Source organism: Astatotilapia calliptera, chromosome 16 (genome assembly GCF_964374335.1).
Source record: "Astatotilapia calliptera chromosome 16, fAstCal68.1, whole genome shotgun sequence".
Classification (NCBI taxonomy): domain Eukaryota; kingdom Metazoa; phylum Chordata; class Actinopteri; order Cichliformes; family Cichlidae; genus Astatotilapia; species Astatotilapia calliptera.
Window position 1 is genome coordinate 26148742 of NC_137437.1, and position 143610 is coordinate 26292351.

Sequence of the window (143610 nt, forward strand, 5' to 3'; positions counted from 1 at the left end):
TGCACAACTCAGAGAATGCAAAAGGCTCTGATTTAAAAGACAGATGTGCTGAGCTGGTGAAAGTGAGATGCAGAAACTCAAATTAATTACCAGTTGGTAAATAATGTAATTAGATATAAATAAATTAAATATGAACATAGCAAATGTTCAATGATCAGCCAGGATCAGTATAACTTATACTACTGTTATGCTCTTTTTTCTTTTCTTTTTTTTAAAAACTAAATTTAATTTGAATTAAATGCTTCAAACATTTTATGTAAATTATTATTATTATTATTAAGGCATATGGGGGGCAGTTCGTTATAAAGTTTAGCTGCTGACATGTTTTTATTTGTTATGAATTTATAAGACTCAAAGTACTAATCATCACAACTTGGAAACAATATAACAGTTAGAAATGTATCAATAATACATCGTTTGTTGTCTCTACGTTGAAAATAGATAGTTAACTTTTTTTCTTCAATGTTAAATTATTGGTGATTGCCAGTGTCTGTGTTTAAAGTTGTGACGTCAACTATACCGACGTCACCTGGTTGACGAATGCGGAAGCGTGTGCTTTAGCTTGTTAACTCAAAACCATAACAGAGGAGATGTTTTCCGTGTTTAATCTGTGACGAATCGTAAAATACTTTGGAAATCGATTCGACTTTGTCCGGTCAGGTTCCCGGCAATCTCTCTGAGCTTGTCAGACGATTGAGAAGCAGTAAAAAGTCCGAAAAGCTGGGATGGAGGTAAATGATCAATGTGGAGGGGTTAGCGTTAGCTAGTCTCACAGATAGTAATGATGTGTACCTCGAGGTTAGCAATATATATATATATGTGTGTGTGTGTGTGTATGTGCGTCTGTTTCTTAATAGCTGTTGTTGTAATGCATAGTTAATTATCACGATGAACTGTGCTGGTAACAGTAAAAGTCACCTGCAGTAGTCCTACTGTAACAACCATGAATTTTAAATGTGCTTAATATCGAGACGTTACCTGGTGATACTTAACTAACTTTGCTTACACAGTTTCAGTAAAAATTCTTCTGCTTAGTTTCTTTGCCGAATTGACAATAAGTCCGTAATTAATCATAAAATGTTGTAAACGTACGCCACCAGAGGTAGACTTTTGGTAAAAAAGGACATTAAAGTAAAATTCAAAGGAAATATTATGCGACCTTTGTGGAATAAATCTGGAGTTGATCATAAAAACAAAACATTTTTTCATATTTTTCTTTTATTAAAAAAAAAGGACCCTGGTGGTACCGGAGCTGAGTCTGCGACTCCATCAGCAGCAAGCACACCCAAGTCAAAGGTACTGTACTTCAGCTGTCTACAGGCTTGTGAGAAATTATAGGAAAACCTTGACAGCCCCCTTTGATTCCCAGAGAATTCAACCTATTCTGTTCCTTTAATTTGTCATTACTGTCCTGCATACTGTTACGACTTACACATAAGAGTTATATGTATCAACACTCTTCAGCTGGATTTTTTTCTGTTTTGTTAGAGATGTTTTGGTAAAGATATTTTAGCCTCCTTTTAACTTTGTGTCTTATTTTAAGCTGGACACGCTCTCTAAAGATGATCTCATCAAGTATGCAAAAAAGCAGGTAGCTGCCATGCAGAAGATGAAGAGCAGATGTACAGGTATCATTACACATTCATCCTGTGTATGTGTTGTGCCAGTACTATACAAGTTTATGTCATGAGTTTGTTTATTTGTCTTCTTAGATTTGGAAAAAGAAGTTGAAGCCCTGAAACAGCAATCCAAAAGCAGCAACAACAGCAGTTCAGATGACTCTTTGATACAGGTTTGCATGTTTGCTAAAAGCTTCTTCTGTTAACATGCAGTACTTCATTTTCATACTGCGTTACGTGAATTGTTTATTTGTGTGTAACAGGAGCTGACTGAGAGGATGGATGTGGTGCTGCTGGAAAAGGCGGAAACTCAGCAAAGTCTTGCAGTGTCTCGTAAAGAACTAGAGAAGACTAAACAGCAAGCCAAGGTGAAAGATAACACTCACACCGCTGTATGATGTGTAAGCCTGATTACACATTCAGGTTTGTGTTCAGAGAAACTCAAACGGGTTTATTTGAACACACTTTGACATTTATGCAGTCTAATAAATGTATTTTGTTATTGTAACCAGATCTTCTTAAAACACATATGCTGTTTGTTGCAGGATGATCTGGCAGCGCTGCAAGGTGAGTTTGACCGTGCGATAGGAGAGCACCAAAAGAAGATCAAAGCCCTAGAGAGCAGCATTGAGGAGTGCACCAGCAAACACCAAGAAGAGGTGTCTCATTTCCAGAAATTACTAAAAGAGCGAGAGGAGCGTGACAGAGAACGGGAGAGTGAAAGAGAGAGGGAGCGCCAAGCAGATCTTGCTAGTGCAAAAGAGAGTGCAGAGGAAGTCCGACGTTGCTTAGAAGCTCAGCTGGAGACCCTTCGAGCTGAACTGCAAACAATGCAAGAGCGAAATTCTCAGGAGGTTCTTGAGATCCAGGAGAACCACCAAAAGGAGCTGACACTGGCCCAGCAAGAGGTGGAGAACTTGAAGGAGGAGCTGGCTCAGAAGAGTCTGCAGCACGAAGAGGAAATGAGGACTCTAGAAGAGGACTACGAGATTGAGAGGGAACGTCTCTTGTTGCTCCAAGAGGAGCTAACTGAGCAGCTTGCACTCAAAGGTAAAAAAGCTCTTTTTAGTTAAGTCTGTTCTGGTATCAAAGTATTAATATTGTGTTTTCCTTTTTTTTCTTTAAATTCAGTTTCAATTAAATCAAAATATTACTGTTATATTTCCAGATAGCTACCTGCAGGATGTGCAGGAGGAAGATGAAGAAGCTGCCCGTGGTTCGGGGATCGCCAAAATGCTGGAGCTGTCTGGCTGCAGTCAGGGTGACTCGAGCCATGGTGATGGAGAGGAGACAGAGACGGGAAGACTAAAAGCGACACTGGATGATGTTCAAGCCCAGAACACCATGTTACAGGATGAGATGACCCTGCTTAGTAATGTGAAGGGTGAGCTCGAGGCAGAGCTGGAGAGGGTTAAAGAAGAGTTTCAAATAGAAAGAGAAGAACTGGAGTTCAAAATTAATGAGCTGCAGATGCTCAAGGACAGTGCTTCTGCTGAAGCTTCAGTGACCCAAGATCCTGATCAGCAAGGTGTCCTCAGAGAAGCTGAAGAGTCTGTGACCAGTCTAGCCAAAGAGCAAAACTCTCAGAGTCCAGAGGAGGAGCAGCAGAAACTAAACCAGGAGCTGAGGACAAAATGTGAGGCCTTAACCAAAGAGCGAGACTCTGCCCAGGCCGAGTGCCACCATATGAGGGGCATACTTCAGAGTTTTGAGACAGAATTGGGAGAGAAGACAAATGATTTTATCGTACAGTACAAAGCCATGAAGGAACAGGCAGCTAATAATATACGAGACCTTAATGAGAAGGTGGAACAGCTCAACCAGGAGAGGGATGAACTGCTGGAGAAGGTGAGAGAAGCTACAGATGAGAAGAATGCTCTGATGGGGGATATGCAAGACCTGAAACTGAAGCTTGAGAGCTCTCAAGGTGAAGAGCAAATGTCTTCAGCCTGCGAAGTGAAACAGTCGTTGGAGGACGTTACTAGGCAGAATGAGGAGATCATATCCCAGCTAGAGATAAAGGAGAACATGACTCAAGATCTGAACAAAAGGGTCGAAACACTGACTGAAGAGCGAGACAAAATGCAACACCTGCTGAAGATCAAAGAAGAGGAAATGCAAAAGCTCAATAATGAGAGAACAAAAGAAATTGAGAGGCTACAGGAGGAGAAAGAAAAGGAGGTGCTTTTGCTAAGAGAGGAAAAAGAGACGGAGCTGAAAAGCCTGAAAACAGAAACTGAGGATAAAGTGAAACGTTTAAACGAGGAGAGAGAAAAGTTAGAGGGAAGCCTAAAAGAGGAGTTTGTGAGATCTGAACAGACAGTTTCCACTTTAGAGCTGACTATAAAAGAGCTTTACACTGAAAAGTCTGATCTCCAGCAGAAAATGGAAGAGGCTCTCTCAAGGCTTTCCAAAGCTCAGGAAGAGAGGGAGCTCTTAGACTCTAAGCTAGCAGCCCTGGAAGCTCAGCTGAACCAGGAGACATCTGAAAAGCAAGAACAAGAAGCAAGGCTGAATTCAATGAAAACAGAGGCAGAACGAATCTCTGGTTTTCTTGGAGTAATGGAGGAAAATCTGGGTGAAGAACTCCAAGAGTCCATGAGAGAAGTCAAAGACCTCCAAGCACGGGTTGATGAGCTGGAGAAGGAGAGGGCCCTGTTGAGAAGCAGCCTTGAAGAAGCTCAAGGGGAGAGAACATTTGAGGAGGTGCAAACAGAGCTCAAGGCCCACATCAAAGACCTGGAACAAGAAAGAAACATGTTGAGAACCAACATAGAGGAGGTGGTGAAAGATACTGAGGGTCTCCAGAAAGACCTGCAGGATATGAAATCAGTCAATGAGAAGATCATCGAGGAGAATGAGAAACTGCAAGCTCAAATTTCTCTCATGACCAAGGAGGAGGAAGAGAGGGAGGAAATAGTGAGAAAGGTGGAGATCATGGAGAAAAAGAGCAGAGAGCTCAAAGAGCAGCTGACAGAAAAGGATTCACTCATATCGCAGCTGAGGACCGAAATGGCTTCTATCCAGGTGAGTGGAGCACGTGATGTGTGTTTATTTTCTGCAAATGGGGAGAGTAAGTGCTTCTCCACACTAGCACTAATGCATCTGTGAGGGGAAAAAGAACTGTTACTATGACAATTTGTTTTTGTGCTCTTTCTAACATTCTCTCTTTTTCCTCAGTCACCCTCTCAGGAGTCTCCAGAACAGTCTGCGTCCTCTGAGGAGAATAAATCGAATGAGACTGCAGAGAAAATAGGTGTGAAGATGATTTCTCTTCATGCTATTTATAAAAGCAATCTAATCTACAAGTTATCATGCAGAAAAGAACCAAAGATACTTTCCCGGACTTTTGATGAATCATATTCTTCTTTGTTTTAACTTCCTGCAGCTCTTTTGGAGAAAGAAAAAAAAGAAAAGGACGAGAAAATGAATAAAATCAAGGCAGTCGCTGTCAAAGCAAAGAAGGAGCTGGATGCCAGTAAGAAAGAGGTACTGTGAAGAATGAAGAATGTTATCATTTACCAACACAGACAATAAGGCTATAATGAAAAGCTTTAGATTTCTCTAAATAGCAAACATTGTGGTAGAAAACTTGCACTCCATACTGATCCTTAGGAGAACTCCACAACATTCTCTTGTTTTACAGATTCATGTAAACATGAATAATCAGTATATTTTTTGCCAGTAAATGAATGCTCGGTGGGGTTTTTTGTTTGTCTGTTTTTCAGGTTATAACCCTGAAGGAGGAAATAGAATCACTGAAAGCAGAGAGGGAGAAAGTGAACAGCTCTATGAAAGATATCATCCATGGTGCTGAAGGCTACAAGGTAGGAATCTTGGGTTGGAAAAGACTTGTAGCATACAAAGGAAAATAGTTTGCATGAAGTAGTGCACAAAGTATGTGAATTATCACAGTTTTGTCTTCTTACTATACAAACGTAAAAGACTGGGACAACTACATATTAATGCCTACGGGAGTTTAATGCCATGAAAACCATGGCATGAAGCTCCTGGCCCACAGTTTTTGTGCTGATTTTAATCCCAGAGGAGGTTTGGAGCTCTGCAGCTACTGAAGTAACTCAGTATCTGGATTCGATAAATCTGCTCTGTAACTTTATGTGGCTGACACTTCCTAAACAGTAACGCTCTCAGTGGCAGTATTTCAAAGTGGATCATAGAATATCTAAGACAGCATCCTGTTACAGCATCACACTCGAATTCAGCAAACTTTTTAAAACAGCCCATACTTTCACAAGTAAATGCAAAGCAGAAATTTGTATTTTCTTATATAAGTAGAGCGTTATAACTCCAGGAAGCCACTTTTTTTTCTTTCTCATTGGATGCAGTACCCTCAACATATTTTGGTATTCAAAGTTTTAATTTATCAGCTCACCAACAAGCTCTAGATTTTAGCGTGTTACGTAGTGAGAATATATATTTTAACATGCGTAGTGATTCTGCTTGTTTCTGAGTAATTGACCTGACAGTGAAGCTGAGGGATAATCTTTCAAGGTTGACTCCATTAATACAGCACCATTGATTCAATCAGTTAACAAGCATAATGTATTCACTAGAGAAAGAAAATCTTTGGCTTATTTTCTGGAGAAGTTTCTAATGAAATATAGGTGCACTTTGGAGTTACTGGGATTTCTGACTTTCCTGCTTATAAAATAGGGTCATCTATTGATTGGAAGGTTGGTGGTTCAATCCCTGGTTCCCCCTAGTCTTTAATTTTTAATTTGATACTGATCAAAATGATTGAAAAACAGCATTTAAATAAAGTAATAACACATATACAGTTTTACACTGTAATGATTTGCGTTGCAGGCTGTTTGTCTATAAGAGTAATTTTTAGGCACATTTTATAAGCCAGCACTGGTGAAATACTTGTAATTGGGAAGGCTTCACAAACATGTTCTTGCTACAGTACCTGCAAGAAGAATCCTGCACTGTTTCTAATAGGCCTGACTTCCAAACAGTTAAGATAAAGGGTGTAAGTAAGGCATCTGTTGTTTGCATGTTAGATACTGTCTATATTACTTGAAGACACTAGGATCCTGTAGTGGGACTTTCATGAAACTGAAATTTCCAAGTGGAAAAACGTTTGTTTTCCTCTCGGGATTATGATGTCAGATGTGTCAGAACAGAGACGCCACAGTGAAGAATGTTTACACTGTGGCTCTTTTTCTCAATGGCTGTTTGAAATTGGCAGAACTATTAGGTTTGTATCCGGGTGTATCAGATGTTACTGCTTCGCATGGACCTTTTTATGTCATTAGCTTTTCATCAAAATAAAAGCATAGCATGAATTAAAGCAAAATAAACTTGACAGATTCCATTGTGCATTTAATTAGTTTCATGCATTACTAATACAAAAATCTTTCTAATTGGCAAGTAGAGGCACGCTCACTTTAAAAAAAGACTTTGTGTGAGACATTGCTCCCAGTGGTCTTCATAAACAGCCCCCAGATTGCACTTTGCTTTATGACTGTGTCTCCATTAAAGAATAAAACCACTGTGTTGTGTCTAATGAGAGTTTTGTCCTACGTTCAAATGTAAATGCAGCTGATAACTGAGATGCATAGTGTTTACCTTCACTGAGCTGTTCATCAGGTTTCCAGTAATGAATATTGAAGACTTGTTTGTGTGCGTGCGTGTGTGTGTTTTGTGTTTAGAACCTGCAGATAGATTACGACAAGCAGACAGAGCAACTGGATAAGGAGAGGGAGAAGGTGGAGGCGGCAGAGAGACAGATTGCTGAGCTGACCAAACGACTCAGCAGTGCTGTCACACAGGTAACACAGACACACATTCAGTCTCATGCACGACAACACACACACACACACAAACTCTCGGCCTCCACTAAATCAAAGCAGGGGATTTTGTCCAGTAATACATTTCTTCAATACTTACCCCATAATTCAGTTTCTGTATGATTTAGAGGGAGTCGTTTTAGCCGACAACACTTTACCCAGCTATATCTGACAGCCCGGCGCCCACAAATAGCCCATCAGATGTGACTGGGTGAGCTAGGGAGAAATTGTTTTTATATGTACTCTTTTCCCCAAGCTCATAACTGTTTCTCTCCAATGAGAGAAAAAGAGGCAGGTAAATGGAGCGGGCTGTAGCTTCCATCTGCTGCGTGCAGTACTGAAACACCATTTTCTGAAGCACAGGCTTAGTCTTGTGTGCGCTCATGGATCTCAGGGGAAGCGCGAAGACTGGAGCTAGTCGGTGATCTCAGAGTACCTCTGGGCATCTCTGTTTACCAATCATAGTTTCACTGTTTGGCTGACAGATGATGGGAGAGAGCTGCTGCACAGGAAGCCCATAGAGCCTGCTACTGTCAGATTTGCATGAATGATTTTTTTATTTTTATTTTTTTAGGTGTCACGTGCCAACTGGTGTATTTATAAATGAGAATGTTGACTACAAAATATGTAAGACAGCTTTCCTCTTTGTAAATCATCCTTTTTGTTTCCTGCGGTTCTTAACTGACACAGTAAACTGAAACCAGAATGAAGTTCACACTGTAGAGTCACTAAAGCTGACAGATTATGAGCAATAAATCAAATGAGAATACACCAGATTTCCTCAAGAGTATCACTGCACACTCACCTGACAGCGGCAATAAACAAGTCTTTTTTTTGTTTTCAGAGTGAGACACTGAGCAGTGAGAAGGAGGACCTTCTGGCTGGTATGGAAACCATGAGGAGCACATTGAAACAGTTAGAGACCAAGAATCAGGAGATGCAAAGGCAGTCAGCAAATTTGGAAAGAGACCTGCTGGCCGAGAGATCAATAAAAGAGCAAAAGATAAAGGTAGAAATGAAGAGAGATGGATGTCATCTCCCTCTTTTGTGCAAGCAACTACTCTATGTTTTATGTTTTTAAATAATCATAAAAACAGCCATGCACGGTGAATTTATTTTTATAATATGTAATCTGTATTACATTTAAATATACCCCCCCCCCTCCCCGCCATGTGCACTTGCTTGCCTCTCTAGGATTTGTCATCTGCCATGAAGGAGGCAGAAGAGCTGACAGCCCAGCTCCGCAAGCAGCAGCAGCAGTCTCAGCAGACTGCCCAGGAGCTGGAGCAGCTACGCAAGGTACACACACACAAATAACACACAAGTGCTTCTCAGACACTAGCGCGTCTCAGAGGGCCGATCCAGTCAAGCGACTGAGCTGGTGATGGCCGGCCTGCAGCTACAGCAGCACCTGATGAAGAGAAGGAGAGTAATTCTAGCCCACAGTACAGGGACCGCTGTTACTTTTCCATTAGTGGAGACCTACATAGTATAGACGTGTACATGAAAGCTGCCAGGAGGTGCCTACGTCATGTGAACACAAAGATTGGATTTTTCAGGTTGATACTGATAGTAGAAAGACAATTAAATGCTTATAAAGGTTTTTTTTTTTTAATCTCATTTTGGCAGTTTTAGATCAGTAAACAAGCATGTTTTAAGTGCAGCAGAAATATGTAGATGTTAGTTCAATGGTAATTTAAGGAAGATGAGGGATTGTATTGTGTGGTTGTGACTGTAATTATTTAATTTAACTAGATTTTAGGACTTTAAAAAGTTAGATCCTTACTTTTCTTTAAGAAAACAATGTGTGTGTAGATTATTTCATCCACTTTCTTCAGCTGTCCAAGTTTCCAAAATACTAACTGCACAATATAGTCAGCATAATTCAATTAAATGTAGAGAGGAGGAAATCCAGAGTTTCAGATAAATGGACTTGAAGATGAGTCTTAGCTGTGCTCCGTTTAAAGCTGTAATACGTTGATTCTCCCTGCAGGAAGCACAGCAGAGCTCTCTGTTGGACATGGAGATGGCCGACTATGAACGTCTGGTTAAAGAACTCAACACCAAACTATCAGAAAAAGATGAGTGTGTTGAGGAGCTAAAGGGTCAGATAAACAGCCTCAACCTGAAGGAAGAAGTGCTCAAACAGGAAATTGGTATGATAACAAGTTCAGTGACTGGCACACAGAATAATACAATCCAAATGTATTTAATGTTGCACCGTATAATAATCTTTAATTGAAATTTTGCTCGGTGAAAGCAAAACTTCAGTTTTATTTATGTTCTATATTAGCAGCACACACCTGCTTTCACTGACCTGAAACATCTATTACTTTTGCATAGCCCTGTGTATCTGTGTGCCAGTACATGGGATCAGTAGGATCATTATTTAGGAAATGTTAGAGCTTGTTTTTTTCATTCCTCCTTTAGTTGCTTCATGCTGTCAAGCTCCATAATGACAGCAAAATACTAGAAAAATAAGAAGACTGCAGTTCAGAAATTATGCTGTTTGTGTGTGTGCACATGCCCATTCAAATGTGCAATTGTGTCATCAGAGTCTTTGAAGTCCCAGCTGGACCAGGGGGAGGAGAAAAACGCTAAGATAAAACAGCTGCTGGTGAAGACCAAGAAGGACCTGGCTGATGCCAAGAAACAGGTCTGTGTGTGTCTGTGTGTATTTGAGGTGTGTCTCCAAGGATTTCTTATGAATGTGTGTAATGTTGCTTCTTGATGAATGTAAATAGTGTTATGCAGCCATGTGTGGACATGACTGGAGGGGGGCCTTGAAGTTATTGGGAATTCTTAGTCATTTGTGTGCTTTCCTATTTGGTTGTATGTATTTAAATATTCCGTGTGCATGTTTGCAGGAAAGCTCACTCATGGTGCTGCAGGCCTCTCTGAAAGGAGAGCTGGAGGCTAACCAGCAGCAGCTAGAAAGCTCTAAGGTAACACACCTAGCACTATCCCTTTCAATAAACTGTAGAAATCCATTTGTTTCATACCTGTGGCACTTAATAAAGCCTGTGTTTGTGAATTTAGATTGAGGTGTGTGACCTGACAGCCGAGCGCCATCGCCTGCAGGAGCAGCTGAAGTCTGCGTTGGAGCAACAACAGAGAACCAGCAGCTCTCTGCAGCAACGCATACAGAGTCTGCAGCAGGAAAGAGACACTGCCAAGGTGCGTGTGTTGACTTTTCACTTATAACAGTTGAATTGACAGTTTACGCTATAATAACTCAACCATAACAACACCGAAGTCGTTCAAGGACACCTTAACTGTAAATTTTCAGGTGCTGTAGCTACGTCAGACCCGTCCAGCTTTGATTAAATTAATCGAAGGCTTCTACAGCTCAGGCTCAGTAGTGTTATATGAGTCTGCAACTAATGACTACTTCTATTATTAATATCTGAATTTTTTTTTGATTAATCCACAAATCTTTGTAGTATGTAGAATTTTTGAAAAGTGCTCAAGGTAAAAACTTTTAATTATTCATTTTTGGGTCACCAACACTGAAAAAAACAAATTCCACTATATGTATAACACAAACGAGAACTGGGTAATGTATTTATGCATGACGTTTTTAATTTTATTGATTATTTTAAGAATATTTTAAGGTCTTACCTTACCTTATATCTTATATCTTACATGTATCGTGTAGAAACTGTTGTTGTGATTTGGCGCTATATAAATCAAATAAATGTATTTGATTTGAATTAATTGAATTTAACTGAGGTGATACTATTAATCTGAAGTCAATGGAGGAAGATTCTTTGGCTCAGATCAGTTAAACAGCTTTACAGAAACTTCTGTAATTAGATCTAGAAACTGTAAGTCTTTATAACCATAGATTCCTGCAACAGGAAACAAAAATCTGCAAACTAGTCCTTTCTGGTAAATACCCGACCAACCAACTATCTATCTGACCTTGATTTACCTGTAATCTCCAATGCTTGGTGACATCCAAGACTGACAGTAAAATAAATGCTTTAGTCAGCTGCTGCCACCTCTGGCTCAGTCTTTACTTTTTCCCCTTTACATTTTTAGACAGTAAGAGAGGTTTGTGAATGGGTTGTTTGCCTAGAGCAATTTAAGTTAAGTTATTGCTTTCTTTCTGTAAAAGACAGTCTTCATCATTGTTCATCCAGTGAAAAACTGGTTTTATGTAAGCTGTGGTATTGAAATCTCAATTTTTGTAAATGTGTGAGACACAACAAAAGTTTTCTTTATTAGATTTTCTAACAAGACTCACTAAAATAAATTTGTTCACCAACAATATATTAGAAAGTCAATCGTATACGTCTTGTTAACCTTTTGTATTGATTCCAGGTTGAGCTTGAGGCAACAACCAAGGAGTTTGAGAGTTACAAGGTGCGAGTCCACAATGTTCTCAAGCAGCAGAAGAGCAAGACGACCCAGAATGAAGTAGACTCTGGCAAACTAGAGAGGTAAAGGCATGCAAGAATGATAGAAGTCTACAAAGACTGTAATAACAGACAGCTGTTAAATGTATGTAACCAGTGGCGGACTGTGTGATGCAGATCATTGCATGTGAAATTAATGGTAACACATTCAGTTGGCTTTACATTAGAGGAATTCAAATCTTACTGCATTGATTAAGGATGCTGTTCTAAAGCTTCTCTCTCCATGTGAGACTTTTAAACACATGAAAAACTCAAAGTACACCCAGAGTTAGGGTTAGGAAAGAGTGTTGTTCAGATGTGATCAAGAAAACTTAAATAACATGCAAAATGCACAGCACATAATTGATTTTGAACACAAACACCGTGTATTTACAATGACCAAAGCTGAATTATTGAAGACACGGTATAACCTACAAGAAATCCCACATGAGAAATAATTTACACTCATTTTCATCCTTCTAAAAGAAAATATCACTGTAAGAGTAACGTGTGGTGTGTTTTTCAGGGAGCAGTTGGTCTCTCAGGTGGAACAGCTGAGGACGCGACTGGTGGAGAGCCAGCAGAGTCTCCAGAGCAGCGCAGCAGAGCTGCAGCAGCTCCAAACTGAGCATGACACTCTTCTGGAGAGACACAATAAAATCCTTCAGGAAACTGTAAGCAAGGAAGCTGAGCTCCGTGAGAGGTGAACACACTTTTATTTTTTATGTTGTTCTTTAATCTTGTCTTGGCAGGAATTCATTGTACTGTCACGTTGTTGATACGCAGCACGTTTTAGCCTTTTCAGCTGTTCATCCTTGCATTTGATTTTGCAATCAGGAGACATAATCGCACATGCTGAGAACACCTGATTGCGCCATTTTTATTTTATTTTTTTTTTACTTACCTGTAGCATTTCATATTGACTTTCTAAACTCTCTTCCTGCTCTGTCCACCTACAGGCTTTTGTCATTGCAGTCAGAGAACGTGACCCTGCGGTCAGACCTGTCCCAGGCCCAGGCTGACCTGTCTTCCCAGGTTGAGGCCCAGCGGCAGACCTACAGGGAGCAGCTAAGGAAGCTGCAGGATGACCACCGGGCCACTGTAGAGACCCTGCAGGGCCAGCTGACTCGTGTCGAGGAGCAGCTCTTTACCCTGCAGAGCCAGAACAGTAAGCATGGGGGTGGGGTTGTAAACTTGAGCCAATACCTGATTCCCTACAAGAGGTAACAGAGCAAATAGGTGAGGTAACATTTTTATCTTTTACTAAAGAGCAGACAGCAATAGACTCAAGGAGTACATGAAAGGTATGGTATATAGAGATCAATGAAATCATCAAGTGCTTTAGTTTTCCATGGTGCTTGCACTTCTACATGAGTGGAGTGATGTGAGTCAGAAAGAAAACCATGAAGAGGGCATCAGTGTGTTTATCAGAAGAGCAGCATTGAAAGCTCATTCATCACCTCCCACACAGCTGCCCGCTGGAGTCAAACAGCAGAAACACACACAGTAGTGACTAGGAAAGGCGTGCGTGTGTGTGTGTGTGTGTGTGTGTGTGTGTGTGTGTGTGTGTGTGTGTGTGTGTGTGTGTGTGTGTGTGTGTGTGTGTGTGTGTGTGTGTGTGTGTCTTCTCTGTCACTTGAGGACGCCAGGTGTTGGCAAGGTTCCTCAGCTCTATCCCCGCCTCTCAGTGTGGCAAACAGCTCACTGTGGCATCTGGAGAGACTCATCATTAGTGGCTCACACATGGATGCAAGGATTAACTCGATACTGGAGCCAATATTAACCTTAATTTGAAGTCATATTTGAGCCACTTTTTACCACTATGCTTCAATTTCACGCCAGATTAAATGCGTTACTGCCCTATCGGACAGACGGGAGATAAAACTACTGGCCTCGTATTTTTTTTCTTTAATAAATCAGATGTAACATTTATATATGCCTTTTGTCATATTTTGTCTAATCTTTTATCCAAACCTTCAAGCAGCACATAGACACACACATAAAAAAGTCTTTTATAAATTAGAAATCAGTCAGTGTTTAAGCCTTTCCAGCTGTTCCCTCTGTTGCAGGCTGTTGTGATGGCTTTGCAGAAACACTGCTCAGTATTTTTCAGATATACATATGATCCCCAGGGTGTTTACTTTCCTGTAAATTAGATGCTTTTATTTCCTTATTGATTTCTTTAAGCCTTTCTATTAGAGCCTGATGTACTATTAAATCAGGACTCCTGTATGCTTCACTCTTTTGAGTGGCAGTTGTCATGATTTGGTTGATTAGAACTGGGTAAATATGTTGGGCTCTTGAGTTTACTGGACTTGAACTATTATGAAACGTGTTCAGTATGCAGGTAGACTTCTTGCTCCTCTCAGTCGGCTACATGACAAGGGAAGTAAAGAGCCTGACGGGAGGTGGCGAGGTGAGGGGGATTGGTAGCGAGTCTGGCCTCTTGGATCAGTTCAGGTTCATTAATCACAATCTATTCTTCTGAAGTTTTCTCATTTTTCCCTCTACCCTTCTCTTCCCACGTCACCATTTATGCCAGCTGAACTGGTTAAGACCTGGAGTAGTCTGGTGCCCCCTCATGTTACAGTGAAGTAGGACACTAACTCACAGCTGCTGTGATCGGACTTGTTTGTACATAAGAATCCAGAGATGCTTAAAAAAAGATCTGAAGGCTGCTTTCAGTTGAAACCCTTTTAAATTCCTTTATTTATTTACTATTTTCCACCAGGGATTTTACTTAAACATTTTAAGGCCATGAGCAGAAAGTCTTTTTTTCTTTTTCTTTTTAATTCTTGTTTGACACATCTTGAATCCAACCTCCTCCTTCTCTCTTGTTCAATATGAATGTATTGATGTGCCCAGAAGACCCACACAAATCTTCTTCTTCCAACCTTTTACACCCACTCAGATTCAGTTGCTGTCCAGTCCAGCCGTAAACCGCTGGCATCAGATCCACAGCGCAGAAACACTGACCAGAACCAGGCGGGTGTGGGACCAGTGGCCCTCAGCGACCTGCAGTCTATGGCCAGGGAGGAAGGTGAGGGCATGGAGACCACTGAGACTGAGAGCTTCTCCCCTGCTCCTACATCCCTACCCTCTCTGGAGCAGCTTCTCACATCTCCAGAACCCAAACAAGGTGTGTTTGAAAGCAGAGGTCCACAAAAAAAAAAAAAAAAAAGCGCATTCAGTTTCCAAAAGGACTGCATATGTGACCTATTCAACAAGATATAATGATGAGCGTTACAATGAACAATGAATGACTATGTTTGGGGGAAAAGAATAGATGCAGACTTTGTGTAGTGACAGAGTTTAATGTATTATATCACCTCCTGTATGTGGCATTTGTTATATCTCTAGAGCCATTTGTGTGGACAGTGGAGCCAACCAAAGAAGAGTTAAGTGAAAAGCTGAACACAACCACCCGCAGCATGGAGCACATGAACAGCCTGCTGCATGAAACTGAGGCTACCAACGCTATTCTCATGGAGCAGATCACTGTATGTATACTTCCTCAATTATACAAACACAGAAACAACATTTTTTTTTTGTTGCTCAAAACTAAATTAGAGACCTAATAACCCAGACAAGTTGTCTATTTTAAAGTTGCCTCCCCTGCGCACTTAGCAAATCTACTATATGACACATCCCCTATAATAAATAGGACCTACTCCTAAGCATTGGTTACAAAACTCAAAGAGAATGATCCCCTTTATTAACGAACAACTTGCAAGATTTAAAAACATACAATTAAAATCACTGAAAGATGTTTCTTCAAGACCGAGAGCAAACGCATTGCCTACATTTGCTGTACTACTACTACTGTTAGCTGAAGGAATGGCATAATTTTAAACCATCTGATTACTTTCTTATTTACCTCCCCTTTCAGGTTGGGCAGGGCATTCAGCATTTAATTAAAAAAGAATCTGCCAAATCAAACGTGCAGATATCCACTGTATCGACCCGCTGAGGATAAGAAAGCAGTCAAAAGTAGATTAACTTTAAGTATTTATTTTACATACATTCTGAGTTATAAAGATCATCTTTAAAGTTATTTTGTATTGTATTAGTATATTTACATTATAGGTTTTATTACATTAGAATATGCCATATTTATTAAGTGTTATTAAAGGAAAAGGTCTGTTCTCTGGTTTCTAGCACTTTATAAGGCACATACAGAATTGCTGTAATTCAGGCTCAACTCTCTTACTTACTATAAGCTTTTATTTAGGAGGTTATTGGTGGAAAAACTGTTAGAATTAGTCATGCTTGTATGTGCTACTGATCTGTGCATTGTTAAGAAAGTCGTTAAAGGTAACTGTTTCTAACAGTTTGTTCTTCTCTACTGATAAATATCTGTATTTTTACTCATGCTTATATTTGTGTTGTCTGTTGCCCGTCTTTTTTTCGGGTAGCGCGGTCGTGTACTGGCTATATATCACCTCAAAGCATGAAGGTCCTGGATTCAGGCCTGCAGAGGTCTGTTTTTTCCAGGGCTTTTGTGGCTTTTCTCCAGGGGCTGATTTTAATCGGCCTATAAAATTTCTTTTTAGGTAAAGCACACTGCATTTACACGTAAAGAAATGTGCAATATACATAAAAATTCCAGTTCATTACTTCAAATATTAAATTCTTGGAAATTTATATAATAATACTGAGTCAAAAGCGTGAGGTTTTCAATGTAATGAACTAAATGAGCCAAGTATTTGTTGTCAATCATTTAATTAATTCGGATTGTACAGATCAGATGAAAAACACACTGATATATTAGTGTGGCAGCCACGTGAGCACACACCTGTAGACTGCTGTTTCAGGTGTGGCAGCTGTGTTTAAAGTGGCCTGTATGCACCAACGGTAATATCAAACAGCTTGGCGTTGTTCACAGTCCCCTCTTTGTCCAGAAGAAAATAGAACTTGTGCCCTTTGACCCTTAGAGGAATAAAGGAAGTGGTCTCCTGCCTGTGGGCGTGGCAGGCTACATGAGACAGAGGGACTGTTATTCTCCTGCCTTGGCTTGGTCCCAGAGGTGACTGTGTGCAGACTGTCACCATCCTCCCACCCTGGTGTAAAACCACTTTGCTGACAGAGCGCCGACAGAACAGAGCCCCGAGTACCGCTATGCCTGCTCCTATTGTCAGGCATCCCAGCGTGAAACCATACCTCCAGGTGTTTGAACCCAGGTTCATCTCAAAGCTCCATATTCCCGCCAGACCCGTGGTGGCAGTGCTAGGCGTCTTGATTCTCCCCTTCTCTTTAGTGCCGCCCGTGTCTCTGAGCCCCGTGTAGGCGAATTGAGCCAAGTACGTCCAGAAGACGAACTGTCCGCCGCAGAAGATCGAGAGAAGCCGGAAGAAGCGGGTCCTGTCGTGCTCGAACAAGGTGACATCTCTGGGCGGCTGGGTGGAGGTGCACATCCTCCGGCGTACGGCCAGCTGGGGGCCTGTGTGGGCAAATATGCCGCCCAACAGTCCGGGAGAAGCACCAAACCGGGAGGACGTGCTGCCGAGAGGCGTAGTGTGCGCCGACAACGACGTGTTTCCAACCTGGTTTAGCTGAACGCTACGGAACCGAAACCGCCTGGAGTAACACCACAGCAGCTGCTCGAAGCCCATCTTTGTCTGTCGCTGTAGTTTTTTAAGCTATTTCGCACAAGAACTGCTGCAGTCCGGGTTTAAAAGTCGCTGTTGTACTCGCGTTCAACGCTTCATATTCAGTAGACAAGAGGACGTCGCCATGCTTGTTGTATGTGACGTAAGTTGCTCGCTTACGGAAAGTAGCGTGGACCAAATTTAATGTTATCTCTTCGATATACTAGTAATCACTAAAACCTCTGAGCTGACCTCCTATATTCCTATTTTTTAAACCTGAAATGGACTCGACAATCTATTGTGCATTAGCTTATTTTCCTGCCGTTTAGCATTAGCCGAAGGGACGCTTGGATATTGTAAATTTTAAAGCGCTTGTATGTTCTACCTCCTAGCTGTTGAAGAGTGAAGTTCGCCGTCTTGAGCGAAACCAGGAGAGGGAGAAGAGTGTGGCCAACCTGGAGTACCTGAAGAACGTCCTCCTGCAGTTCATCTTCCTGCGATCCGGCAGCGAGAGGCAGGCTCTGTTGCCCGTCATCCACACCATGCTGCAGCTCAGCCCAGAGGAGAAAAGCAAATTGTCTGCCATTGCACAAGGTATGCAATGGGTAAACCTTGTTTGCATGCATTTATAAAAAGAAAAATCTTATTCACCGCATGACCTGTTCAAAAGGTTATTATGTATGATTTAAAGTGTAGAAATCTTTTGGTCAGAAATTTGCATCCACGCCTCATGGAAAAGAATTCTATGGGAACTTTGGACATTTAATGATTTATGTGAGCTCTTATTTTTCTTTTGTTAATGTGAGGGATGATTGTACCGTATATTTCTCTTAATTAATTTAAAAGCAAGAATTGGGTGCACAAGTTTGAGCTTATCTTGGATTTTCTCTAATCCACATAGGGCCAGAATTATACTTGGAAACTCAAATATATGCATACACTCCAACTAATATTAATATATGCTACCACCACCATGCTTGACAGCTGTCACAGTAGTCTTAGGTTTGAAAGTCTCACATTTACACTTCCAAACATATCAACAAACATTTCTCCACAAGTTTCCAGCTCGTGGCAGTCTTGAGCCTTGGTGATTTCTGAAAATAATTTATTCTCATTTTATGATGGTAAAGTGAAACTGCCAAGTCATTAAAGGTGTATGCTGTATTCCACCCTGAAAAAGAAACCATTTCCAATTCACTTACAGGAGCGCACGGCCCCACTGCAAGAATTTGTCTCTGCTGTGTTTTCTACAGAGCAGCGTCACAGTGATTTTCATGCTGAGTCATAATAGAAAACACATAACGACAACCTGTCTTTGATTTTTTTTTTTTTTTTTTGTTTCTTCAGACAAAACCCTTTTTTTAAAATTAATCTCCTCTTTTCTGAAGTGCTGCAGGTTATAGCATCCAGAATACCTCATTAATGTCTAACCACCTGTTCTTGTGTCTCCTCTCTGCAGGTGAGGAGGAGGCGTCTGGGTCTCGGAGCTCAGGCTGGACCTCCTACCTCCACAGCTGGTCTGGGATCAGATAAAACCGACCACAAATCAAAGCCAAGAAAACACTGGGAGCACAAAGTCGGCGTTATTACTGAGCCTTTATTTTTAATGTAAAAACCTGTCCTCATCATTGAAGCTGCACTTTTAAAACGGTGACAACTGGGAGGTTAACTGGGGGAACTTAAAACTTTGGTGGGATGCAGTAGATGGGACCAAGGAATGTATCAGATAAAGAGGAGTGTACGATTAAGATGAAGAAAACCAAAATATTCAACATGTATAAGAATTTGAGTTTGCAGTGCAATAGCTACATGGGTCTCTTACTGATAACTGTGATGAATATCTGTCTTCCTTCAGCGTGCTATAAACATGTATTCCAAACATTTACTGGACGTAATGGTTACACAGTGAGGCATTACAAAGCATCATTACTAAAATGAATGGGTATAATAAATTAAGTGTATGTTATGTGATGATCGCAGTGTTTTTAAATCCAAAAGGGTGCAAACTAATTGTGAGAGGAAACCTAATCAAGGGGAAGAAATGTGTGCTGGTGTATTGCTTGATATGATTTATAGATCTTTAATTACTTCTCAAGACAACTTTTCTCAAGACAACCGTGTAAATTTTACACGGTTTACATTTTAGCTTTTCTCAGAGGTATACCTAAAACTTATAGGCTGTTGAATGTGATTGAACTGCCTTCATGTCAGCCATTCTACTGGTCTCTGCCGTATAGAAATTAACCTTATTCACAAAAAATTTGATTCTCTGATTTTACGTTTAACTTGGTTGTTTCCCGGAAGGTAAAGAAAGCATTAGGCGATCTGTAACGCAGTATGCTGTGGGAAACGTGTGTGTAATTTACAGTAGTTCATGGGCTAAACTGCCATAATCTCATTTCAGTTGCACTGGGATGCGTGTTTATAAGTCTGAGGTTCTCTTCAACATTACTGATTGTTGGTGAGGAACTGTGATGACCTGTTATGCTCCTTCCCACCTGTATATTTTTATTTTCGAGTAGTTTCTCAGACTTCATGGTTTAAAAAAATGGTTGTCTTATTCTGAGCTTTGATGCAGCCCTTCATCCACTTTTGATTCTCACTCCCTTTAAGACAGCCTCTTTTTCTGATTGGCTGCCCCTCACTAGCAAAAGGTTGGACCTCCTGTGATCATATCAGTGATTTCACCCCTCACTGACATCACACAGAGCCAAGAGTGTAAGAAAATGAGTGTTTATAGCAGTATAAAGCCTGGGCTTATTTGCACATACACTCTTGTGTTTAATCCAAACTTCCATACATATGTCTATAAAACAGACAATAATAGAACACTTTTAACATTTTTCCCCAGGCTGGTTTTACAGTTTTATTGTTAAATCATCACATACTCAACTCAGGTGCACTAACAGTTTCCATGTCTTGAGTTCTGATTCATCGTGCCCTGTAATAATTTGTAATATTAGTTGCGACTTTAATATTGGACCATTATTGGACCATTATTTTAATAGTTTGTCTCTCTTTTATGGGAGTGTTTTATAGTTTTGTCATTTGTGTTGCAATTTAATCACCGAACCTTAACAAAGATTTGTTGCATCTTGCAGTTTCCATTGCTGAAAGCACATCTGCCTCGCAAAAGTGTCCTTGAGCAAGGCTCCTCATCAGACCTATAGATGCTGTTGATTTTACATTCTGACTTTTGACCTGTGCTTTGAGTTTGAAAAACACCTCATATCTACCCCGCTCCCAGTGAAACACATACTTACTCATATGAATACAGTTTTCTGCTGACCAGTGATAAAAATAATTATTAACCGGTTTATTTTCTCCCCCTATTGGCAGCTTTTGGTGATTCACCCAGCACAATGGACTGTATTTATATCTAGACTTTTATATTTATGATACTTAACGTGGGCAGAAGCTATGAGAGATTACCCGAACTGCAAAATCGTACTCAAGAAAGACTACGGCAGTGATTGTTTGTATGTTTTTCTGGTGTATTTACAACTGTAAAAAAAAAAGAGAGAGAACTTAACAAAGATTAAAATGATTCCATACTTTGCATTCAGTCCGTGTCCTTTATTTATAATTGATTTTTGAAGTGCAGCATTGCATCTACAGCTTCTAATCAGCAGCCAGATGTTTTACATTTTTCTTTCTTTCTTTTTTTTTTTTTTGAGGACATGCATGTGGTGAGGAAGCACTTTTATGGACATGTTTTGCACATTAAATCAAAAAGAGCAGATAACTACAAGATGAACCTTAATTTACATCATTAATAATCCTCCTGTTTTTGGTGTTACTGCTGGGCATCTGAACAGATGCAGTAGCCAGCCTATGTGCTGCTCTGAAAGTCCTTCATCCCTCTGGAAGGAGGGAGCAGGGTCTAGGGGTTTCCCTTTTAAGGAAAAAAATGGTGGGTGCATTATCATGACGCAATCGGGAGAGGAAATGACAAACTCCTGCATCTTTTACTGTAAGTAATGTAAACATGCTGTTAGCCCCGTCTCCCTGCCTGCTACTGTTATGTGATGGATTCTGTGATGTTTTTTCAGGGCTCCCACCCGCCATGTTGAACTGTAGTTACAGTCCTCCCAGTGGTGGCAAACTGAAAGTCAGATTTTCCATCAATGCTGACCAGATGTGTAGATACAGCCCAGCGTAAAGCTGAAGCGGATGTAAAAGCGGCTCTCGGCATCCGTCTCATTTATATTATAGTGAGATAATGAGCGCAGAGAACCTACTGAGTTTACTGGGTGGTTTTAGGTGAATCCTGCCAACAAAACCTGAAAAAAAAACAAAGTCACTTGGACCGCGTGCAACAATGCACGAGCCTCTGGTCTCCAAAATAAAAGCACTTGATTTGATAACGCTGCGTTTCTGTTCTTCCCAAACGTGTTTGGACTCTGTTTTATTGCCTCACTAATGTAAAAAAAAAAAGATAAAATAAAATTAGGGGGAAAGGCAGACAATTGAAATTTTTTGCTTTCTAACAGTTCTGAAATCACAAAGTAGCGAAAGAAAGGAAAATGAATTACAGTATCATCCGTTTTTCTTTGTTTTGTTGTTTTTGTGTTTTTTTTTTTCTTTAAGCAAAGAGCAACAAGTATAAAATCTTTTGGAGTGACCAACAAGCTCTTTGCATCATACACTTAAGAAAAAAAAACAAAAAAAAAAAACACACTGACTCTGAAAAATTATTTTTTTAAAAACCAAAAGGTAACTCAAAATTATTAACTTAGATCTCGTCTTAATAACCCAATTAATCCAAGTCATTTTCTCAGTTTTGAGTTATTATTGTGATTTATTGACTTAGGTCGGGGATGGGGACCAATGTCAATATATATTTGCAAAAAGGCACATGAATAAAATCTTTAAATTCCATAAATTTCTTAAACATTTTAGCACCAATACTAAATAAAAAAATGTTTAAAAATGTTTTCATTCATTCATTCATTGATATTTTTTCCTGTATATTTTATATTAATGTGCATTAAACTTTGTATAGTAAATGCGAGGCAAACAGAATGCAGTACAAACACACACAAACACATACAGGTTAAAGGTATAAAGGAAAATTGTTTCCTACTGTATTTTAAGGCAGTTTTCCTGACTCCTCATTAGCTTAAATGGAAACTAAATTTGTGTTAATAGTCTCGTGCGATATCGTGGGAGACCCACGTAAGATGATGTGTTGCTCGAGTTTGTGCAAAAAGGGAGGAATTTATTCTTTTTAAACCGATTTTTAGGGTCCTGTTTGAATCTTGCAAGCCTGCTGTTTTACACTGAAAGGTCCCACCTGGAAGTGGCTCATTCACTAGAGTGAGATCGGCCGGACTGAGGCGAGGCCCCTTCTCGCCATTCTACTCCGCTGTGCGAAAACCAACGTTACATCCCGGACTGCACAACATCTGGACAGCTGCAACAGTGATCGGGTGACGCACATCTGGTGGGAGAGAAGGCACAGTGATGCTCGGCATTACAGAAATGACAAACGGGTGAGCGATTTGTTAAAAAGTTTTATTTTTTCTAAAAAGAGAGAAATTGGTCTGAAAAGTTGACAGTCCGCTATTCTCTGTTCTTTTGTGGAGTGAAAAACTGCAGTTTAGTCATTTATAAGTCATCCAAGGCGGTTGGACCTTTTTAAATACACAATATACTCCAGAGGCAATTCTCTAAAATAGACGTAATAGTAAAGATAATTAGTAACACAGTCATATTTATTGTATTGCATCTTTAGAACAACTTAAGCTCCTCTTTAGCGCCTCCTACCTAGTTACTTTCACTGTGGAAAAGGGTAACGTAGTTTTTATAACATATGATTAGAAGTAAAACACGTCCAGCTATCACATGGAAAATGATACGTAATCAGAAGTGGGTTTGGTTTAAGAAACCTCTGTTTAAATAGCTGTTTAATCTGTTTGGTCTGTTGCTCTGTGTGGCCAACGACATGGTCTGGAGGTTTGAAAATGATGTTACCTTATGTTTGAATATTTTTAATAATTGCAACAGATTTTCTAAAGAGCACTACTGTTTTTTTAACGACTTTAATTTTTCAATTTTATCCAAGTTTTGCACTGTTAAAGATGTAGTGTTTATATGACGGTGCAGAATTTAGGCCACAAAATCTGGAGTTTTTAGCCTTGCACCAAATGAAAATCTCCAAGCCTGATTTTTAACAAGCTTTTATTTGAAAATTTGGGTTTATATTTAATACATTTTTGTTGACCTGGTACTCATGTGTGCAAGTCATTGATGCATGCCCTTCTCACACAGAAAACAGACCTGTGGGTTTTTCCAAAAGCACAAAACCTTGAGAATATTTTTCTCTAAAGGAAGGCAATATATATTTTTGTGGATGTTTTCTTTCTTTCTTTTTAAAAAAACAACAACAAAAAAACGGAGGAGGATGTTCCTCTTCTCTGTGACCTCCACCCTGCCCTGGAATGTTCATATAAAGAAACTGGACAGTACTGCTTTCTAAATCACTTCCTGGCTAAACAGTCCCTGTGGGACTGCTGTTCAGAGCAGTAGTTTCTCCAAACAGCATGAATGCTTCTGCAGAATTAATTATGGGTTAGGATGAATATGGCTTTTATAAAGCACTAAAAGCTCTAAGATGACTAGCCCTTCTAAAAGCCTGAGGATTGCTGCATTCCCATTGCATTACATTTTTTATCTGATCCCACATTCTGTTGATACAACCAGAGCTTAGACCAGCGTCTCGGTCTCCAGTGTGGACTTGTCCTTGTTTGGAAGCAGTCAAGTTGTGTGATGGTGGATTTAACTGTGTGGGCGATTATTCATACTGTGCTCAATCACTCTGAAATGCAGGAGTTATTTAAACAATTCAGGTTTTAAAAGAAGAAACATAAGTTTGTTTGTTTTTTCCTCCGACACAGTTCCTTCTTATATATTTGATGATTAATTGTTGGAAAAATCTCCATGCACCATTAAGTAATTTATTGAGTCAGCTTTCTCTAATTGTCTACACTGTTGCCTCACAGTGAGAACCTACCTCTTACTGCTCATTAAAAAGTATTTATAGTCATGGGAAAAAACCAAGTACACCCCATGTTTCAGTAGCTTGTAGAGCCACATTTAGCAGCAATAAGTCAAATGAATTGCTCTCTGTATGACTTTATCTGTCTGTCAGATCATTGTGGAGGAATTTGGCGTTGCTTCAGTTCATTGAGGTTCACGGGCATTTGTTTATGCACAGCTCACTTAAGGTCCCACCACAGGATTTCAACGCCTGGACTGTTGCAGCATGAAGATTCATTTCTTTTTTGGCCATTCTGTCATGGATTCGCTGCTGTGCTCAGGATTCCAGTTTTAGCTGTTGGACAGATGGCCTCACATTTGACTCTAGAATACTTTGGTTTACAGAGGAGTTCTTGGTCGACCCAGGTGCCAGATCACACACCCCTCCCTTCACACTATGCACGACAGTTGGTATGAGGTGTTTGGATTTTGCCAAAGGTGGAGCTGTGCATTATTGTCAAACGTCTTAACTTTGGATTCATGTCTTCCAGAAATCTTGTGGTTTGTGCAGATGCAGCGTTGCAAACCTAAGTTCGTGCCGCCACATTTTGTTTTGTTTGTTTTTCAGAGAGAGGAGGCTTTCTCCTGGAAACCCTTCCTAACAACACATACTTATTCATTCTTTAAATGAGGCCTGTAAAGTCTGAAGTGTAGCTCAGGGGGGGGTTGCAGTTTGTCTGAGCATTGTGCATTCTGGCATTGGGGTGAATTTGCTGGGACGTTCTTTCCTGGTAAGATTGTAGCATTGCCTTAACACACACCCGAATCCTCCAGAACAGCAAACTGACAAAACTTAAATGGAGCTTTTCTACTCAACTTGAGGACTGAAAACATGCCTCATCCATACAACTAATTTTTTTCTACACCTGATTGCTTTCTGTTTAACATTCACACTCCAATGTGAATGTTACTCTATTTAGTTTACTCTATTTAATTTGTAAAATATGTGTACACACACACACACACACACACACACACACACACACACACACACACACACACACACACACACACACACACACACACACACACGTAGAAAAATATTTAGTATACACATCCAGAAATGCATATACTATTATATATTGTACATATATTTATTAGTTTCAGATGTAGCCATTCTTGTATTTTGCTTGTTTACATTATTGTATTTTGCACAACTCTGTTGCTTGTGAAGCTCGCACACAAGAATTTCACTCACATGTGCTGTACCAAAGTACCTGCACATGTGATGTGACAATAAAAGTGATTTGATTTGATTTGATTTCAATGGATGCACCGGAGAGCAGCTTGGGGTTCAGTATGTTGCCTGAGGATGCTTTGGCGCAGACAGGGATCAAACCACCAACCTCCAGATTACTACACCTGCTCTGGCCACCCACTGATGACAAGAAAACAACATAGTGTTAAAAGTGTCGGGGCTGCTGTTTTTGATAAATAAAGTCAAAATAAAAAGAAGATGACTTTGTAACTGATGGAGCAGTTAGCCTCAGTCACAGTAATTAATCAAGGTAACATCGCCACAGCAAGAGTTTTTTCTTGGCTAATGACTAATTGCTACTAAAACATTAAAGGCAATGAGGTTGTGTTATTTTATCTAACAGAAGTCTTTGCATTTTCCTGTTGCTTTTTTAAATTATTATAAATGAGCAAAAATGTATATCACCCCCCCCCCCCCCCCCCAAAAAAAAAACAGATAAAAAAAAACAATTGTTTTGTTGTTTTTTTTCCTTTTGGGGGCGCCAAAGTTCTTTCCTACAGGTAGAAACCATTCACGCCACAGTGCTGCTCTAAAGCACTATGGTTCCTCTTTGTAAGTACGCTGAAGGATTGTCTGCGGCTTTTATGAAACCCTGTTGATGTTTTTAGCCTTTGGTTTGCAACTAATTAAAGTGTTTGACAGGAAAAAGCACAGACTTCTGCCTTTAACTCTTTCCCTCATGAAGATATGCAGAGGCAGAGACCACTCTCACTAACATCTGATGTACACTCAGTCATTTTGTTCTATAAGCAGGCCTGAAATTGGACAGAAGCTGCTCAGTTCAGAAGAGTGCTTGAAAGGTTACTCCTAGAAGGCTTTTAAGAGGTAAAGGGTTAATAAATGCTCCGCTCATGCCTGCTGTCATGTGCAGTCACCTCTCAAAGGCTCATTCAGAGCAAGAAAAACTCTTCTGTTAGTCAGCTGGGAGCCTGACCGATGCATGGGGAAGTATGGACCAACAGGATGTGTAATGATCGTACAGTAATTACAGAAGTTCCTCAGTGTTTGTGTGTGGAAAAGATGGCCTTTAAATCGGGTGAGGCAGATGTAGCTATTATTAATCCTGCAGACAGAAGAAGAAGTAGCTACTTTTGGCTGCTTTGTTGTTTATAGCCCACATGTTTGATTTGGCAGGTTTTTTTCTCATCCTGACACATCCCCAAAGGGATCTGTGTTTCCTCCTGGGATCAAACCGGGAATTTTTTGCTGCAATTGACTGCGAGCTAAAGATTCCCTACACGCCGTGCATGACTTGAGTTCCTCCTCCTTGATTATTTGTATCAAGATTAGCTTGTAATATGTTGTACTGAACATCAGGACTTTTAAAAATTATTATTTTAATGTGATATGCATTTTTGAAGATGTGAGAAAAATTTTTTTTTCTCTCTCTCTGTATCCTGTGATAATGGTAGTGAATCTTTCCAAAGAATTTATGTATCCAGAGAGTTAATCTAAGTTGAATCAGGGAACTGAAAAACTGAACCAATCATATTGTTGGTAGAGATAAATGGGCGCTTGGTTATTTCAGCAGGGAGATATTTAGCAATCTCTTTTGTCTCATCACAGTGAAACAGCCTGTTGTTAGACATATGAAGGCACACCCATCACTATGATGAATCCCTCACACACACACAATATAACATGAGCTCAGCCTGTGGTTTACCCTCTTGATTAAAACTGAGAGAAACACCAAATTTCGCAGCTCTGTGAGAATTACTTTATTATCAACGCTTCTTCATCAACGGCTCCTCGCGCCACTTCGTTCCTCCATTTTCCCCCTTTTCCATGTGACCTTTTATGGCAAACATTCTGCGAGCCAGTGGCCTGAACAACGCCCCCCCCATCACTCTCAAACACACACACAGTGCTAACATGTAGACACAAGTGACCACAAACACACACAGCTGTGAACAGGAAGTGATGTGGCCGCGTTGACTGAGATAACGGTTGTTAGAGTGTTTGCAGTTATAGCAAAGGGGACTTTGCACCAACGGCCGAAATATTCTAGCTGCAGTCTGACAAAATATTGGTAAGATGTTTGTTTTTTTTACATTTCATTATCACTTTTTGTGATTTTAGCAGCTGCGAGGCTTTACTACGTGCACAAGTGAAAGACATGTCAGGGTGTTCGTCTGTTTTAGTTGTCTGTGCTTCCTCATGCAGGTGTCAATCCTGGCAAGAATCAATTTATTATTTTAATTTAACATTATATAGTGTACCTATTTGACCACCTTCAGAAATGACCTAATATTGACATGATTGCATCACACAGTTGTTGCAGATTTGTCAGCTGCACAATCTCCTGTCTTCCACCACATCTCAAAGGTGCGTTATTGGTTTGAAATTTGGTGACTGTGGAGTACAATGAACATATTGTTAGGTGGCCAAAAAAAACCAGGTTGAGCTGTTTGGGCTTTGTGGCTTGGCTGGAAACAGGAAACAGAAAATGAGTACACTGTGGTCATAAAGGGATGGACATGGTCAGCAACAATACTCAGGTAGGCTGTGGCACTTAAATGTTGCACAGTTGATACTTAAGGGCCTGAAGTCTTTGCCTTCTTCTGCTGCTGCTTTTTTGGGGTCGGCACAGCAGATCATCTGCCTCCATCTCATCCTAACCCTGTCATCCTCTGTCACGTCTATGCGTGCATGTCCTCCTTTACTACAGCCACAAATCTCCTCTTGATCCTCCTGTTGTATTGCAGCTTTATCTTTAACATCTTTTGTCCAGTATAGCCACCATCCTTCCTCTGCACATGTCCAAACCATCTTAGTCTTGCGTCTCCCACTATGTCGCTAAAACCCTCAACCTGAGCTGTCCCTCTGATGTACCTTCTGGTTACACATAATGAAAATCTTTACCTCTGCCTCTGATCTTTTTTTCACTGCCACGCCCTGCAAACCATCATTTCATATTTCATAGAAGGGTTCACTGCCATCTTGTACACCTTCTCTTTCACTCTTGCTCCCATCCTTTTCTCACAAATCAGCCCTGACACTCATCTCCACCCAATCCTCCTTACCTGCACTCTCTCCTCCATCTCTCTTGTGCAGTCCGTTGCTTTGGTTGGATGACCCCAGGTATTAAAATTCATCTACCCTCAACCTGTATCCCTCTCATTCACACACATTTATTCTGTTTCTTCTACTGACTTTCATTCCTCTTTTCTGCAGAGAAAAGCTGTAATTCCACTGTCAGCTTATTGTTGTATAACATATTAATCATCATTGTGATGAAGTTTGTTTTCTGGCATGAACGTAAACCACACATAGGCACGCAGAGCTGGCATGCAACACCTTAAATTAAACGAGAAGCAGCATTGTGCTACTGTTAGCACTGTTTCTTAATCCCACTGTGATGGGTTTCATCTCTTACCTGCAGTGGTGCATGTCACACAAACCGAATATGAAAAGCGTAGAATCGAAGTCAGTAAGAGTAGCTGTAATGTCAGCAACGGCCACACAGTGGCAGTGTGTTCATGGTGGAAGGCTTGTTGGGCTTGTGGGAAACGTCTGCTCAGCTTGTGTGTATGTGTGGTGATGACGATGAGTCAGTCTTAACTCAACATATCCCCTTAAATTCCAAATTGCACAAATGTCATTGCACAACATCACTTTTCCTCTTTTCGAAATACAGCTGGCACGCTTTTATTCGTTCCGAGGAAACTTTTAGAAACTGGCTGAAGCATGTGAAGAGTGGGGAAGAAAGAGAACAGTCTGGGATTCATCATGAGTGTTATGGCATACTGAGACATGTCAGCCGGAGCTGCTGTGACCCTGTTCCAGCTGCTCCAGGATGTGAAGCTGACATTAAATTTCAAAATTCACACTCTGTGCATGAGTGTGTGTGTGAGAGCAAGTGTTTGTTAAGGCTACGTGGAATGCTGAACAGGTCAAGGCAGGCTGTTGAAGGTGAATCTGCGGGGTGGAAATGTTGCGTGTAGTTGTCTGTACATACATGATTTTTGTCAGCCGTCAAACAGCTTTCAAACCTGAGCTGTACCTTTGCATCTCTAATGGTCATTTTATTTAATAAAAAGAACTCCTAAGAAAGCAATCAGAATTAACTCATGAGAAGTAGTAGGTTGTTCTATAACCAGCACCTTTATAGCTGAGCTGTTAACTTTCTACAAAATGTGCTAATAAACAATAATATAATAAATGAAATAATTGTTTCAAAGGTGTTTTGACACCTCTCCTCGACCTGTGGTTGCGTTGTGCAGATGTTAACACCAAACCAGCTGCACCAGGACACTTTTAGAGGAGATGAAGTTAAATGAATGAGTCACATGAACTCCAAAGTGGTTCATTTATGGTGACACCATGATCCAACCCAGCTACCTGTTGTGCTCTGCAAGTTTGAACTAAACACCTTCCTGTTGTAGCCAGGTATGCTTTCTGGCATGCAGCGGAGTACCGCAGATGTTTAGAATACACAAACTCTAGGAACTAGCCATAAAATGAGTAAAACTGCCCAGACAAAGATGAATGCTGGTCGGTTCTCTGTCTTATCTACTAGTTCAGAACACAGCACCTTCTTCAAGCCCAGCAGACTGAGTAGGCATGTGCAAGAGTAGCTGCAGATACATAAATAGATCCTTTTAAAATCCTCCAATGAAATAAGAGAACGTAACCTTATATTTGTTTTGTGGGCAGTAAAATATTTAAATTAGGTTTATTTAAATTTAGGCGCAGGGCAGAGGTAAACAGGCCATCTGTGCAGTATAGTCTTCTTTTAGCTAAACACAACCTTCCTGCCTTTTTATACAAGATGTAACGTGAGGGACAAAAGACTCGCCTGTGGCAAAGCGCAGCAGGATCAGGGGGCTTCAAGGCCGACAAAGAAATATGCATCTGATCGCTATACTGCACTTTAGCACATATAAGCACGCAGAGCAAGAAGTCGCGCACCCTTCGACTTTATATCTCAGGAAATGCTCTGTGTGAGGGAGCTTCCTTGACAGAGCGTGCATATAGTCAGTTGATGGCTGTGAATGCTGTTTACCGAACCCCGTCCCTTCTCTGATGACATCACAGCTTCATGTTTTGAGAGGTTTGCGCCTGAATATCTGTTGTGGTTTGTGTTCGCTGTAGATTAGCCCTTCCCACATAAGCGCTCCCACATAGTGCTGTGATGAATTATTCATAGAGTGACATTTTGCTTTTTCTCAATAGTTTGTTGTTTGTTGCTGGGAAATAATTTCAGTTTACAAAAGCTGTGAAAATAGTATCCGTGCCGACCCGTGTACCCGTGATCAGATATCAGCGCTGGTCCTTAGTGCGTTCCAAAGTACAAGAAGTTTGAAGTTTGGCTTTATATTCCTGTCATCGATCATAATAAAGTTTCTTTATGAACAAACAAGACATCTACAAATACTTATTGGCAATATTGACATTTTTTTACTTTAAAGCTCCAACATGAATGCCTTCTTAAGGATTATGCAGAAGGCACTCACACTCTGTATGAGTGTATTCTAAGTGTGAGAAAATAAATCTGCTTCTTTTTATCAGCTCTTCATGCCTTTTCTTCTCCAGCTTTTATTTGCTGTACAGAGAGTGCTGAGGCAGAGAGATGTAGGAGGTGAACAGAGACTGCGTTGACAGTGTTGAAAGGTCGAGGACTCTTCTTCTTCTTCTTTTGTCTCCTCCTTCCTGTGATGCATTCCCCCCCTTCTACCTGCTGCAGGAGGGGGAGGGGGAGCATATCTTTTTTGATAGGTGTGTAACCACATAACCACACCTCTGTGTGCTCAAGGGTTTGAGCCCTGGAAGTGTATGTGAGAGACAAGTACTGGAGTGAGACGAGACTCAACAATTCGTACTGGGGACTGAGCGTTTTCAGCCGACGAGAGGTAGGAAGGAAGGAAGGAAGAGAGGGAGGGAGAGAGAGAAAGCAAGGCAAAGGGGAGATGAACTCTTTGAGGCTGAAAGAGTTGTCAAACTCAGACTTATACAGGCGAAGGAAGGAAAAACCAGACAATGGAAATGTCAGCGAGAGTTTGGCTTGGGACAGCTACAGGTGGGTGCAAACTGTCACATTTACGGTGAGAAATAACGATTTATGCACACAATTTTCTTGTGTCATTGTGTGTGTTGTATTGGCCGACATCTCAATGCGATTGTCAGTCTGTAGCACTCAGTTTTTAGGAAGTGTGGTCTACACAGGGCGTTGAGCCCACTTTGGTTTTCACACATGTAAATGGTTTTTAATGGCTCAACAATGACACTTAGCATTTCAAATAAAAAACCATTAAAAGTGTGCGGGTTCTTCAAAGGTCATGTCAAGTACTGCAGTGTGCTTACAGAAGTGTTCGGCGAGATAACAAACGATTAACTTCTTCAAATCTGTTTTTGAAGTCTTTGTTCGATGTTTCTTTTAGGGTTTAATCTCAGTTCACAAACATTGATTTTTAGTGTGGGGTCCAAGTGTTGTCAAACTTATCAGCTTCCTTATCATCAGCACTGACTTGCAGTCTCACATGAAATAGCAAATGTGGTGTGTGGTATATTACAGATACTTATCTTTACTACAGGCTCTTTGAAGAAAACTACTTACCGATGTGTTGCGTATTAGCGTGGATGGATAAGGTGATATTTTCTGTGGTGTTTGAACAGTAAGTATTGTGGTTGATGGTTGAATTCCTGTGAGTTATGTGAGCAGCAGCAGCAACAGATGTGTACATGTACAGAGTTTTGTAATATTGGTTTTTATAATATGATAACATCAGTTTTGGATGTCTGTTGGTTTCTTTTTGTCAGACGCATCTCTCTCTGTCTCTTGCGCTGTCGCTCTCCTCTGATGTGTGTTTCTGCGAGTGTGTGTGAGATGCTGAGTCGTATGTGGCATGCAAAAATGTCAGGAATGCGGACAGAAAGAGGGCTCTCTTCAGAGGTGTGTTGAGCCAAACCAAAAAAAAAAAAAGCTCCGTTCTCGCCCTGTAACCCTGAAAAAGGGTTTGAGGAGCAGGCGGAGCAATTAACATTTAAACAACTAAATTAAAATCAAACCTTTGGTGAGGCAATAACATCGGACTCAGCAGGGCCGCTGTGTTTAACAGGTATTCAAATGCAGTGTCACAGACAGCTTATATGAATATAGTGCATAAAAATAACAAATTAATTAAATATCCCTGTGACAGTTGTGACTGTGCAGTGTTTGTATTTATCTAGAATTACATTTAGGCAGCATCAATAAATGATAAGACTGCTTTAAACTACAGAAGTCAGAAAACGGAGGTGAGAAAGACAGTGGGCATTTATTTACTCTTGTATTTCTGATCCACTCTGTCATGTGAGACACAACTCAACTGTTCCGATACTCCTGACACAGAAAGGATCACTAAGGGTTTTCACTTAGGCAGCGGTTGTCCTTCTCTCCGGCATCGGCTGGAGCTTTCTTTAGGTGCCTTCCCATCTTTAACAAATATCCAGCAGGGATGACTACATTTACCCAGGGCCCTGTTTATGTGATGTTTTTCTGCTTCCCTGGCCGCTCTGTCTGTGGAGATGGTGTTTGCTCTGTGTTGTAGCGACCTGATGACACCCAGTTTGTGATTCAAACATTAAATACTGGTTCGCATGCATTGGTTTATAGTACACATTAGCTTTTAAATGTCCCCCATTACTGATGGAAATCTCACAGGCTAAGAAGGGTAACCTGCGACTTTTCATATACTCCCTGGCGAATTTGATGTGTTAGTCCACCAAGTTAATGTAATCAGTGAACTGTGGTATGTCCTGAGATTTGATTTTCACCCAGGTGTCCTCCACATATCTGAACCAATGAGTTGGTGGTGTTCCAGGGTAGGATAACAAAGTCCTCTTTTCCACTTCTTCCATGTACAAGTTGGCCACAATGGGTGAACCTGGGGAACCCATGGCACACCAATTTTTCTGCCTTTATTACTGAAACAGGTGGAATGAAGACTGGTTGTCGTTTCAGGGGCTCATTAGCATTTTTGTCACCCTTGACTGCCAGAAGGATGATAATGTTGTTGTCATTACTAAGTGATGTGAGTGCCTCCCTCTCCTCCATGTTGATGTTGGATGCTTGGGGCTTTGCGTTGCTGAGACAGGCCGAAACCTTTGTCCGTAGTTGCTCTTCTTCCACGTCTGCAATGTTGTTGTTTTGAATCGCTGTTTCTGTGGCTGTGATCAGTTCCACTAGCAGGATTTGTCTCGGCGTCACAGCAAAGTTCAACCCTTTAGCAAGGATGTTTTTCTCTGCTTGGATGAGTTGTCTGTCAGACAAATTTTTCACCCATTTGTTCACATCCTCAGCGTGGCATCCTTCTAAGCTTACGCACAGCTCATGCATCAGTCATATTCCTCTAGAAGCAGGCTTGAAATATGACACAAACTGCACAGTTCAAGTAAGAGGAACATGGGCTATTCCTAGCAGGCGTCCAAGGGGGAAAGAGATAATATTTATATTTCAGAGAGAAATATAACCAAAGAAACAGTGCTACAGGATTTAACAGTGGCAGGTTATTAGGCTATTTTTGGTGCCAGACATGTCCGATAAATTTTCAGCAGAACCGAAATGAAGCAGATGCTGTAAGTAAAGCTGATAATAGTGAACCTTAACAAGCAAATCAGAAGAGCAAAATGAATCATTAAAAACACAAAGAAGGAAACACTTATCAAACTGATTAAAGGTTTGGGTGGAAACAGTTTTTATTTGATTGCCTAATCATTTTTTTATATAGGTATAAATAGGGATGGGTATTGATAAGATTTTAACGATTCCGGTTCCATTTTCGATTCTGTTTAACGATTCGATTCTTTATCGATTCTCTTATCGATTCTTTTTTTTTTTTTAAAAAAGGAGAACACTAAGGTCGATTAGCTCAGAGCTTTGTTTTATATCTTCTCTTTGAACAAGATAGAAATTTAGGAGTAACATGGCCTTACAAACCCAACAGTGAGATCTTGAGAGATCCAGCCTACGGCTCTTCAATGGGGTGTCACAGGGTCCCCAGGAAAAAAAATTGTAAATGTAAAATAATAAAATAAATATTCTTGTGAGACATATCACATATTGACGGGGTCGGGTTATGTTAAAAAGTATAAATTGTTATACTTTGTTCATTGGTTCAAAGGTACCCCACACTTCTTTTTTTGTTTGCTTGTTTGTTCTGGTGTATTTTTCATTTGAACTGTTACTCTGCCAGAGTACTCATATTTACAAGATGGCATTGAACGCCCCATTGGTGTATCAGGAAAACTATTTTGTACGTATGTTCCTTGAAGGGGATTGAAGTCGTTCTTTTTTCCACCGCAGCGAAGGGCTAGGAGTAGGAGAGGAGCTGCTGTATGTTTTTGTTATCGAATCGATCTGATTGTGAAATAAAGCATATGCAGTGAGAAAGCAACTCCAGGAGTCATCCCTGCCTTAAAGCTGCAACATTCTTCTGTAGCAATAACAAAGTATAACATAAATTGTTCTCTGGCAATTACACAAGAATATCCAGTAATGTCCCTGCCCACAATTAAACACATTCACTTACCAAAAATCGGGGGCATCTGCTGTGGCAAATGGGTGCAAGCCTTTTACCACAAACTTAGACACTGCTCGGTGACATTCGTCTATCCTGGCCTGAAAGGAGACGCTACCGGTAGACTGCAGCGAGAACTGCCAGCATCTGAGCCAGACTCTGTCTGTCTCTCTCATCATGGTCACCTACATGTACAGTAATGGCAGGTCTTGTAATAAGGCAGATTGCGCTAACATAATATGCACTGTTAGTTGATTATTTACCTGCCGCATTAACGGGAGAGGACGTGCAAACGTTAGCGCTGCTGCTGGGTTGAGAGTCACGAGTCCGGAGCGGAATTAAAAACGCGTGTCATCGCGTGTTTTGTGAGCAAATGCTTTTGCATATTCGTAGTGTTTCCTCCCTTAAATGAAATATCTACTTTGCAAGTTGCCCTGTTGTCATCGGTTCTCATAAAGTATAATCAAACTTTTGAGCGTTTGAGCCGCTTAGGCGCCGTGTTTCCTGCCAGGTAAATGACGCTCCGCAACGTGGTGACGTCATTCGGGGCGACTGGAATCGATAAGGGAATCGTTTGCAAAAATGGCAAACGATTCCAAGGAATTGAAACAGTGGGAACCGGTTCTCAACAAGAACCGGTTTTCGATACCCATCCCTAGGTATAAATCCTATGACAATTCATGTACTGTTGACTATCCGTGTGAGGGAATAATAGTTAATATCACAAAAAAGGTTCTGCTTGAAGAACAGTAAATAGTAGTCTAATTTGAGTTTTATGATTGTGTGCATAACCTCTTACTTCACTATTGGTTGTGTGGTTTGGCTACAGGGGTGGCCACATTTTAATCTCTGTTGTCAGTGGCCATGGCCACCCCTTACCTCCGGCCCTGCAGTTAGATCCGCCTACACACTTCCACTTGTCGTCATCAGAATTAGGTGGAGCAGTTGCAATGTTGACAAAGAAAACAAACACCGCAATTTCAAAGATTAGATTACATTTACATTTTCCAAACCAAAAAAACATCCATAACTATGTAAAAATTATTTATTCGTTACATGTAATGATCAGTTGATTCATATTTATTGGGGATGGGGTGATGTTAAATAATCTTTAAACGAAGATGAAGATTGCAACTTGCTAGTAACTCTGCACTAATAACAAAGAGCATGTGACATGTTGCTGTTATGCTTTGTCTTTTTCCTGTCCTGGGCAGTTAAATGGGATTGAACATTTGATAGTGGAGGTCAAAGTGGCCTTCAGGACAAAACGCCCAAAACAAAGGAAATGTTAGTCATGAATTATGTTTGCACACTCATCGAATCACTCAGTTTTACATGTTTGTGTGCACTTCTATGCTTGTGCTGGTGTGTGTACACTTGACTTGGTGCCAAAGGTTTTGCTCAAAGAGACGTCAGGTCTGTGTTTCCATGGCTGCTGTTGACACTGCGAGTATGTTACAGGTGGTGTGTTAGATTAGTTTCTTTGGTCTGAGACTCCTTGTGTTGCATCAGCTGAGAGGAATCAGAACTGCTGCTGATTTCAGTTTTAAAGCGAGCCTGCAGAAAGAGGCCAATTAAGCCTAGAGTAATATACATTTAAACATAAATGTTCTGTATTATATTGTATGAATAAATGACCTGCTTTGTTATTATATATACATAAAAACAACAAAACTGGTTTGGTTCCATCTTAAGTTTAAAAACCAAATAGAATAGAATTGGATGCCCTGTAGGAAGAAGGCAGTGTGGACAATGTTCTGCTGAGAAAACATGGGTCCTGCCATCTATCTGGATGTTAGTTTGACACGTACCACAAACCTAAGCAATGCTACAAATCCAATAGTGGATCCGACCCGTTGGAGTACTCCCTGATGGCTATAGCCTCTTTCAACAGGGTGACACGCCCTACTACAAAGCAGAAATGTTTCAGGAATGGTTTGAGGAGCACAACAATGAGTTTGAGGTTGTTGACTTAGCCTCCAAAGTCTCCAGATCTCAATCCAATCAAGTATTTGTTGACTGTGTAGGTCAAACAAGTCAGATCTATGAAGGCCCTACGTCACTGATCAGTGCTGTTAAAATCTTGGTGCTAGATACCATGGCACACCTTCAGGGGTCTCGTGAACTCCAGGTCAGAGTTCTTTTGGCAGCAAAAGGGGGACCAACACAATATTAAGCAGATCTTCATAATGTTATGCCTGATCGGTGTATGCTCCCGAACTCTGCTGAAGCTCTGCCGTGTTTATTTGCTCATTTGAAAAATAGAGGACCTGTATTTGTGTTTTTAGGATAAGCTAGTCAAAAAAGTGCACATCTAAACATCAGCTCCTTTGTAATCAATGGATGCTTATCATGAGTGCCAAGGGCTCGGACAGTGATAGAGTCTATAAAGGGATCAAATGTTGGTTCAGCACATCTAATGTTCCTTTTGTAAAAAAAAAAAAGAAAAAAAGACAGGAAAAGGTCTCAAATATTGCACACAGAAATCATAAAGAAAAAATCTGTTATCCTTTTTCTGTCTAATGTCTAAACATGCTCCACAGTTGGAGACAAGCCCAGGTCATTTGATTGGAACCTGACCTGTGAACCCTCCAGTGATTCCCCCTCTCCAGACTTTTATTAGCACTGGTCATTTATAGCACTCTTTCAAGCTAATGCTGGACACACTATCCCGAGTGTCCCATGTTCTGATTTTGGTTGAGGATTAAGATAAAGTACATGATTTTTTTGTGGCAAACAATTCAAACCACAAAACAATATATAGATGACATAATTCAGAACACTGCAAAACTACTTTTTCGGTGCTTTCGCCCTGGCATGATGATGTTGACACTGTACCACACTCATTGACCCTTAATTTAAGTGAAAGCTGTTGCTAATGTTAGCTTAAAACTAGATTATATAATTATTCACTTTATGTTATGCAGCCGATGCTGACACGGATATTTGTTCAGTTAAAAATCTAATATGATCAACCAATAACATATCTACGAAATATTTTTTTCTTTCAGATACAAAAAGCACAAACACATTGCCTTAGCATTTGTTTTATTTAGTTATTTATTTACGTGTTTAAACGTAACAAACACAAAAACAGTTTTTTGTGTTTGTTCCAAACACATGTTGCCAACTGGGAACTTGTCAGGAAAAAAAGTCTCAGATTACTTGTTTACGCAGATAACTCTGACTCTGCTCTATCCACTCTGTTTCCATTAGGGATGTTGTGGAGTGCCCTCTGGTGGGCAAACTATGCAACATCGATACTCATAATGTGGTTAAAGGTTGTTTTTTCCATCTTGTCTTTACTTTTTGAATAGATTTTTAAAATCTTTGTTCAATTCTTAAATTAAAACACAGTGCTCACCATTTTTGTGTTTAATATTAAAGAAACAGCAATTCTCTTTCATAGATGCCTTGATTATTTACCTGATTATAACTGCTGGAAGACCAGCTACACTGATCCCTGTATTAGAGTATCTTTTTTTAATCCTCAGTAGTGCTTGACACTATTACGTCAGATTTAACAAGGAGTGAATGAAGCCTAAAAATCCTGTCCTGCTAAAGGAACACACCAGAGACATTTATCCAACTGCTGACAGTTGCTGTAGCCAGTTTTAAGCTCAGGTTGACGTTCATATCAACACTCACATTATCTCTCTCTTTCTCTTTCACTAGTATTGAGAAGCTCTTTGGCTGAGTGCTGGGATCAGACTATACACTTACTGTCCAATCTGAGTTGTAAAAAGCAACAAAACTCTGTCAGTATTGTGTCTTGGATGCTTCAGGAATCTAAGACAGAAAGTCCTATGTGAAGGTTTTTTTTTTCACATTTTCTAGTTTAGGTGTGTCTAGAATGATCAACAAAAACGAGAGGCACAGTTTGAGCGGTTTCATCTCCTCACATGTCTAAACAGTCATTTTGAGTAATGACAAACTCTGCTCTGGGGTGAAGTCACTTGTTTGGCCTTTAAATAATATCTAGAGAAGAAAAGTTATAACAATTGAATTTTCCAGTTTCAATATTGGCACATTCAATATTTTCAAATTGACACTATGGTTAGAAAATAACCAACTTGTAAAGACAACTATGGTCAGTGTGGGCACCAGAGAACTTGAATAATTGTTTGTTCAAGTCTTTCATTTTTGAGGGTGGAACACTGTGCTGTGACTGTAATCAGGAGGAAAGCTTCCTGTTCAGCACCCACCCTGCGTCCATTGTGCCCCGGTCACTCAATACTGATTCCAAGTGGCTAAGATTCGCCGCACAGACCACGTGACATTATGACAGACAATGCTCTTTTCTGAAAAAGCTCTCGAGGCTTTAAATAGTGCCCGGTGATATGTCTGGCTGATTATGTCATCTATGTATGAATCCAGACTTTGTCTTTTGATGACAACCAGATTGTTCAGACATACCTACCAAGATGTCATCCAAGGGTTAGTATAGTCCTGTTGTGAAGCCTTGAGCTTTTTCACCATATTGATGTTTGGAAAGCAGGCATGACACATGTGGGGTAAATATGAGTAGGAGCCACTTATCAGTACTTTACCCCTCTTTTCTTTACCTGAATCAAGAAAGTTACAGATTAAACACCACATATTATTCAGCAAGCTTAAAACTAGCAACTGAGACCATGAACTCACAAGAAACTCATTGGTTATAAATCAAAGCCTGTACACTTTGATACAATCAGTTGATTTTTGCAACCAGAGGAGTCTCCCATTCCTAGAAAGAAAGAATGCAGGTTTAAGGCATCTGCGTACTGGCAACCTTTTGATTACCCCCCGAGTCTCTACCTCCTGAGTTTACTTTGCTTACTTTCTCACTCGTTTGCATCTTCCTATCACAGATAGGCATCTTCTCCGGTTGCCAGTGGTTTCGTAACATCTTTCAGTCACTGTAAAACTACTATTGTATTTTAATAAAATATGAACAATGTCTTTACACCAGTTAGTATCTCTGGTGTTGCCTAGCAAGAGCACCAGTCAGCTAGTCGCAAGCTTATGCGTTGGTATCGAGAAGAGGCATGAAAAAAAAATCTACAGCTATGATGCTTTTAAAAACAAGCAAGAAAAAAATGTGGGTAATAGACTTTGAATGTGAAGTTATGTAGCCTTCCTCCACTCCGAAGACAGAGTTGGCCTCTATCATGTATACAAATTCTCTCGCACACATACACAGACACAAAACAGCAGCTGCCAGCACCTAGTTTGGAGTCGAGGCTCCACTGGGTGTCTATTTGTAGAATGGAGTCATGTAGTAAGACTTATACTGAAGGACTCCGACATGTTTCAGCTGGACGCACAATGACACATGGGACTTGAACATCGTGGTGCTGACGCTTTACAGGTTTAAGCAATCATCAGCCATCCCTTACTTTGCTGGATTAACACACTGGCTGCTCTCCAGTGTGGAGAGTCAAACATGTTTGCCTCACTGGAGCGTATTTGCGGATATAGCCTGGTGTTGTTTTGATGGTTTGGGAAGTGGTCATTAATTTGAGATGCCAGCTTAGTGTAGCCACATAAAGAGCTATCAAAGAGAATTGTGGCTTTAAAGGAATGCCCTTGGCTTGGACCAATATAGGGTAGAAAGATGATTAACAAATTTATAATTGTAGCCCTAGACAGCTTCTGATGTTTCAGACTGATATTGGAGAAGATTCTTACTATTTTCTCAGTTGAATTCAAGTTTGAATCCTGTGGAGACTTTTAAAGAACAAAAGCAGTTCATAAACGGTGTTTTTGGAGCTGGTGAATATGAAAGTGTTCAGGGATTCTGACTCAGCGAGGCAGCTTGCATTGATACAGACTTTGACATGATACCAAACTTTTTTTTTCTTGTGTGTGAATTTCCTGCTTTGCACAACAACACAACAGCTGGAAAGGGAAGAAACAGGGATGTTTGTGTGTAAAAATAATAATAATAATAATAACAAAGGAAAATGCGTGCAATTAAAGCCACTTCTGTTTTTTCCTGCATGTGTTAGCTACTTACCTCGTATCAGGAGGCTGATTACGCATTCAAGTCTGGCCCCTGCAGGCTTGCCGAACACACTGCTGCTTGGTTTCTTTCACAACTGTGTTTATCCAATGATGTCTTACATGAGATGGAATAAACAGTAATCTGTTACACTGTTATTCTCTCTGTTCCTGGTTTGTACTGGACTCTTTTAGGCTCTTTGCGTCGCTGTCTGACATTCCCGCTTTGCGCAATCCTCAGTTGGAGCCACATTGTTAGATCTCCCAGAAAGCTGAGAGCTCCAGCTGTTTAACACAAACACACACACAGAGATTGATAGCATGAGGAGATATCAGGCGAAGACAGTTTATATATTGGGGATTTCAAAAATTAAAATAATGCTGTGTGTGTGTGTGTGTGTGTGTGTGTGTGTGTAAGTGCGATCTGACACAGTGACCTCTGCCTGGACAGGCGTCAGGGTGGGCCTTTCAATTTCAGCAACCTGCCCAAGAATAGACAGCGAGTTTGGAAAAGTGTGTGTGTGTGCTGAGAGTTGATGGGGGAGTGAGAGAAAGGGGGGGAGTATGTCCATGAGAGAGGGTGTGTGTGTGTGTGAGAGAGAGAGAGAGAGAGAGAGAGAGACTACTCCCAGTGTAGTGTGATTGGTGTTTTGCTCTCCTTCTTGCTATGTGGATTACGGCTCTCCCTGCCTACTGCATTCCTGCTGCTGGAAACGAACACTGAAGCATCCCAAAGCATTTTTACTGGAGTGTAAGGACTTTTAATAGCATTTCTCTTGAGCCAGCGGTAGGCGGACTATTGCTGTTAATTCAGATAAGCATGGATATGAACGGACGTGGAATGCCTCCATCGATACCTGAGGATGAAGCTGTACACCACAGTCCTCACAGCGAGATGAACGGCTACCATCAGAGGCTTCAGGGCGGTGGAGGAGATGGAGCGGAGGATGAGGTCCCCGTGTCCAAATCACAGAGGCGGAAGAGTGATGTGAAAGTCTACAAGGAGTTTTGTGATTTTTATGCTCGCTAGTAAGTAGATCAGAAGTAAGATTTTATTGTGACTTGGAGACCTCTAACCACAGATTTCTGTGAGTGTAGTAAGAAAAGATATACCTCAGTGTAGGATGTTGAATGTGCAAATTGTGCCTTGAGGTGTGTAGTAGTCTTCTGCTTTCCCCTTTCAGCTGCCCAACTGCCAAAATATCGACAGGACTTAAAGAGTTGTCTTCTTTGCCTGGCTGTATGATGACTGGTATCATCTCATTCTCAGCTTAAGAATATGCTTTTTGTAACCAACATGCCAATTGAAGTGGTAGCAGTGCACACAAAAAGGGATTATGACAGAGAAATTGTGGGTTAAGGACTTTGCTCATTTGCTGACGTAGCGTTAGTGTGTTAACCCCGAGCTTACGGCCGTGTTACAGAATGTGAAGAATTCTGATTTATTTACTGGGCTTTATCAGCTTAAGCTTCCTTAGGTGCCATGTTTGTGCAGGGATAGCTCTGAGCGCTACAGGAGGGAGCACACAGGAAGAGTTATTTTTGTGCCAAGGGGGGGAGTTGTTATGCAAAGCAGAATATGCTGGCTGGCATTTGAAGTATGTGTGCCTGAAACACAGGAAGGCTAAATATACATACTTTATTTCTGACTGATCAGGGTACATCATCACATGTGGGAAAGCATGAATGTAGGGTCACCCACAGGTTTCTCTAAAGGACGCTTAGAGGCCTGTCATCGGAAGCAGTCAATAGAGACAGAAGAGACAGAAAATTTTGTTTTGAGGAAAGCAAGAGCCGTGTCAGTCGTGTAAAACATTGAAATGGAACTTTTCAATATAATATTTCTTTTCGTGTGCTAAGACAGTCATTTCATCCACTGATTTTAGCTCTATCTTTGAGCCTGCCCCTCCCTGTAATCCAACTTTTCGCTGACTGGCTGCACCTAGCAAACAAAAGGTTTGAACAGCAGATGGGTGGGGTTTCTGTGCTCGCAGCCTAAAATGGTCATGTTAGGAATATCCGTTCTCAATGACATCATACAGGGGCCGAGTCAGGAAACCGAGCTGTTGGTTCACGGGGATTACTGGCACATGTGCTGACATCATTTTTTAAAAATTTGGCTATTTTTACTGTGAGCCCTCACCAGTGTAATAAGGCAATTCTTATTTGTAAATCTGTGTTGAAATCATTCTAAGAAAAGCTGAAATTTACCATTGCATGGTCAGAACAGTCAGGTTTTTTATATTAAAGATATAAGAAGAATGAGAAAACACTGAAAAATCAAATCAGAAGACCTGAAGATAAATGGAGACCAGAGAAGGCAGAGTAGAGAGAACAGATGGTGCTCATAAAAAACGATTTTCTTTATCCACTCTTATCCACTTTATATTCACTGTGGAGTTTTAAGAAATCTGGACCCATTTTAATTGTATTAGAAATCATTTTGCCTTCTCTTGACTTGTCCATATGAGCAGTTCATGCAGAAGCTGGTGAGACTTTTTTTTCAGCCTACACGGCCTTAAAAAGAGCCGGATTGTCATTGATTGCACCAGGCTTAAAGAAACAACGTATTTTCTCTGAAATCTGCATCTCTGGCTTGTCTTTGGCTCACACAGAGTGCTAGAAGCTGATAGCAGAGTGGAAATGCCTAAAGGATGTATCACTTCCTCCCACCAAGCCTGTGGACAGGGCAGGGCTCTCAGTGTGTTTGATATCAGCCCAGACAGGGCATATAAAACAATATGCGTCTGATAAGCATGTGAGGAGTGGAAACATCTTGTTTCAATGTGTTCATGTTAAAAGAACCTCCACTCACTCTACCCGTTTGATGTAGCGCGCATTCTTAAAGCCATTTGGCAGACATTTGGAATGATGACCAGTTTAGAGTAAAGCCCTAAACAGTGAGTTAAAATGTCTTGAAGTTTATGGAGTTCTTGATGATTCCCAAGTTGGTGTGAGTTTAAATGAACAGATGGCATCACTCCATAAACATCCTTCAACGGCCTTGTGTGCGTACTTCTGTTGCTTAGATACACTGTGGTATTGTGACCTTTAAAACAAAGCAGCGAAGCCGGGACAGTCCCGCTATTCCCTTGTCATTGTTCCTTTATCTCTGCAAATGTCTGCACATTCCCATTCACCTCCAGTTTGTCTTAAGTGTTAGGAGGTGTTGTTATTCTGAGCAGGGGGCATATGCTTTTATTAATTAACAGTGAATGTTGCAGTTTTGGCATTTGATTGCTTTCTGTGCTTGAGGTCGAGATGAAAGTAGTCCAAAGTTCAGCCTGAGTATAATTTGTAACAGAAGTGGGTTTGGAGAGTTATGACAATATAAAGGATCAGATTGGGGAGAATTGTGTAGAGATTGCCATACCGGATTCATTTGGTCAGATCTCTGTGCTCGGTCTAACAAATCCTACCTTTAGGAGTAAATACAGACTGGTCAGATGCACACAGGACCAATCAGCCAAATATTAGATGATAGTATAGCCAAAACTTGTCAACATCTATAAAAACTAGATGCTGTAAATTTGAGCTGACTGTTTGACAGATGTGTTGCACATTTTTCATAATAGATTCATTCAGTTTGAGAGAGAGCGTAGTTTGCCCGTTGCCAGATCAGATTGGCTTGTGTTCCATTTTGTAAATCAAAATCAAAACATCCAGCTGTGTGCCAGCTGTTCATGTGTCAGATTTTCTTTTTATTTAAATGAACTAAACGTTTGGGGGTTTTAACTGTGTGTTGTGACAAATTTTGCAGATGTGATGGTTGACAGAAGAAAAGATTGCAAATAATTCTTTTTGTTTTTTGAGGATGGTTTCATGAATCTCTGTTGCAGGTTTTTGGGTGTGCCTCATAATGTGCTGCTTGTTCTGGCACCGGTTTTTGCAACATAAGGAAATATTAGCCTGGGGCCCACCCCCAGTGATGCATTACAGTTGTGTTTTTAGCAGTACAGCAGTAAAAAAATGTAAGGACTGGTTGTGTGGCTGGCAGAGTTGCACTCAGAATACAGCACATGGAAACAAGAGGATTAAACTAAGCTAAAAATGCTTTTATTAAACTAAAATGAAGTATAAAATAACACAAGCTAAGGAAGGTATAAAAAAAACCCTTTAATAAAGATAATGCAAGGGAGAATACAACCATGAGAGAAGATGTGACAAAAACAAGGGAAGACTGAGGCAATAGATACAAACAAAGGATAACGAGAGAATGGGAAACAGATGAGAACACAGCTGGAGATAACTAGCATAATGCCTAAGGAGGAAGTAAAACTAGACACAAGATACAGGGAGGAACAGACACCAAAATAAAACAGGAAAAGACTGACACACCCAGACTAAGACAACCAGGCTTAACACAGACAGAAGACAAAACATGGAGACCAAAGACAAGGAACAGAGTGGGAATACACAAAGGGGATACACAACCTTCAATTAACTAAATGCACAGATAATTGAACAGTAACCTTAAGATCATAAGAGAAAGCCCGAATGTCAACAAACAGAATACAGAACCATGACACCAAGAGTAATCAAAAATACGAAACCAGAGAAACCCAAAGTTTCTCAAAACAAACAATTCTGATTGTCGAGCAAAACAGCAATAGCTGTTCTGTGTCCTGTGTACTGTTTGTTTGTATATGTGTCTTTTTGGCTGCTGTTACAACCAAATTTCCCCTTGTGGGACAATTAAAGGATTATTCTATTCTATTCTATTCTATTCTAATAGCTGCTGCCTGTCTCAGGTTTTCAAGCTTTTTTAAAAAAAAAATCATTAGACCACATCTGTTCTGTTTTGTTTGGGGTTTTTTGTTCTGTTTTGTCTTCTGTATGAATCCATGTTAGTGCATGCACTCACATTTCTTGGATGGACGAGCATTAACTTTAGTGTGTGTGTGTGTGTGTGTGTGTGTGTGTGTGTGTGTGTGTGTGTGTGTGTGTGTGTGTGTGTGTGTGTGTGTGTGTGACTGGTCTTTCCCACATTACTTTCTCTTTTGACTCAGTATATCTTTCAGCTGTTATGATGTTGGTGGACGATACTACATCAGGTGTGTCCTGGCATGACCCTTGTTATTATTATTCTTTAGGGAAATATGTTACAGAAAGAAATTCCTTACAGATGTAAAATCAATGGTAGGAAACAATAAAATATTTTTTATAATTAAGTTAGAGAAATAAGGTTGGACTTATTAAATAGGGGGGAAAACCCTGGGTACCCTAAAGAGGAGCCGTCTAGAGGACTACTCATACATTAATAGCAGTTCTTTTGTAAGCCATAGGAGTTGATGCAGATAAGAAAGTAGTTTACTCAGTATGGCAAAAACAATTTGCAGGGAAGTGGCAACCAGAGACCATGGAAATGAATATTTGGTAACCACAGGTGTGTCACGGTTCTGGGTCAGTTTGACCCAGTATTTTGAGTTGTCATGTTTTTGCAGGTTTAGTTTAGTTCCATGTGTCATTTTCTGTCTGTCTCTCTATGTCGAGTCTGCGTCTTAGTGTGATGGTTTCTTGTTCCTGTTTTATTGTGAAGGTCTGCGTCTCATGTGAGTGTGTTCAGTTTTACCTCTGTCTTGTCTTGTTGATTATTCCCAGCTGTGTCCACCACCTGTGTGTAATTCCCCTGTGTTTCTCTGTGTATTTAAGTCGTGTCCTCTGTCATTGTAGTTGCTGGTCCGTCCGTGTATCCACCATGTTTCTTCCGTGTGTTCCCCGCTGTCACCATCTTATGCCGTCGTCCACCTTGCTTCATGTTTGAGTTTCGGTTCGTATTCAGTAGTTTAGTTGTCTCCAGTCTAGTTTATTTCGTGCTCCATTTGCTGTTTGTCTATATTTATTTCGTGTTCAATAAACCACCTTCACTTCTCCACTACTGCCTGCGATTGGATCCTCATTTGTTATTTTCACACGGCTCTTCTCACCCGCCGTGACAAGGTGAAGTAACGGTTGGCAACACAAAGTAGGTAGGAGCTGAGATAAACTTTGTGACTGACTGAAGCAACCATGAGTGAGAGTAAAGAAGAAAAAAAAGAGAGTAAAGAATACTGTTGACTGAGATATGACCTGGTACTTAATACAATAGAGGGCTTACCTTGGATACTAGAGCCTGGGATGGTGGCAAGCAACCAGCAGTCACCTTCAAAGCAATGCACGGAGTGACTTGGTTCCCAGCTTTAGGATTAATGAAGGCCAATAAACCGGATTATAGAATACACAGTTATGTTTTCTTAGCATTATGAACCACCTTTAAACCACACAATGATGCCTGCAACAGACAAAAGGCAATGCCCTGACTCAGAGTAAAGTATGGTGTCATCTGCATAAAGCTGCATTTTAGCAGTAAATCAATTCTTTTAAATTGTGTTTTTAAAAATAGAAAAAAACGGGTCTAAAATTTAACCGTGGGGGACTGTCCAGAAAACTTGACTTGTATCCATCTGTATAAACACAGTGAGATATATCCGCAAGCTAGCTCCTGAACACAGTCACCCAAACCAACATCACTGAGTCTGCCTAAGAGCAGGGTTTGCTCAAGAGAATCAGATGCCTTGGATAGATCAACAAACATGGTAGCACAATGTGTCTTTCTGTCCAAGTGAATAATAATGTCATTTGTTACTAACATACCTGCTGCTATGGCACTATTTCTTTATTTGAAGCCAATAATATCTTGAGCGAAGCGAGTTTTGCTTCAGTTGCAAAAGCTTTTTGTAATGATTATATTTTATTTAAGGTTTATATCAACTAATCTTTTGAGTACAGAAATATACTTTGTCCTTGATTTTAAGTTTGTTTTTCTTCTCCTCAGCAACATGGCCAATGCACTGGCCAATGCCATGTGTGAGCGCTGCAAGAGTGGCTTTGACCCAGTAGAGAAGATAGTGAACAGCAATGGGGAACTTTACCATGAACAGTGCTTCGTGTGTGCCCAGTGTTTCCAGCAGTTCCCAGAGGGGCTCTTCTATGAGGTAACATCTTTTTCTTTACTAATCCCATAAAATATGCATGATGGTACCATGATGGTTTGTGCATTATAATAAACACCTGCTAATTGTGTCAACTTTTTATAGCAGATATGCTTCATTGCCTAACAAAGCTTACAATGCAGCTTAACAATAAATTGACCTTCTTTATATAGTTAGATCAATGTTTAGTGTGAGGGAACTGTCCAGTTAAAGTAAATAAAGAAGGGTGAGCACAACCTTAAAGGATTATTGGATTATTAGAAGCTCTCTTCCAGTAAACCGTTTGCATACTTGACACAGGGCCAGATGTTTTACCGGCTCCAGAGAACCTGTTAGCTCTGATCAGTAAATAAACATCAAAGCCAAGGATGTTAGATGTCATTCCTCATGCTACATGCTCCTATAAATACTCAGATAAAGATTAGCTGCCACATTGTGTGACAGTAAATACTGGAATGGCTGGTAATGAGTTTTTTGTTTTGCTTTTGAAGTATCAGTATCAGCCTCACAACTTGTGCATCCTTGATGATTGTGCTGTACTTCTTGTCATTTTGTCAGCTTTTGCTCATCACTGCTGTGTCAGTTGATACATATTACCTGTAAAATGTAGATTTAAAAGAAAACCCTCTTGATAAGAATGATAATAAAACTCTTGTTTTAAAGGGAAGACTTAATATATAAAGTTTAAATACAGTTAAATGTATACAAAGAAATATGTACAAAAGCCTGTTTATTCTTTTTATATTCTAAAACTGGGTTACAACAGTGTGGGTTTAATTCCCCCTGCCGAACAGATTGAAACACCCCTTCTGTTATTTGACCCCCACCCCCAAACCCACTTTCTTTTCCTGCATATCCTTTAATCGTTCAAAGGAATTATCATTTTTCGTCATTAGACGGTCCATTTTTCCGACACCCCTGTTACTGGATTGTAGCCTGTAAGTGTCACATTCATGATATAATAAAATATAAACTGTGGCAGTCACTCATCCAGATTAACCTTTAGAAAGCTCGGTCATGACACTGCTGTTACACCCAGACAGTGGGACGAGAGATTACCCAGTGGTGCGTGAAGTCAATTTATGCATTTCAGTTTTCTCCAACTGAGAAACAATGACACTGTGCACTCATAAGGTAGCAACTTGTCAATCAAAATATGTACTTTTTTGTTAAATTTCACTCTAACTGGCACCTTAAATAACCAAATAAACATCACGCTGTGCTGAACACTTGAAACTAGTGATGCATGTGGTTGCAAGTGGATGCTTGAGGTTTATGGCTTTTGCTGGGTAAATAATGTCTAAAACTTACAGACCGGTTAGTGAACCCCTGGAAGCCACATGGAAGTCACTAAGGCAAAATGGCAAAAACCTCCAAACTGATATTTTTTTGAGGTATAGCATGTTGCTCCAGTTGTATTTTGAATAGAAGTGATGGACTTGTCTACAAACATTTAACAGCTACTCTCCAGTAGTAAAACTGTGGAAAGGGCAACACAAACCAGAAATGCAAACAGTTTGCCCTCAAAATCATCGATTCGTTGTACTGCTGCTTGGCTGGAAGTTAGCAGGTATAGTTTGTCCAGATAACAATAAAGTACTAACAGTGGCCGTGGCAATCACTAGGAGGTTTTTAGTGCAACACTTTAGTTTAGTTGAAGACCCAGCAACCAGCAACGGCAGACGTCTCTCAAGCAATCTGCAGATGATGTCATGTAAGAAACCCCAATACAGTCCGATCTCTTTTTTTTAAACCAGAATCGCCCCCTGCTGGCCACTACAAAGAACTTCAAGGCTACATCCACCTTTTATTTACAGTCAGTGGTTCACACAGTATAATAATTAGAAGTTTGTGTATATTTTAGCTATTTGAGCTTTTTTTTAATGATATTGTTTGTCAGTGTTATGACTGTTCTAATCTATTTATGTGATCTGTTGACAGTTTGAAGGCAGGAAGTACTGTGAGCATGACTTCCAGATGCTGTTTGCACCTTGCTGCCACCAGTGTGGTGAGTACAGGGAATTAATTAAATCCATCTTTTTTTACCTGCTACATTTGTTTCAAAGGGAGGATGTGGACTTTGTTTCTCTTGACATAATTAATGTCTGCGTAACGTTTGCATTATCATGAACACACCTATTTAAACGTATTTTTTTTTTCTCCCAGGTGAGTTCATTATTGGCCGTGTGATCAAGGCAATGAACAACAGTTGGCATCCAGACTGTTTCTGCTGTGATATCTGCCAGGCTGTGCTCGCAGATGTTGGATTTGTTAAGAATGCTGGAAGGTCAGTCATCTACATCAACTCACCACAGTTTCGGTTGGGATTCTTTTTAAATGATGTCTTTTAACAGCTATAGAAAGCTACAGTTTTTTTTTTTTCTGTAATGCTTTTTATCAGGTACTTTATATTAGAGATGGACCGATCCGATATTACGTATCGGTATCGGTCCGATACTGACCTAAATTACTGGATCGGATATCGGAGAAAAATAAAAAATGTAATCCAATCCATTAAATATCATGAAAGCACCTCACAAAACTTGCAACACCCGTAACTCACCTCAGAACGTTAGCACGTCGGAGCAGTATGCATCATGTGATAGAGCGGCTGTGGCATGCAGGACCTGTTGGTGGTCTGGATAGCATTTGGAGCTTCGCTAGCAACCCGGCATTTCATCTCCGACAAAGTTATCCCCGAGAGAAGTAAAGCAAGTGTGTAAGTCCATCTCTGAATGTTTGTAAAGCATTCCTGCGTTAAGCTTAACAAGCGATATATGGAGCGACTGCCTCTTCTTGCTGCTACTTCAATCATGAAACTGCTTAATGATCAGCTGATCGGCTTTTCTGTCACGAGTCCGTCTCTCTTGTTTGTTTTTGGCCCACTTTGCACCAGAAAGAGGAAAAGAGTGGATAAACAACAGCAGCACGTTTAAGCTTGATCAGCTGTTGTTAGAATGTATTTAATATTACTTTCTACTCGAGGATCTTTTTCTACGTAGCTGACGGCTGGTAACTGTGCAGGGGCGGATCTAGCAAAGTTTAGCCAGGGGGGCCGATAGGGCATGAACAGGGAAAAGGGGGCACAAAGACATACTTTTCTTTCTTATTCTAATTTAAAATGTCTAGCTTTTAATAAATAATTATCTGACACCCAAAGTTTTAATTTGATGTAAAATGAATAGAAGTCAATTACTGTATATAGTGACTATTAAGTCTAATATATATACCCTAGTAAGCTATAGTACTTTTTCCTTTGGGGAGGTACCATCTGTGCAGTCTGCAATTTTGTTGAAGAAAGATGTTGAATCTATTTAATATTTCTTGAAAAATAATTGATTTCTGTGCATTTTTTTTCACACTGCATCAAATTAAGGTTGATTACGTCGATTAAGCATCATGAGGTGGAGTGTGAGGGGTGGTTCCCTATTTTTTATTTATTTATTTTTGTTGTTGCTGGGAGTTGGAACCCTATTAGTTAGGTTGCTTAATATTTACGCTAAGTACTTAAGTTTATTAGATTGATCAGTATTGCTGAACTATGAAATGGTTTTTTTTGCATACAGGTATAACAGAATAGCTTTAGTGTAGTTGTTGTTTTAAACTTGAGTATGAACTTATACAAAATGCAGCAAGATATTTTAAAAAAAAAACAGTTTTGTTGATTAAAAAAACACTATATCGGATTCATATCGGTATCGGCAGATATCCAAATTTATGATATCGGTATCGGTATCGGACATAAAAAAGTGGTATCGTGCCATCTCTACTTTATATAGAGCCTGTCTTACTCTCCCCTGACTTTTATATTGTCTTGGCTCAGCTCTGAAATCTTACACCAAAGCTCATAGATGTAAAACAGCCCTGAATTTTTCCCAACACCTTCCGACAGCGCTGAATGTGAAAACCAAAATATCTGGCACAGCTGGAACATATTAAACAGTTTTAACTTTGCTAGCCTCGTAATAAATAGTCAATCTATTGTCCAACCAAAATAAATGTGTGGTGGTTTTCACACCAATGAGCAAGCATCATTTGTTCTGCGTCTTGCAAGCTCTGCACAGGCAGCACCTTTGTTTAAGCCAAAATATTTCAAGTAGTTAAAAGTTCTACATATGAGGAAGTCCCAACCTAATTTTCACTGTTAGCCTCAGTTAATGTATAAAAACATGTCATGGACACATCTAACTCCTGTGAGAAGGATTTATGGAGGATACTTGTACCGGTATCTGTTTGATTCACTTGAATCACAGAAGACAAAACCAGATGTGGAAAGATCTACAAAACTCATAATTAGGTGATAAAGCATCTAAACAAGTATTCTGTCTTTCTATATTTCTCTCCCCCTTGCTGTCCCACCAGGCATCTGTGCCGCCCATGTCACAACAGAGAGAAAGCTCGGGGCCTCGGCAAGTACATCTGCCAGAAGTGCCACGCCATTATTGAGGAGCAGCCTCTGCTTTTCAAGAACGACCCCTACCACCCTGATCACTTCAACTGCAACAACTGCGGGTAAACAGAGACTTTCTATTAAAAAGAAAATCACCGTCAAACATGTTTGAAACAATTGTTAAACAAGGAGCATTTTCAGAAAGGCGTATTATTGCTCTCTGCTGGACAGGTTGTGTTATTGCAGCTGTGTGAAGCTATCTGATCATATTCACATATGCACTATTGTGTTGTGTACGTAAATGACAGCTAAATAAATCTCTTCAATTACAGTAAAATGTACTGGGATTGTTTATTGTGGGTTTTTTACCTTTTCAGTAAGGAGCTGACAGCTGATGCAAGGGAGCTGAAGGGGGAGCTCTACTGTCTACCCTGCCACGACAAGATGGGTGTCCCGATCTGTGGAGCCTGTAGGAGACCCATTGAAGGCCGTGTGGTTAATGCAATGGGCAAGCAGTGGCATGTGGAGGTGTGATAATAAAACAACCGAAAAGCATATGAAAACAGCTTTAGTTACATTAACTTGGCTCAATTTATTCACTGAAAATAGAGTCACCTTGAAGGAGGTAATATTTCAGTGTGTTCATTTATTTAGTATGATTCGTCAGATTGTATGTGGATCTATTTTAAATCTAAATGATGTATTCTTTGGTTATTTTCCTTTTCTGTATTTAGAACAAACACAGTAATTCTCAGCTGGATTTCATAGAGAAAAGAAAATGATTGCTTTCTATTATCTATATTTTATCCTAGTGAAAAATGTGCCATACTTTTTATCCATATTTTTTACCTCCACAGTTACGTTTATTGGCTTTATTTTTCCTATTTACATCTCTATTCTTACATATTTCCTTGCATATTTTCCTGTCTTCCCTCCTCCACATGTAGCATCATGTGTGCACTGTGTGCGAGCGCCCGTTTCAGGGTCACCCGTTTTATGAGCGAGGCGGTCGTGCCTATTGTGAGAGACACTTTGATATGGTGAGGGGATTAAGCACCGGCCTTACGTTGGTTACCGCCCCGCCTCCCTGCCTGGCTACAGTCACCCGGCCTCCATACAAGGGGTTACACAAGTATAAAAGTTTTCTAATCAGTCTTTCAACTAAAAAGTGGATATCTTGGCAAACTTTTTTCTTGGGGCCTAATCATACTTCCACCTTAATTTCAAACGAGGTGCTTTTCCTGACTTAACATTTAAGGGTATCTAGAGAGCTTTATTGTCCTGTGACATCTAGAGCTCTGTCTGAGAGTTTATATGTGCTACCAGAAAAAGATAGTGGCTGTATATATAGTATTTATTTTGTAAATGAATGTTAGCATTTAAAAAGTGGATTGTAAAACTATTCACCAAAATCAGCTATTTAAAAAATCCATGCCCTCACATTAATCAAAAATATGTTATATCTCGTAGCTGAGATATGATTTTTATTCATTACCATCATAAAAATGTTATATTTTCCCAATATCCTCTAGAGGTCAGTATTCTGACTTCTCAACTCTCTGTATGGATGCAGTAACAAAACCTTTGAAACAACTGATCTATTTATGTTCTGATAATATCTAAGCCGGACTGTGCTGCTACCTTTAACACAGTCTGAGTGTGGGGTACTGTACTGACTGATGGCTGTGCTAACCATGTGTGCCTGGCTTGGGTTTGCTTGCAGCATTTTGTGTGTGCTAAGTGTGAGAAACCTTTCCTGGGACACCGTCACTACGAACGCAAGGGCCTGGCCTACTGCGAAACGCACTACAACCAGGTAACACACACTGGTACTCGAAATATTAATGTGGAACACCAAAATAGAAATTGAAACATGCTGTTATGTTTAGCCTGTTGTGAAACTCGCATTTCTCTGTCTTAGTTTATGGTATGCATGACTCCGTCAGTATCAGTAACAGAGTTTACATTAGCAGTGAACTGGAACTGTGTGTTCGTCCACAGCTGCTGAAGTATAAAATAAAGATGAAAACGTGAAAATTTGCAGTCGAACATCGAAATGGACAATTTTTTTCTTTCATATGCTTACTGGACACTTTATTGGGTACACCTGATCAACAAATTGGTGTAGCTGACATGAAAGCATCGCCCCATCTTGCCCTGTACTAACAGCTCAGGCTCCTGGTGTCATTTGAGAATCATTAAAACACCTACTTCAGTATTGTTCCTGACCATGCCCATCACTTTATGACCACAGTGTACCCATCTACTGATGGCAGCTTCCAGTAGGATAACAGACCATGTCGCAAAGTTCAGATCATCTCAAACAGGTTTCTTCAACATGACGAGTTCACTGTGCTCAAATAGCCTTCAGTCACCAGAGCTAAATCCAATAGAGCACCTTTGGGACATGGTGGAAGATCATGGATGTGCAGCTGACAAATCTGCAGCATTTGTGTAATACTATCATGTCGATATGCACCAAAATCTTTGAGGAATTATTACAGCACTTTGTTGAATTTTTGCCATGAAGAATTAAGGCAGTTAAGTTTCCAAAAGGAGGTTCAACCAGGTACTAACAAAGGTGTACCTAATAAAGTGACCATAAGTGTATGTAAGCATTATGGATCTGTTCCAGATATACACGTATTAGTTTTTGTCCAGTGAGTCTAAACCACTTGCACAGGTAGATATGTGTAACATTGAAAGAGATATTTCTCTTGTCCCAATGCAATTAGCATGATCATGATCATAGATCTATAATATTATATCAAAATGCTTACATTTTTTGGTGGACTTTATCTCTTTATCATCTAAATCATTATTGACTAAAATCTCAATGAGATAAACGCATGTAGAAGCGAGCCGAGCAAAAAGCTCAGGTTTCTGATGTTTTTTTTCTACTAATGAGCTCGGCACAGACTTCCATGATCGTAAGGAGTTTGCTATTATAGGCACTGATTTGGTGGGGAGCAATCAGGAAAGCAGGTTTTCCGAAAATTAATCAGGAGATTTTTTTTTTCTTCGTAAAGGAGCCTTAAAGCTAGTCTTTCTCATACATCTATATGAGACACGTTACATCAGTGTTCACTTCAGTGGATCTCAAAGATGATTGTCAATGTAACAACTCCACCTAGTGTTCGAAAGCTTTAATGGATCTTTTTTCTTTTTCACTCCAAATGCCTTGTAGCCTGCGCTTGTTTCTGTGCCTTCTGAGCACAGTACTGTGTGTCATGTGAGCCTCAATAAAAACTGATAAGATGTACCAGTGCATTGTTAACCTTTTGTTTCTCTCTCCTCATCACATGCAGCTGTTTGGAGATGTTTGCTACCACTGCAATCGTGTCATTGAAGGCGATGGTGAGGAAGTTAATTTTAATAAATATAATGTATAATGGCTGTTTACATCAGCATTGTTTTTTTGTTTTTTTTACTTTTACTGCTTCTTTATTATATTGAATTTAACTTGATTTCTTCTCATGGTTTGCCTTGAGAATTATTTGTAGCCTGAACTTCACACCAACATTAGTTTAATTTAAACTATAAGTCTACAATCTGCCTCATGTGGCTGCTCCTTCTGCTTTTTTCCCAGTGGTGTCTGCTCTTAACAAGGCGTGGTGTGTCAACTGTTTTGCCTGCTCTACTTGCAACACCAAGCTCACCCTGAAGTAAGTTTTGAAGACAATTCAAGCTGAATTATGAATCTCTGAAGGCTCTCTGTAGACTTTCACATGTGATATGTTTGACGGTTTCTCTGTGTAGTCTGTCACGTTTCTTTTCACTATCCTCCATATGAGACTGTTTGCTGCTGCTACCAAACTGTTTTTTCTTACCTTTCTCTTATGCTGTGTCTCTGATGGCTTATTTCTTCACCTCACCTTCCTTTCATCGTCCTCCTGTCTTGTCCCACTTTCCCCCTTCCCTCTCCTTCATTCCTTTCCCTTCATCTTCTCTCTCTGCCCCTCCTCATGTCTTCCTCCTCTTTCACATTTCCATCTCTGCTTCCTCCCTGCTCTATCAGGGATAAGTTTGTGGAGGTGGATCTGAAGCCGGTGTGCAAACACTGCTATGAGCGCCTCCCTGATGACATGAAACGTCGGCTGGCCAAGCGAGAACGTGACTCAAAAGAGAAGAAGAAGAAACTGATACCCATGTGTCTGTGATCCCTCTCTTTCTGCTCTCTCCTTACTTCAGCTGATTTTTCCTTTGGTCAGTTTTTGTCTTCCTTGCTATCTGTTTCAGTTTTTTCCTACTTTCCATGCCACTTTTAACCCTTAGATCACTGATACACTGAGTTCAGTTGGCTTCCAAGGCATGAAACAAAAATACGAGCAGAGAATTGTAGATGACTGAGTATATCTGAGTGACGTAAGACCGGGAACATTTCAGCAAAATGTTCTTTTCCTAGTCGGAAATGCTAGTAAGGATTTAAGCCGGTACTCTTGTAAACTCTGCTGTGCAAACAGGAAAATCAGATCAATCACAGGTTGAAGGGAAAGCTTTGTTTCATGGGTCTCCCAGTCTGTCTGATGTAAGGCGCAAAGCCGTAATCATTTCCGGCAGCTTTCTGGCATCAGCTGTTGAAATTCCGAGGTCCTAACAGTTATGACACGTGCGCCACTCCATACAGCGATTATCTACTTTGGGAGGGAAGGCTGTTCAGGGGCAGCTGGCGGAAATTGGTTAGGGAGCTGGCCAAGTTAGTAGAAGTGAACACAATCAGAAGGCACCCAAAGACCTTCGACATCTCTGTAAATATTTTCTTGTAACTCTGTGTCAGCACACACATTGATTTCTGTCAAGGAAAACACAGCCAAGATTCTGTTCATTCAGGAATTGTTATTCATCAAAAGGCATTAAGAATGCCCATGAATCCCAGCATTAAACAGACATAAATTAGGACTGCTTGAAAAACAATGATCAGAATGACTTCATTTAAAGTTGAGACTGCAATTATTAAAAGAGGGATGCGTGTTTCTGTCATCTTGATCATGTCTCAGCCTTGTAGGGTGTCAGTTTTTGTTATGAAGGGTGGGAAAAGATGAGGTCAAGTTGAAAGAAAGGCAGATGTGAAATGTAAATATTAGGTCAGAAGTCAAATGTGACATGATACTTTGAATGCAGAGTATAATGTGATTTTTAGAATCCCCGTATACCAGTATCAGTATCCAAATTTAAGTCTTAAGTTAAGACAGTTGTCTTCTTCTTGTGTATTGTCTTAAAGATAAAAATATGATTAATTGCAGCACCCTACCAGAAACGCAACTGGGAAGGTGTGCATCTTTGTCCAGGATTTGGGGTTTTGAAATAAAGGTCTGAAAAATAACATTCAAAATTCAGACGTTGCTACGTCCAATTTTTGCAGGAATCAGAGTTTTAATGATGGAATTAAAATGTATTCAAAAAATTGGATTTTAAAAGTAATCTCTGAGACTTGTCAGAAACGGGCTTCTGAAGGAATGAGATCATTACAGTGATGCTACACAAATCATATGTTACAAAATAGCAAATAGGTCCTCTCACCTGGAGACAATATCCTCTACTGATCACTGACCAGTCTTCTGAAATACAGCTGTTTCTCTCTCTCTCCCACAGGAACAAGTTTGTGGAGTTTGACATGAAGCCGGTGTGTAAGAAGTGCTATGAGAAATTCCCCCTGGAGCTGAAGAAGAGACTGAAAAAGCTGTCTGAAACTGTTGCAAGGAAGTAAAAACACAGTGGAGCAGCTGGAGAGGGAAAGATAGACGAGACCGTGATGTGGCCGTGTACAAGCCCAGAATTAAAATAAAGAATTTGTGTGTTTTGCAACTGCTATGTTGCATTTAGGTTGGTTATAGCTAGAAAGCATTGCGCTTTCAATTTCATGTGCCTGCAGCCGGCAGCTCCGCAGTCACATTGTCGGTCTGACAGCTTTAACATTGTGCCTTGTACCATTTTTGCAGAATTGCTCCACTGTGTGTTTTACACATGCCTGCTAATTTCCTATATTTAAAAAAGTGACATGAGTTTTAAGAGTACATGGAAAGCTGGAGGTAATATGATGACTTAAAAGCTTTGCCACCACCTTTATTGAAAAATATTACTGCTTCATTATTATAACAATCAAGTAAGCCCAAAGAAAGAAAATGTCCTAAATGTGTAAATAACCTCAAATATTTCCAACTTGTATCATTTTATGTAATAGTAGTGTTTATTTCCATTAATATTATGCATAAGTATTTTGTCTGCCTTTTTTTTTTTTTTGTTTTTTGGACCTACATTTTAATATACAGCATGCTACAGAGGTGGACTCGACCATCACCTGCAGTATGTTGGATTGCCTTGTTACTGTATGTGCTATGTATCTTTGTGTGGCATGATCTCTGTGCAAATTGGTATTTATTCAGCATTTTTTTTTAAGTTTGCGTTTACAATCTGAATTAATTCAATACAGCCAAAGTGCCGAGGGTGAAATTTTGATTTATTAAATACATGTGAGTGAATAACTGTTACCTGTCAGTGTTCTATAAAACAATCCCTCCCCCGCCTCGATGTGCTGTCAACAAATATTGATCATAACAAGCGTCTGAGCCACAGGATTTATTGAATGGTTACTGCAAACTCACTGTGTGTTACAACATGACGGCTTGTAGCATGTACAGAGACCGGATGTGGGATTGATGTTGAACGTTTCCTCTGTTGTTTGTAATCCAGGGAAAGTGATCCTCTTAGGGAGGTGTACCGACTTCCTCGGGGCTCAGACCCACTTAGGAAAGAAAGCCAAACTGGTCTCATTCTTGCAGAATGCTTCACATGAGCTGCATTTTATCACAAAGCTTTGCTTAAAATACAAGCTCTATAGATAAACACATTCCACTATTTTATCATTATAAAGTGTATGTTACTGCTGTGCATTTCAGTGCAGATGGCACAACTTTCTCTATGTCATATAGAAGTAAAACTATCCGCTGGGCTGATTGTTGTGAGGCAGAATTTCGGCACCTCGAGCCACAAATAGTTCAGTGCATGGTTTTATTTGATACTTTACTACTCTGATGGACTGAGATGACTCTGTGCAAACAGATACTGCTCTGATACTGGATATCATCATTGCAATGTTTGCGAGCAGATTTATTCATGTTAACACACCAAAGTGCATGTTCTCAACTTGAAATTTGGAAAGTTGTTTATTATATTTAATGGCGTTCTGACACTTCATCAAAATAAACACATATGCCAATGCTACCGGTGTGTGTGTAGTGATTTATTTGGTTTACAGCTTCTTACCATTCTTGAAGTGTAATGTGAAACCAGCAGCAGGCTCAGGATTCACAAGTGTTGCGTAATGTTTAATGACACCCCAATTTTCACATACGGTATGTTGCATTCGGGTCCACGTTAAATGGGAACATGCTTGATTTTTATGTTTATCAAGTATATTAGCAGCATCTCCACATTCTCATATACACACACATATGAAATGACTCAGAGGACTACTAATGGACATTATGCACATGTGTGCAACACTAAACAGCCATTAGCATCTGCAGGATAGTCAATATGACAATCATAATCTGAAACAGCATCCATCTAACTTCAGAAGTTATTAAGAGCACAAATCAATAGAGTTCAAGACAAAATTGTTGGCCATATCCAGATGTTAGCTAACTCTCAGTCACATTCAGCTAACAGAAAATAATTAGAAATACAACTGCAACATGTTTGACTATTAAAATACCAGTTCAAAACATAAACTGATAGAATAAATATTTATTACTAGAATTATGCTGTAAGTTTATACAATGACAATCATGCAGAGTATAAAACTTTTGGGAATAAAGTTAAAGATAAAAAAATACAGGAAGATTAATCAGTGTACAATATCAACTAAAGAAAGGCAACATCCAAGATGATACATACTTACAGACAAAAGAACATCAGTTTTATTAATACATATCTTCAGAGTACACCAGCTGGAGTATTTTCATTTATATTCTACCTCCTTTTGCCTTCAGCACTGCCCTAATTCTCTGTGGTATGAATTCAATAAAGTTCTGGAAACATTTCTGTGAGATTTTGGTTCATGTTGAAATGATGGTTTACATTTTCAATAAATAAGAGATTACTGGTTTGATCGCAGGAGAAAACAAAAAATCTACCAAATCAAATATGTAGAATTACCTGCTGTGGTGGCCTTTTTACAAGCTGCTGAGTAGTACTGGCATGATAGCATCACGCAGATCCTGCAGATTTGTTCTCCTGTTCCAACACATCCCAAACGCGCTCTATTAGATTGAGATCTGGTGACTGTGGACGCCATTTGAGTGCAGTGAATTCACTGTCATGTTTGAGAAGGAGACAAGGAGAGTCATGCTACTGAAAGCAACCATCAGAAGAGAGGTGCATGGACATGATTAGCAACAATACTTAAGACTGCTGCATTTCAGCAATACTGAGTTGGTACAAAAGGGCCCCAAGTGTGCCTATAATTACCATTACAGCATCACAAGAATCGGAATCTTTTTTATAGTTGTTGTGCAATGGAACATTGAAGACTTTTCTTTTTCTGACTATTGTTAGTCAATCTTAGATGTGGTTATGTGTAAAAATCCTAGTAGATAATCAGTTTCTGAAATCATACTCAGTTGACTCCATCTGGCACCAACAACCAGTCACCCAAATCACTTCTCCATTCTGATGCTCAGTTCATAATGGGTGATGAATGTGTGTGTAGCTGATAAAGTTCAAATGGGCATTGCATATCACAGCTTTTCCTCGACAACTGCTACTCATTCACATGTGCAGAGGTTTTGATGAGAACACTTTGGAATAAAACAGGTGACTAAAAAGTGTTCTTAAATACAAAATACTTGACTGAAGCTTAACAACAGAAACAGACAGGAAAAATCTGCAAAGGTATCAGCCTATACAAATGGACATGATATAGCATGATTTGTTTAAGTTAATAGTATTGGTTACACATATACATGGTTTAAATATCTGTTTGTTTAATTTAATTTATGTAACAAAAGTTAGCCAAAATATTTAGCAAATTAAGGATTAAGGCTTAATTGTTGGAGAAATGAGGATTTTCAGGTATTTGTAACAGAACCCTTCAAACTGAAATGCGTCAGTCTGCGTCAAACTGAATTCTTGTTCTCATTGGTTAAGAAGTCACGTGACAGCTGCCGTTTGACGGCATTGAGACTGCGCAATACCATCATGGGGAGTTTACGTCAGGCGAGCTGATGTTCGCGTCAGTTTTGTTTTAAATATTTAGTGAATTTCTGGTTTTCTATGTATCACATTCAGCCGCTGTAGAAGCCCCTGACCTTGGAAGCTATGCGGCGAAGTAAGGCTGAAGTGGACCGTTACGTTTCCTCTGCGCAGAGTTCCTCTCCCTCACTCAAAGAGGTAAGTTAAGCCCGCCGAGGCTAACGTTAGCATGCTGCTGCCATCATGTCAGATCAGCCGGTATGAGGTACGACCTGTTCACATGTTCAATGAGCACTCGTTGCTTTTTTGATTATGATGACGGTATTTCGGTTGACTCATATATCGTTCTCTGTATAACCCCCGTCCCCCGGATAGTCTTAAAGACTATAGCTAACCGGCCGGCGTGATGACGCCCCGTCGTGTCCTCCCCTTTATACTCGGGAAAATGCGCGGCATGGGATCCCTTGAACAGCGCCAGCTAATCAGCTATGCTAGTTAGCCACGACAGCGAGACAAAGCTAGTTGGATAGGGTGTGCAAGTTTCATTTCTCTGGAAAAGCGAGGTTTCGGTTCAGACAACAATTAAAAATGCTCGTTGCTTCATTGTATCAGGAGCAGCAAGCCTAACTTTGTTCAAAAACTGGTGGTTTTAGCATAATTGCAAACAGACTTGTCTGTTAATCAGGCACAGTTCCAACGTTTCTTGATTTGTTTTCGTTCTTTTTAAGTATTGTTTATTCGTTTATTTATTTGGATCGGATGTGACGGGGGAAACTGCTGCACCCACAGAAAATCAGAATATTTAATGAGAAATAAATGCAGTGTAAGAAAACATTGAATGCATCAGAATTCGGGCTTATCAACAGTCTGAAAGTGGCTTAACTAATAGTGATTAGTTCGAAAGTGTACTGAAATGACAAAGAATACAGAAATATATGCTAGTGTTATTATGAGATCTTGATCATTTGTTTTGTAGATATCTTTTTAATGTTGCAGCTGAAAATGTTGGTTTAATTGCTTATACATATCTACACCTACACCATGGCAGCATAATATGCTAGTCGATCAGTCAATTACTTGAGTAAATGTGGTGCTATGTGGTCAGTGGTCCTAACCATGCTCTCAAGTTGCTTTACCTAGTCAGGGTTTTGTTTTTGCGTAATTCCAACGATATTTTGGTCTTACATCAAAGTAAAGTCATCAGGATTGTGTTGTTTTTTTTTTTATTGATGTAGTGTGTGTGGTTTAATGTACTCAAGCTTAGAATACACTTTGTGTGCTTAAGATCAAAAGTAATTTAAAAAAAATGCACGGACCTCTAGAATAGAATAAACCTTTATTATCCCACGAATGACAAATTTGGGTGTTACAGCTCCTAGAGCAAGGGGAATATAAAGTATAAAAGGAAGACAGTGGTCCTATATACATAAGCAACTGAAGTTCGTGTATATACAGGTAACAATGTATAGAAAAAGTAAAAAGTTAGGCCACCCGTTGTGCTTACATGCATAGTCACCCTCCCAGAGGCTTGTTTTCAGTCAGGAGAAACCTTGGTATTGTAAGATTAACAGTCTAGCCCAATGGTATTTGTAGAGTTGCACCAGTAAAGCCAAAAATGTAGTTTTGTTTGACAATAGATTCGCACTACTACACATACTTGTGCATTTTGTTGTGTACAGTAGTGTGTGTAGTCTGGAGACATTTGCCTGAAGAATTAAATCACAAGATTGGGTGTCATGCTGTTCAGAGCTTAAACCTGTATTCTTATCAGCAAAATGCATTCCTAAACAAACATACAGAAATTAAATGTTTTTGTGATTTGTAAGTAAAATGTAATTATGAAGGACTTTTTAAGACGGGAATCTATTTTTAAAAAGTGCGTTACAGGGAATTTAAAAATACATCAGACAAAAACAACGTATTGCACAAGAGCATTACCCAATTGCCTGTCTAAATAGATGAATTTTCAGCTTTTTATTTTTTATTATAAAGAAGCATCATAGTGCGTAGAGGGAGAGGTAAACTGTTCCACAGTTTTGACGCTAAGGTTTGGATTGCGTGATCCCTCTTTGTTTTGAAATGGGTCTGTGGAATAGCCAGAAGAGCACTATCTACTATCAACTTATTCTACGTTGTTCACCTGACACTGAAAAAGTCAGTGATAATAGTTGTAGTGTGGTGGGTAGGAGAAGCTAGCAGTAAATCTGACAATGGGTAATGCTGTAATCACGATGGCTAAGATGTTACTAACTTTAGCCCCTGGGAGGAATAATTTCCCAAAACTACATTTTAGTTAATTCCTCAGGATAAAAGATGTTTTGGTTTGTTTGTTTTTTTTTGTTTTTTTTTCCTTTTTGTGGGGGTGGGGTGTGTAAATACCACAAAGCTGATCACTTGATCAAAACTAGATAATGAACAAAAATATCTTTCACTATTCTGATGTATTCCCACTTCACAAACTACTTGAACCATCTATAAAAAATTATGGATGGGCATGATTTAACTAGGCATTGGCAGCTCCATCTGCAGGATTTTTTTTTTTTTTTTTTTGTATGGCTAAAAATGGGCCTTTGAGTTTGGGTATAGTTACTAAGCAGGTACTGAGTACTGGTGAGTATTTAAATCCCAGTAAGCCAGATAACTCTTCAGGACATGTGTAATTGCATCTTCTCACTATCATAACAAGATGAATCCATTTCCTCATCCTGGTCCACATATTTTTTTTTCTCTCCACAGAAGCCAGTCAAAGGGTTTTTATTTGCTAAATTGTACTTTGAAGCAAAGGAATATGATCTTGCAAAAAGGTAAGCATGTGAGCCTCTCCAGTGTTTTGACCCAATGCTTGTGTGTCGCTATATTGTTTGTAATTCCTGTCTTTCATGCTTTTCCTAGGCATGTGTCAGACTATCTCAAGGTCCAGGAGAGGGATCCTAAAGCACACAAGTTCCTTGGACAGCTCTACGAGAGAGAGGGAGACATCAACAAAGCAGTTGGATGTTACAAGGTAAAAAGAACATCTTAGTGGAAGCATTTCTCCCTTTAAAAGTGTGTCAGAATGTGGTTTAAGAAATCATAAGATTCAGGTATGAAATGAGGAAATATTGTTTAAATGACAAAATGATGAACAGCTTCCACAAACCCCGTATTTGCTGTCAGTTGCAATCTTTGATTTTCAGATTCAGCTTCCTTTTGTTTGAGAAATCAGAAAGATGATTGACCTAAAATTCCTCCAATTGTCTATGTACATAAGTGAATATGTGTGTGGGTTTAAAAACTGCTCTGTAAGTGCTGTCGGTGCAACTGCTGATTCATGCTCACACCAATTTAAATGGACCAACAAAACTCGTATATTTACCTGGACACGAAAGAGAAATTACCCACATGCACTTTGAATAAATTTGGTTAGTTGTGATGAATGCATATAAAAAAAAAAGTTAAAAATAAGTATCCTCTTTGTTACTATGGGTAATTTCCCACAGCAAACAACAAGGCTTTAGATGTGATTTCTGTCTGCCTTTTGGTGTGTGATTCTTTTCCTTTTTTTTTTTTTTTTTTTTTTTTTTTTTTTAAATATAAAATGCACTGGGTAGTCTATCAAACTGAATGCTAAATGCTCTTTGTTGTTTTACTTTTTAAAAGATGAATCACCAAGCTCTCTCTGACATTCAGGAATCAATAATCAGCTTCCCAAAGGCACTGTTAGGGTTTTATTGCTATAGCATCAAATCTAGAAGATGAATGATGACAGAAAATTGAGAAAAATAAACTGTGATTTATTTGCTCTCCCTTCTTGTAGCAGTAACTTTTAAGAACATTAAACTCACCTTGAGGGAGTTTTTTACTGATTCATTTGCACCTGAACACTAAAACTGATGTGTACTGTAATGAAGCTGGTTCTCAGTTAATGAGCTGAAACAAAGTGATTCAGAGTCGGTGCTGAGACTCATCAAAACACTATCAGCTATATAATTGCTGTACATTTCCAATCTTTTTAAATGCACTCAAGCTGTGCTCTGTCCACCTGTGGGAAGTGAAAATGGCCCACTTAAAACAGTTTTTTTTTTTGTTTTTTTATGCACAGTTGGCTGACTGTAGTGCAACCTGTTTCTTGGACGTAAACGGCTCCAGTTGCTGCTGTAATAAAGAAATTAATAATCAGCACAGTGTGAGAAAGAAGAGGAGGTGATGAGTTTTTAATTCGTAAAGCAGGGAGAGAGAAAAAACTGGCAGAGCTTTTGATGCATATGTTCAGCTTCAGACTAAATGTTTTTCTTCGCTTCTATTGCAGCGGTCGGTGGATTTGAATCCAGCCCAGAAAGACCTGGTGCTGAAGGTTGCAGAGCTGCTTGTCAGTAAGCAGGAGTGTGACAGCAGGGCAGAGTTTTGGGTGGAGAAAGCTGCAAAGCTGCTACCAGGAAACCCGGCAGTTTTCAACCTTAAGGTGAAGCTCCTCCTTTCTTCTTTAGCTCCAGTAACATTCACTAAACATTGCCTTTATCAGCTGTGAAGTCCTTTGATCCCACTATTTTAGGTTGTTTAACAAACTGTTGTCTAGTTCCCAGCCTGATCCGTCCATCACTTTGCTTAATATTCTTAAATTAAAATGAGTGGGAGTTTTAATGTCATTTAGGTTTACAAAAACAGTCGAAGAAGAGGGTACAACTTAATTAAAAGTAGAAAGAATGCCACACTGAATGTCTTCTGTTCATTGCCACTGCTGCTTTTAGGAGCGCCTGTTGAGTCGTCAGGGTCAGCAGGGTTGGAACCAGTTGTTCGACCTCCTTCAGACCGAGCTGGCAGCGCGGCCGGCTGACGCCCACGTGAACGTGAAGTTGGTTCAGCTGTTCCGTCAGGATGGCCGGCTGGAAGAGGCTGTTAAACACTGCCTGGCTGCTGAGAAAAGAGCCATGCTGTGCAACAGTCTGGACTGGTACACTGAGGTGGTGTGCACACTGCAGGTTAGTATGGACTTTGCACTAGTGTCCTGCTAAATTAAAGTGTACCTGAATAGGCGGGACCAGTATGCTTTAAGTACTTCTATTTTGGGCCTTATACTCATCCTCCCACCTTTATAAGTGCATAAACTTTTCTAAAGAATGGATGACCTGTGTTTCAGGAGTACCTGGCTCAGCTCAGCAATGAGAAGATGAGTCGATGTATTCGGAGAGAGCTGTTGTTGGCCCGCTGCAGCCTGCTGAGAATCACACTATCTGAAAGCAGCGTGCAGCCAAGTGTAGATGCACTTAAAGAGTAAGTTGGGTCCTGGATTGTTCAAGAGAACTGGACTAAAATCTGGGGCCTTTTTTTTGTTTTGTTTTTTAAATTAAGGAGTAATTTACAACCTAATCTCTCCCGTGTATTCTGGTGACCACGTGTCCTTGTAGTAAAGTTTTAAAAAAACAAAGTTATATGGTTAAAAGTTAACATTCAGATTCTTTTCCTCAAACATTACTGATGTCAGAAAACCTTGCCAACCTCATAAAATGTAATTGAATCACATTAAGTTCTGGTCTTTAGTAAAAGTTCAGTCTGTTTAGGTGTAACAGGTTGTTTGCACCTGATCTACAGGTAAGAGAAGCAAATAAGTCTCAAGCTTTGACTATTTACAAGTCAAAAAGGCTAATTGTTGCAGCTGTTTCAACAAAGGCTAACATTGTTGTTGTTAGTTGTGTTTTTAGCATTCCAACTTTTTTGTAAACTGTTCATCTGCATTGTGCTTGTAGGTTTGACCAAGCTATGCAGGAAGTGAGCAGCGTTGCAGGCCGCAGTGCAGACGAGCTCCTTGAGGTGTTTGTGGAGATGAGAGGGCACCTCTACCTGCATGCAGGCACGCTGCTGCTTAAGCTGGCTCAGGATCGCCAACAAACCTGGAGGGCTGTTCGTGACCTGGCTGCACTGTGCTACTTACTGGCATATCAGGTAGTGAGACACCAAATGAGCAGATTCATTTACTTATGTTGTTGTTACTTTAAATATATTCCAGTAGTTGTACCATCGTGCAACTGTGCTGTCCCTTACCTTTTTTTTGCCTGACTTGCAAAGGGTAAAGGACTTAACAGTTCTATAAACTTGTTCAGGACCTAGTCGTGGTCTTTCAGTGAACGCTTTGCAGTTTTGTTTTTGTTTGTTTTAATTAAAGTTTGTTTTTCCTCCAGGTCCCCAGACCAAAGACAAAAGTGACCAAAAGAGATCAGACCGCCCCACAGTTTCTGGAGCTGCTGGCGAATGACCGACAGAGCCAGGCCGGCCACATGTTGTTCAATCTGAGTACAGATTCATCTGCCTTGATCAGTGAGGTCTGACCTTGGTTATATGTGATTTCACATGATTCTCACTGAAGTGTTCTTATGTCAACATGAACATCAATCATTCGTGCGTCAGTGTTTAATTATTTTTCTCTTGGTAGGTGGTGGAAGCTTTCGGGAACCGGATTGGTCAGGACTCCCTGTTTGACCTCCTGCGGGGTCCGCAGGCCTCTGCTGGATTATCTTTTATCGCCAATGATGACATTCATTCCCTTACTGCCATGGCTCCAGAGCTCTCTCAAATGGCCAAATGGGACACTGGTACGAACCAGTTAGCTACCTGAATACTAAAAAAAACTGTTTTGTTTGTTTGTTTTCCCCTGAAATTAAAGAAGCATTTAGTAGTGAGTAGTATAATAACTTTGCTGCTTTCTCTTTAGGCTCCATCTTGCTCCACAGTGGTCAGTTGCAACATCTGAGCTGGTTGGGACTCCAGTGGAACCTTCTGGACCAAAGACCACCGCTGCGGGAATGGCTACAGCAGCTCTTTCCTCGGCTTACGCTGGAAACCTCTAAACTAGATACCAATGCGCCAGAGTCAATCTGCCTGCTGGACCTAGAGGTAAGGTGGTGCTGCTCCTGCTCTGTGTGTACTGGTCTAACATACTCTGTAAACCTCCTCCTGGCCAAAGCACAGAAAAATGTATGAATAGATAAAAGGTTTTACTTGAGAGAAAATCTGGATCTTGGACTTCTGGAGTTTTTCTGTTGCATTTTGGTTCATTTTCATGAACTTATGTTGGCACTTTATTACAGCAGGCTGTGCAAAAGTCTTAGGAGACAAAATTAAGTAAAATGAAACTTCAACAAGCCAACAGCACTGCTTTTAATTTATAAACACAGTTTTGTTCTGGTATTTCTTTCAGTATTAAAGTTTTTTTTTCTCTTGTGTTTGCTCCATCAAGGTGTTTCTATATGGTGTGGTGTTCTGTAGCCACTGTCAGCTTCAGAGGACGGCAAAGATCAATGCTGGAGTCAATCAGTCACAACAACAGCTCTTTGAGCCTCGTTGCCTCCCTCTTCCTCTCCTCCGCCTCTTGACCACTGACAGACAGAGGGAGTGGTGGGATGCCATCTACAGCCTCATTCACAAGCGAGCAGCGTGAGTTCTAGTGCTGTCGAGAGCCAAATGGAAAAACATCCAGAACTATTGCATAAGCAAAAGGGATATGATTGGTTATGTTGTGTTTACTTAAACTGATTTAAACACTATTTTGAGGATCTCTCCCGATTTGAATCTAGTTTGTTTCAAATTAGTGTTGTCTTGTTCCTGTATGTTTAGCTCTGTGATTTATATAATTGCATAACAACTCTCTATTCTGGTTTTCAAATTGTTTTTTGATGGATTTAGCCATTTATTTTCCTCAGTATTTTCCCAAAATGGTTCAAATCAGTGGTCACTATCTGTAGTCTGTTTTAAATCTTAGAAAACTGTACTTAACAGGGCTAAACTCATTAAAAATACATTTCTAAAACCTCATTTCATTTCAATAAGCGATATGAACCTATCAAAACAGCCAATAATGGGACTATAAATTAATTGCAGTTAAATGTTAATGTACTATGTTCATATATTCAGTGTTTTTGATGTGTGGCCTTTTGCTTTGCAGACCTGGTGTGTCAGGAAAGCTACGAATGATTGTGCAGCATGGGCTGAGCACATTGAGAGCTGGAGAAAAACATGGGCTTCAACCAGCACTGGTCATCCACTGGGCTCAGTGTCTTAGCCAGACGGTACAGAAACACACACAGATGCATACACTGTTTGCTTAAACTCAGTGAGTTGCAGGATGGTAAAGTGATTAAAATTCTAATGTATCTCTTTTTGAATGCTTTTTTATAAAATAAGGCATTTAGAAAGTCCCTTGTACCTTTGTACCCCTTGTATTGTAGCTTCTAATGGGAAAACCAGCATATTCTGACTGTGCTGCATTAATGTCATCAACTTCCTTTATTTAATACTTACTTTATTAGTAAGTAAGTCCATATGCTTTAAAAAGACAGCAGTCATCTACCGTCACAAGCTGCACTGACAGTTAAAAGCATGTAGGTAACTCAGAGCTCTCTCGGCTTTCACACCTGCTCCTTTCTGTCACTCAGTCTGCAGCTGCTAAACAGAATTAAGTGCAAGATGTCCAAACAGCCACATGTGCCACTTCTTTGGCTGCGTGTCTGCTGGATTTAAAACCACTAAGAAATGAGTTGTGACAAAAGGCTTCTGTGTACCATTCTGCTCCTGTGCCAGACTCAATTTCTGTGTGGTTTTTTTTTGTTTGTTTGTTTTTTAATAACCAGGGGGATGGAGTGAACTCCTACTATGACCAGAAGGAGTACATTGGCCGCAGTGTCCACTACTGGAAAGTTGCCCTTCCACTGCTGGAGAAGATCAAAAACAGACGCAGTATACCAGAACCTCTTGACCCTCTCTTTATACACTTTCCCTCCAAAGATATTCAGGTTAATAATGTTCTCATTTCTTTTTGCATCCAAGTAGTTGTCATGTTTAGCCTCAGGTTTAGTCCCTAAAGACCTTGACACTTTCAGCTATACCTGAAAATCAGTCTGAGTTTGCCTCTCTGTTTAATGATCTTCCTTTCAGATTTCTTCTGTGAAAAGTTATGAAGAGGAAGCAAGGATAGCATATGCAGTTCTTCTTGACATTGAAGGGAAAACCGAGGAGGCCATTTCTACCTTGGAAAGTATCAATAACATGTCCTCCATATGGCATTTAGCTCAGGTAAGCATAAAAAATATATACCTGGATTTATTGTTCACACCACAAGAAGCACTTGGGTACTATGGTTTTTGTTTGGTTTTGGGGTTTTTTGTTGTTGTTTTTTTTTTTTTTTTTTTTAAAGACACATTTGTGTCCAAGTCTCTCTTAAAAACAAAAAATTAAAAAAACAGATTTTCATATAGTCCACTGTTATGTGGTTTCAGATGTTTCAAGTTAGTGGTTCTAACACTTGTAGAGGTGTTATATTCTAGAGTGTATAGTGATTTATTTTTTATTTATTTATTTATTTATTTTTTGGCAGATATATCAGCGGCTGTCAGAAGAGGCCAGCAATGGTGTTGAGGAGACTCAAGACAGGTGCATCATGTTCTTGAGAAAGTTCAGGGCATACCTGTCAAAGATCTACAGCGCCAATGCAGATGACATTGAAAAGGTAAGTCCCAATTTGGAAGAATCAAAAAACAAAAACTATAAATTTGTACGACTGATGTTTAACTTGTGACACTTTATTTTGTTTTGTTTGTTTGTTTTTTGCTAAAGTAGAAGCAGTGTGAAATTAAAGTCAAAACTTTTTCTTTCCCAGCTGCCTGTCTCTATGGAGGAAGTTGTGGACCTCCTAAATGATGTGAACCAGCAGCTGGGGGAGAACGGGGAGGTCATGGATGAAGAGGATGAGAAGGAAGAGGGGGGCCTAAGAGGACCAGCCCACTCCAGCCCTGCTCATCTTGGCGAAACTAGTGCAACCATATCCCACATTAAGTTCTCCACTCCCTCTCCAAACAAAAGCATTGTTTCTCCTTCAAAAAGACTGGTAGGTCCATGTTGTTATTTATTTAAATGACTCAGTTTTTGTGTTTTTAGTCAAACACAAAAATCAATTACCTTTATAATTCATTCACATCCTTTCTTTAGATTTCTCCCAAAACACAACCTCATTGGGTGGAGGACCAGAAGAGTCTCCTTCAGATGTTGTGTCAGCAAGTAGAAGCCCTTAAGGTCAGAATTCATTTTTAAGATAATATTTTGTAACATTGTCCCTTGTTTTTAAACTGTGATCACTGTTACTTGTTGTGTTACTTTCAGTTTGGATTAAATCAATACATTTCAGATTGAGTTCACATGATGCTCCTGTTTTACAGAATGAGGTTCATGATCTGAGACACAACTCATCAGGCACTACAGTTTCTCCTCATCATAAAATGTATGGCGAGACTTACGGGGCTGAGGGCCTGCAGGAACCATTTACCCCGGTTCAGTCCTATCATGGAGCCCCCCTAACAGGTCAGTATGATACGCGGATCTGAAACATGATTAATTTTATATTTAAACACAAGATTTAATTTACCAAAGCAGTTTAGTGACATAAAACATTTTTGCATGTCTTTTTTCTTTTCTTTCTTTCTTTTTTTAAGTTGCCACCACAGGCCCCTCTGTGTACTACAATCAGTCACAAGCATACAACTCTCAGTATCTCTTGCGCACAGCAGCAAATGTAACCCCCACCAAGGTAATCATCATTTTAATGCTGAACAAGCTTTAATGCTTTAAAAAAAAAAAAAAAGGAGTTTGTTAAGTTTATTTTTACTCTCTTTACACAGACCCCGATGTATGGCGTAAACCGCATGCCACCTCAGCACAATATGTATGCCTACCAGCAGCCCACGCATACACCTCCACTGCAGACAGCCCCAGCCTGCATCTACCCTCCTCAAGAACAAGTCTTTGGTGCACCTCTACGGTTTGAATCACCAGCCACAAGTCTTCTTTCACCCTATGGTGAAGATTTTTATGGCCAGAGTGTTACCCAACAAACCAGTAACCCTACCTTACCTGAACCTGGCTATTTCACCAAGCCACCTGTAGTCCCAGTTCAACAACCAAAGAACATTGAGGGAAAGCCCATGGACTTTGGAAAGCTCTCCTTCAGCCAGCAGGCACCCACTGAAGTGCCCAGAGTGCCTAGTTTTGGTACAGGTGTAACTGCCCAGTCAACACCCTCGCCTGCTTTTAAATTCAACTCCAATTTTAAATCCAATGATGGTGATTTTACATTCTCAGCTTCTCAAAATAAGCACAGTGAAAGTTTGCTTGGCCTTCTCACATCAGACATTCCCAGTAAAACAGACACCGTTCCAGAGAAACCACAAACTCAGGAGCAGCCCACCACCCAAACGGGCATCTTCACCTTTGGAAACAAAAATGTTACCAGCTTTTCATTTGTTGATTCTGCACAGAGCACAGCTGCTGGAGGCCTGTTTGGGAAGGTGGATCAACCATTTCAATTTGGGGACATGTCCAAGCCAGCGTTTGGAATGTCAAAGCCTACAGCAGAGCAGGAACGGGCAGGGGAGAGTGACAATGATAGTACTCATGCTGAGGAGGATGAAGATGGGCCTCACTTTGAACCTATTGTCCCTCTTCCCGATAAGGTAGATGTGAAAACGGGTGAGGAAGAAGAGGAAGAGATTTTCTGCACCAGGGCAAAATTGTATCGATTTGACACGGAGACAAAAGAGTGGAAGGAACGGGGCATCGGCAATGTTAAAATCTTAAAACACAGCACTAAAGGCAAGGTCCGCCTCTTAATGAGAAGGGAACAGGTCCTTAAGATCTGTGCAAATCACTACATAACACCAGATATGTTGCTGAAACCAAATGCCGGCTCTGATAAATCTTGGGTATGGAATGCTATTGATTATGCAGATGAGGAGCCTAAACCTGAACAGCTGGCCATCCGTTTCAAAACTGTAGATGAGGCAGCACTTTTCAAAGCCAAGTTTGAGGAAGCCCAGAAGATTGTACTCAAATCACTTGACAAGACAAATCAACAGGAGAGGAAAGAAAAAACCGTGAAAGATTCTGAATCGATTGCAGCCCAGTTTGCACTGAAAGAAGGAGAATGGGAATGCTCTGTGTGCTGTGTAAGAAATAAACCCACAGATGTACGGTGTGTATCCTGTCAAAGCCCTAATCCCAACGCCTCTTCAAAGCCAGACATTCAGGCTGCTGGGGAAGTTAAACCTAGTTCTTTTACATTCAAATTTGGCACTGATTCAGCAAAACCAAGTAGTTCTGGCTCCACATTTACTGGATTTGGTGGTTTTGGATCTTCTGAAGCCTCTTCATTCACATTCGGTCTCAGCTCCTCAAAATCTGCAGACACTGGTTCCAGTACATTTGGTGGCTTTGGAGCCCTACTTACCAGCAAACCAGGGCAGTGGGACTGTGAATCATGTTCTATAAAAAATGAGGCCAATGTAGACAGTTGTGTTTCTTGCAAAGCTCTTAAACCCTCGGCTAAAACAGCTGCCGCAGCACAAGCTGCACCAGCTGCTGGTGCACCTGCAGCACAACCCGTTCTGTCCAGTGTTGACTCTGCTGGGGTTGCTGCCAAGTTTAGTAAGAAGCCTGGACAGTGGGATTGTGATGTGTGTGAAGTAAGAAATGAAGCCTCTGCTGGTAAATGTGTATCCTGTGGAAGTCCAAACCCTGCTGCTAAGCCAACAGAGGGGGCTTCATTAGGGTCAAATCTTCCAACAGTGTCGGGACCACAAGCAAAGAAAGATGGACAATGGGATTGCAATGCCTGTCTGGTCAGAAATGATGCATCAGCTGCTGAATGTGTTTCCTGCAAAGCTCCAAATGAGAATGCATCTTTAGCAGCTAGATTTGGTAAGAAGGATGGAGAATGGGACTGCGACACTTGTCTCGTGAGAAACGAAGCCTCTGCTGATAAATGTGTGTCCTGTCAGACCCTAAATCCTAACGCTAAAAGCACAAGCAGCACTAGTTCCTCATCGTCGTCCTCAAAATTTACCTTTGGAACAAAGAGTCCGTCAAGTCAGCCTGTTGGAACTGGATTTACAATACCTTTTGTAAGTGGGGGCACCTTTCAGTTTGGTCAGAGCAAAGATAAAAGCTCACCTGCTTCTTTCAAATTTGAAGCTCCCCAGACTGGATCTAGCACAATCAGTTCGTCAAGCTTCTCTTTTTCAATGCCCATTGGGCCTGGTGGCTTCAAGTTTGGTGTTCAAGACCCTCCAAAAGAATCCCCTTCAAATGATAATCAGACTCAAACTGGGTCAGCCTCCAGTATGCTCAAAAGTATAGCTGACAAGCACAAGGAGAAAGAAACTGTTTCTACACCCTCAGTAGAGCAAACGGAGGAAGAACAAAATCCATTAATATCTGGAAAAGCAAATGCGTTCAGTTTTGCAGACTTGGCTAAATCTGCTGGAGGAAACTTTCAGTTTGGCACGAAAGATCCAGAATTCAAAGGTTTCTCTGGAGCTGGTGAGCAGTTGTTCACATCATTCCAAGCAACCCCCACCAAGACAGAAGCCTCAAATGAACTGGAGGATGATGATATGTATAAAACAGAGGAAAATGATGACATCCAGTTTGAACCAGTGATCCAGATGCCTGAGAAGGTGGACCTGGTAACTGGGGAGGAGGATGAACAGGTTCTTTACTCTCAGCGTGTCAAACTGTTTAGATTTGATGTGGGTACCAGTCAATGGAAAGAGCGTGGTGTGGGAGTTCTCAAATTCCTGAAAAACACTACAAATGGTCGGCTAAGGGTGCTGATGAGAAGAGAACAAGTTCTCAAGGTTTGTGCCAACCACTGGATCACCACCACCATGAACCTTAAACCCCTGGCAGGCTCAGACAAAGCCTGGATTTGGTTGGCCAATGACTTCTCTGATGGAGATGCTAAACTCGAACAGTTAGCTGCCAAGTTTAAAAGCCCTGAGCTTGCTCAGGAGTTTAAGGAAAAGTTTGAAGAGTGTCAGAGACTTCTCTTGGACATCCCTTTACAAACCCCCCACAAGCTGGTTGACACAGGTAGAACAGCACACCTCATTCAGAAGGCAGAGGAAATGAAGTCTGGTTTGAAAGACCTGAAATCATTTTTGACTGACGAGAAAACAAAGATAAAAGACAATGACACACAGGGAGATATTGCAACAGCTGGTGACATTTCAAGCCTTGTAATCAAGCCCCAAGGTGACACCACCGGCCCTACCTTGGAGTGGGACAACTACGACCTCAGAGAAGATGCTTTAGATGACACGGCTGACTCGTCGGTCTATGCCTCCCCTCTTGCCAGCAGCCCCCTGAGAAAGAACCTATTCCGCTTCGGGGAATCCACTGGTGGGTTCAGCTTTAGCTTTCAACCTGGCATCAGCCCCTCAAAGTCTCCTGCTAAGCTCAACCAGAGCAGAGCTTCAGTGGGTACTGATGACGAGCAGGATGTCACCCAGGATGAAGAGCGGGACGGCCAGTACTTTGAACCTGTGGTCCCCTTGCCAGATTTGGTGGAGACTTCTACAGGAGAGGAAAATGAGCAGGTGGTCTTCAGTCACAGAGCCAAACTATATCGCTATGATAAAGAGTCAAAACAGTGGAAGGAGAGAGGAATTGGAGACCTGAAGATCTTGCAGAATTATAACGATAAACGAGCGAGGTTGGTAATGAGAAGGGATCAGGTGCTGAAGATCTGTGCCAACCACTGGATTAGTCCAATCATGAAGCTGGAACCTATGAAGGGCGCAGAGAAGGCCTGGGTCTGGAGTGCTTTGGACTTTGCTGAGGAAGGAGAGGGCAAGCTTGAGCAGCTGGCTGTGAGATTCAAGCTGCAAGAAACCGCAAATACATTCAAACAAGTCTTTGAGGAAGCCAATGTTGCTCAGGGAAAAAAAGAACTCATGACTCCAGCGACATCTAGAGTGGTTCCACCACAAGACAGTGGAACACCAGGATCTGCAAAGACCACTCCAGCTGTATGTGGCAAAGCAGCCATTGCCGTTCTTGAAGAGACGACTAAGGAACGTACTGAGCTTCCTGCAGACACTGGATCAAGTGCATCTGCATCACACAGTCCTGTCAATCCCGGAAAGACTGTGGTGTCTCCCCCAAAGTTTGTTTTTGGCACTGATACCCTTCAGAAGATTTTTGGCACTCCTAAATCTCATTCTGAACCCGAGCAATCTACAGCATCTGGTTTGAAAGCCAACGGCTCTGGTTATACTGCCAAGACTTCACTTCAAGTTCCTGCATTCAAAATCCCAGAGAAAGGTAAGAATAAAAAAGGGGCGTCTGAATTATATTTGCATTACTTTTGAATGATTGTCTCAACGGTTTCAGTTCATTTCATTTTTACCCGATCGTCCTATTTCATCTGCATCTCACTGCTTCATCATTGCCCACACCTTTCATTTTTAACTGGAACACAACGTGTATTTCCTCCGTCGACATGCTCCCCTTTTATATTTGTTTTGCAACATGCACATTTAGTGGAAATTTTAGAGACAAAACATGACTATACTGCACATATTTTACATATCCATAGGGTTAATAACACTGTTATCAAATCAGTCATTGCACAGCTACAGTATTTCACATTTTTCAGTCAATTTTGGCATTTTCTGATTATGACACCAGCCTCACAATTAGTCTCTCTTCACTCAACAACCCACCATCCTTTAGGGCTGGATTTTAGGCTTTTCAAAGATAACCCAATGGCTTTTTGGACCAGCTCATCAACCACCCAATTTGAAACCCCAGGTACTCTAATCACTGCAGTGTGTGTTAACACTTCTCAGCTGTCACGTGAATGGCCCTTACTACTACAAAGAAATAACCTGGATGCACGGAGTGGAGGAAAAAAAAAAAAGCAAAACAGTCAAGCTAATGTGTTGCATGCCAAGTGTGTGAAGGTTTCAGTTTTTATTATTCAGTAATTTTAATTGTAGTTCTTTAAGTAGCACTTGTGTCACAAGATTAAATAGTTTTGCACTGAAGTAATGCAAAAAAGCAGAAAATATTTAATCTGATTTCATCTGAATCATCATGGAAATGGTGTTTAAAGCACTGAAATATTTAAGGAAAAAAATTAAACTTGGAATTAAATGTAACAATCTTTTCATATGAGTGTCATTTTCATAGTGTGGCTTGCAGTTTTGTTTATATTAGCTGAAAGTAGATGAAAGATAGAGGTAGCCCCTGTGTCTAAAGGGTGAAGCTGAAATGTAACTGCCTTAAATGTGGTCAATCATTGACCAGGAGGGGGCAACTATTCTGGTTGCGGAAAGAATTTGGATTGCGTAGACCTGAATGGGGAAAATTACAACTACTCCCTTGATCTATGACATCAGTAAGTAATTTCTTGAAGATCTCAGTCGCTAGTTTTTAGCCTCATTGAACATCATGTTTCATATATTCAATCTAGAAATTGGTCTATGTTACCGGGTGTCAAAACAGGAACAGACCAGCAGCTTTCAGTGACCAAGTGTCAGTGAAGTATAGGCACTTGTACAAATTGTGTGAGTTGGTATAAAAGATGGACGGTTTCTTAAAAGCAACTTCAACACAGAACATTACAGATTTCTATTTAGTGGCCACCAGGGGGCGCCCAGTAGTTTCAAAATGATTTGGGGTTGAATAGAAAATCACTTTCCTGATGCCTTTATGGGCTCAGTTGCTAGTATCAGATTGTACTAATTACAACATTAAGTCAATTTTGGAGCAGGGTTAACCACAATTAAAGAGCTGTCAACCACAAATTGTTGACCAGTGAGCATTCAGGTTTGCAGCGAGATCAAATCCTTGTTTTGTCACATTCAGCTTTAAAACACCTAGATGATGAAAGTCCTCAGCTCGAGGCTTTAACAAATAAGTGGCATCATGGCTAGATCCACACTTCTCAACTTGGAGAGAAGTGTGGACCTCAACTCGAAGCTTTACAAACTGGTCAGTGACTTCATGGTGGCTACATCCATCTCTTATAGACAATCTGTACAAAAGTGAAACACGTAGGTTCTTTGATTTGACTTGGCAAAAAACAAATGTTCACTTATATTTATATTATTGTTTCATATGAGTCTTCAGTCTGGATTGAAGGTCTTACACTGCGCTTTATTTCATGTCCTGTATATACCAGAGAGGCTGAATTAAAGAGTACAGCGATGCCACAATTGTAGTGTGGGGCAGTTAGACTAGCACCAGAAAGGTCTTCTGAAAGGTGAGCTGAGAGCAAAGGGCGTTGCTTTAGAGAGGAATGTACTGTGCAAACGTCCCATGTGCCATTTTTAGTGCTGGGTCTGTAGCAACAGCATGGAATGTAATTCCTCATCTGGTTTGATTTCTCGCAGTGAAACTCTAATCAGCAAAGGCTAATTAGAGTTAAAGCTCAGGTATTTATCCTGTTTAATGTTACGATACCATGTGTCCAAGAGTAAGTGGTGTAAACGAGACCATGCAGAAATCCTCTGCTTATAAAACATGTCTCACTGTTGTAAATCAAATGCATGATGTTGTTTTGCTGTGCATGATTTTGTGTGTGTGTGTGTGTGTGTGTGTGTGTGTGTGTGTGTGTGTGTGTGTGTGTGTGTAATTAACACCTGTGGTTGCAAAGGCTTTTAATTTTTACATTTTGGCCTGTCTTCCAACAGTTCTTTCCCAGCCTGACTTGTTTACTCCTATCATATCCATCTATCATAGGATCCCCTCAGGCAGAGGGAAGCAGTGCTAGGTCTGATGAGGATTCGGAGGTGGAGATTGTGTACGTCAGGGAACCCACAGCTGAGCAGGCAGCTTTAGCTAGGAAGCTCCAGCTGCCCATCACCTTCTTCTGCTACAAGAATGAACCAGGCTACATCAGTGATGACGAAACTGACGGTGAGACCCAAGATATGGAACGAGGGTTTGTTAAAGTGAACATCAGTGGTTGTACATATGACATATGACTCGCTGAAATAAATCTGCTTATTTGTGAATCGTTAACATTCCCAGGAGACGATGTAAGAAAGTGAGAATGCTAAAGTTTTGGACAGAAATGGATACCAGTGTTTAAAATAACAATATAGCACATAGATGCTATATAGACATTTTTTGTTAGCTTTTCAGTTTTTATTCCTTTCTTTTGAACCCCAAAAAATGTATCCAGTGCAAAAATGAATGTGACGCCAAAGGGCTGCTGGCACTGGTAAATGTCACCTTATTTGACAGTTTTGAGAAATAAGGGTGGTATAAGAGATGTACATGACTCTTTTTAATAATTGGTAATTTATTTTGAATATTTGAACTGCTCCCACATATGATGTAATGAGTTATTAGAGCCAGAAGGTAGCAGTAGTGCACGGTATTTCTCTATAAGGATATACATCTGTCCTGACATAAATATCAAAGTGGAACCTTAACCTTAATTAAAACATGTTATTTGGAGTGAATTTTTATTTAAATTTTATTATTTGAAACTGTAATTTCTGCTTTTATAAGACAAACTAGTAACTGTCCCATTCAGAAAGCTAAGAAAGGACTTATTGGACTTTTTGTTTGTTTGTTTGGGAGGGGGGGGTTCTCCTTTGACATCAAAGTTCAGTAATGCCTCTTTGGTTTTAAATCTGAGAATACAAAATTGCCTTTAATCTTTAATTCATTATGGGTTGAAGTCTGAACAAACACTATAATTTTCTTTGCAAACATAATTAAAGGAAACATTTGTTTTAAACTTCAGATGAAGACTACGAATCAGCAGTGAAGGCCTTGAATGGAAAGCTCTACCCTGATACTCCTGAGAAGAACACTGCAGCTTGTGGTGATGGTATGTAGTCTAAACCCTGTTACATGTTATTATAACCAACTCATTTTTCAAAAGACAATTGGTTTGGTTTAATTCTGCTACTATGTTAAAGGGTTTTATATCGATCTGTTATAGCCATACAGCCCAAAATTTGTGTACCTTAATAAATGTTATGTTGATTTTGAGCCTAAACTTGCTGTTTGCTGCATTCAGAGTCAGACTGTCAGGTGGTGTGGGAAAAGAAGCCAACACCAGAGGAGGAGAAAAAAGCCAAAAGCCTCCAGCTTCCACCCACCTTCTTCTGTGGCCTGAGCACCACAGACAGCGACCCGGACCAGGATAAGCCTGAGGACTTTGAGACAGAAGTCCGCAAAGTACATGAAGTCCTGGTAATGGCTCCGAATTTACATAGATAATTCTGATTATACAAGCAGAAAACTCAACTTTTGTTTTTTAAAAAACAAACAAATGTTAACTTTTTAAATTAATTATTTTACTCTGTCAGTAATACTCAGAGGCATCTTAAGATGGGTATTAATTTGGAACATGTTATTAATTTGGAAATGTGTATCAGGTTGCTCAGTTAGACAAATCTAACGAAGCCTCCAGCAGTCCTGCTGTGACCCCTGAAATGCCAGCATCAGGGCCATCATCCAGCAGAGCAGAGGCTGCCGACAGCACATCTACAGCAGACAAACAGACCACAGCAACTCCAAGCAGCAGCTCTCCCATTGACCTCTCAACTAAGAAGAGTGTCGAGCTGGAGTCCAACACTGAGAGTAAACCTGCATCTTTGACTGCTACAACAAGTCGAGGTAAAAAAGTGTGAAAAACGGCATAAGTATTTTCAAATGAAACATAACTCTCCATCTTCAGCCACATACTTTATGGGTTTTCGCTCCAACTTTTGACTTTAATTTGAAATGTTATGAAATTTTTTTTATAAAATGTTAAAATGAGGAGCTAGTTTGGATGATAAATATTGAATACATTTTTGCACAGACAGAATTTCAGCTGAGGGTTTCTTTTATACTCAGAATGTTTCTGGGAAGTTATTAAGATAAGATAAGACTTTATTGATCCCACAACGGGGAAATTTTTGCGTCACCTCAGCTCAGGTACAGATATATGAAGGAAATACAAAAATACAATTAAGTACAATCAATGAAAAAAAGTAAGATAATACACTATATACAATGGTAGCATACACACTATGTGATTATGGATATAGTTGGAAATACGGAGGACATAAACTATATAGCTTGGAAGGTCATGGAAGGTCCATTATACATGAAGTGGTGACCGTGGATATTCAGTGTCCAGTGACTTATGACATCGTGATTGAGGAGTTATAGAGTCTAACTGCTGTTGGGATGAATGATCTGGGAAAGCGCTCCTTCCTGCAGCGAGGGTGTTTCAGTCTCTGACTAAAGGAGCTGCTCAGCCCACTCACATACTCATGCAGTGGGTGATGTGGGTTGTTCATGATGGATGTCAGCTTTACTAACATCAACCACCTCCACAGACTTATTATGAAGTACGGAAGTATTTAATGTCTTTGTTGTTCTGGCTGCAGACCTCTCCACCTTTGGCTTCAATGCATCTGGCTTCTCTTTTGCTGAGTTGGCCAAAAATACAGATGGATTTGCATTCGGATCAAAAGGTTGGCTTTAACATTAAACATTTTCTTCAGTTGTTTATCTGGACTGTTGTTTTGTTTCACTGCTAATTATTTTAATTTTCCCTCTTAAAAAAAAAAAAAAAATTGTAGATGCTAATTTCTCATGGGCAAATGCTGGAGCAACAGTGTTTGGATCTGCAGTGACCTCTCAGCCTAAAACCAATGCTGATGAGGGGGGAAGTGATGAAGAAGAAGCTCCTAAAAATGTGGACATTCACTTTGAGCCCATAGTATCTCTGCCCGAGGTACATAAATGTGCTAAGCCCTAACATTTTAGTACAATTAGTAAACTTGTATTTATTTTCCATAAAATTGTATTTATCACTGTATTTATCACTCAGGTGGAGACAAAGTCTGGAGAGGAGGACGAGGAGATCCTGTTCAAGGAGCGCGCCAAACTGTATCGATGGGACCGGGATATCGGCCAGTGGAAGGAGCGCGGCATCGGTGACATCAAGATCCTCTTCCACCCAACCAAACATTTCTACCGAATCCTGATGAGAAGAGAACAGGTGCTGCGGGTTTGCGCCAACCACAACATCTCAGAGGCGATGGAGCTCAAACCCATGAACGCCTCAGCGAACGCACTGATCTGGACTGCCACTGATTACTCAGGTATACATACAGCATTGATGTGATGTTGTATTGTGCTGCGTTGTGTGATTTGTCTGTAAATACTCACTAATAATCATTCATCTTGGATTTTTAAACCACTTGCATGTGTTTATTTCTTAAGGCAACATGGGGATTATTTTTCACCTGCTCTCTTTCTCCTCGCCCCCTTTTTGATTATCTAGATGGCGAAGGTGTGATTGAGCAGCTGGCGGCCAAGTTCAAAACCCCTGAAATAGCCGAATCCTTCAAAAAGACCTTCTGCGAGTGTCAGAACCGGATGGGCCAAATTGATGGTGATGCTTCGTCTCTGTGCTCGCCACAGATGTCCAGAATTCAGGAGCACTCCAGAGACACTAACCCACAGGTGTTCCTCAAGCTGGCAGCTGATGGCCAACCTCTGGGCACAATCACTATAGAGCTGTTCTCCCATATTGTACCCAAAACTGCAGAGAACTTCAGAGCTCTCTGCACTGGTGAGAAAGGCTTCGGGCTGCGGGACTCCATCTTCCACAGGATCATACCAGATTTCATGTGTCAGGTGAGGAAAGATCAGGGTTTGGACTTTCAAGATCAGATGAATGTAAAACTTGTTTGATTACAACAAAGTGGAATTTACTCTGGGTTGACAGAAATACACCCTGGTTGCTGTTTGTAATCATAGCACAGCTCTGTAGTTTGATGTATGAAGTATTTTATTGATGCCATGACAAATCAGTCCTGTTGTTTAAAAGAAAACTCTCAGGAGAAAATCTCTAGCATCACTAACAAGTGCTCCATTGGTCTTTCAGGGTGGTGACATCACCAAGAATAACGGCACAGGAGGCAAGTCCATTTACGGCGACAAGTTTGAGGATGAGAACTTTGATGTCCGGCACACAGGCCCGGGCATCCTGTCGATGGCAAATCGCGGACGCGACACCAACAACTCGCAGTTCTTCATAACCCTGAAGAAAGCCGAACACCTGGACTTCAAACATGTGGCTTTTGGCTGGGTTCGGGATGGCATGGATGTGGTGCAGCAGATGGGAGAGCTGGGCTCAAAGGCAGGCCCTCCAACAAAGAAGATCATCATCACAGACTGCGGACAGCTGTAGCGTTTTAATGTTAAGATGAAGCTTTACGGCTTGGTTTAGGTTATTAAGTTAAGATCAGCTGAGACTCTGGATGAGAGCAGTGTGTGCAGTACTAACATTCCTGCTAAAACGGAATCTTTAGTCACGAGGCACCGATCACAGGGCTGCTGGTTAAGTTGTTCGTCACAGAAACTTGTCCACAGTAGCCTTGAATTAGATATTCTTTCACTGTCCTGACATATTCACGAAAACAGAAGCGAGTTGGTAAAGGAGTGGAGGCTTTTGGAACAAATGTTGTAAACTTTTGCACTTGCGTCTTTATCATCTGTCAATAAATTCTCATTTGTATTTTGTGTGTATAAATGTACATGGACTATTTTTTTTCTTTCTTTTTCTAAATGTTTGTTCCTCCTTTTTGTCTTGCATGTGCTCTGTTTCAATGCAGTTGTTCCCTCCATGAGCTCCACTCTGGTATTTTTTTTTCTCCCCTTTTTGAACAAGTCTTAAGCCACTGCTCCCCTGCCTTTTCCTCCAAATGCTGCCTCCATGTACTTTTAACTGTTGGGCGCCCACAGGATTTTTTTCTGTTTCAATGGATTCCACAATGCAGGTAATTGGACTTCATATGTGCCCATGCAACCTGAAGTAATCTCACTTTGTTGTGGCTCAATGATAATCTGGTTTGAATTTTACGAAGGGGATCCATTTCATGTATAGTTTGAGAGAAATAAAGGCTGAAATGGTGCCACTTGTACCAAAATATGCTTATTATTAAACAATAAAGTTGCTTTACGAATAATCGATGGTTTTATGGCTTGTCCTTGTTGACTTAATTTTGCTCTGATACAGTTTGCAGGTTCACTCTGGGTATTTTTAGACTTCTATCGACTTTATTTCACCACTTAAAAGATTTTGCATTCAGGTATTTAATGTGACAACGTGGATGAGCATCAAACTATTTGGAAACTGGAAACTTGCACTCTTTCTTTCCATTACCAATGGTATTTTTAATTCAGAGCTTAAAGTAAGATAACCTTAAAGCGAGTAGTTGCATTAAGTTGTCTACAGCAGGGGTGGGCAACTCCAGGCCTCGAGGGTCTGTGTCCCTTCAGGTTTTAGATGTCATTGAACCAACGCAGCTGATTTAAATGGCTAAATTAGCTCCTCACCATGTCCTGAAGTTCTCCAGAGGCCTGGTAACGAACTAATGTGATTCAGGTGTGTTGACCCAAGGTGAGATCTAAAACCTGCAGGACTCGGGGCCTGGAATTGTCTACAGCCTGTATATAAAAGATCCACTCTAGACTCAATGGTTGAGTGTTGAGTTAAGCCATAAAGCTATTCAGATAATTGCAGCATTAAAAAGAAGTTTGGGCATTTTTGTAATCTGTCATGCACAAAACATAAAGCCCCAGTGACACAGGCCTAGAGACAAGCAACCCCCCTGAAAACTATGGTTGTAGTTTGCTGCCAATTGCTAGTTAAAACTGGCTGCAACAAATATGGTACTACACCAAAAACCTCCTTGTAATTCCTCAGGTTGGTGTCTTTCATGCAAGCTACACCAGGAACTGCTAACAACCAAAGAAATCTAAAGGCTTTTGCTGCAGCACCCCTTAATTTTCCCCAGGAACAACTTGTAAACTGGTCAGGGAACACACATCTTTCCCCAGCAACTAATGACTCCTGGGGGCGATTGCCGACTGATATCTTATTCAATGATTGTGTAAAGATGATTCTTGAAATGAGAATTTGTGCACCATGGAGGTTGTGACATGGGGAACAATCTCAAAGAAAGGGCCTCAGAAGATCATACAACAGATTCTACAAGCTGCTCCTTTTGTGCTGTGATGATCCAGAATTTCCTAGTTCAGAATAGCTGTAGTACCACGTCTGACCACTGCACCCACAAGTGGCAGCAGAACCCGGAGCAGGAGCCGACCCACAGTGACGTCAGCAGGATGTAAATGTAGCGCCTCGCGGCCTGATCGGTCTTTTTCCTCTCCCGTGCTGTTTGGGCGGTTGGCCTGCTCTCTGTCTCTGGGAAGAATTAACACCGAAGCAGCAAAATGATCATCTACAGGGACCTTATCAGCGGTGAGTGACCTTTTTACATGTCTTCTTTCACGCTGACCGGGTAGCGTGACGGTCGCGTGTGTTATTTCACGTTTGTTGTGATGTTATAGGTGAGAGTTGGTCACACTAACGAGCTAACTCGTGTTGTCATGGTTCGGAAGTTAGCGCTAGCTAGCCAGATGCTAACTCAATCAGAAGAGTATGTGGAGTTAGCCACCCTGTTAGGCTAGCCGGTGATTGTGGCCGGTTAGCTTTTAGCTTTGCCCACACTTCGGCTCAATTAAAGTTTTATAAAAGTCTAAAAGAGCACCGGCTCAGTCACCGGTGAGGTAGCTTGGTAGTTGCCGGGGGTTGGGGCTATTACTGTTGGGGTTCGTCATGGTAAAGTAACGTGGTGAATGTGGCCTTTCAGCATCCCCCCCTCTGCTGCAGTTTTATTTTTGTCCGGCAGATTTTTGTAGACTTGCCATTGTTGGTGTTTCCCCGCCACTACGCCTTACATTTTATTTTAATCGCATAAGATTCAGCCTTGAATTGTGGATAACTTTTTAGCCTCTGCTGCTGCTGTTTCTGTTCTTTTAAATGATGATGTTAGCTTGGAGTGTTGTAATATGTTCCTTCCTCCCTTTTCCTTCTACAGGTGATGAGATGTTCTCAGATGCCTTTAAAGTCAAAGAAAGTGAAAACGGGATCTTCTTTGAGGTTGAAGGAAAGGTGAGTTCGAAACCACATGTTCAACGGAGGATTTAGCCAGTTTCACCCTTTTCCAACAGCTTGTTCATTGCTGCTTTGCAGCGAAATTTAAAGTGTAGTTGGGATACACCCAAAACTAAGTTGTTTTAATAAAACCTCAGAGAATAAGTAGCTGCTTTAAGCTGCTCCCTTATTAGGGATTTATGCTTTGGTGGGAAATTACACCGTTATCTGACGCAGACCTCACTAGAAATGTAACAACACATTAGATCAATACAGCCCAAGACTGCTGTGTTGGCCTTTTCAGTATTGTCCATTCCTTCTGTGAGTGGCTTCTGGCTACTTCTTAACCAGTTTTTGAGTTCATTACTGAGAGAGTAGCCATCATTATCTCAATCTAAGGAATAATAATCATCGTATTAATGTAACATAGAAACAGCTAATTACTGGAAGGAGACTGCTGAAACTATTGGAATGGATATATGTACAAAGCAATTGGAATTTGAGGGACAAATACCAACACACACACCCAAAAAGAGAAAATGGGGGTGGGGAAAGCTGACCACAAAGGGGGGTGGGGAAAAAATAAAGGTACTAGCATTTTATTTGTTTCTATCTTGGCTGAGCTTGCATCTAAAACACCGGGACACGATCATATGGTAATTAACAAATAATGCGTATGCTCTTTTTAAATTTATTCCCCAGTTTTGTAATTTTTCTCACAGCTTTGGTATTATTATTCGGGATGGGCCACTACCTATGTTTAAAGTAGATTGGTAGATGTTTTTTGGAGTGAGTCATGTGATTTCTGGCTGTACTTCCATGACGTCATATTGACTATGACTGAAGATGACTCATAGTTGCAGGTCTCCAATAGCGTAACTACAAGGTCCTTAACCTGCCTCAGAATCGGACAAAAAAAATTTTAAATGCTAGAACAGTTTGAAGTATCATGTTAGCTTGGTGTTTGTCTTTAAGCATACTTTAAAATTAGTCAAAGAAACTTGGTGATGTAGTTACCAGGCAAATACTTAAAGCTTTGTTTTTAAGTTAATAAAAAGTAACATTTTTAGGTTTAAACAAAAAGACGTGATTCGAAGAGGTTGGGAAACTGTTGCGGGCTACAACATTTAAGTCAGCCGGCTGTTCTTGTTAGTTACCGTATTTTCACGACCATAAGACGCACTGTACTAAAAGGCGCAGTCTCAGTTATGTGTGCCATTACTGTATTTAACACACACATAAGGCGCACTGGATCATAGGGCGCATACAAGTACCGTATGCGTATTTAAAAATAAAGCGGGAGCAAACCTGAGTTCGGTACCTTACTCACATTTCTGTTACCGGTAATCGTCATCATCAACAACACACAAGCATACAAGTGTGCGTATTTAAAAATAAAGCAGGAGCAAAACTGAGTTTGGTACTCACATTTTTATCATCAATCAAACCCATCGAAGTCCTCATCCTCTGTGTCTGAATTGAACAGCTGCGCTAAATCTCCATCAAACATGCCAAGTTCACTTTCTTCACTGTCAGAGTCACTTTCCGTGCCGTGCGGCTCCTCGGAAATGATGCCGGCTTTTGCGAAAGCTCGAACAACAGTGCCAGCAGACATGTTAGCCCAAGCATCTACAATCCATTGGCAAATTGTGGCGTAACTCGCCCGGCGCTGCCTTCCACTCTTGGTGAAACTGTGGTCTCCATCGGTCATCCATCGCTCCCAGGCCGCTCGCAGCCTTACTTTGAACGGGCGGTTCACACCGATGCCCAGCGGTTGGAGCTCCTTTGTCAGGCCTCCCGGAATGACAGCAAGCTCACAGTGCATTTGTTTCACTAGTTTTTTCACATCGGCTGTGAGATGGGCACGCATAGAGTCACAGATTAAGAGCGATGGTGATGCGTGGAAAAAAACCACCTGGTCTCCTTACATACACCTCCCTCAGCCACTCTTTCATCATTTCCTCATCCATCCAGCCCTTTTCATTTGCCTTAATGATGATTCCTGCTGGAAACTTCTCTTTAGGCAAAGTCTTTCGCTTAAAAATCACCATAGGCGGCAGTTTCTGTCCATTAGCATGGCAGCCAAGCACAACAGTGAAAGAAGACTTTTCATACCCCGTTGTGCGTATCGCTACCGTGCTGGTCCCCTTCTTCTCCACAGTGTGACTCACCGGGATGTCAAAAGTGAGCGGGACCTCGTCCATGTTAGTGATGTGGCTGGGCTGGATGTGTTTGTCGCCGATGTGTTTGCTGCAGTAGGAGCGGAAGATGGCCAGCTTTTCCTTATAATCCGCTGGAAGTTGCTGCGCTACCGTAGTCCTGGTCCGGATGGAAAAATGGCACCGTTTCATAAAAAGTGAAAGTGAAACTGCTTTTAGCCGAATGGTGACCGTCGAAATGCTTCTCCCGCTCGTTCTTTGCTCGATGATCCACCGCTCGAGTCTTTCCTCCAACTCGGCCACACTTCACCCTTTAGCGTCCTCATTGTGTTATCTACTACGTCCTCATTACAACACACAGGGCGCACTGCGCTATAGGGCGCGCCGTACTTTTTGAAGAAAATCTAAGACTTTTAAGTGCGCCTTATGGTCGTGAAAATACGGTATACATTTTTAAATGGCTCAAAAATACTGAATTGGAGGCCAACTGATCTATTGGTATTTCCCAATCATTTACTATTGCCCTTGCTATGATGCACCAGTAATAATTGTTTTTTCTTTTTTCTTCCTCTCCTCAACTACAGACCGTCACCAGGACAGAAGGGTTTGATGATTCTCTAATTGCAGCCAACGCTTCTGCCGAGGAAGCAACCGAGGGCAACGAGTCTTCCACAATCTCCGGTGTCGACATCGTCCTGAACCACAAACTGCAGGAGACGGGCTTTGACAAGAAGCAGTACATGACTTACATTAAGGATTATGTGAAGGCGTGAGTAGCTTGATGTGCCAGTGAGAAGGAGTTCTGGTTTTGAATGATCTTCGGCTCTGTTAAATGAACGTGTCTGTTTGCATGTCTAGTGTTAAAGCCAAGCTGCAAGAGACCAAACCAGATAGAGTGGAGAGCTTTATGGCTGACATCCAACCAGAAGTCAAGAAAATCTTGGGGAACATCAAGAACTACCAGGTAGCTATACAGAGATGAAATGGCATTTTAAACCGTGTTCACACTAAATATAAAGTTTTGCCTTGCGAATACAGTAACTACAGTAATTTTTGGAAACCCTTAAAAGCCAACGGGAAGGGTGAGGAGTGTAGACAATGGGTGGAGTTTGAGTGACATTTTCAAGTCTTGTAGGAAGGCCTGCATGTCACTTTCTGAGTGTGTGTCTATACAACACTTGAGTTAAATCATGCAGCTGAAGCTCTGAAAACTGTGGCAATAACCATGTTGGCACCAGGAGAATTCAGTGTATGGGAGAATCTCAGCTGACAGGTTTTTCTTTTGGGAGTCATCATCAATTGCTAATGGATTGCTAATCCATCCTGGAGGTGGATTTGCCTCTATCATTTGTCAGTTTGTAGCTTTATAGACTGTGTGATAACGTAGTGTGAATACTTGACATCTAGACTGGGTGCTACTGTTAAGTAGTGTCAAAAAGACAAGTTTAACCAGCTTGCTTGTTTGAAATAAACATGTCAGTTCTTTGGCATGTTGATCTGTGGCTGACAGCCAGCATCCCGAAGCTTGTTAATGAAACGAGGGTGATGGGGAGACTTTCCCCTGCCATCAAATTCAAGCAAAGCTGCCAAATTTGAAATTAGATTTTATTAGTTTTAAAAAATGTGGCATTTTCTGTGTTCTACTGTGAATAAATTATGGGTTTAAGAGTTGCAAATCTTTGTAATCCGAACTTTTTTTTTTAATTAAAGATTTTCTGTACGACTGAGGAAGGTCTAATGGTTGCTGTTTGCTTGCAGTTTTTCACAGGAGAGTCCATGAACCCAGAGGGCATGGTTGGTCTGCTGGACTACCGTGAGGATGGCATCACACCATTCATGCTTTTCTTCAAAGATGGCCTGGAGATCGAAAAATGCGTAAGTGCTATGAAGTGGGAAAGACTTGATACATTTCTCAAGCTACAAAGTGTTTCTGCTGGAGAACATCCGTATGCCACAGTACACACACTAATTCAGTCTGGATTTCTAAATGAATGTTCCGTGTTTGTAAAATCATGCCTGCTGTCCACTTGGGTGTAGATTGTTAAATTTAATAACCACACACTGTTCCTCTCTCTTTCAAACAGTAACTACCTGGAATTACATCTGCTGTTCACCTGACTGCTGCTTCCAAAATGGCCTACAAAGCAGACTGGAGGAGCACTACCTTGCATCATGCCTGAACAGAAACATTGTCCAATTTCTTAAATATTCACATTACGGCCCACAGAACCGCTCCCAAACCTGGGGGGTGAATCAAACATGATTAGTCACCAAATACAGTTTTTAACCTTTACTTTTTTGGCTTTTGCAGTGTTTGATTTTTGTCCCAGGATTGGCCCAGTTTTTGTGATTGAAACAAAAAGGCTTGGACAGCGAGCAAAGCTCTGACTGGCTGAAAGAAGACGTTTGTTTTCCTTCTGTCTGCATACTGTTTTAGCAACAATCCATACAGGTTGGCATCACCAGACCCCTTTGAGTTTGGGTTTGTGGTTGCATTAAATAAGATTCCATCTACAAAAAAAGACTTATGGTTTAATTTGAAAATGAATAAAAACGAGTACCACAACTTTCCATTTCATTTCTGTGTCAACCTTCACTTCTGGTGCTGCAAACAGGCAGTTTGTAGGTTGGATTTCAGAATATCCTTTTTGAATTGCTTGAAAAGATGCTTTTGTAGCGTTGACAAACTGATCTCATGTGCAGTCGTCCTTGGGTTTTCTCTTTCACCTTTTTGATTCTCAGATATTTGTGAAGTGCAGAACAGTCACAGCCAGTAGCTGCTGGCAATGTAATGTGTAAGCTTCATGTATAAAAGCGAAATTCAAGAAAAAATGTTGCCATACAAAGTAATGAATAAACACAGAAATTAGGATGACTAGAGCTGGTAGTACGGAGGTTGTTCAGGAGTGAACTAAAGTGCTTGCGGCTGTTGACCCAAGGTCAGGTGTATGATGAATGCAATTTACTGATGAGATTGGTGTTAAATGTGTGAAGGTGATATGGAGGGCATCAAGTGCCAAAATTAGTTAGTGACATTAAATGTTAGTAATAAAATATCAATACATAATTTCCAATTTTATTAATGACTTAATTCATTTTGATCGTCCATAGTTTTACAGTAGTGATTCAGAGCAGCCTAGTGATCTGCAGTTTAATCCACTGCTCAAGGACTGCAGTACAAAGAAACGTGTGTAGCCAACTGTCGAACTGGTCGTTAGGACAGCACAGACATCAAATGTATTTGTTAGTTTATCTAAGGTGGTCTTTAGTCTCAACAACTAGATAACCTTAAAATAAACCGACACTTGTTGCAAGGTTTGACAAGAAAAGGTTGTTTTCCTGTAGACTTCTATAGGATTTGTAATGTCTGCAATCACAGCTATCACCATCTAGTGGCCTTCATACAGAATGCATATTTAAGACTAATACATAGGCTTCATTTCTAAAACAAACTGCACCCATGTTTTTGTTTTTGATGATGCAGTAAGTGTGAAAGCAGAGCTGTTAATTGACTTGTACATCTTCATTCCTATCCTCACCCACAAGCTGTGGGCAGTGAATTAAAGGAGACTGAGGGTATAAGCAGGGGAAGTCTGTTCTCTCTGACGGGTGTCTGGGCTCAGGACTGTAACTTAGCTCTTCTCTACTCTTCTACACCAACACACTAGCAGCTCTTAATGTAGAGTTGGCACTGTCATGGTACCACAAAACTGCCAGGCTGAGAGCTAAGAGAGAGGTTATCAGAAGAAATCCACAAAGGATTCGTAAACACGTTTTTTTTTTTCTTCTTCCCCATGGATGTTACCCCAACTGCTGTTATGTGGCATTTTCAAAGGGTCTCAAACCTTTTGAAATGTGGGCTACTTCTCAAAAGCAACCAAAGCAGAACTGCTTTGCACTGTGCTGGTGGGGGAAAATAAAAGAGGTAAAAGACAATTCTATTAAAGACTGTGTTTGTCTATACTTGTGACTTGTGTGAAGATGAGATCACATTTTGAAAAAAATAAGCTGGTTACAGAAGAGTTAATACTTTTGTTAATTACAAAAACCGAAATGCATGGCTTTAAAAAAAAAAAAAAGGAAAAAAGAAAGTTGCGCTCACTACTGATCTCACTCGAAACTAATGGGAATGAGACCCGCTGACACACATTTAATAGCTGGGGTGCAGTCAGACCAGCAGCAGCAGCTGGTGTGATTCATTGTAACCATAGTTTAAGGCTGTTCATAGTTGCCATAGTAACACTCCTAGAAAGAGGCAGCATTACTAGAAGTTTCGAGCCAGTTTGCCCCTTAATCTTTGTTTTCCTCAACAGAGGACGTTTATTTCTTTCTTTGAATACACACAAAAATTTATCCTACCACAAAAATAATGATTTTACACCATCGTGCCATATTAGTTATGTTTGAGTGCACCCAAAGCTTTTTCTCCCCATAATTCTGTCAACATAAAACAAAATTACTGGAAAAAAAACAAATTTGTTGCAAATTTGAGGCCCAGAAGATACTTAATAGGACTCTGGCTCGGCCTAGGTGGTCTGCATCTCCTCCTCGTCAGATTGGTAGTGTCGGTACTCCGGCTTCAGTTCCCAGGTGCTTTTGTGAACGCCTTTGCTGTTGTATGTGCCGATTTCCCTCATGATTTCTTTCAGGTAGGTCTGTGCCAGACACAAGACGCAGCTTGAAACATGGTGCATTTAAACAGATGTGTTGCATGATTTTGTGGACAATTTGTAACTAACTGAGCACAAAGAGCAAACATTTGCACCTTGTTACTTTAACCCACACAAAGACAAAAGTATGCCTTCATTTTTCAGTTCACACCCACTTTCTCCTGTGCTTGTTCTAAACCAGTTGCTAAACCGGTACTGGCCTCATATTTATCTTTAAGTACCAGTTATTAGTATATGACACTACTGGGAGCTGGTGATTGACTCCCTGCCTTTGTCTGCTGCCTGATCCACAATACTCCAAATCCACGTGCCTCTTCCTGCATGTTGTGGTTCCACAGGAGGGCCGTCCCACATACAGGGGTGTGGAGCTCACAAATGGCTCAGAGAAGAGCCACAACTCCTTCGCACCCAAAGAAGTCAGCTCAGGCGATTTAGACACGTGTCTATGGCCCCTCCCAGGTGAGCTGTTGAACTGTGAGGAAACCCAGCGCATATGAGAGAGAGCGTGTCTCTCGATCTCCTCATGATGGACTCGAGCCACTATGGTGGTGACCACTGTTTAGAAAATTTCCCCTGAGATCCACAGGGGAAATATTGTGGGGTCTAATAAATCACTGATCTGTTTCCACAATCACTCTATGCTATAAGAATATGAGATTTCTGGCTTCTGGTGTCCTTTTTTCCCCCTCAGTTATGGATCAAGTATATTCCCAGAGTACTAAAAAGAGCTCCACTGGTAGAAGTAGTTAGTCTAAGGTTAGGTATAATCCATTTTTTGGTTCAGGGGCGTTCACGCAGGAAGCAAACAGCAGAAACTAGAAACCACAAAAAGTCAATGGCATCAGCAACTTCAACTGACAACAGAACAGAAATAGCTGCAGTTTGTGGGTCCCGAGTTAAACTTTTCTGAACTTCGAGGTAAGCGACTGAAGTGTCTTCAGGAAAACTGCCACTGATTGACATGTGACAGGGTGGCAAATACGGTAGTAGGTTACCTAGGCAACTGGATAACCCTAATAATCATCCACCAGCTACAAAGACAAGTGCAGTGAGCAAATATTCCCCTTTAGGCACAACAACAACCCTGGTTTAGCTGTCAAAGGGTTAGAGTGGACCTGATATGCTTTTCCTTATTTCTTTTTTCAAAAGCACCTGTAGCATACTGTTGCAATTGTAACAAACTTATTTAAGGATCATATCAAAAAAGTACATACACGGACTCATTATTTGAAACAAGTGGCCAAAAAGCTGTTTCTTCTTACTTTAAATCATGCGCTAACATTGACTTTTGGTTTAATCAGCAGGCATGAACTTGCAAGCAGGGGCTACTCTTTGGTAGATCAGACAATCCTCTGCAATGACCAGCAGGTGTCTCTGTTGAGCTTGTAAAGATGCGGCCGCCAACTGATGAATAACCGTAATGTGCTTCAAGACTTTTCATAATGGGCATTTCGGTTACTTTAGTTCAGTTAATTTGAGTGCTAGCCAAGTGCTTTAGGAGAGAAATGATGGTGTGGAGTGTATTGGGGCGTTTGACTCCTACTCAGCCACTGGTTATGCAATCAGATGCAATCAGAGGGAGAGGAGGACCTAAAGGTCTCATCAGCACCTACACATTTCTGTTCACTGCGAGCTGGAATGAATCCACTGCACTGTATCGATTCATGCCATGTGTGCGTGTGCACACGTTGGCCCAAATTTCAGCCACAACAGATAGTGTGAACAGGCATGAACGTCACACCGTGGGCGATTTGTTCAAATTTAACAAAGCAAGGTGGATAGTGGGCAGGTGTATTGGTTTTTTTTATGCTTTTTACAGTGATGCTGTTGCATGTGTGCATGTTTGAGTGTGTGTACATGTTGCCTGTTTCACATGGGTTTGTGTGCGTGCACGCTGCTCACCACAGGTTGTTTGGTGATGTCCACCAGCGCCTTAATGTTGTAATACTGGTGCTTCTCGAAGGCTGAGAAGAGCATGTCCAACACGAGCTGACGTTCAGCTCTCACCATCTTCCCTTCAGTCTTCTTTTTCTTCTCATACTCCATCTTAGACCCAAACTCAGTATTAAAACTGATGACAGTAACATTAATGACAGTTAAAATGCTATATAATATAGCCAGACTAAAGACAACTAAACTCATTTCAGTTGGATTTAAACACCAAAAATTGTGCACTGACTGTTTTCTCCTGATTTGAATCAGCAACTGATGGCACACTTGTTGCATTCCCCCCTTGGCTTGTTCAGTTTTCACATAGAATTCAAACTGAACCAAAATGCATTACTGAACGCCAAAGTCTAGGACCTAAACCTGGAAGCGCTTTGTTGTTATCTTGGAACAGGTTCTGAGGTCATATCCCCACAAATTAACCCCACCAAAGGGGAAAATGAGCCAGAGGCAATTAACCTGGAAGACCACAGAAAATACAGATCACAGATGGGTCTAGCGGCTGTATCTGAAAAATGCAAAAGTGGACCTTAAACTTGCATTCTTTCAAACTGCGACTTTTTTAGCTGCAAAAATAAGTATGAGGAAATGACCTGACTGGTCACTTGACCTGAAGAAATAATCTTAAAACCTTAAACAAGGTTTTATTAAGTCTTTGTTGCTCATTAAATTTTCCTTAATATAGAATGATTTTCTTCCAGTAAAATCTTCTAATTTAACCAATAAAGCGGAGTATGCTTTGTTGAAATGCTGTGATCCAAGTTTCACCCATCAAGGTTAAATGGTTATGATCAAAACACTCAAATGGACATCACAAGCCAATGGATGTCCATCTTTTATGTACAGTCTATGAAATTGCTGTAGACCAAAGACGCCAAGTCAATATATAAACCTGTTAGTTTAAAATATTAATAAAATTGTGACCTACAGAAGGTAAAATACCTTTCATACCATAATTATTCCCTTCAAGAGGTTACATTACAAAAACTACATATATATGTGGGTTTTGATTCGCAAAGTGTGGGCTGCAACCTCCTGGTGGGCCATAAAGGTACTGCAGGTGGGAAACGAGAAGTCTCGTTTATTTAAAAAAAATTTAACTGAACTATTTAACCTTTTTTAGCACATTGTAGCGGTTAAGACAGTCACCTAACACGTGAAAGAGCCACAACTGGATACAAACAGCTCCTGTAAAATTTCCAAAACTTATAATAGATAAAAATATAATTTAAAAGAATTCCCCTTAATCCTGTAAAAGAATGCGATAAGATGCACTTTTATAAAATGCATTTTTAGCTGTTTTTTTTTTAGTAATTTAGTTAAAAATTTCCATGAAATATTTATATTTTAAGATGGAACTGAACAAATGCAACAAAGCTGAGGAATTAAAAAACAAACAAAAAAAAGTTCCCTCCATTTCTAATCTATTTTTAATCCTGAACTCATCTTATATCTCATCTTTAGCTGGGAAAGAACTTAATACTGAAAAGTAAAGGTGCTGATGGAGAATCAAGTTCAGCAAGCGAACCATTAGAAGATCAAAATGCATTAAAGAAAACACAAAGAAAAGTATTATCTGCTTGTGTGATGAAGAGATTGATGAAGTGATGAAGGCTGGGTCATTAATACATTTCAAACTGTGCTGTCTGAAGTTTGATGTGATTCATTCTGGTTGAGAGAGACTTTTAAGTTACTTTATGAAAGACGACCTTGCAGGTGGCAACATTACGTCAGCGCAACAGCTTTTTTTTTTTACCCTACAATGCCAAGTGTATCCTATTAGATCCATGAGTTTTTAAGACTTCTACATCAACAGTGGTATTTTTTCCTTGCCCAGCTACTGTGAGCAGCAAACAGTAATACAAATTAAAACTCACATATAAATGTTGATATTCAATTTCTTCTTTTTTTGTCAAACAGGTGATACAATGAGTCAAACTAGTTACAGACACATGCATACAAGGACTGCTGATATTACTTCTCACATTGAAATCATGGTTGGCCACAGGCTTGAAAATGGTGGTGACGGCTCTCTCCAGCTGCTGTGACAAACGCTGAGGCTTGATGGACTCTTTAATCTGCAATCTGACACACACACACACACACACACACACACACACACACACACACACACACACACACAGAGAGAGAGAGAAAGTTTCCTCTATCATCTGTGCTCTAACGTCTAATGTGATCTCAGCTGACAGATTGGCCTGTTGGCACAAAACACAACTGTCATAACCTTGGGCTTGAGCTAAGCAAACAAGTAATGGCAGCTGCTTTGCTTGAAGATATCCTGCTTTCTATTTATTTATTTTTTTGACTTTCATTAATCTTGACTCACATTTTTTTTTTATTAAAGTTCGACCATCAAATCAAACAGCAAAGCACTCTGCCTCCCTGATGTCCTGCCATAATCACTGTGATAACTGATATTGGCCACAAGCACTCCTGCTTCAGTGCTGCCATTAGTGAAGCCGATTGTCCTCCCCATTTATAAATAAACCCAATAATGATCAAATTGGATCTAATGCATACATTTATTCGATTGAATATGTTCACTAATGTACCGGAAAAGGTGGCAAAGAGCTTCATATAATCATTTGAAAATGTAGCGAAACTATTCTTGAATTGTGTCCACACACACAGATGCCACCATGACAACATAATGTCCTTCATTATCCTGTAGCCTGAAATGATGGAGGGCCATTTGTCAGCTGCTGTCCAACTGGGAGATTAAAAAACTGGATCCAAAAGTGAAGAATTTTCTTCTCAAGTTTGTGTCGAAGTACAAATCAGACAGATCTAAGTTCGCTCCGTGCTCTGTGTTAGATAAATACTGCCGTCCTGTAATGTTTAAGGAGGATCTCAGCTTTGTTACGAACACACACCGGCCATGTTAGGGACAGAGGACGTAAGACTGCTTTTTTGCACTTCAGCTTTCAAGGTGCTTTTTGTTAGTTCTAATGTGCCTCGCTGATTTGATGGTCGACAGAGGAAGCGTCTCACACACTGCTGTGTTTTGTGTTTGCCTTCGGTTGGATTGTAGCAGTGCATCTGCCACAGTGATGCTGTTGCTATAGCAATGCCATCCTCCAACTCTGGCTGGAATAGCATAATCCAATGAAGAGGAGACAGAAACCAGTTTGGAAATAAAAAAATTTAAACCCCCCCCCCCCAAAAAAAAACAGCCTGAGTGGACTCAAGTGTTTAGTGTACACAAATTAACAGTTGCAGTCGTGATCCTGTCAGCACGCTGCCAACTTGTCTACTCACGCTGGAATTAATTCACAACACTTGAATAGATTTCGTGCTTTTCAGGGGTGAAAGAAGCAAATTCAACAGCACGCTTCCAAAACAACAAATAAAACCCTTACTGCTTTGTGTGTTTGATGTACATTTGTGTTTGATGCTCTCCAAATGTCATACTTTGTTACCAGTGCACCTCTAAAATATCTTTTTCTTCCCAGAACTTCATTTTTAGATGTTTTCTGGCAAAGTCTAATTTGGACTTCTTGAGTGTAACCAGCTTGTTGTGCCTTGCTGCAAACTCTCTGTATTTCCATGCATGAAGGCATCTCTTGGTTGTAGAATGTGACAATGATACATCTACCTCCTCGATAGAGTTCCTAACTCTCTTTTCCGTCTGTATATTATTCTAATCAACTGCAATAAGAACCACTGTAACGTTTAAGTTTTGGGGATTACATCATCTCAAGCAAGATGAATTTAACAGCTTTCAAACTGCAGCATTTGGAAGAGAAATTTCAGCGTTCACTCACTTCTTCAGCTTCATGTAGCTGTCAGTGACGACTGGTCTGCATTCGGCTCGGTGCACCACCATCCCCTCCAGACTGATTTCATCTACAACAAAGACAGTGACTCAACTGCTTAATCATGATTCAGACACACAGATTCTGTAAGTGGAGGGAAGTCTTTGTTATCCACATTTTATTGATGTGTAACTCAAACAACACACACACACACACACACTTTTATTGAACTGCAGGTATCTTTAGTGCACATTTGGAAGAATCAGTTTACAAGTAACTACCAGAAACTGTTTTTAACCTCTTGAGAACTTGGGTGAATGCACACATTCCTACCGTCAGCCTATTTGAAGTGGACTTGCAATGCATTTCCTTATTTTCTATCTTATATATCTAAACTGTTGCATTTTAGATACTTTAAAAAATGGGCAAGTTTCACTTAATGAGGTATTCATGAATAATCTCTGTTAGAAGTTCAGACTTCAGACTGCTGTAGATGCTTGCTTTCTAACTTAATTTTTATTTGCTTTTTATACTGAGGTTTTCTGACATCATGAGTACATTGCTCGTGAGATGTCCACCATATGGGACAGGATACAGCCACCAGTTGCTAGGGAAACATGTATTCCCCGACTGGTCGGTAGTGGTTCCTTAATGTTGGTTGATATCAGCTGATATCAGATGTTGCTGCAGAAGAAACTTCCTGGTGATTGCTTTGGTTGCTAGCAGATTGTGTGTTTGCAGACTGCTAACAAACTACTAGCTGAGGAGTAGCAAACCTTGAAAAAGCACGATGGAAAGCAGAAATGGAGACGGCTCACCTTTGAAGTAAATGTTGTGTCTCGGAGTTGAAAACAACATGTTCAAAAACTTTGAACGCAAACAGTCTAGCCACAGGCGGTTGCTAGGCCTCATTCCATCGCGACCATGTACGTTCAAAATAGCTGACAAGTTAACATCATGTCACGGTCTCCTGTCTGCAAAACCTCAAATCTTGGGCTTGTTTGATGTTACCTGGCAGGGTTTTCCTCACTCGGTCACAGAACAAGACCACAGCCCACGTTCTTCATCTGATTCAAAAATCTTTTCCCATTAATGTTGCACTGAGTGTTTATGCATGTGTTTGTCCACTCTGCATTTAATCATTAGTTATTATTAACCTCACTCCTAAATAGTCACATCATGTAGCCTTGTAGATGATTGTTAAAGCTGGAGCTTGTACAGAGTAAAGCTAAGGGACGAGACTGTGCCATATGTAAAAGGCTACATTGAACTCTCTCAACGTGACTGACAGCAGACAGCAGAAGATGAAGTCTTGAGTGGGGGATAAATGGAAAGGGCAGATGAAGATGATGATGATGAGGGAGACTGCAACAGTGAAATTGAACGCGATAATTAAAGGCCGTTACACGGATGTGACAGTCTATGATGACAGCAGATCACACCTTTTTGCTCCACACCACGTCCTTTTCTACTCTGAAGATTCACAATTATTCACACTGAGTGTTTACCTGCATTTTCAAGCAACAAAAACAACCAGCCTGCACGCCCACTCTCACTACCCCCGTGCATAAAAGCTTTTTGAGGATTCCTCATTGAAGGTCATTTAATGTGGGGGCTGTGGTGCCCCCTGGTTTTCAGAAACTAAAGCTCACTGTGTTTCTAAAAACGTCAGTGTGCATTCGTCGGTGGTACCATTGAGACTCGAGTAGGGCCCAACCTGGACCGATTAGGAGCTTTTCCAACATAAGAGCCAAACCCATGGCTTTAACAAGGAGACACAAAACACAATTTTTAAAAAAAGATACTTGTTGTGGTCATTTTGCATCTCTTTATACTCGTTTCAGCACCTCTCACAGGGAGAGTACAGGAAACAGTTGGAGAGGGCAGTTAAAACGTTTAGATATACTTGCTGTAATCTGTTCAAAATTCAATCATCAGCATTAAAGTTAGTCAGACTCTTTTTTTGGGAGCGCATTACATTAATTTCTCCCAAAATACACTTTCTGAGATTTGTGATACACCTCTGAATGTCTTCTATCGCCACAAAGCACCTGAACCCAGCTGCACATCAGTTTAGACACAGACCGCAATTTACCAACACTTTCCAATCCAATCTGTCACAGCAGGAGACAATACACAACGAGCACAAGTGCTTCAAAAGCCAGGTGTGCGCTGCTGCTGCTAGAAGGAGCCTCAAACATGCTCGTAGCCGTAATTGCTGTCAGTGGAGCGCTACAAATAGCTGAGTGCACTGAATAAACTACGTAGCTCGTTTATCAAGTGTAGCTGTCTCTTTTAAACAAGTGCGCCAAACTGCATAATTACTGGATTCGCTCATAAGACTGGAAACGGACAAGCTGCTGTATCTTTATGCGTACGTTTAGATGCAAGGGACTTTTATTTGATCACATCCAGAGAGTTTCACTTTCACACATTTCAACTAGCATAAAGCATCAAGTGAACATACTTATAGTCCAGCCAGAACTCGCAGCTTGACATTTCCTGCCGTTTGTCATTCACCCTGCACAAAGGTTTTTCTTTTGTTAGATTTATTTTCAAGCTGTTCTTTCATTAGGTGCTTTAGCCAATTATCCAACTGCCCAACCCACAACCTTGTTGCTGAACCGTTTGATGCCTCTTCTGCTCCTCTCCAATCATTATCGGGAGCAGTTTTCTGTTTTCTTTTTTTCTGAACGTTCAGGAAATGCCGGAGTCCAGTTGGTGAGCGTTGGCGTCAGATTGGCAGCGGCTCTCGCTATTGTGCATTGTTGGCATCGTTTGTAGCCGGACGCGCAAAAAGGTCCAAAAAGCCACTACATTTTACACTCATCATTTAACAAAACCAGCAGAAAGACGAAGATGCTCTAAGGGTAAACAGAAAGAGCGAGTCTACAGGGAGCTGCAGAGGCCAGCAAATAGTTGGCGAGGCATTCATAATGAATAGCCTGATAGGCCTGAGTGACCTGTGCAGTGGAGAGACAAGCTGTCAAACTTATTTTAACAGGCTCTTCTTATTTTTGAGGTGGTAAATCCTGTAAATCCTTGATGGCTACACACCAACCCTCTCATATCCATCTGCACCCTGTACATTTTTCCTTTTTGTTTCAGTCCCTCCTACTTGAAACGGGGGCATAATGCAAAGAAACGGTCCCCGGCATAGACGTCTTTCCCTCTTGGACGTCATCCAAAGAAACGTCAGTTTCTGATGACGGAGGTGCAGCAGGATCTCCTGTCAGTCGGCTTCTTTTGTTCCCTCATCTGCGTTAGCCCAGATGCAGCATCCTGTCCAGATTATTACAAGGGTGCATATCATAGCTTGCGAGGCAGTTATTGTTTTACCGATCTTCTCCCAAATGACTAAATAACGTAAAAAATATGTCTCTGCATGTTGGCCCATAAAAGCACATGCATATGCTCTACTAACCCATAATGAAAGCACAATTACATTTTAATCTAGGCTGCCTGAAAATTTTAGGATTTTATATACTGAATAAAAAAAAACCCCCACATACACTAACAAATATATACACTGTACTGTCCATATCCATTAGTTTTAACAGGATATTAAATAAGAAACTCTAGAAGTTCATTTATTGCTGATATAAACTGTAGCGCTGTGGCAAAGTAACAGCTATTGAATCATTTAATATGAAGCTCAACCCTTCTGAGGGAAACCTCAGTGCTAAGTTTTAATTATGAAAGTGCAAGAAACAATGAAACAAGGCAAATATAATTGTGGTTCAGATAGGATTGTACAAAAAAAGTGAAAACTATCTATTGGAGCCACTATCTCTGCTGTTTTTGATGATCCCTGATGTCGTCGCTGCCCTTCCTGTTCTGGCTCACTTTTCAATCAGCGTTTGATCTACACACAATGTCATCCATGTTGATACTGATCTGTTGGGTCTTTGGAGGCCTGCACGCAAGCGCATCTACTTAGGTTTCATACCCTTCTGTGTGGGCTCTGCGTAGGCAAATAGACATGAGTGCAGAACCGTATAACAGGCGTGAGACTGCATGCCTCCACCTCTCACTGTGCATGAACGCAACTGAAGATAGTGAGCTTCATTCATAGTTTGTATACATGTGCGCATTTGTGCATAAACAATGCTTATGATCATTCCAACAGCATATCTGGAATGACATTAATACCATTTAATATCAAAATTAATTAATTTATTATCTTGTAGCAGCCTTGAGGGGTCCTTGAGGGGTGAGGGGTGACTAGTGCAAAGACTCATGGGACTGTTCATGTTGATGTTAATCTGTTAATTTAAGATGCTATGACAGTTATTGCATTTATGTTTTGTTTTGTTGGTCCTTCATTGTTACTGTTACGTTATCATCTGAACTCCAGTGTTTTCTTGTCTGCTTGTCTGAAGGTGACGTTGAGTGCGGCTGCCAATTTGCCACCGTGACTTAGACTGTTGAGGCAATTAATGACCTCTGGTCACTGTTCATGTTTGCAGGGTTGTGTGTTAATGCTAATAAGACGACAAAGAGTGGTGCACAGAACACAAGAGCCGCAAACACACAGCAGCAAGTGTTTCTTGTGGTTTGTGTTCAGATATTTTTATTCTGTTAGGCTTTTCTTTTCTCCACATCAAGTTATTATTATTGTATTGAGTTATTTATTTTACCTGAGCCATAAGTCCATGACAATGTTGGACAGGCGTCTCTCAAAGAACAACGTAATCGCTTCCTTTGTGATCCAGGAAACCTGCTTCCTTCTAAAGAGAAATGGACACGTGGCAGAAAGCAAAACATGGACTGAAACCTGATGTCCCAGAGGTGTTCGTTTGGATTTAGGTCAGGTGAGCATGGGGGCCAGTCAGAGGTATCAATTCCTTCTCTATGAACTGCCTGGATACTCTCGCCATATAAGGCCGGACGTCGTTGTGCACCGGGAGAAAACCCAGGGTATGACAGTGCATCCAAGGATTTCGACCAATAGCAGTCAGGGTGCCACTGCCTAGCCTGTAAAGGTCTGTGCATCCCTCCATGGACATCCCTCCCCAAATCACTCTTGACCTGCTACCAAACCGGTCATGCTGAATGATGTTACAGGCAAGGTAATGTTCTCCTGAGAGCTCCTACTCGCTCTTGAGACTGTGCTGGGAGAGGTATTGTCTCATGCTACCAGTACTGACACTGACCCAAGCCAAATGCAAAACCAGAGTGGAAAAACTAATCAGTCTGTGGCCTCAACCTTTAGAAGTGTTTTGGGGGTTGTCTCATTGTTGCCAATTTAATTACCAGCAAATCAGCTGAAACTGATTAACAACCTCCTCTGTTACGTAACTGACCAGATCAATATTCAAGAAGTTTAAATTACTTGATGCTACACTCTGATTAAAAAGCAGTCCTTTAATTATTTACATTTTGTTTAGTCGTGTCGTTTCCATTTTAGAAAACAGGGAAAACAGGTGGAAACAGTGAATTTGTTGGGGACTATTATAAGCAGTGGATAAATTTGCACTTTGTAGATCACAGAGGCTGAACATGTCACTCAGTGCTGCGGCTCGCTTGTGTTTAAAAAGAAAGAAAAAAAACAAAAACCTTTTTTATATTCAACAATGGAGCCCTTGTCTGCAAGATAAGTGACTGCATGTATGCATGCATGTATGTATATATGTTTACGTATTCAGTGATGACCAAAGCTGAACAAAAAGCAGATGCAACGCCACAGTCACCATAGTAACCATCACACCACCACCTGACATTATGTGTCACACAACATTTCATCAACTGCCCGCCAAGAGTCCGTTTTTTAAATCTTGAGGGGACAAACACTAAGGTGTCAGAGATTTCTCACTAATGTTCATCTTTTTTTCCCCCACTAATGGATGCAATTATGTGCAATTATTGGCCAGTGAGTGCCAGAGCAACACGCCTAAAAACACACCCACACATGAGAAACGTGTGCACACAAGCACCGCGCCGCTGAGCATCCTTCGCCTTCATCCCCGTTATGAAGTAGTTGCGGTCAAACAGATTCAAGGACAAGCGGATTGTTTTCCTCCTGCCATTCAAGTCTTCCAGTTTCCTCTTTCCGAGGCCCGAAAGGACACTGATTGTAGCAGAGAAGCGCCTTTGTAAACATGAACAGCATGAACAGCAGAGAGAGAGCGAGAGGACCAGCATGGGATGATGACTGACCACATCAAATGTAGCTTCAGGCGTCTGTGTGGGAGGAACACTTGAGACGAGCTGCAGACTCCTGCACAACGGCTTTACTATAAAACTCAAGCGCTACATGAATATTGTGGTCCACACCTTCAACAGACGATCGATATTTTAATTCTCCCACGCACATATCATTCACAGGGCCTCATTACTCTTCAGTGATACAGAAATGTCATGGCTGTTACTCAACCATATCAATGAAATCATGAATATAACATAACACAACCACACCGACGTGAACAGATTCTCTCTTTGTCATGCTTTTTATTTTCCTTTTCCATATTAGGATTCCTGAGGAATAAAACACATGTGAATGAAGCAAATCTCCAGGTGAGGATGCTTGAATAAAGCAGCTGAAATTGTGATCGTTATTGTCGGATGACTTGTTTTGTTTTTTTAAATCAACATTGTCTAACACAGAAGATGGCTAAAGAATCTCCAAGGGTAAAATCGTGTGATGTTTTCAGAATCAGGCTGTGCATGCCTCTGTATGCTAGCAAAAACTAATCAACCAGCCCTCTCCTCTCTGATTCATCCTGAGCGTGTGCTGACTGGCTGTGGCAGTCCTGTTATCAGGTTTGGATTTATAATTTAAGCTTACCAACACTGGTTTAGAACAGAAGCCTGAATCGGACAGCCCAATGTGAGGTGGGTTTTTAGTCTTCTTCCACTTTAGTTTGATTTTGCACATGACTCCCATCTCCCTTATTTGTATTTGATCTTTGTGAGCAATTGGACATCAGCAGCATTGCATGATCCTCCATCCATCCATCTTCTTCCGCTTATCCGGGCCCAGGTCGTGGGGGTAGCAGAGAAGCCCAGACCTCCCTCTCCTCAGCCACTTCACCCAGCTTGTCCGGGAAAACACCAAGGCGTTCCCAGGCCAGCTGAGAGATTTAATCTCTTCAGCATGCCCCGGGCCCTCCTCCCGGTGGGACATGCCAGGAACACCTCGCCCAGGAGGCATCCTTGTCAGATGCCCGAACCACCTCAACTGGCTCCTTTTGATATGGAGCAGCAGTGGCTCTACTCTGAGTCCCTCCCAGATGTCTGAACTTGTCACCCTATCTCTTAAGGGGTCTCCAGCCACCCTTCGGAGGAAGCTCATTTCCATGGCTTGTATCCACTATCCTGTTCTTTCGGTCACTACTAGTGACCATAGGTGAGGGCAGGGATGTAGATCGACCGGTAAATCGAGAGCTTCGCTTTTACGCTCATCTCTCTCTTCATCACAATGGACCGGTGCAGCGTCCGCATCACTGCAGCCACAGCACCAATTCGTCTGTCGATCTCCGGCTCCCTTCTCCAGTCACTCGTGAACAAGACCCCAAGATACTTAAACTCCTCCACTTGGGCCAGGAACTCGTCCCCGACCCAGAGTGGATCACCCTTTTCTGGCTGAGAACCATGGCTGCGAACCGTTCCAGTGCGAGCTGGAGGCCACTACCCGATGACGCCAACAGAACCACATCATCCGTGAAAAGCAGAGATGAGATTCTGAGACCACCTGCGTGATCCTGTACATTAGATTCATTTAACCCACAGACACAACCATGACATAGACTTATTGTAGCTCAGGTGGCAGAACGGAAAGGTACATGCATGACTCTATGAGATTAGATGGTACTGCACAGGAGAAAACTGCAACACCAAAGACAACTACAGCTATCAACTGCTCTGAGAGCTAAAACTAACGTAAACCCAGAAAGATTACAGTTGGCAACAGGGGTATAATGGCTGCGAGGAGGAAATACGAGTCCATACGACAGGAAGGACAAAAGTTACTGATGTGGTTACACAGTGGTAAAAATTAAAAAGCTCCACCCAACATGCAAAAACCCAGTGAAAAAGATATTTTTCAGTTTTATTAATGACATTACTGTTCAGCTTCTGTAATGTTACTTTAGTTACTGTTAAACTAAAGTGTTCAGCAGTTATTTTATAATTTTACACCAGATAAAACCAGAGTGCTTACATTCGACAAACGCTGTGTCACTGCTACTGCACTATAATGCTTGGTCTTGGGAGCTTGTGGCAGTAGATTCACACTTTGAGGCAGTGTGTCATCACTGACAACAGCTGATTGGAAAAGAAGGGTGGAAAATGGCCTTTATTTAATTTTGCTGCTGCCTGCGAACTGCAGTCACAGATAAAATGATTTTCAGTATAATTTATATATCGCAAATGTAATAATCATAAAATAATTTTGAGGCTTTATCGCCCACCCTACTATAGATGGTGATTCCACCAGTGACTTTTTCCACATCATCACTAGAGGGTGGTTCATTTTAAAGCATTACACTGTTGGTTAAAATAAGAATTTGGTGGTGTTTTTTGGGGGATAAGGACAATCTCGGACTGATCCCAAGAAGTTGATTCTGTTCGTCTGGGCGTAGCGTTTTCAGTGGGAGAAACATCTCAGCTTTTATGGATTTCCTTAGCTGGATATTTAAGATTACATCAAGACACTTTCTCAGACTGAGTTGAGTAAACTGTACTTTTGTAACTTTCTGCTGTGTTTTACAGTGTTCAAAGAGTTGAAAGTGAGACTTTAAATCAACTGGCTTCAGATAAAGTCCAGGAAACTAAAAAAACTTTTCTTTTTAAGTGCCTCCTGCCTCTTTATGTAATCCCAGACTGACTCACTGATGTTGCCATCGGGGCTCTGTGGGGGGTCATACCACATGCTGCTGGACTCCTCCTTACTCTTTCTATATATTCAAGGTCGCAGTCTCACTCTGCAAAGTGCACTCAAGACCAGTAAAGCGCTTTTCCGGTTCAGCGTCTCTTACATGTGAAGAAAACAGTGGCAGAGACAAATGTCCAGATGCACTTCACTCTTTTTCAGGTTTTAGCTGGAATCACTCGTCTCCCACATTGTTGCGTAACACTCGCACTTCCTCTCTGCCTGCCCATCATGTCATACTATAAATTACAGAGGCCTGAATTTAACAAAGATAACCTAACGCCGACTTACAACACCATCCTGAATACAGACGGCACAGTCCGATCCCCAAAAGGAAAAGGTATGCGCGCAGCCGCTGACAGTGATGTCATCCAAAGACATATTGTGTTGGGTGCCGAGTTCCTGCAGCTTAAAAAGGCCAAATACATCGTAAGTTGCATAATTATTACAATAAAAATAGAAAGCGCTTCAGGTGTTTCCACATCAGAGCTGACGTCCGCTGAGCACATCTGCATCACAGTCATGTCTTCAATCAGGCTGGCTTTTAAAAGCAGCACTTTTTCTGTTAATGATTTTTTTTTCTTTTATAACAGCTTTACCAAATTCAAGGACCCTTTCTTCCATTTTTATTTTGCATTTTTATCTCTTTGTTTGAAGACAAACACTCGAACTGGAAATTTATATCAGACAATGTGTCCCCCCCCCCAAAGAAAATCCCTCCCTCTGCTTTTAGCCCACTGCTTCACGCACCCTTGTTCTTTTATTTCATACAGATCTATTCAAAATACATTTTCTCTTCTCACAGATGAAGCTCTGCCAGATAACAGATTGGGAACAAAGACCATCAGCGCACACGCTGACTCTAATTGCAGCACATTTCAATATATTCAGCGGTCTTCAGGGTTTGCTTTTTCCAAGGCGCCCAATCGTTATTAATCAAACAGACTTCTTCAATATGTCCTCACGTTTGAAAGTGCAACCAAGACAAAAGAAAGCTGACAAAAGAAGCTCCAGCGAGGCAATTGTTCAAGGGTAATATTTTTATGACCACCAATCATTTTATCACAGAACAGCAGAGCTAACAATTACTGTACACAGTGGTGGTGCCCACAGTGATTTAGGCGAGCAGACAAAAATGCAAAGTGCCAAGAACATTGGCATATTTTCCCTCTTAATAAAAAGCCCACCCATTTACTGCAGTTCAATCTATTCATAATATTAGCACCACTTAATACAAAAGAAGCCAGGAGATTAAGTAAATTAGCTGATTAAAGAGCGGCATGATAATTTAAAATTTATTGAGATCTGAGCAAAGCTTTTAAGAATACGAGGCCATGTCTGATTCAACAACTAAAGCATTAAACAGCTGAATAATTACTAATAAATGACGGAAAAAAGAAAATAAATAGGCCACGGAGAAGTCAAGACCTGTATCAGCTATAATCCAGATGTGTAAATACATTTAATGCCATTACATTTAGCTAATTCTGTAAGAGCAGAGAAGCGAAAAGTGTCCGAGTGAAGACGGCAGAGGAAGAGAGACACAAGCGCGAGGAGGTCACTCGTCCACCCCCTCATGCTCATCTCTTACCTCCATCTGCTCCGAGGCCCTTTCCTCAAAGCTGTGACCTTCCTAATGTTAAAACAACAAACAGCTTTCCGCCCACTAGACCTTCATCCACCAACACCGTCTCTCCATCTGTTCTCATCTGTTTCACTAACATGCAGAAAGCCTGCATATAGAACCAGAGCAATAAATACGTCAAAGAAATTCATCAGGCACGGATGCTTTCTCTTCTCGCCTAACAGCGCATCCATTTAATTTTTATTTTTTTTCAACGTTTATTGACCTCAAGCTTCATTCGGCAGCTACAAAAAGATTTTGCTCTTACAAACACAAGATCTAACCCATTGCATAAGCAGCTTTTGTTACTGTGCTCCAGGCTCTTCAGGTGACCCCGGTTCTGTTTTATTATTATAATTTCATTTCTGCTCAAAAACAGCATTCTTTCCTCTCCTCCGACCTCAGCTGGGATGGGATTGAAGCCCGGTGACCTCCTGGATATATTGCCAACTGTGATCTTCATGGGTTTACACTAGTTTTTGCTCTCAGGAACCGTTTGTAGGCACACGAGTATTCAGAAAAAAAGCACAATTTGAATAATTTCACACACAAACTGATGTTCATAAAGACAGATGGCGCAGTGAGAACGCACACACGCGCATACACATGGTTTTCTAGAGCCAGCTGTAGGTGATAAGATGAAGTGGAGATGGAAGTATAAGGTGTGAATCTACAATCGATGTATGGTCATGTGAAAATCAGCTGATTTCTTCTAGACTTGTGCACTGCTTACTTTTATACCTTCGTGTGCTGGATTTCCTTATAACACGTAACTAACGTTTTACCCACTTCATTTACAATCATGAACTAAGAAGATGTAAACACAGGTGTGATGTAGTGCAGCAGCAGATCAGATCTCAACTGGAAATGGTTCAATTAAAGCCGCAGTAGGCAGAAATGTACAAAAATGGCCCTTTCTTGGCTTCTCTGTCAACACATTTCAGCAGTTTGTCCAAATTTTGTTCATTCTGCGCTCCAGATGGGTTGAGACTGTTAAAAATCTTAATTGTGATGACCGCGTTTAAGCTGCATTAATGCTGATAGCGTTTTTTTATTTATTTATTTATTTTTAATTAGTTCGCCCCCGTTTGTACTTCTTCTGTGTTGTAAACGCGCAAATCAGTCCATGCATGATTACATTGCCCCGCCCATCAAAAAGTCTGCACATGCGCGAATATATCACACATTGTTCGACTGACGATTCCCGGTTGGAAAATTTTTACATATCGCCCAACCCTATTGTGCGTATTATATTCCTTGTTTCAGTTATCACGCTTTCTCCATGTTCCTTTTATCTTGTTGTCGAGTCTCAGTCTGTTTGGTGTTTAGCGCAGACACCGTACCAGTCCTTCTATATAACTTCCAAACATACCAGTCACATTTGTTGAGGTCTATGTCTTTGTGACTTGTACTTTTGTTTTTGGGAAGGTGCACAAAGAGCTATGCTGTAAAGCAAGCATTAGGCAATCCTCAGTTTTGGCTTTGCACAAGACTCCAACCCTGTTATCCCAGGTTCAAGTCCTCTGCAAAGTCTTACCTTCTGTGTAGACCGTTCCTTTTCATACAGATAACCTAAAAGGGTTTTGATTAGCCGAAGTCTCTTGTCACAGACTAGATTAGCTAAAGCCAGTGTAGCTGTCTGATTCCCTCTCATGCCATCTGAATAAAAAATTTGTTGAAAGGTTATTATGAGCGTTTTGTTTTTTTGTTTTTCTTTTTCAGTGTCAGTGAAAACGTGTGGCCTAACCCAGCTCTGCACTCTGCACTATTACAGCCTCCATGATTTTCCAAGTAGCAGTAGTGACAGATCTATTGCTTTGGGTTGCTTTTAAATTGTATTGTATGTATAGCAAAGTGACTGTGTTCAGTTTTTTGGACAGTTAAGCATGATTGATATTATAATAACAAAAAATACCATCTAAAAGTGCCGCAGTCAGAGCCACAATATAGTGCAGTGGAAAGCAGTGCAGACATGGGAGTTGTAAAAAAATAAAAATAAAAATAAAAATAAAAAACATGTAGCAGCACAGTTTCTTTTATATAGTTGAGATGCAGGAAAATATGTTTGTTCTAAACGTCAAGGTTTTGTATCAAGTTTTTCAGATCTTGGATCTTAAAGAATTGCAATGGAGCTTTTATATGTATTTAATGAGTCCGTTTCTGCAGTAGGTGAAATCTTTGCTCAGCATTTGAGCAAAGCTTTCAGATCATCCTCTCCGGGGCATCAACACGCTGACATCACTGGTCTTTGGAGAGATTTAGACTTTGATTTCTCCTTATCAGTTTTTTTCAGCAGGTCTCGCTTTGCTTCAGGATCATTTCGATGCTGAAACATCCACTTCCTTACTTATTTTACTCAGTTAATTGTGGCTTACTTCTTCATTTTTTGCATCCAAATAGATTTTGTATACTTCTTGACTCCATCATCAATAAATGCATGCACCTGAAAGTATTTGTAAATTATTGTACTCTGGTTACTTTCAGGGCCGTAGTTACTGATGTAGGGATATTTTTTTCCAGGTGCTTTGTTGTGAAGCCTTTGTGGTGTTTGAGAAATGTTCATTATTATATGATTAACCTCATGACTTCACACTTGATGATGGTTTATATGTGATGAGTTAATAATATGGGGCTATAAAAAGTCACAGCTCTGCACATAATGACTGCTGCTTTGGCCTTTGTTGGAGAACCTTGACAGCGCCACCGAAGTGGTGAAACCCTATTAACTCTGACCAAAGTATTGTTATTTAAACAGTAAATGCTTCTCCAGGCCTCTCTATGTGTTCAAAAGGCAAAAGATAAGAAATATATATATTAGCATTTGTTTCCAGACTATTTTTTGTAAGAGAGAATATTGAGGAAAAAGCTGCTGATTTGCTGTTTGATCTGCATTCCCAGCCTTACCCTGACCACGAGCTGTGGGCAGTGACCAAAAGAATGACATCATAAGTACAAACAACTGATGAAAAGAAGCCAGTTGAGGTGGTTTGGGGATCTGACGAGGATGCCTTCAGGAATCCTTTTAGGTGAGGCGTTTCATATCAAACTGGGAAGAGATCCCCGGATACACTCAGAACATGCTGCAGAGATTACATTTGTCAGCTGGCTCAGGAACACTTCAGTGTCTCTGTTTAGACCGCTACAACCAAAATATGCACCCAGATCAGTGACAAAAATGGATGGATGGTACTACTTCTTGGTTGATCCATGTGATATGTCAGAACTACACTAATGAATATGTGAAATCCATGGAGTCAGATAAAACACACCAATTATTTAAACTACAGGAATGCCTTAAAGACCTGGATGACTTTTATTTTCTGTTTCTAAATTGAGATGAAACTGAGGTTATTGTACTCGGCTTTAAAAATCTTATAAATATGTTGTGTAACTAGATGCTTACTCTGGTACTCTGTTAGCTTGGCCTGCAGTAACACTGTGAACACTGTGAGGAATCTTGGGAGTCTGTTGTTGACCAGGATGTGCTTTTCAATGCGCATACTAAACAAATATGTCAGACTGGTTTTTTCCATTTGCGCAACATCTCCAAAATTAGAAACCTCAGAGTGATGCTAAAACACTAGTTCGTGCCTTTATTACTGCTATGTTAGACAACTGTGAGTCTGTGGAACCAGTTCCCAGGCTGGACAGAAGCTGTCTCTACTTTTAAGAACAAGCTTAAGACTTTCCTCTTTGACAAAGCATATAGTTGACACTGAACTGGAAACCTTTGCTATATTATAACTTATTTTGACCTACCCCACATGGTAATTTGACCCTTAAAAGTATACAATGAATACTCTCTTTAAAGTTCTTCAAGTGAGTTATGAGAAAAATGGATCAAACATCCAGGGCACCAATACTTATTTCTCTTACTTTAACGTTACAACGTTACAATGTTAATCTTACATTACATTTGTGAAGCTTCTTCCTACTGAAGCTATGATATATCATGATAATAATGTAGCTTGTTATGGAAGAGTTATAGAAAAAAAACCCCGCAGTGAATTGTGAATAAAATAGATCTTGAAATATGAAAATATCATGTAGGCAGCTCCCGTACTTAAAGCATTCTGACGACTCATAAATGCTCAAACAATAACATGAATTTTGATTCACCCCTTTGTACTCTGAAGGTTTTAACACCGAAAATATTAATATTATTAAGGCTATATTTTGTACAGCTTCTTAAAACACACCTAAGCTATTGTATATATTTAAAAATTTGGTTGACTTTATGTGGAATAATTGAGTTTGATTAATATTAAAAATTCATACAACAAAAATGCGTGGGATTAAAGTTTAATCATTTTGATGTTTTTGTTTAGGTCTGGAAACTTGAATGAAGTTTATGCATCTAGCTTTTAGACATCATCAAATTTTTATACTTGGGAGTTTACTTTATCAGCTACTAAATACAACAGACAAAGGGAAATAGACATGAACACACTGTGTGCACACATACATATACAACAGCTGTGGCAGGCTAGTCTAAACATAATGACAAGCAAGCAATGAGTTTGCTAGGGTGGGGGGTGGGTAAGGACATGACGGGGGCAAAGTCACTGATTGGATCTCCAAATATAATTTCCCATTAAAGCTCATATCTGCCAAGCCCAGAGGCTGCTTCATTAAAGAAATTTAATGATTCCATTCGTTAACTTTGAAGTGATTTTCTGACGTTTGCACTTCTACTCACCCCACTCGTTTTGATTTTAAAGTTGATTAGCAGCATCCATATGCAACAAGTAGGCTTTGAAGTGCCGTAAATACACAGAGGAGTGCTGGGCCATTTAATTACGAGTGGACCGGTCTGGCATAAATGAGTCGGTTTCTCACCTTAAAACCTCTTGGGCAAAACGGAGCATTGAGAGTTTTTAAAAAAGGTTTAAAAATAGGGTGGATTTTAATGTCAGAGTGGCTTTTATTATAAATCTCACCTTTGTGCCTTTACAGGTATCATACAATCATGCATTTTGGGAGGGGGTCATGCTCTCCTAGAACAGTAGAAAATGAAATATGCCCACCTTATAAACCCCTTAAAGAAGCTTTCATTGATTATTTGCCAACCTCTCAGGACAGTCTTTGTACAAACACACCTGAACTTTAATTGATGCATACAAGCCATGAAAGTATAGTTATGAGCTGAGCAGTTTCCATGAAGATTATAGGCTTTATCTAAAAGATGGATCTGTCTAAATACTGAATCCATTGGATAAATGCCTTTAAGCTGGATTCTTTTAATCTCCCGCAGAGAGGGACTCCTCACGGCTCCTTGGACCTGTGACCTCAGTAAATGCTTTTCTGACCAATTTATGGGCTCTGTTGATGCTTTGAAGTCACACTAAATACAAGATGATGTTTATTTTGTAAATTATGGTCATTATTATCTACTAAGATGGATAAACAAAGGTATAATCATCAGTTATTGACATATGATTAACAAAGCATTAGCCTTGGTTCCACAGTTTCAGTCAGATCTGCCCTGTGTTCGAGGCATCTGGTTTTAAAGAGCTAAAAACAGAGAGTGATGTTATGGTGGCTACAGTCATCATTTATATACAGTCTACGGTTTCTGGGCACTGCATTTTCAAACTTCTACATTAGCATTTTGGCTGCTGAGATACATTTTTAAAGCCAGAATTCGCCATATTTAGACGAGAGGGTCAAGCGTTAGGTCATCAATTGGAGGTGCAACACATAAAAGCACAAATCTCCTAATTACTTCTAAGTAACCGACTAATTAAGTACTAATATTTCAATCACCAAAACTGGAGCACTGACTTCTTCGGCTTGCTGTGCTACACAGGAAGCCATGTCATAAAATTGCATTAAAATGCTCCAAAAAGGAACCAAAAGCGCAAACACAGTACAAAGGTCCCATTCAGTGGCTGCTGTTACTCGAGGTGAGGCCCGTGGCAGGGACACGTGTCAATTAAAACAACCTCGTCAGTTTCCAAATGAGAAATTGCTTTTTTACTATCCTGTAAATGTGCTCTTAACCTGGCTCAATTTCAGGTTGCTGCTTGATTCATAAAGAAAATTGAAGACAGTTACGTCCTTTAATCTTGAAATGATGTTAATTGAGGGATCACTGAAACTCAGCTGGGATTTTGTAGGAGCATTGAACTCAGTGACTTCCTGTCGGTTGCCCACAGCTGGCCACGTGTAAAAATTTCCCGAAGATCACCCAGCAGCAGAAACAATAAGACCTTTAAATTGAGAGTGATGTGCTCATTTACGCATGTGGCACAGCAGCGTTAACTTAATTAAAGGAGTCAGTCAGGATGCAACAGAAAATAATGTTGTTCTGCAAATCCGATCTATACAGTGGACCTGCTGGTAATAAAGCCTCTGAATGAATCTTGACCTCTGAACATTTTTAATAATGTATAAATCATAACGCATAAAATTCATTTATACTGCTTTAATTGTGATGTAGAACACAGGATTGTGGAAGTAAACTTTTTAGCAGCTTGGATAAATCTGAGCCTCTTCCTGACCAGGTCTATGTTCATTTTCTTGGCAGGTACTCACTGAGCACGTTGCAATTAGGTTTTAAACCAAATATCCAATCAGCAATCACACGGCAGGAAGTCTGTGTATTTAGGCGTGTAGACACGGTGACCTGCTGAAATTCAAACTGAGCATCAGAAAGGAGAAGAAAAGTGATTTAAGTGACTTTGAATATGGCACGCTCGTTGGTGCCAAATGGTCTGGTATGAATATTCACAAACTGCTGATCTGCTTGGATTTTCCCAAAGAACCGTCTCAGGGGTTTACGCAAAACAGTCCAAAAAAGAGAAAATGTCTACTGAGTGGCTTCAAGCTGAGGCTGAGAGGGTCAGAATTTGGCATAAACAACATGAAAGCATGAATGCATGCTGCCTCGTATCAACTGATGGGGGATTCATGCTAAGTACCATAAGGGCAGTACCGTCAATTCCTCCTATACATTTGTCCACTTGTTTTTTTAAATAGTTCAGAGAATAATTATCATCTCAATATAAGGACTAATTATCCATCCATCCATCCCCTTCTGCTCATCCTTATCAGTGTTGTGGGAGGGCATATAAAACTCTGGGACATTACCACATGGTAGTTAACACATAATGCACCAGCACCAGCATAAATGCCAGCAATGACGTTGGCTGCTTATGTACGTTAAGTCGTAGGCTCTGCAAAGATTCCCTTTAGAAGTCTAAATATGGCGTCAGGCTGGTGGTGTTGTGGGGGATATTTTTTTAGCACATGTTGGGCTCCTTAGCACCAACTGAGCATTTAAATATCAAGGCCTACCTGAGTACTGTTGCTGACCATGCCCACTGTACTAAGCCTCAACAGTCAGCAGATCTCAATCCAAAAGAGCACCTATGGGATGCGACAGAAAGGGGAGGTTGGTTCGTGGATGTGCAGCCGACAACTCTGCAGCCACTGTGTGATGCTGTCACATCAACACAGCTAAAATCTCTGAGGAATGTTTTGAGCACATTGCTGTTATCTGTGCCATGAAGAATTAGGACAGTTTTCTCAGAGCCTGGTTCTGCCCGAGGCTTCTTCCTGTCAAATGGAAGTTTTTCTTTCCCACTGTCACCAATTGCTTGCTCATAGCCCATTTGATTGTTTGGGCTTTCTCTGTATTATTGTAGGATATTTACCATAATAATATAAAGCGCCTTGAGGTGACTACAGTAGTGATTTGGCACTATATAAATCGAAAGGCAAAAAGCGATCCAACCCGGTACCAGCAAAATGTACCTAATAAAGTGGCTGGTGAATGTATACCTGAGCAGTTTCTTTCTATTCAGGAAGTTCTGACTTGTTACACAAAACTGCTCTACACCCATGCCAGCAGCTCTGTGAGGCAAATACTACATATACTACATACAAATACTAATAAACCAATATTTAAGAGGTGTAATATTAAGCATCAGGATAGTTTTTCATCACAAATCAGGCAGCCTTTTGTTGATTTTTTTATTTATTTGTTTTTTATAGAGATGGGAGCTCCATGTGCATTTAAACATTGTTTATGATATATTTCCCCTTTTCCTCCATGGGTCATATTTGCTTGTTTGTATTACTGAAAAAATAATATTGGTAATAGGGTGCTGATATTCATATAAAGAAAAAGTAGCTGTGATCAAATCAAAATTCACACAGTCATCATTTTAAAAATACGCTGCTCCCATCTGATCAGCTCGATCCACTGGGACTAACACATGCAGACCCTTTACAGCAGACAGACTTCCATAATGAATAAAGCGAGAGATTGACAGCTCCGAGCTCGCGCAAGACCCCATTTTAAGTGGTTGCCATGCCAGCTTCACAGCAGTCAGTGACTCCATGTTACACCACAAGCTCTTAGAGCGGCTCTATGAATAATTCACCACCTTTAAGAGCGAAGGAGAGTCCTTGCTAGCAGCATTTTGGGGAATTTATTTCAAACATTCAAAAAGCTGTCACTTTGACAACAGCCGCGACTAACAGATTCCCACCGACGTTTGAAGACGACGGCGGTCCCCGGCGAGGCTGTTTAAATAAAGAGAGCAGAAAGCAGGTCAAACCTCCCACAATCCTCTCCGCTGCATCTTGTCCTCGTTTGTGATTCCAATTGAGTGTCGTTAACGATGATACAACTAATCACTTATGAACAGAAAGATCACAGAGGCGACGTGCAGGAGCCGTCGTTTTGGGGATCAACTACCCCACGTAGGCAAGGAAAAGAAGCATTTCAGTCACACATCAATCAGAGAGCGCTCGCATGTTTGAATAAAGTGTTTCAGTTCAAGTGAATCTTCAATCAGTGCACTTGCCTACATGATTCATTTACATCTACTACAGCAGCAGCAGCAGCAGCTCTGAGGAGTAAGTGGGTGATAACCTGTTGCATCAGTGGAACATACTTGTTGCTTTTTCGGTGGAAAAGCAATCAGTGTAGCCTATTTTATTCATTTCTGTCTGTTATTAAGGGTAAAAGAGCAGGGATAAATGGAGGATCTACAAATAAGCAGACACACATGAAAAAGACTTTTTAATGTAATATACTCTGATTTATAACCTTTCTGCTTCATTATTGATTCTTAAAAGGTGCAGCAATGCAGCTATTTTTCATGCTCACAGGGATTATTCAGTTTAATGTATTGCATTCTAATATATTTAGATTTAACAGCTATTCACTGACATATTTTAAAGCAATCAAGCCAAAATTTTCAGTAGTTACAGAAACAAGTGTGAATATTTGCTGGTTTTCTTTAAACTGAATAGCTTTAGGTTTTTCACACTGGGGTGTAACCAATAATCATTTTGTTGAAGCTCTTAAATTAATTATAATGCATTTTTTCTTTTCTGCCTTTTAATTTTTTTCCCCCCTCATTCTCATTAGATCCATTGTGGGGTAAAAGAGAAGCCATGCATAAGGCAGGACTTCATTTTACGCATCAGAAAGGAAACAAAGAAAAGAAATAAATAGATAACCAACAGATCCAAAAGCACCCAAATGCAGATACAAGTCATTCACAAAACTCTGCAATATTCACAACATACTCAGCACCAAGACATCTGCCCGTTACTGCTGGATTCTGACCTGATCTGAATAATCTAAGCTGCATGGGTAATCTCCCAATTGAAGACCTTGCCTAAATGTTCTATAATTTATGCAGAGGCTGTCATTCATCACATTGGTACCTCACCATAAATAAGAAAATGAGGTGTAATCAGAAACTTGTTTTAATGTCACTACCCACTCTGATTTAAAAGCATCCTTATTGTATTGATTCCTTAATGAACTAAACATAAGAGGATAACTTGATCCTGCTGGTATCCAATAATCCACACCACAAACCATGTCTGGACATTTTTATTCACCTTAAGTAGTTTCTTCAGAAATTTACCATGAAAAACTTCGATAAACGAGATATCTTCACACCTCTGACTCATATACTGGTAAGCAACTGCAGCAGGGCTTCAACAGATAATCCCGAGTCTCTAGCTTTAGTTATCCCACTGTAAAAGGCATTTTTTTAGCCTGCTTTACTCATTTTCGACAAGCTTGCTACCGCTAAATGTTACATCGAGATAACCTAATCTTCCACTACTCGTATAACTGTATTTTCTCACAAGGCAAGTAAATTTAAATGCCTTAACAATATTTTGCTAGTGAGTAATCAAACATAAACACCACTGCAAAAGAAGGCGCCCCGTCTCCGTTGCCCTCCGGTGACAAACCGCCACAATCCAGGTATTTTGTCACTGCCAGACTTCTGTGCAAGTGATGATAAATTATGCAAATTAACTGGCATTGCCTCCCTGGTGTAAAAACACATCTAAAGTAGGTTACAAACCGTCTGCACTGAAATATTTCTGCAGCAGTAGCTGCGCGGGTCAGAATCAAGAGTAAACATGGATTTAGTGTGCAGGCTATCGGGCCTGAGTGTTTGTGTAAGTGCTTGCGTGATAAATAAGAAATGCAGGGAGTTCAACATGGGAGCAATCTGACTGCTGACATTTTCCACTTCTAATATAGAAACACCAACAAGTAATAAAGAGGACACGAGGAAAACCTGTTCTTAAAAGGCGACTGCATAATAAGACTGATGCAAAGATGTTTCTTTTATGGATTATATGTTTACCAAAATCATTAAATCACCACATGGAAGCTGAAGTACACATTGATTTTGCACACTCACACTTTAGAGCAGCTTCTGCTATAAAATGAACATCTACCACAAAACTGATACGTATCATTTACCGTTATTTATTTAGTAGCTTCCTAGAATGGTAATTTTTCTTCCATTTTCAGCCCAACTACAGTTATTTAACATAGTGTTTAGTGTGTTAGAGTGTAAGCATGAAGCACCAGACCAAATCATCTGCGTGGTATGCGCAGACTTTTATGTTTTTATCACACGCTGTTACCAGTCAGCACTGCTGGAGCCGCTCTGCGTGTTTCCTCGTGTTTGATATGAACTGTGATTTCTTTCACATTTGTAGTCGCGCTGGAGGAGATACAAAAAAAAAAAAAAAAAAAAGAGTGAAACGCAGAACAAAAATAAGCACACACGGACACACGTAAACAGCGACGGCGTGAGTCGTTAGTACCGAGCGACCAGTGGACCATTTTTCCCCTGACAGGAGGCTACAGGCCAAAAGCATTAACCAATTCAAAAGCTGTCCTTCATGACCGGACCACCGTGGACTGTAATTGGTCCATTTCCTTCACAAGGCCCTCAAAGCGAGCGCACACACACACACACACACACACACACACACACACACACACCGCACACATGGGCACGATCAATAAACAATTTGCTAAGACAGAGGGCCCGCCTGTTACCTCGCAAGAAGGAAAGCAGGAGAGTCACATAAATTTACATGAAACGAGGCCAGCCGCCTCCTCCCCGTCATGACCGGAGATTTCAGACAGATTCCAGTTCACATGAAGCGCTGTGTGGTAAAACAGATGGATCTGGCTGCAAAAAGGAGTTTCATATTCAGACTCACACACGCTGAGACAATTTCACACCACAAAAATTATGGAAGCAACCCTCCCCCCTCCATCTGGTGAAAGCATGGCTTGCGTGCATGTGTGTGTATGTGTGTGTTAACTAACAGCTAGAGCTGAGCTTTGCACCTTTTTTATCCAAGATAATTAAAGACAGAGTGAAAGAAAGAAAAAGAGCGAGCTTCTGGAGTCTGTACTCCTCTGATGTTTGCTCACATACTCCCTCTCTCTCCTCCCTGTATGTGACGCTGCCTGCCCACCCACTCTTAAAGAGAGAGAGAGAGACAGAAAGAGTAGAAGAGACAGAGAGAGAGAGAGAGAGACAGCGAGAGGAGGGACACGGAGCAGAACAGAGAGCGAGTCTGTTTTCAGCTCCCAGTTCACTGTCGCTCCTCTGCCAGGCAGCACTCACCCATCCACCATCACACGCTCTCAGACACATTTGCTCTCACTATACAGACAGCTGACAACACCTTCTCATTTCCTCTGCTGCCGCACCGACCCACAAAGTCAGATCCAAAGGAGAGGGGGGAAGAGAAAGAAAAAAAAACTGACTCGATTGGTACCGAGCACACACAGACACACACGCGCACAGCTGAGCAGACACACCAGCTCCGAGGCTGGGTCGAGGCTGGAGAGGGCGTCTGGAGAATGGAATGGGACCTCAGCAGGATGGAAAGTGAACTGAGGCACATCAACCCGGACCTGCTGCAGCCCAGCAAGAGCTTCAAGAAGCCCTCCTCGGGCACCATCACCCTCAACGTAGGGGGGTTCCTGTACACGGCCCACCGGACCACCCTTGCCAAACAACAGGGCTCGTTTCTCGAGGAGGTGGCCAACGGTAAGAAGGCGGTCCAGCACACCGATTCCATGGGCAACCCCTTCATCGACAGAGATGGTCCGGTTTTTCGCCATGTGCTCAACTACCTCCGAACAGGAGAGCTCCAGCTGCCCGATGACTTCCGGGAGGCGGGGCTCCTGCGACGAGAGGCCGATTTTTACCGCCTGACTGAACTGGTGGAGGCTGTGGTCGAGTGGGAAACTCAGAGGGCGGCACTGCGGGAACCCGCCTTCCTGGAGGTGACGGATAGCCACGAGAGGTCGCAGGGCCTCAAGGTGTACTGCAGTGACCCCGCCTTCATCGATAAGGTCAAAGGGCGGCTGGTGCAGATCTCCAAGAGCCGCTTGGATGGCTTTCCGGAAGAATTTGTGGTGTCATCCAACGTGATACAGTTCCGACACTTCATCAAGTCGGAGCCTGGCTCGCGGCTCGTTCTGAAGGAGGACAGCACATTCCTGTGCACACTTGACTGTCTGAAACTAGAGACAGTGATGCTAGCACTGAGATCGGGCTTCAAGCTTGTCACCTGCCTTGATAGCAGCAAAGGCTCCGTGGTGGTGGCCGAGGCCCTGCATTTTGTCAAGTAGGATGAAGATGATGAAGGGGGCGGGGAGGGGGAAGATAGAGGGAGAAAGGAAAGAGCCTGTTTCTATATCCACCCTGTGAGGTATTGGTTTGAAAGTGTTGTAAGATGTGCCGAGCTGTAATGTGTCATTGATAGAAGAACTGGTGGGTAGGTCTGTCGTACAGGGCAGGTTTTAAATGTTTACTGCACAATAGTGGCTTACACACACACGGGATACGTTTTTGGGTGATTGTTCTGAGCAGAATGGTATTTTAGCATCACCGTTTGCACTGCTTTGTATTTATAGAACTCAAAATGACCCACATCATCTTGACATTTATAGCATCTTTAACTGCATCTGGTTAGGTATCATGCAAAAGTTTAAGTGACGCGAAAGTCGACGGCGAGTCCTTTCACACAGAAGACGAGCGCGTCGAATTAAGGTTTTAAAAACTGCTTGTGTTGCGTGATGTGCCATTCAGCTTTTACTACAGCCTGTGTGTGCACACGTGTGTGTATGTGTGCTGGCGTGCGTGTGTGTCCACTGCTAAACCCACCCCTGTGTGCTGTGTTTAGTTGGTTTAATAGCTTGTGCTCAGTTTATTAGCCTCTCCGGAGCCTGAAGGGACAGCCACAGCTCATTCGGATCGATTTGGATGGACAAAGCGAACTTCACAACCAAATGTTTGAGTTTTGAGTGCAAAGAACTGTGATTATTGTAAGGGCTTTGAATCTAGCATGATGCATGTGCACTAAATAAACTGTGTGTTTGTTAGTGCTGTGAGCCTCTGTGAAGCCAGTGACACAAAAAATAAAATGCCTATTACTTTTCAATGTGAGTATTTTACAAATAAAAGTGAGACTAAAACTCTTGGGTCAGAGTGTTTTGACGTTTAATGTCGCTGCTTTTGTGTGACAAACCTCACAAAAACTGCTTCCGTTAATGAGGAAACTTATTTTATACTATCAGGCAGCAAGTCTTAGTATTAGATTATTTTTCTTTCATACAATAGCTTAAAAGCTACACTTATAACCATTTAGTCCTGACCCTGCTGAACTTACAGTCTGTACAGAGTGAGACTGTTACCCACTGAGTCAGACAGGAGCATTATTAATGTTACGTATCCAAATGGGAGTTATACACAGACTTGGCTCTTGCTTACAGCCAGTACTTTTCCATGCTATAAATGATGCACTTCTGCAGTTCTCCAAACATGTGAAACACTGTTTTCCACATCTGGAAAATTAAAAGGAGAAGGGAGTCTTTTCCACGGTTTTACATGCCGGCCAGTGGAAACCTGTAGAAATTACCAGGTTTGTGATATTATTTCCTCTGATGCTGTTCCACGATGTATTGTTCAGATCACGCAGCGCTGCAAAGTAGCTAAACATCATTAACTGCAAAAAAACCCCAAGACATGGAAGCAAAAATGTTAGATAGAGGCACAGCAGTCAAAGATCTCAGAAATATAATGTACAGGAAATTCCTAAAGGAGCTTCCAGGGGGTGAAAAGGGTTTCAAAACGTATTTTATGGCAAAGTGTGGAAACTGTTAAAGCAGTTATTAATGCAGTTTCACATCACTGAAATTATAATTAACAAAACGATAATAAATTGTCAGAAAAGTAAAGGTGCAAGACTTGCTTCTAGAAGGACTTTGATTCAATCTGAAACAAAGCTCTATAGTTTCATTTGCCTTCTTGCAATATGCCACATAAAACTCTCAGAGGGGCTACAGATACAGTTAGCGGTTAGTACAGAATTTGAATGCTCTGTATTTTTGGCCGCAAAACCACGCTTTCTTAAATATTTTTAAAAAAAAATATCTAAATGAACAAACCTCTCTCGCTTATACAGATACATTAAAAAAATAAATAGAAAATAACAGCAATAGGCAACAGGTCCACTCTAAGGAGAGCACCTGACATCAATATAAAAGTCACTACTTCTCATAACGCTGCAGAGTATGCAGATGTGCTGCTGCGTAATCAGAAAGATTTCTACAAGTTAAATAAAGAGAAAGATTGCCGTGGAGCTCTGGTACAAATCTCTGACTGCACGTCAACAGTGATACAGTGAGGCTCACTGTGTGTCCTCGCCAGCGTGTCTGCAAAAAGGGTCCTAATTCAGCCCACCGACATCTGCAAAGTGTAAAAAATTGCAGTGAAGTCTTTAACTAGTGTAATATTTCCGTAAAGTAACCTGCCAGCTGTACGACAGTTGATTGAATCATAAAGTTGCAAAATATTAAAATAGCTGGAAAAAACTACGTGTGATAGTTTTGTGCCTTTCCACTAATCTACATGTAAATACAGACTGTATGAATGTGGAGAAACTGGGATACAGTGTTGAAAAAGCCAAAAAAAAAACCCCAAACAAACACTTTCCTATGGCTCAGGTGAAAATTTTTAAAGCGCGTTTAAAAAAAATCAGTGCTTTTACAAGCAAAAATCAAACTATAGGCTCAACAAATGTTGCCAATAAACTAAAAGACGCTGTTTTAAATTGATGTTCTGCTTTAACTAATGTGGCTCATATTCTCAAATAAAGTATTTTAATCATTCCTATCATATTTTCTACAGCATTTCTTTTTTATTTTCACAGGAATCCTGCAAGATTACCTCTCTAATATGAGTTCAGTGTAAGTAGCTCCAACTTGGTTACAACGCTCATTATGTTTAAAGCAAAGTCTCCCATTATTATGCAACAGCGTCTGTCACACAGTCTAATCAAAACATGCCCTGCTCTCACCCTCACACCGCCTGCTACAGTAACTGACAGCCCAAGTCGTGCTGCCTCCACAGTGCACCAGCTTCCCCTGCCGCAGCCTCGAGGGAGCCCCTTCAAACCCGTCCAGCTCTAGTGGAGATATTTGGCATTTTAAAACTGGGTCATACTCTGGGATGAATCCTGCCCTCCTCCCCCAAGGAGAATCTCTTTTTATCCCTTTTATCACTGTACCCTGATTTGTGTCATGCATCTAAGCAACTAGTAACAGGTAACAAGTAATCATTACCTGCAAAGTCCAACTTTGCAATATTGTACTGGTCAAAAGTGCTAACCGTAGGTGTGCTTATTTTAATAGCAGGTGGATTAGTAAAATGATCTAATCAGCCTCCTGGGAGATGATGCAGAAATTTCATAAGTTCGTGACTGCAGGAATGGAAAACACATTTCACTCTGTGAGACCACTGTAATGCAAATCAATGACTAAACATGGAAGACGCTGCTTTGATTTCATCAGGTGAAACATTCCTGGCTCAAACATAATATACATCAGGAAAATCAATGGCACTGATATTACACAGGTACAGAGCTAAGTGATGGAAAACTTCTTTAATTTGAATGCACTGAGAAGTAGAATTATATGCCCCTGAGGCAAATAACTAGACAGTAAATCATCAAATATCTACTCCTACACTTTCACAAAGGATGGAAAAGAACTAAATCAATACAACAAACGAAGAGATATGCAAATGAGTTTCTCCTATGAGTCTATTTCCTTTCTAAACCGCTTAAATCAAGTTCCTCGTGATGAATACAAACTTAGCTTCAGATCTAAAAGTAGAGGCTGTGTTTACACGGAGCCTAATATTCTGATCATAAACTGTTTAAAATCTAAAACTGGATTCAAATATTTAAACACATAAATCAGGTTAACCAAGCTTGGTTCAATGGTGGTGATCTTCATGTTCACTCCCTCTGTTCTGATGTAAAATGCATGACGATATTTGCCCCGTGTGTCCATCTCTTTCCAAACAAATGGCAGCTTCCAACAGATAGTTACAGTCAAGTTTAACATCCATCTAAATGTTGCAGCAGAAATCGCCGCTGATAAGACCAGGCAATGTTTTTCTGATCTTCTGTTGTCCATCTTTGGTAACGAGAGTTTCCTGTTCTTGGGCGACAGGAGTGGCATCGGATGTTCCGCTGCTGTAATCCATCTGCTTCAAGGTTCAACATGTTCAGAGATGATCTTCTTCATACTATTGTTGTAACAAGTGGTTGTTTGAGTTGCTGCTGCTTTCTGATCAGCTTCAAGCACTCTGGTCATTCTTTTCTTACCTCTGGCATCAACAAGGCATTTTCACCCAGAGAATTGGCGCACACTTATGTTTTCTCTTTTTTGGACCAATCTCTGTAAACCCTGGAGATGACTGTGTGGGAAAATCCCAGCAGATCTGCAGTTTCTGAAACACTCACAACAGCCCAACTGGCACCAACAATGATGCCAAAGTCACTTAACTCCTCTTTATCCCCATTCTGATGTTCAATTCGAGGAGGTCGTCCTGACCGCGCCTACATACCTAAATGCAATGAGTTGCTGCCATGTGATTGGCTGTTAAAATATTTGTGTTAAAAAGCAGTTAATCAGATGAACCTAATAAAGCGACTTGGACGTTTGTCATTTGTAGTTAAGTGTTTGTCTTTGCTTTAAACTTCAACTAACACTCAAACTAATAAAAAAAAAAAACCCTGAAAAGCTAAACTGATATAAGCAACTGAAGTCCAGAAACTAAATGAAAGTAAGTTGAAATAAAAAGACAACATCAAAAGGAAATAAAAAACTAATGAAAAACCCGACGACACTAACTGAACAAATCCTCTGTGCATAGTTTGCTCTTAATGCCAACTTTTAGATGAATTAGAGAAACAATAACGAGAAACAGTTGAGACAAGATTGAGTAACACTGATGAGGAGAAATATATAACATGTATTTAAAACATTCACTGTAGTGCAGTCATTTCAATCATAATGAAAAAAAAATGCATGGTAGCAACTATAGCTACAGTACTTTCTCTTTAAAATTGAAATTTAAACACATACCCCGAAAGCAGGGGTCTCAAACTCGTGGCCTGGGGGCCACTTGCAGCCCGCGTCACCCCTACCTGTGTATTGACAGGAAGAAATGTAATGAAATTTGGCCCTTGAAGTTACCGTTTTTGTTAGGGAGGATTTGCTTGTTGTAGAGTGCAATGTTAAAATAAGTTCTTTAAAAAGCAAAACATTATTTAATATGAAGGCGATATGAGCAGAGAGTACAAACATGTTGAAGGATTGGCTATGTTAGTTCAGTGAGAGAAAAGCAGTCAAAAAGTAATGTGTACACTTATGTCGCCATTTTCATTTTGTTAAATACAAACAAAATTATAGCAGAAGCGCTGCCACGTGTCTGGAATATTTTCAGAAAGATTTGTGGGTGTTTTCTTGTTTGTTTGAGTTTTATTTATACTACTTGAACATTAAAGTGGCCCTCACATGAGATGATTGTGCCAGCAGTGGCCCACAGGTCATTTAAGTTTGAGACCCCTGCAGTAAAGAAATAACTAAATACCAAATAAAGATTTAGAGAGTGAATTTCATACTATTTAACACACATGTCCTCCCACATGCAGGTTCATTGAACGAGAAAGGGGAAAGAGACATTATTGAGTGTTTGCCTGTGATGGCTGCAGCGTTTAAACAAACGTGCTGGTACTGGGCGACATTTCCGGCACCGAAGCAAACACACACACACACACACACACACACACACACACACGCACAAAGCCTGGCGTACATTCAAACAATGCTAAGAGGGATGCGTCAAGATCCATTTATGGAAACTTGTGGGAGTGGAAATGTTTAAATTCAATTGTCCCAAATGGTGACAGGCATTCATCTCCTCTTCTTGTTAGGTGTGGAAAATCCTCCACGAAGCAAGTTACATTGCCTCTCGCTGCCTCTGCTGGATCTGTTCGTTACTGAGCATGCCCATATGGAGAGCAACAATCAGCCACCTTCTGACGACTAGCAGCTCTTGTTTTACTTCTAACTGCGCTCCCCCCGGCACGGCAGCCGAAACCATCTGCTCCAGCAGGGGGATGTCGTCAAACCGACAACCCAGGCGCCACCACCTTCCTCCCCCGACTCATGACTCACACGCCCACGTCAACCTCTGACATCAGGCGAACCTAATCCACAGCCCACGCCTCGCAGACAAACACAGACGACAAATACACAAACACACATGGTAGGAAAGTAAAGCGCGAACACCTTGAAGAGGAGATTCGCCCAGTGAAGCTGTGATGCTCACATGTCAATCACGCTTTACTGTCAACAACATCAAACTCGAGGCAGGTTTTAATTGCACATCACCTTCATGCATTTTTTATGAGCGTGACTGCTTCACTTATTAGTTGCGGGGGTCAAAGAGATCCACGCCTCATCAAAAGCTGGGAAAAGGGCGACGAGAGCGGTGGCAGGGGCAAGTGGCGATGAGGAGAGAGGCGGTAAAAGCAGAGAGGGAAAACTCAAATATCAACAGTCTTATCTCAGTCTTTTCACCTGTTGCCAGGCAAACTCAACTCCCTCTGTCGCTCCAACACACCCCTCCTTATCATGACGGCTCAGTCGTGTGGTGCCGCTCAGCCAGAAAATGACTAACATACCTCAGATTTTTTTTTTTATCTTTCAATCGCAGAAAGAGAAGCAAAAGCAAAGAAGGAGGAGGAGGTGGTGGTGGTGGAGGAAGGATGAAATGAGGAAGGATGAAATGAAGAAGGAGAGGGGGAGGGGAGGTCAGGCCCCTACTGCTTTCAGACTCAGCGCAGACAGCAGTAATATCAAAAAGAGATATCCAAGTATGAACGTGTAGAATCTGTGGATTCTTTGGTACTGGAAGCCTTGTGGGCTTCTGTTTGCAGCACAGGGTTTTTATTTCCCACTTTACAGCCTGTATCATAGAGAAAGCACTGAGTCACGGTTAACACTGTTCACACAGGGCAAAGAGTGGTTTGTAATTAGTGGACAGATACCAGCTGAACAGGTCAAACGTGTTAAGTTCTAACATTTCCATTGGTACTTTATTCCTTTCTCACCCGCTATATGTGTAAAAGCCCCTAATGCAACAGTAGGCCATTTGTTAGTTCTAGCTTTTTTTGTGCATATATATATATATAGAGAGAGAGAGAATATGGACAGCTGGGACATCAAGCTTTTAATAGACTTGATGAAACCTTGGAAGCGTTGGCTAAAATTAATCTAAGAACCAGTTAAAGATCATTGTCTGATTATTATTTAGCTTTTTATTAACCTTTTAAAAATATATCTGCATCCAAGTCCGATTTTAAACAGCAGCAGCAGCAGCCAGCTCACATATGAGGTTGCCGCTTATCGTCTACAACTATTTCTACTTGAGGCACTCATGACTCACTGCTGTTGCCTCCTAAACGAGAGGCGCATCTTCTCAGGAAAGACAAGCCTTCACTGCAGGATTAGGAACAGAAGTCAAAACAGGAAACAAACAGATTGCAACGTTTCTTCCCCCTTTGAGGTTTTCTTGTCTGATCTTTGCAGACTGTTGCTGAAATCCTGGGCTCCTTACACTCATGCACTGACGTATTTTAGAAATGACAACAGAAACAGGACATGCTCACTCAAAGCAGAGCCCAGCAATGCTGCACATGTCTCTGGAGGAAGTTTGGGTTTTTTTTTTTTTATGTGGTGTTTTTATTTGTTTTATCAGTTTTATAGTTTCTGTGCTTTTGAAGTTGTTAAAGCTGTAAAAAGTGGGCAGAGCTCATATTAAACCCTATGGATTAAGAATAGGATGTCATTCAAGTTCATATGCACATGAAGGCAGATGAGGGAATACTTCTAGCATTGTAGTGCACATTCTAAATGGAAAGGTTGAGAGTTTTGTGTCACTTGGCATGGAATGCCATGGAAGATGTACGTGTTGTCCCATGGAGCAGTGATGGAAACAGGGAAGGTGATCTGCACTAGATCAACATTACAGCTGAGTTTAAACCTCTGCTGAAATCCTGTGAATACCATCTTCTCCTCATCACCCAAATACGGGACCTGGTGTCGGGATAATTAACTGCGGGTTGCATCTTTTCTGCGCAGGAGGTCGGCACCGCTGAGACTGGAGGCCACAAAGAGACACACGTCTCTGCTGCCGGCTGCTACTGGATGTATTTCTGCAGCTCCATAAAAAGACTATTTTTTAATGATCCCTTTATGAATTTTCTCTTTGCTTAACCTTTGGATTTTATTTAGTTAGTTTTATTTAGTCATTCTTATTTGTGGTTTAGTATTTCTGTGTTTTATGGTTTCAGGAAACGTTAAAAGTGACTCCATGGTTACCATCGCTCTTTTTGCTCCTAAGCTGCTGGCTGTAATACTGTTTCTACCTTTTTATTCTCCTGTTAAATTCTCCGTATACACACAGACACACTCATTCATACACGAGACACTACTTGTGATGTCACTTTCACCCCGTGTCACTCTACAAAGAAACAACATGCATAAACAGTCTGTTAACAGACTGACATCCCACCTGATGAAGACCCTGGAGCGGTTGGTCCTGGCTCAGCTTCGGCGCCTAATAAGCTCATCACTGGACCCACTTCAGTTTGCCTACCAGCCTGGCATTGGAGCGGATGATGCCGTCATTCACCTCCTACATCGTTCCCTCGCTCACCTGGAGACATCCACACATGTGCAATAACACTAAGTGCAATAATCCTTTCTGTCATCGTTGTATTTTTACTCAGTTGTATATAGTATTTGTATTTGTATTCTATTTTTATCTTATTGTATATTTATTTTATTTTATTCTACTGTATATAGTATTTTATTTTATTCTATTCTATTCTGTACAGTTGTGTACTGTATTTATTCTTATTGTATTCTAATTTTTGCCTCATAACTTTTGCACTGTCCACTTCCTGCTGTGACAAAACAAATTTCCCACGTGTGGGACTAATAAAGGTTATCTTATCTTATCTTATCTTAAATACCATTTACATAAATGTTGGTGTACATTTATGTAGCTCAATGAAGAAAGGGTAACTGTGGGAAATCAACCATTATGCAGAGATGCTAATCAAAGAGCCTGACGGCAGTGGCACTGTGTGCTCAAATGCTGAGAGCTTCTTCAAGGACATAGCACCAAAAAAAAAACCAACACACATGGCAAGCACAGACAGTGGCTACGGTGGACAGTTTAATTGTTTCTAATACTCAGTTTCTCTTCACTACAAAGAAGATCATCATGGCAAAGACTAAAGGACTAAAGAGAACAAACACAAACAAGAAAAGAAAACACTGGTTGTTATTAGGTAGCACCTAAAGACAGCACCATGCACGGACCATAAAGTAACCAAATTACAGCAGAACAGTTCCCAAATTGGAAAACCAAAAAAAAAAAAAAAGAGATGAGAAATAGATGCAAGAAGTTGTTTTTCTGATGTCATTAGTTGCATTTTCCTAAACAATTATATTTTTTTCTAAAGGCCTAAAAACTCACTCCTGCAACAGCATTTTTACTCAAATTCAACCCTGAAGCCACTCATTGGGCATGAGACCAATGCCTTTGTTCCCAGTGCACCTCTGCAGCTTGTTGTAGAAACAAATAAACATCCTCAAACTCGCTGTTGTAGAAAACAAGCTTATATCACAGAACCAGTGTGAAGCTGGAAAATGTGGAAGAGACCATATACTGTAAAATGAAAAAGACGTGGCATTTAATAATGAATAAACTCTGAATAAAAAAATAAATATTGAGAGAATAAAATGGGGGCAGGCAGAAACACAGACAATAGAAGTGGTAAAGAGGGCAGATCAGAAATAGAAAGATACAAAAAGGATCTCCAGCAGAGCCGAGGCAGAGCCGGAATAATGTGGAGGAGGAAATCAGAGCAAACCTGCCCTCCACCTTTCCAGAGCATGTGTGAAAGTGATAATCAACGCACTCTGACACAACACGACATCACAGGCCGAATCACACGAGTGTGTCTGAGTGTGCGTGCGTAGCTGTGTGCATTACGTGCATCCGTGCGAATTAATTAACGTCTGTGATTTAAAAAAAAAGTCTCTTTGGAGCGATGTTATTAATGCTGCGCTGTTTCCGTTCCATAATTTGTGATCTGTGCAGTGTTCAGGACTCCGAAACGACACGCAGACCTGGAATGACGCGGGTGAAACAAAACCATCTGGTTCACTTGTGCTGAATTTATTCAGGTGGGACCACAACGCAGCACTCACTGCCCATCTGTGGCATTTTTAGGAATTATATAAAGTCATGAGAAATTCATGAGAAATGCAGCAGGGGTGACTTGTTTTTGTACTGATGAGTATCCATTTAGTTTTACGGCTGGAAGTTATGTATTATTACTGGTGTGGCCAACAATTGCTCGCAAACTTGTTGTGCCTTTAATGAAATTAGCCTAAAATTAATATGAATTAGCATGAATTAATTATGCATTGTTTATTACAAGCCCATTTCAGTTTGGGTGAATTAAATTTTTAGATGTCTGCAAACCTTTTTGAATGTGTTTTGATGCACTTATCTGGCAACAAGGGTGGATTAATTATGTATTCTTAACAGCTCATCCAAGAAATTGGTGCTTCATTTTTGGTGAGTGAAAGTCCAAGATTCTATTTATCTGTTACTTCCACGCTATCGTCCAATTATGGACACTTCTGCCTCCAATAAAACAAAAACAAAGTAGCAATGGCTAAAATGCTAATGTTGATGCATCAAAAAGACAACAACACAAACCAAAAAGTGACATCACAGTGGCTACATCCATGTCTGATAGGCTGCAGCACATTTGCTTTGATGCTTTGAGCTGTTCAACAAACTACATGATTGCACCATTTCCAAATAACTCAGTTTTTGTTTTGATTATGTTCTGCAATAAAAATGGCCACATATCAGAAAACACACACTCACCAGTCTTTTTATTAGGTATACCTGTTCAAGTGTTGCAGGAACTGCTGATCTACTGGAATCTTTCCACACAAGCTTCTCTAAGGTTTGCACAAAAAGGCCCAAAACAGAGAAAACATCCAGTGATCATCTGTGGATGAAGATACCTGGTTGATATCGGACAAGGGCCGGACAGCTTAAAGCTATTAAGAAAGCAACAATAACTCAAATAAATGCACTGGTACTGATGTAGTGCTTTTCTGCTCTAACTGAGCACGCTGAGCAACTGAGCACTTTTTACTATAAGCATCATTCATCCAATCACATACACACGATCATAAAAATGCTTTTTCCTATACAGTTTCATCACAGGTTTCAGTATGTTGCCTTCCACATGCAGGCGGAGGGAGCTGGGAAGCTGATCCCCCAGCTTGTAACCACTTGTTATAACCAAAGTATGCAGAAGAGCATCTCTGAATGCACAACACGTAGAATCTTGATGCTACAGCAGCAGAAGACCACAACAGGTCCCACTCCTGTTAGTTAAAAACAGGAAACTGATGCCATTTGCACAAGCTCATCAACACTGGAAAACAGAAGATTTGAAAAACACTGCCTGGTTTGACGGGTCAATAGATGCTCCAACAGTTGGATGGTAATTTCAGAATTTGGCGTAAAACCAGAGCATAGATCCCTGCTTCCTTGTATCAGTGGGTCAGGCTGGTGTTGCACTGGTGTTGGGGATATTGTTTTGGCACATACAACAGAGGCTACCTGAGTATTTTTGCTGACCATGTGCTTCAATGTCGTTTTCTGCTTTCTTAAACGTGGTAATAGGTTCACTGTACAAACACCAGCTCCGAATACAGTAGAGCTGTTTCCAGCACCTTGCTAAATCTTAAATCTGAAATGCAACAAAAAAGGTGTACCTAATAAAGTGGGCCTGAGCGTGTATGGCAACACGGTTTTATCTGTGATAGACCAATATTAGCCGATAATATTGGCAAAGCAATCAATCATGTATTATTACTAGTTTTACTGTAACAGCGGTGTAGAGGTGTGGGTAAGCGAGCAGATTCCATTCATGTACCTGCAGCGTGTGTTATGCAATCTTGATTTGTTTGTGTGTCTTCAATAACTTTGTCTTTGTGCCTTTAGGAGGTACAGCAACAAACAACTGCCCAAGGCTCTACAAGAGATCCTGCCATAAAATATGCAGCAGTCAAGCGGTTTAAGACATCCCTGCCACGCCTGGCTCATCCTCAGCGGCAGAAATCTGAGAACAATGAGCGCAGCACCGGATTTATTTGGAAAATTAAAAGCAACAAATCTCTAATGAAATCCACACGGGCGGGTGGGTGAGGAGCTTTTTAAGGCAGAATCCGACAAGTTTCTGCGCCGCTGAGTAAAACCCTCCCACATAAAACAAAATTACTTTTCTTTCTCAGACATCTCACACAGAAAGCATTACTAACGTATGGTTTGCGTGACCCGTGCATAGATAATATTTGATGTGGACAACCCCGCGACTGGATATAATTACATTTTTTAAAAAAGCACCAATGTCAGCCAGAGTTTCCAACCAGCTCACGCACACAGCCCTGACAATAATGTGATACTTTTTTATTCATGTGTCAGCGTGCATGATCTCTACAAAAGGCAACCGTTGACTCTAATACACCTCTAAAAAGCCACTGCTGCAGGTCAGCTTGGCCTCTGGATGTTAAATACAGAAATGGGCTGTTAGAGTAAATTGGATTCCTCATTTTAAATGCAGCCATGGAGAGGCTGAAATAAAGCACAGTGCAGGCTCAGATACAAAAAGACAGATTGCAAAAAAAATTGGAGCTGGAGAACAGGGAAAAGAAGAGGGAATTATCAGAAATCATTTTGCCATGGAGGCTCTCTCCGTTTCGCTGCTTTGAACACTTTGTCTAAAAGAGCCAGAGAAACTGAAATGCATTTAAAACAACATGCCAAATATAAGCTGGTTGAGAAAAAGAAATCCATTAATATGATGGGCTTTGTAGACAGCAGCATGGGTCATCAAAGTAACAAAACCTCAGCATTTTCTGCATCTAACTTCACAGAAAACATTTCCCTCCAGCATGCATTACTAAAAAAAAAAAAAAAAAAATCTTTCCAGCCTTTCAGCACCCCACTGACAGAGGCGAACGTTGTATCTACTGGCGACAGAACATCACATTTTAGCCCCTCTATCATTATTCAGGGTGTCACGTGTCGGCTGTGTGGGAGCGCAGCAGGGGATGGTTGAATAAACCTTTATTTCAAGAAGCAAAACAGAAACGAGAACACACATGGCATTTCTCTAGCCAAACAATTGCTGGCTCACTCTGTCATATTTTCACCTTGGGCAAAACAAAACATGCTTCTCTGAGAAGAATGGGAGCCAGTGATTCACCTTACTGTGACTACAGGGAAAAACAAATGTGAGATCTGCATTTCTGAGGAACCTGCAGGGTGCAAAAAAAAAAAAAAAAGTTTAATTTTAATCCACATATTTTGATTTTCATTCTCTGCAGTAGCTTTTTTATGCACAGAGAGGCACAAACCACCCACCTGTCCTAATGCTCTGGGTAATAGAAACATATTGCTAATATTTCAGTGATGTAAAGCTACAATGGCATACTGCGTCCATGTATCCCCTATATGTAACTGAATCAGATAATTTACAATTAAGTGCTCATATTTATTAGTGTTTTATACAATTTAACCAAACACCAACCTCGGGGGTGAAAAATTCAGTGAACAAGGAAGAGTTTAAAAAACTTGAGGCTGGCTCCAAAAGTGAGTCATGTTAAAAACAGAAGACTGTATATAAAAGATGGATGTTGATTCTGGGTCTAAACAGGAAGCCAATGTTTTTTGCAAGAGTCTATGTGGAAATACAAACCTCATGTCATATGTCCCAAATAAACCCTTTTCAGATTAGAGAACTGGTTAAATTGTGAGTTTAAGCGTTACTGAATATGACTTTATGTTCACAACCTAAACCAAGGAGGTTATGTTTTTGTAGCTTTTTGTGTGCGTGTTATTCAGTTTGTAAACATGATAGCACGAAAAACTTTGTAGGGGTGTAGAGTGGGGTCATGTTAACAATCAACTAAAATCTTCAAGGTCAACTTAATGATTTACTTGGTTGGAAATTGACAACCTGTAAGGCTTGCAAGTTGTGCGAGTTGGTCATGTGGGTAAGGTCAGATGAGCTACTTTTTGGTAGTTTGGTAGTGTTCAGTTCTAAAAACAAAATTGCTATGTCAAACTCAACTCAGCTTTTGGGTTAGCCTTTTGGGGCCTTAATTTTTTCAAATAAATCTGCTGGTTTAATGCCACTTTGTGGGTTAATGTGAGCCCAGGACACTTTCACAAAGATTCTTAATCTCAAGAGTTTGACTTTCTATTTAAAATAACATTTTTACCTTATTAAGGGTTTGAATTATACATTATTAGAGGTTGCTTTGAGTGCCAGGTAGGCGCACAGGACCGGTAGCTTTGCTTCAGTTGAACAGTCATAAAACTAGACCTCTTGATTGGATTTGTGGAGTCATGTTCAAAGAATTTTTAATGCAAATATCTTATGAATTACATCAGAAGACCTCTATGAAAAGACTATCGAGGGAACAGTTCACCCTGATAGGGTTACCGGGGCCCCGCCCTGGAGCCAGGTCCGGGGAGGGTGCCCGAGGGCGAGCGTCTGGTGGCCGGGCCTAAGTCCATGGGGCCCAGCCGGGCACAGCCTGAAAAAGGGACATGGGCCCATCTTCCTGCAGGCCCACCACCCGCAGGAGGCATCGTAGGGTTCGAGTGCAATGTGAGTCGGGCGGCGGCCAGGAACGGAGGCCCTGGCAGGCCGATCCCCGGCTACCAAGACTGGCAATTGGGACATCCAGTTGAGGTGGTTCGGGCATCTGACAAGGATGCCCCCTGGGCGCCTCCTGGGGGAGGTTTTCCAGGCATGTCCCACCGGTAGGAGGCCCCAGGGCAGACCCAGGACACACTAGAAAGATTATATCTCTCAGCTGGCCTGGGAACGCCTTGGTGTTCCCCCGGATAAGCTAGAGGAGGTGGCTAGGGAGAGGGAGGTCTGGGCTTCTCTGCTTGGGCTGCTGCCCCGCGACGCGGCCCCGCATAAGCGGAAGAAAATGGATGGATGGATGGATCTTATGAATTATATTGATTGTTACTATTCTGTGGCCCAGACTGTCTGAGACATGAGTCTGTAGGTTTTTACCTCACACCTATAGTTCTACTGACTCATCTAGTCTGTTTTTCTCTAAGTTTTAAATGGTTTAAAATGCAATTTTTTTATTATTATAATCAACAAAAACATCCAGTTAAGAATTTTAAAAAAAAGGGGACAAGATAAAGGACCGTCCCTCCAAGTATCGTCACATTAAACTAATTTTAAAATCAAATCAGCAGTCAGAAACATCCTCTGCTTGCTCTCATTTACAGATAATGTTATAATGATAATGGCTGCATGTTGCCACACACACACACACACACACACACACACACACACACACACACACACACACACACACACACACACACGGGCTGTGGGTCTGTGTTGTGTCATTTATGTGCAGAAAAGGAGACATGAAAACTGCAATGAGGCAGATTTAATTTATTACCATTATAATCATATTAATTTAATCCATCAACGGAAAATAAGATGAAAAATTGCTTTGAATTGCGAGTTACTGACCACTAACGATCCACAAAGTCATCCCCCATTTCCACAACTCTAACATACACAGTGGGTGCATCCTACTAAACAAGCCTGCAACTGTGAGCAGACAACTTAGCACTCCACCTTCTTCTAAAAACAATATGAGAATTCCTGTTTTTAGAAGGAAAACAGGACTTTTCAAACCAGTGGGTGATATCATGGTGATGACATCCATCTTTTAAATACAGTCTATGGTTTTGGCTATATGACACCATTCCTCTTGGTTACATGTAATTTATATAAACATGTTTTTCACATAAATAATCCAAATGCATTTGTTCTTTAGGCATAATTGCACACGCCATCACCAAGTGCACTTAGCTGAAACTGTCCAAACCATTTATATCACAGAGGCTAAAAAAAAAAACCCCCAACAACAACACAGCAAACCCCACCACCACCTCTCTATATAATTCAACAAAGTTGAAAAGAGCACCACAAACCACACTCTTTAATTTAAAAAATTAATTCAGTTAACGCAAATCTACAACACTTTCAACAGAAATATAACACTTTCATCACAGAGGGATTTACTGCAGGACTGATGCATTAGTTTGAACCATTTGTACCTAATAAACTAGGCACTGAGTGCATTTAAATGAGGCGGTGCTTTCACGATTCTGCTTAACTTGCAAGCAATTGAGCAGGCACTAAATATGTTTTTCATTCCTACGCAGTGGGGTGGCATGAGCTTTTAAAATGTATGTGTTGATTGGTAACAATGGATTCTTACGCTCCCGATGTGCAGCTACCAGCCCAAACGTGACCCGAATAAATGAGAGGAGGGAGACAAAGGAGGAAATAAAAGCACAAAGCTGAAAGTGAGGGTCTCCAGACACATAAACACAGCAAAACAAATGTCAGCTTGCGAACAAATTACTTCCAACAATACCTGTGACATTATATTTTCAGAGATATGCTCTGCGCTGCGAGAGAGCAGTGCAAAAGGAGAGAGCTGACAGCTTCAACCAGCCCTGACTGCAAGGATGCCCAAGAGGTTTGAGCCCAGTGAAAGCAGGCGGAGGGAGCTGGGAAGCCTCCCCACTGGCTTACCGCAGCCTTGACTCGCCTAACAAAACACAGAAAGACTGCTCCTTGACGTCAGCCAAGGAAACGGCCCAGCCTTTCCACTATTCGTGCACAACTTCTAGCATGGCTGAAAGCTGGAGATGAATACAAACAATTCATACTGGAAAGCCTGCTGAACGCTTCTGAATGAAGCCAGATATAACCAAGCATCGGCTGTTAGTGTCATCTAACTACAAAGCCATGCTTTTTTTCAAGAGGTATCCAGTCAAGAGATATTCCTCTCTAAAGCCTCAGCAATTCATAAACCACACTGGTGGAATGAACCTATAAAGCTAAGCCACCCGCACTCCTTCAATAAAACACCTACGACAGTCTGCCCGGGATCCAACCAGCAGCCTGCGCGCTTCCAGAACTTTTGAGCGTGATGCTACTGTGCAACAGGGATTTCAAATAACAACACAGGACAATTTCTGCTTTATATTTAGCCTGCTCACAGCCCTCTGAATCGCTGCCCACATTTCCACTTTTGTCTCTCTCGGAGATCTGATATTGTTGTTGTAAACGCATGCTTCCTGTTCGGAACAACAGCCAAGCCAATCAGTATTTATCAGTCAGACTACAGATGGTGACTTTATCAAGCTGTCGCACTCCAACACACAGGGTCACATCTTAAATATGGAGCTGCAGAGTGGGAGGAGGCCCTGGTTTTATAGATGCTCTCATAAGGAATCACAGTAGTAGGCATTTAGAAAACCTAAAGCAACGATCGCCATTACAGACACAGTTTCAAATGCCTTCCTCCGTCCGTTCCTCCAAGAATGACTTGGTTGGTGTGAGCAATGACAAATATTGCCCAGAATCCATCTGCACTCGCACTTAAAATGATTTATGCTCATTTCTAGCTCCATATTTCATCTCTTTAAATGTTCTCTTGATAATTAAAGATACTTCTTATTTTGTGTAGCCCCTCAGTTCACATGTGGCCTAAAATTTAAAACACGTGTTTATAGCTATGCTCCCTTTAAGCCAGCTTTCTTCTGATTGGCTGCCCCTCTCAGACAGAAGGTATGAATAGCAGGTGGTGGAAACCCCTGCGCTCACAGCCAGGCTCCTGTGCCTGAGATGACCATTTTAGGCATGTCCCCCTTTTCTTCATGAAACAGATTCAACAAGGTGCTGGAAACATTCCTCAGAGATTTTGGTCCATGTTGACATGACATGTTGTCGGCTCTATGTCCATGACGTGAATCTCCCTTTATACCACATCCTAAATGTGCTCTATTGGATTGAGATCTGGTGACAGTGGAGACAATCTGACTACCAGTTTGAAATGATTTGAGCTCTGTGACATGCCTGGTTATTCTGCTGGAAGCAGGTGCAATAAAATGATGGACATGAGTCTTTGAGTTTAAACAATGCTCAGTTGGTACCAGAGTACCAAAGTATGCTAAGAAGCTATCCCTCACACAGCACACTACTCATCAGACCAGGAAACATTTTTCCTGTCTTCTGTTGTCCAATTCTGGTGAGTGCATGCAAACAGTAGTCTCAGTTTCTTGTTCCTTGCCCACAGGAGTGGCACCTTGTGCTGTCTTCTGCTTCTGTAATCCATGTAGCCTTCAAATCAGCTCAGAGTAGCCTGGCAACTTCTCCTCTAACCTCTGGCATTAACAATTCATTTTCAACAAGAGAACTGCAGCTCACTGGATATTTTCTCTTTTTCAGACCATTTTGTATAAACTCTAGAGATGGTTGTTTGTAAAATCTCAACAGATCAGGAGTTTCTGCCTGCGTGGCACCAACCACCACCCTGTGCCATGTTCAAAGTCACTGAAATCACCTTTGCCAGCTGCTTTTCTTCCTGGGTTATCTTTCTCAACAGAAAGTTCTCAGCATTGTGATGACGCACTACAACAAATTACACAGTGACATAACATCTCATCAACAACGAAACACAGACACATTCAAGATAAGCTCCTTAAAATATAACAAACCAGATACACCGCAACTGCTTCCTTTGCTTCAAGCTCTTCCCAGTGTTTAGCAAACTTTGTGACATACTTGATATCATTTCAGCATAAATAAATCTATTACTAAAGCACACAGACTTTAGAAATACGTTCATTTGTGGTCTGAAGCCTTCACAGCTTGATACAGTACTGTTCTTTGAACTAAAGGAAACACACCATCTTTACGGTATAACAAAGTTTGTTAACCTTCAGGGAAATCACTGTCCAGGCAGGAAACACTGTGAATCCATTTCACCTGGTTTGATTGTTTTGCAGGCGGTGGCCACAGACTATAGCTTTCTCCTTTTTCCTCCAGACTGATTTTTCTGTCGTTTTGCTTTTCATTACTGCTGGTAGCCTGAGATGATATCTGCAGCCTATTGAGGCTGCACAGCTACTCCAGCTCCTTCAAAAACACAAACACTCCCATATGTGCCGACATAAGGTTTTCTCTGTACCCCAGTTTCAAAGAGTGTGGTACCATGAGACAACAGGAGACAGGCTGTAATATGAGGAGAGAGCTGAACAGGACCATAGAAGGGCATCAACCCAGCAGCACGTTTGGCATCTGCTCCTTTGTGTGAGAAGGAGCAGGAGGAACACTGTCAGAACCCGAAGACACGACCTCCAGGGGGCTACACATGTGCATGTTTGTGACCAAACTGTCAGAAACAGACTCCATGGAGATAGCACGAGGGCCCTACGTCCTCAAGTTGGGACCTGTGCCCACAGCCCAGCGCCTGTGCAGCTTGACTGACAGTCACCAGAACTGGCAGGGCTGCCACCGGCACTCATGTCTGTCACGTGTATTAAATGTCCTCCTGCAGCCTGTCTGGTAGAATGATTATATCTGTATGAACTGAAATATTACTTTTTATAAAACGTAAGTGGAATCTTTGTAAGGATAATATTAAACACTAAAAGACATTGACACATTGTTACAATGTCTCTACAAACAAAGCTATGTGTTTTCGTAGCACCGTAATTGACTTTTGTGTTTAGGGGGACTATTATTTGTTTGGACATTGCCTAAAAACAGACTTCTGGGCTCTGCAGGGGCTGTGGTGGAGTGCTGCATCAGTTGATCTGGCTCCTAAAAAAAAAAAAATCACTTTAACCGAAAAAAAAAAAAAAAAAAAAAAAAAAAGGAACCGAAACCAACTAAGAGTTTGGGATGAGCTGGCGTGAGTGAAACACAGCTAATAAGTCCTCAGCATATGTGAGAACTCCTTCATGGCTGTTGTAAAGCTTTCCAGGTGATGACCTGGTTGGTTTATGGCAATATTTATTCGTCGTTCTGATGGTCACTGTAGTGGCTATGTTAATTTATTAAAGTTCTCTCTTTCTCTTATATGTAATATAACCACACTGCTGACCGACAAGCGCCTGTTTTTACGCGTTGTCATTAGCAACAGCGACGGTAACACCTTCGCGTGTCCGCTTGTTTATGTTCCACATAAACCTTTCACAATAAAGCTCAAGATCCTGTTGAGACTTTTCAAAATAAACTGAATCACGTGAAAGAGCAGATTATTTACGGATGAGAAGTAAAAAAGAGCCGCCAGGTGCTAAAAAATAAACCTTAGACTCAAACGTTAGAACAGGCTTTTCCCCGCAGCACACCGTGTAATAAATACAAAGAAAACGGCGGCCGTTACAACTTATGTCTAAAAATGTATAGTTTCATGCATCGGTTAAAACACTCGACTCCGGGTAAAGGACGCGCAGCTGGAAACACTTCACACAAGTCGAGCTGCCCGAGATTCACAGAAAATGTTACATTTTTGTGATTTATATCGTTATCGGGACGATAGAATTCTTATATCGGGATATGAGATTTTGGTCATATCGCACAGCCCTACTGACTTCCACATATTTTTAATGGTGCCTTCAAGTGTCAGGAGACAGCAGGAAACCACAAGAAGAGCAGCATCTGCAAAGCTCTGCATCGACTTCCTCACTCGTCAGCAGTGCAGGGTTTGGACTCAAAGATCAATAGTTACCTTCAGAGCTACACATCTTCTTGACTTTGGGCTACCTGCACTTTTCTGTATCTAATCAAGTGATCAGATATTTTCTAACTTTTTAAAACAAGAGGAGTCAACTCTAGTTTCATAAACAAATGCAGGTAAAGGACTGTTGTATGCAGGTGTGAGCTTATTAGAAGTTAACTTTATCAGTTTTAGGAGCATTAAAGCATAGATTAGCATTAAAATGTTTTTACAAGAAAATTTATTCAAACACACTAACGGGGTTCAGAATTGCACGATTACACCGCACAAGAGCGGTAGAGTCAATCCTACAAAATAAAATATCTATTCAGAAAAGACATTTTATTATTAATAGTCTCAACAGACTGTAAAGCGAACCAGAACATACAAGAAGGAAAAGGGACTACACACCCGAGTGTTTCAACAAGTGTGCAAAGTTATAAAAGAACTCAAAGTGAATCCTGTAGCTGTGTAAACACTGATAATAAGAGGACAGACTGTTCTGTGGTTTTCAATAGTTTCAAAGAACTCAAGGACTGCAAAGTCGGAGTGAAAGCTTCACACAGACTCTACTGTAGCAGAGCAGCACATTACATCTGGCTTTTCTTTTCTCTTCTGCACGCTACTGTGGCAGCTAAGCCTGTTGCTTAGCAA

The 143610-nt window shown here is 40.8% G+C and overlaps 7 protein-coding genes and 1 long non-coding RNA gene across 21 annotated transcripts in view; 5 read left to right on the top strand and 3 right to left on the bottom strand.

Annotated features, from left to right (window-relative positions):
* The first annotated feature begins 535 nt into the window (after nucleotides 1-535).
* gcc2 (GRIP and coiled-coil domain containing 2) lies at nucleotides 536-20985 on the top strand. Its single transcript, XM_026144681.2, has 24 exons — nucleotides 536-731; nucleotides 1234-1296; nucleotides 1544-1628; nucleotides 1713-1792; nucleotides 1883-1987; nucleotides 2165-2669; nucleotides 2788-4646; nucleotides 4800-4875; nucleotides 5008-5108; nucleotides 5348-5446; nucleotides 7295-7414; nucleotides 8277-8441; nucleotides 8627-8731; nucleotides 9426-9588; nucleotides 9988-10088; nucleotides 10300-10377; nucleotides 10472-10609; nucleotides 11759-11877; nucleotides 12359-12535; nucleotides 12792-13000; nucleotides 14744-14971; nucleotides 15193-15332; nucleotides 17813-18014; nucleotides 18880-20985. Exons 1-24 carry the CDS (start codon nucleotides 726-728, stop codon nucleotides 18951-18953), a joined length of 4998 nt encoding a protein of 1665 aa, XP_026000466.2. The 5' UTR covers nucleotides 536-725; the 3' UTR covers nucleotides 18954-20985.
* On the bottom strand, nucleotides 16538-17816 carry tmem223 (transmembrane protein 223). The gene has a single exon (XM_026144682.2). It carries the CDS (start codon nucleotides 17442-17444, stop codon nucleotides 16662-16664), a length of 783 nt encoding a protein of 260 aa, XP_026000467.2. The 5' UTR covers nucleotides 17445-17816; the 3' UTR covers nucleotides 16538-16661.
* A 1739-nt stretch (nucleotides 20986-22724) lies between the features above and the next one.
* Nucleotides 22725-59780, top strand: LOC113007664 (LIM and senescent cell antigen-like-containing domain protein 1). Of its 13 annotated transcripts, none has more exons than XM_026144443.2 (11): nucleotides 22734-22915; nucleotides 48013-48172; nucleotides 50111-50177; nucleotides 50336-50456; nucleotides 52532-52681; nucleotides 52937-53087; nucleotides 54283-54375; nucleotides 55868-55916; nucleotides 56149-56224; nucleotides 56578-56765; nucleotides 58152-58791. In XM_026144443.2, exons 1-10 carry the CDS (start codon nucleotides 22887-22889, stop codon nucleotides 56717-56719), a joined length of 1038 nt encoding a protein of 345 aa, XP_026000228.1. In that variant the 5' UTR covers nucleotides 22734-22886; the 3' UTR covers nucleotides 56720-56765; nucleotides 58152-58791. The 13 variants fall into 13 exon arrangements, with proteins under 13 accessions (XP_080146476.1, XP_026000228.1, XP_080146478.1 ...); XM_080290352.1 differs by lacking the exon at nucleotides 22734-22915 and adding an exon at nucleotides 27625-27748; XM_026144442.2 differs by lacking the exon at nucleotides 22734-22915 and adding an exon at nucleotides 31512-31738.
* On the bottom strand, nucleotides 34524-35748 carry LOC145420926 (uncharacterized). The gene is made up of 2 exons (XR_013902161.1): nucleotides 35480-35748; nucleotides 34524-35401 (listed from the first exon to the last, which is right to left on the bottom strand). It is a non-coding gene; the product is annotated as an uncharacterized LOC145420926 (long non-coding RNA).
* Nucleotides 59781-61729: 1949 nt separating the features above from the next.
* On the top strand, nucleotides 61730-84544 carry ranbp2 (RAN binding protein 2). 2 transcript variants are annotated; one of them, XM_026143967.2, is made up of 30 exons: nucleotides 61730-61949; nucleotides 64488-64555; nucleotides 64644-64755; nucleotides 66040-66192; nucleotides 66479-66709; nucleotides 66868-67001; nucleotides 67475-67670; nucleotides 67907-68047; nucleotides 68158-68317; nucleotides 68437-68618; nucleotides 68962-69158; nucleotides 69667-69790; nucleotides 70352-70513; nucleotides 70656-70793; nucleotides 71095-71226; nucleotides 71377-71604; nucleotides 71706-71789; nucleotides 71933-72074; nucleotides 72206-72300; nucleotides 72392-76871; nucleotides 77283-77360; nucleotides 79296-79472; nucleotides 80311-80397; nucleotides 80590-80765; nucleotides 80951-81191; nucleotides 81953-82039; nucleotides 82148-82302; nucleotides 82399-82672; nucleotides 82855-83210; nucleotides 83461-84544. In XM_026143967.2, the coding sequence occupies exons 1-30, from the start codon at nucleotides 61878-61880 to the stop codon at nucleotides 83764-83766; spliced, it is 9168 nt and encodes a 3055-aa protein (XP_025999752.2). In that variant the 5' UTR covers nucleotides 61730-61877; the 3' UTR covers nucleotides 83767-84544. The 2 variants fall into 2 exon arrangements, with proteins under 2 accessions (XP_025999752.2, XP_025999754.2); XM_026143969.2 differs by lacking the exon at nucleotides 77283-77360.
* Nucleotides 84545-85631: 1087 nt separating this feature from the next.
* Nucleotides 85632-91242, top strand: tpt1 (tumor protein, translationally-controlled 1). Its single transcript, XM_026144741.2, has 6 exons — nucleotides 85632-85842; nucleotides 86462-86535; nucleotides 89261-89445; nucleotides 89535-89640; nucleotides 90435-90551; nucleotides 90761-91242. Exons 1-6 carry the CDS (start codon nucleotides 85815-85817, stop codon nucleotides 90761-90763), a joined length of 513 nt encoding a protein of 170 aa, XP_026000526.1. The 5' UTR covers nucleotides 85632-85814; the 3' UTR covers nucleotides 90764-91242.
* A 1730-nt stretch (nucleotides 91243-92972) lies between these two features.
* LOC113007797 (general transcription factor IIF subunit 2-like) overlaps nucleotides 92973-143610 on the bottom strand; it is a 61992-nt gene continuing 11354 nt past the window's right edge. The window contains exons 5-8 of the mRNA XM_026144740.2: nucleotides 99076-99157; nucleotides 97279-97378; nucleotides 95249-95392; nucleotides 92973-93331 (exon numbers count right to left, since the gene is read on the bottom strand). Of these exons, the coding sequence (XP_026000525.2) occupies nucleotides 93203-93331; nucleotides 95249-95392; nucleotides 97279-97378; nucleotides 99076-99157 (455 nt within the window). The 3' untranslated portion in view covers nucleotides 92973-93202. The remainder of the gene's footprint in view (nucleotides 93332-95248; nucleotides 95393-97278; nucleotides 97379-99075; nucleotides 99158-143610) is intronic.
* Nucleotides 121382-123342, top strand: kctd4 (potassium channel tetramerization domain containing 4). Its single transcript, XM_026144739.2, has one exon. It carries the CDS (start codon nucleotides 121720-121722, stop codon nucleotides 122494-122496), a length of 777 nt encoding a protein of 258 aa, XP_026000524.1. The 5' UTR covers nucleotides 121382-121719; the 3' UTR covers nucleotides 122497-123342.

Excerpts from the sequence above, each read along its gene's own strand:
- gcc2 (XM_026144681.2), top strand. Across the intron at positions 1,988-2,164 it reads AGACTAAACAGCAAGCCAAG|GATGATCTGGCAGCGCTGCA; the intron begins GTGAAAGATAAC and ends TGTTTGTTGCAG. Across the intron at positions 10,610-11,758 it reads AGGAAAGAGACACTGCCAAG|GTTGAGCTTGAGGCAACAAC; the intron begins GTGCGTGTGTTG and ends TATTGATTCCAG.
- tmem223 (XM_026144682.2), bottom strand. The coding sequence starts at position 17,444 with ATGGGCTTCGAGCAGCTGCTGTGGTGTTACTCCAGGCGGTTTCGGTTC.
- LOC113007664 (XM_026144439.2), top strand. The coding sequence starts at position 42,019 with ATGGATATGAACGGACGTGGAATGCCTCCATCGATACCTGAGGATGAA. Across the intron at positions 50,178-50,335 it reads ACCTTGCTGCCACCAGTGTG|GTGAGTTCATTATTGGCCGT; the intron begins GTGAGTACAGGG and ends TTTTTCTCCCAG. Across the intron at positions 52,682-52,936 it reads TTCAACTGCAACAACTGCGG|TAAGGAGCTGACAGCTGATG; the intron begins GTAAACAGAGAC and ends TTACCTTTTCAG.
- ranbp2 (XM_026143967.2), top strand. The coding sequence starts at position 61,878 with ATGCGGCGAAGTAAGGCTGAAGTGGACCGTTACGTTTCCTCTGCGCAG. Across the intron at positions 72,301-72,391 it reads CAAATGTAACCCCCACCAAG|ACCCCGATGTATGGCGTAAA; the intron begins GTAATCATCATT and ends CTCTTTACACAG. Across the intron at positions 81,192-81,952 it reads GACTGCTACAACAAGTCGAG|ACCTCTCCACCTTTGGCTTC; the intron begins GTAAAAAAGTGT and ends TTCTGGCTGCAG.
- tpt1 (XM_026144741.2), top strand. The coding sequence starts at position 85,815 with ATGATCATCTACAGGGACCTTATCAGCG. Across the intron at positions 86,536-89,260 it reads TCTTTGAGGTTGAAGGAAAG|ACCGTCACCAGGACAGAAGG; the intron begins GTGAGTTCGAAA and ends CCTCAACTACAG. Across the intron at positions 89,641-90,434 it reads GGAACATCAAGAACTACCAG|TTTTTCACAGGAGAGTCCAT; the intron begins GTAGCTATACAG and ends GTTTGCTTGCAG.
- kctd4 (XM_026144739.2), top strand. The coding sequence starts at position 121,720 with ATGGAATGGGACCTCAGCAGGATGGAAAGTGAACTGAGGCACATCAAC.